The sequence below is a fragment of the Monodelphis domestica genome, chromosome 1, assembly GCF_027887165.1.
Source record: "Monodelphis domestica isolate mMonDom1 chromosome 1, mMonDom1.pri, whole genome shotgun sequence".
Classification (NCBI taxonomy): Eukaryota; Metazoa; Chordata; class Mammalia; order Didelphimorphia; family Didelphidae; genus Monodelphis; species Monodelphis domestica.
This window is the reverse complement of record NC_077227.1, coordinates 701,473,370-701,617,548: the sequence shown is the minus strand read 5'-3', so window position 1 is coordinate 701,617,548 and position 144,179 is coordinate 701,473,370. Positions and strand designations below refer to the sequence as shown.

General features: G+C 38.7%; 3 protein-coding genes across 7 annotated transcripts; 1 reads left to right on the top strand and 2 right to left on the bottom strand.

Annotated features, from left to right (window-relative positions):
* Window positions 1-32,502: 32,502 nt before the first annotated feature.
* Window positions 32,503-34,959, bottom strand: FOXL1 (forkhead box L1). The gene has a single exon (XM_056818536.1). The coding sequence runs from the start codon at window positions 33,547-33,549 to the stop codon at window positions 32,503-32,505; it is 1,047 nt and encodes a 348-aa protein (XP_056674514.1). The 5' UTR covers window positions 33,550-34,959.
* A 10,165-nt stretch (window positions 34,960-45,124) lies between these two features.
* FOXC2 (forkhead box C2) lies at window positions 45,125-48,103 on the bottom strand. The gene has a single exon (XM_001365854.4). The coding sequence runs from the start codon at window positions 47,501-47,503 to the stop codon at window positions 45,983-45,985; it is 1,521 nt and encodes a 506-aa protein (XP_001365891.1). The 5' UTR covers window positions 47,504-48,103; the 3' UTR covers window positions 45,125-45,982.
* Window positions 48,104-57,991: 9,888 nt separating this feature from the next.
* MTHFSD (methenyltetrahydrofolate synthetase domain containing) lies at window positions 57,992-128,791 on the top strand. Of its 5 annotated transcripts, XM_016427846.2 has the most exons (9): window positions 57,992-58,105; window positions 61,846-61,949; window positions 75,256-75,321; window positions 75,408-75,521; window positions 77,526-77,639; window positions 100,547-100,637; window positions 104,786-104,898; window positions 105,618-105,743; window positions 126,910-128,791. In XM_016427846.2, exons 1-9 carry the CDS (start codon window positions 58,078-58,080, stop codon window positions 127,384-127,386), a joined length of 1,233 nt encoding a protein of 410 aa, XP_016283332.1. In that variant the 5' UTR covers window positions 57,992-58,077; the 3' UTR covers window positions 127,387-128,791. The 5 variants fall into 5 exon arrangements, with proteins under 5 accessions (XP_016283332.1, XP_016283333.1, XP_007477324.1 ...); XM_016427847.2 differs by lacking the exon at window positions 75,256-75,321; XM_007477262.2 differs by lacking the exon at window positions 75,408-75,521 and having other exon boundaries at window positions 75,256-75,369.
* Window positions 128,792-144,179: the final 15,388 nt, after the last annotated feature.

Genomic DNA, 144,179 nt, shown 5'->3' with positions numbered 1-144,179 from the left:
CAAATTGTGGTATATGTTGGTGATGGAATACTATTGTGCTCAAAGGAATAATGAACTGGAGGGATTCCATGTGAACTGGAAGGACCTCCAGAGGGACTTATGAGAAAGAATGGTATCCACATTCAGAGGAAGAACTGTGGGAGTAGAAACGCAAAAGAAAAACAACTGCTTGATCACATCATTCGAGGGGAATATGATTGGGGATGTAGACTCTAAACAATCGCCCTAGTGTTGATATCAATAATATGGAAATAGGTCTTGATCAATGACACATGTAAAACCTAGTGGAATTGCATACTGGCTATGGGAGGGGGTGGGAGAGGGGAAGGAAAGAACATGAATCTTGTAACCATGGAAAAATATTTTTAATTAATTAATTAAATAAAATTTTCCAAATTAAAAAAAAGGAATGGAGAGAAGAGAGAGAGAGAGAGAGAGAGAGAGAGAGAGAGAGAGAGAGAGAGAGAGAGAGAGAGAGAGAGTGATAATGAGCTTGGAGTAGCTAAGTGGCATAGTGGATAGATTAGCAGGTATGGAATTGGAAGTACCTGGGTTTGAATCTGACCTCAGACACTTCATATCTGTGTGATCCTGAGCTAATCACTTAATCCCATTTGACTAGTCTTTGTCCTTCTGTCTTACAGTTGTTACTAAGATAGAAAGTAAGCTTTTAAAAGAGAAAGATAATGAACTCCTCCTAACTTGAGATGTGTAAGCAGAAATTCTGCAACCCTTTCATTTATCTATTCTGGATGAGATTCCTTCTCAGTCACAATTTGACCTGACTTCCCTTAGGTCCTTCACAACTGTGAGAGTCTTTAAGAAAATGAAATATCAACTTAATGGGAGAATATAGGAGAAACTCCTTATGACACCCACTGCCAAAGGCAAGTGACAAGATCCTTATGACCCTCAACAAGAGGGATTCCCACTTTGGTTTCAAATCAGAAGTGAATAAAATGTCATCCAAGACACACCCAAGACAGTTACTGACTCCAGATGTTTTTATTGACTGTTCCTTCCTGAAATTTCCTGAAATTCCTTCCCTCTTGGTCTCACCTCCTGGTTTCTCTGGTTTCCTCCAAACCTCAACTAGAACCCCACCATGTGCAAGAAGCCCTTACCAATTTCTCTTAATGCCGGTGACTGTAATACTGCTAATTTACCTTGTACGTAGATTGCTTGTACATAATCATTTGTATGGTTTTTCCACCATTAGAATGTAAGCTCCTTGAGGACAGTGTTTTAGGCACTTTTTGTATCCCCTGGGCTTAGCACAATACCTGGCATATAGGAGGGATTTAATAAATGTTTTTTGACTTGATTTATGTACTTTTCTGAGGACTTTTCAAACTGTGATATTCCATTATGCATATGGATGCTCTCTCTCCCCTTACTTGAATATAGACTCTTTGAGGAATAGGATTGTGTATTTTCATCACTGGATTCCTTCCACCCCAACATTCATCTCAAGGACTGTCACATGGGGAACATCTAATAAATGCTAACTGAATGAAGTTGTTTTTATTGAATCTCTCAGATGCAATGGTGGCATTTGGAGACCAGAATATTTTAATTGTACCATTATAAGAAAGTGTTTTGTGGCCTCTAAAATGAAAGTTACAAAAGGCTGAATATAACTTTGGAAGAAAGAAATGTGCTTTCCTTCAACAGAGGATTTCCTCCACAGAGACATCATCAGAGACTGTCAGGAGCTGGGCACCATTCCAAAGGTTAGAGACAGGGGCAAAGCATATAATTTTAGCTTTACTGATAGCCATTTCTGTCTCTTAAATGTTAAATACTGTTTCACCACAGCTGCAAAATCTAGCATTCGCACTCAGCACAGCAGGTTCCTATTTCTGTGCCCCCAACTCATGCTTTTTAAGTATCTAATTATTAAAAATGACAAGGCAGGAGTATGAGGTGACAAAGAGACACAGAGAGATACAGAGAGATAGAATGAAGAGATAAAATAAGAGTCAGAGACAAAAAGATAAAGAAAGGATAGACAGAGAGAATGGGAGAGGGAGAGATAAGAGCAAAAGGACAGAGGAAAAGGAGAGAGAAAAAAAGAGACAGAGAGGAACAAGGTAGATGCTTTAATAAATTCTTGCTGAATAGAATTGAATTCTAAGGAGTTTTAGAATTTACAAAGCAACATGGTATCATGGAAAGACTGTTGGATTTGAGATCAGAGAATCTTAGTCTGAATCCCAACTCTTCCAATTGGCAGTTAGTTGGGCAGTTGGAAGGACCTTTAAGGGCAAGTGAAAGGTATCCCAGAAGAAGGGCTGCATTTTTATTAGAATTTTATTCCTTTAGATTATGACTTTTTCCCCCTGATAACGTGAAAAACTGACTAAGAGTGATAGTACATGCAGCCTTAATGTTTATTAATGCCCCATTATGAATAAATTCATGGGAGTCCTTCCAACTGCACAACTAACTGAGGAGGAAAGGAATAAGAAGAGAGAGCAGAGGGCCATGAATAGTTCATTAGGGAAAGGAGAGCACCTTCAAGGGATAAATTTGTTATCCTGAAGTCCTTGACTTGAATCCTAGACCTACTTCATGCTATCTTTGGTGTTTTAGTCTAGTAATTCCCTTCTTTGGTATTCAAGTTTCCTCATCTAAAAAAATGAGAGATCTGGGACAAAATGAAATTCTCTCTACCTCTAAATTCTCTAATATTTTACATGACAAGAAACCAAGGCAGGCAGAAAGATCAAAGTTTTCTAGAACAGTAAGACCTGACCATGTCTCTGACCCTAACCACTGCCTGTACTGTTTATTGCCAAGTTCAAGACTTGCAGGAACCATCAGAAAAAAAATCACACAAAAGAGTTGCCTGAGAGAAACAAAATACACTGAGTCGGTGCCTTCTCCAGCTGAAAATATTGGCCCCAGAGTGAGTGGGTGGGGCATTTTGAATCTTTTCCATTGTCTCAGATTAAGGATAACTGGTGGGTTCCATAAGCTACCTATCACTTGATATACAGTCTCTAAATAAATTGTCTCTTAAAGCCAACTAATTCTTCTTCCTGTGACTTCCTTCTCTCTGTGTGAACTCAGAATATACAGTAGTGACTAAAACAGAGATGGAAATATTTATCTCTATTTATATTTATATTTAAGTCAGCTGCCCCATACAGAGGCTGGGGCAGTACAATCTGAGTAGACACAACAAACTTTTAATAACTACACACAACTTTTAACCAGAAGCATATTTTAATCTAGTGAGTCAGTCATTTATTTGTCAATAGAGGCCAGAGGGGGAAAAGACCCAGAAGCCATTTATAAACATCCAGACTGTTGCCTTAGGAGACATCCTTGGGGAAGCTAAGCTGTCTAAAAATTCTCAAATTGCCTAAAAAGAATCTCACTCCTGCAGCAGCCTCCCAGACAAACTGATAAAAGATGTAGAATGAGTGGGTTGATCCTCCCACCTAAAGTTAAGCGACATCGTGATTTGAATAGCTACTTAATATTTTTCAAAGATTTGCCTCATTTAATTCTTAAAGAATTCCTGTGGTGTAGGAATGAAATAATACACCATTTCTCCAGGTTCCATAAAAATTGAGGCTCCAGAGCTGGGGCAGGGATTTCTGAAAACTCAAACTAGTACCACACAATGCTCCTTAGAGCAAACAACATCAAGAACACACTGAGATAAACTTTTAAAGACAAATTCATTGAGTGTGGCAGGGAAATAGATTGGGAAGCTGATAGATAGATAGATAGATAGATAGATAGATAGATAGATAGATAGATAGATAGATAGATGGTTGGGTGGGTGGATGGATAGATGGGTGGGTGGATGGATAGATAGATAGATAGATAGATAGATAGATAGATAGATAGATAGATAGATGGATGGATGGATAGATAGATAGATAGATAGATAGATAGACAGACAGACAGACAGACAGACAGACAGACAGACAGACAGATAGATAGATAGATAGATAGATAGATAGATAGATAGATAGATAGATAAATAGATAGATAAATAGATAGACAGACAGACAGACAGGCAGGCAGGCAGGCAGGCAGACAGACAGACAGACAGATAGAGAGAGAGAGAGAGAGAGAGAGAGAGAGAGAGAGATAGAATTGTAGTGAGATAAAATAGATACATTATAGATAGATGATGGATAAAATATAGCTAGATAACATAAAATAGACCATGTATAGATGATAGATGGATAGATAGATAATAGATATATTATACAGTTAGATGAGGTTCTGGGAATGAACTCAAGAAGGCTGGAGAGACAGAAGAGTTGTCAATAAACAACAAACAAAGACCACTAGAGGAGAAATTGAGAAGTAGACTAGGGAGTCATGACATGAGAGTTTTCATGGGATAAACCTTAAAACCTTGAGATGCAATACTATGTGAGAAATCTGAGTCACCATGCTGTAAGGGGGAGACAGGAATCTCAGGTCACAGAAGCAACTTCTGGAAAGGAAGAGAGTAGGGAGAGGCTGGTGCAGGGAGGATTTTGCTGACTTGTTGCTGAGTTCATTTCTGAAGTAATACAAGTACTGTCAGCAACCCTCTGATTTTGGCACCCAGGACAAAGCCCCATTTGATACTCTAATTAGAGTTCTGTGACTGTCTTAGAATCTGAACTTTTTGAACTGGAAAGAACTTTTGAGATCATCTAGTCTACCCCATTCCTTGAAATTTATAGAGGAGGAAACTGAGATCCCAAGGAAACATGACCTACTCAAAGCCATTCAGCTAAGCTAGTAACTGAAAGGAAATTGGGAATAGTATCCAAGTGTCTTCCAAATACCCATCCAAATAGCCCTTGTGTTGTCAAAGAAAACCTGGCTTATAGGTGACTGTGAGTTTAGTTCCAGTTCTGCTACCAATTCAGAATGTTACTTTAGGTGAACCACTTAACCTCTTTCTAGAACTCAGTTTCTTTATTGTCAAATAAGAAAAATACTACTTGCTCCAGTAAGAGTTTAGTATGGTAGAAAAAAACACTAAACTGGGATTCTGGGAACCTATTCTAGTCTCTATCATTCTCTAGCTGTGTGATCTTAGGTAAGGCATTTCAGTTCTCTGGGACTCATTTTCTCCATCTTTAAAATGAAAGTATTGGACTAGAAGATATTTAATAAAATCTCTTTCCCTCTCTAACATTCTGTGGTTCTATAATTAGATCTCTCTTTTATTTTCTTTTTAATACTTTTTCCAATTACATGTAAAAATAGTTTTTAACATTTATTTTTTAAATGTTTGTATTCCAAATTCTCTCTCTCCTTCTCCTCCCCCCTCATTGAGAAGATAAATAATTTGATATAGGTTATATATGTGCAGTCACACAAAGCATATTTTCATATTAGTCATGTTATAAAGAAACAAAGACAAAAAAACATGAAAAAAAGTAAAGTAAAAAATAGTATGATTTGATTGTAGTCAGGCTCCATCAGTGCTTTCCCTAGAGGTGTATATTCCACAACTTCTTCGATCATTCTCCAATTGATGGATATTCCCTTAAATTTCATCTTCTCCTCTCTTAAATATTGCTTAGTTTATATGTACTTCATGAAAATTATGTGAAAATCTCAGGACCACAGAATTATAGGATTGGAATTGGAAGGGAGATTAGAGATCATCCTGTTCAATCCTACCATTTTACAGATTTGAATCTGAGATCAAAAGAGTTTACTCCTTAATATATCCACTTAATTACTTTCCATACCTTTCCAGACTCCTTTACTTTTCAGCTCCCATTCTTACTTGGTTACCATATTTCTTTCAATTTCTCATTTAAGTTGCCCTCAAATTAATGTAAATAATGACTCATCTGAAATGGTCATATTTCTCAAACGTTCATTACATTTTTCCTTTAGTCTGGAATCATTTAATATATTTTACATAATCATGACTTCAAACAGCACAAATTTAAATATATGCAACAATTTCAGGGGATTCTTTATTTGCATTAATAGAGCCCTGGCTGTGAATGACTTGCTCAAGGTTGCATAGATCAAAAGGTATGGAAAGTCAAACCCAGATTCCCTAACTAAAACCAGTTGAAGGGCAGCTAAGTGCCTCAGTGGCTTGAGTGCCAGGCCCAGAAATGGGAGGGCTTGGATTCAGATCTGACCTCAGACACTTCCTAGCCATGTGACTCTGAACAAGTCACTTAAGCGTCATTGCCTAGCCCTTACTTCTCTTCTGCCTTAGAACCAATACAGAGTATTGATTCTAAGATGGAAGATGAGGGTTGACAAATAAGTAAATAAAACCAATTGAAATAACATTTTGAAAAGTCTGAAAATATATATTCCAATTCAAGATGTTATTATTTAGTATTTTCATACCATAGTTCCTGATGATAGCAATTAGAGAGATAGCTGAATTAGATGGCCGAACTAGAAATTTGGTAGCTCCATTGATATCATTGATCAGTATCACTAGACAGCAATTCAAATAAGAATTTGAAAGGAATGGGATAACCCAATGGAATAGGGGCTGAAAAGTAGGGGAATAAGGAAAGCTCCTGGAAGGTAAGCAAGTGGGTAGATTAAAGAACAAAGACATGGCGAAGTAAGAAGAGAGGGCAGGAAGGAAATGTAAAGGAAACAATAGGCAAAGGAAGACTAGTCATAAAGAAAATATAGATCTTAAGTTCCCAGGCAGTACTTTTCAAAGAAATTCTTTCCAGACTAGTGCTCTGTGTCCCATGGAGGGATTATTCCTTTCATAGACCATATATCCCTATGATGATAATTATGCATAGTAATAGCTCCCATTTAAATATCATTTTATCACCCTTTTTCCTTAGTACAGTTTGGTAAGGCAGGTAATGTGACTTATTTTTCCCATTTTACATAAGGAAATTGTGGTTCAAAAATGGTAGAGTTTTGATTCAAATTCAGGTCTTTCCCTACATTACACTTACTTTTATCAAAATGGATATAAAAGTGGATCACAGAAAGGGAAATCTTATGAATTCCAAAGATAAGTTCTTTGAATTGATCACCCACCCCAAGAATTTATTCATGGAAATATTTCCCAGGTTTCCTTTCTCCAAGGTAATAAATTAATGAAACAAATCGATTGAAATATTCCTCATGCCTCTTCCAGCATGGATTTGTAACTGGCCTTTGTTGAGTCCACAAGTGGTTATTGGCAGGTCTGGGTTACTGGCAGCAAGGGGAGCTGTGGTCATGATACCATCCTCTTTGAGTAGAAATCAACCTGAAATGGAAAGGTAGGGGATGGAGTGGGGTCTTCCAATTTCACAGCCCACTTTGAATTAACAGATTTCGAATTTTGAACCACACGTGAACCTTTTTGGATTGGGGAATGTTTGATGCTTGGCAAATTATAACATTTTTAAAATTTCAGAGCTGGTCAAAGGGAACTTTAAAAGACTTGTAGCTTGACTCTAAAGGCTCCTTTAACATCAAATAGCCCTTTCCAAACAACAATTTGATGAGTTGAGAGCAAATGAATCAAAAACATATGGACTGAATTTCCCTTAAAATACACATGGGTTTAAAAATTAAGGGGAAAGGGGCTTGGCAAATATCTTTGGGGTTTTATCAAACCCCAAACATTTGGGAAAAAAAGCATAAGATATTCAGAGAATCCAAAATGCAGCTGAATTCATTCATCCCCTGTGTCATGACTATGGACATAACTTGAATAAATAATAGCTACATAGAGCTGTTATTGTAGACAAATCCAAAGTGTTTCACAATAAGAATGTAACAATGATGATGAATACAATTTACATTTATAGAGCACTTTACATAGTATTTTCTTCATAACTCTATAATAGATATGATTATCTCCAAAGAGGAAAGTAAAAGCCACTAAGGATAAATGATTTACCCATAGCAAATAAGTAGCAGAGCCTAAACTTGAGCCTAAGTTTGTTTTTTCCATCAAATCTTGTTGTGAAGTTTGTAAATGATTGGCTGTGGCCTCTATCTACAGTCATACCCAAGGGAGAACTTGCCCTCCTATCTAGAAACAGCCATGGTGCCTCTGGTATAAAGTCCCTGAGATCTTATTTGAAAAGCAGTGGCTCTGAGCATTTGTTAGTAGAAGTGATAGTTCTGTTCAACCAAGAAACTCTACCCCTATGGTAGCCAGGAGATTGCACTATCATTCTCTTGGGTCATGAATTTTTTGGGGTTTTTTTTTCTTCTAAGACAATATCCTCAGTGCACCCAAGGAAGATTCTTTCATCCTTTCATCCCCCAAAAACATGGATCTCTAGTAGTGAGAGGCAGCTAATAAATGTGTCAGTAAGGATAATTGGAATCCAGGTTCCATGGGAAGTGAACACCATGATGAGAACTGGCTTCAGGATTGTCTGATTAGATGCATGTCTGCACGTATAAATCTGAATTCCTTCGGCCTCCATGATATGTTGATAAGTCCAACATCTGTGATATCATAGATATCATATTTCATAATACGTAGTCTTGAGAACTCCTTCCATCAATGCAGAGCACAATCTCATAATGCATCTTACAGAATTACCTGTCCTCAGAGAGTTTAACTGACTAGACTGAGGTCACATTGCTATTAAGTACCAGCCAAGCACTTGAACCCAGATCTTCCTCATTCCAAATCAAGAACTCAATTCACAAAACACAAAACAGAGATTATCATGACTATCATTTAATCATTTATTATAACAAATTCAATTATGTAATGGTGTTATATTAGGGAAAGTCTGGAATAAGGTAAATGAGGTCACTGGGTAGGATGGTATACAAATATTATGGCTTTTTATGGCTTCTCAGTCCTTCCAAAGAAGTCAATTATAATTAGACAAGATTAGCAAAGAAAGTGAACATTCCTCTGATGAAATCCTCCAAGCAAAATAAACTGGAAATAAAACTGAAAATGTGTTGAAGGTGGCAGCGAGATGACTTAGTGGATGGAGAACCAGACCCAGAGATAGGAGGTCTTGGATTCAATTCTGATCCCTTCCTAACTGTGTAACCCTGGGCAAGTCACTTACCATTACCTAGCCCTTACCTCTTTCTTCTGCCTTAGAACCAATACATAGTCTTGATTCTAAGATGAAAGGTCAGGACTTTAAAAACAAAGAAATGAGTTGAAAACTTATTTCAGTAGATCCTTGATCTCAAAAAATCTAGCACTGAAGGATACTTTTGCTATCATCTAGTTCAACTCATTAAAATGAGAGGAAAATAAAGACTAGAAAGGGTAATGAGTCACAAGGTCACACACATATATTTTAGAAATTAGATTTCATGATTACAAATACAAGTTTTCCAGAATACAAGTCTATTATATCCTCATGCTCCTTTATAGTGTGAAAACATCCATAGATACATATAGAAACTTATCCATACTCTTATCTTGTGAGATTACTGTGCAAATTCTCCACTGAGATAGCAAAGTACTCCTAAAAATAGACTACTTCTGTGTTATGTATATATTCAAATAACTAAATGATTCTGAATTCTCATCAATGTAGATGTCCTCTCCACAGATATGGATTATAATATCCTTGTTTGCTCATCCTGTACTACTTTGTCTAGGTTCTCCTGTCCATTTGCATAAGGGAATCCATAAAACATGCTAGAGATCTTCCTTGCTTTCTCCTTATCATCATAAGGGTACCAATGGAGTACCAGGGATGCCTGTGGTTATGCCTCAGTCTCAGTGCCTAGTGATCATCCCAGCCCAGCCTTTATCTTCCATCTTAGAATCAATACTCTATATTGATATTGGTTCTAAAGCAGAAGAGTGCTAAGGGCTAGCCATTGGGGGTTAAGTGACTTGTCCAGGGTCATACAGCTAGGAAATGTCTGAGGTCAGATTTGAACTTAGGACCTCCCATCTCTAGACCTGGCTTTCAATCCACTGAGTCACCCGGCTGCCCCCAGCCCATCTTTTTGACCAAACTTTGATGAAATCCTTTGCTCTATTTCTTCCTTATATATTTTTTTTTCATTTTAAAGATGTTTTTTCAATATTTTCCCAATGGCATATAATAACATTTTCAACATATGTTTTCCAAAATCATAAGATCCAAATTGTCTCCCTCCTGTCCTTTCCTCCCTCTACCTAGAGAGAGTAAACAAGTTGATCTGGGTTATATATGTATTATCATGCAAAGCCTACTTCCACATTGGTCATATAAAACCAAAACCGGAAATTAAAAGTCTAAATAAACTGAAGTGGAAAACTGCTTGCTTTTATCTTTGTTCCAATTCCCAACAGTTCTTCCTCTGGCAAGAGGATAGCATTCTTTGTCACAAGACCTTCAGAACTATCCTGGATCATTGCATTGCTGAAAGTAGCTTTATTTCACAATTGACCATCAGACAATAGCTGTTACTGTGTACAATGAACTACCAGTTCTGCTTTTTTTTCACTTTGCATCAGTTCATATAGTTCTTTTTAACTTTTTCTGAAATCATCCTGCTCATCATTAATATTTTTAAACCTTTACCTTCCATCTTAGAATCAATACAAAGTATTGGTTCAAAGGCAGAAGAGCAAAGTAAGGGCTAGGCAATAGGGGTTAAGTGACTTGACCAGGGTCACACAGTTAGGAAATGTTTGAGGCCAGATTTGAACACTGAACTTATCACCTCTTGGTCTTACTCTCAATCCACTGAGCCATTAACTGCCCCCCCCATACTCATCATTCCTTATGGAACAACAATATTTCATCCCCATCATATACCATAATTTGTTCTGCCATTCCTCAATTAATGGACATTCCATCAATTTCCAAACCTTGCCACCAAAAAAAGAGCAGCTATTAATGTTTTGGTACAAGTAGGTCCTTTCCCTTTTTTGATCACTTTGGGATACAGACCCAGTAGTGCATGACATTACAGATTCAAAGAGTACATACATTTTTATATTCTTTTGGGCATAGTTTCAAATTGTCCTCCACAATGGTTGGATCAATTCACAACTCGACCAACAATGCATTAGTGTCCCAATTTTGATATATCCCCTCTAACATGTATCATTTTCCTTTACTGTCATATTGGCAAATCTGATATATGTGAGGTGGTAACTCAGAGTTATTTTATTTGCATTTTTCTAATCAGGAGTGATTTGGAAATTTCTTCATTATGGCTATTGATAGCTTTGATTTCTTCATCTGCAAACTGCATGTTCATATCATCCAACCATTTCTCAATTGGAGAATGATTTATAATATAAATGTAACTTAGTTCTCTATATATTTGAGAAATGAGAATTTTATCAGAGATATTTGCTCCCCTAAAATTTTTTTCTCAGTTTGTTGTTTCCATTCTAATCTTGGTTACATTGGTTTTGTTTATACAGAACCTTTTAAATTTAATGCAATCAAAATTATTCACTTTATAAATCATAGTGTTTTCTACCTTTTGTTTGGTTATGAATTCTTTCTTTCTCCATAGATCTGACAGGTAAACTATTCTATGTTCCCCTAATTTGCTTATGGCACTATCCTTTATGTGCAAATCATATATCCATATTGGCCTGATCATGCTATAGGGTTTCCCAATAGTTTTTTTGTCAAACATTGAATTCTTTTCCCAAAATCTTGGATCTTTGGGTTTATCAAACACTAAATTGCTATGGTCATTTACTATCCCTTTAAATTGTTTTTCTAATCTATTCCATTGATCCACAATTTTACTTCTTAGCCAATGCTAGATTTATTACTCTTTATTTCTTATGTGTTGTATTCTGGTCATACCCACTTTCTGAATAATCTATGAATACATTCATATATACATGAGAAAAAGGAGGGAGGGAGGGGGAGAAAAATGGGAGGATGAATAAGGAAAGGGAAAGAAAGGAAGAGGAAAAGGGGCAGGACAGATGGATGGAGAAACAAAGATTAAATGAATCAGAGGAATATAGTGACAGACAGATGATAGTTGGATGGATCAATTGATCCATCAGGGCAAGAGATGAGAAGACAAAGAGAGAAAGGGAGAAGATAGAGGGAGGGGGGAGAAGGAGAGGGACAGGGACAGGGACAGGGACAGGGAGAGGGATGGAGAGAGAGAGAGAGAGAGAGAGAGAGAGAGAGAGAGAGAGAGAGAGAGAGAGAGAGAGAGAGAGATTACATTATATTACATTTCACTATATATATTCAAGCTGATACTTCAGAATTCATAGCACCTAGTCTCCTATCCTTCCAAAAATATTAAGCTACTCCCAAATGGACTCTAATGGATTTTCGCCTGCTATCTTTTCTTTTTTAAACCTTACCTTCCATCTTAGAATCAATATTGTGTATTGGTTCCAAGACAAAAGAGCACTAAGGATTAGGCAATGAGGATTAAGTAATTTGCCCAGGGTCGCACAGCCAGGAAATGTTGAGACCAAACTTGAACCCAGGACCTCCTATCTCTGGGCCTTGCTCTCAAACCACTGAGCCACCTATTGCCCTCTTCATGTGTCTTCTACAACATTACAAGTAACAGAATAGTTTGTTGGTACATATCACTAACATGAAACCTCTTTGTAGAGTCATTATCAAGTAATTTCACCTTTGCAACCCTGATTATAGCAGGAATAGTAGCAGTAATAACAACAGTAGCTGACATTTATATAATGCTTCAATATTTGCCAAGTATTTACAAATATTAATTCAATTGATTTGGCTAACATACAGAAAGTGCTCAACAAATGAATATTGAGTGATAGAAGAAGTGGTAATGGCTGGTAGGTGCTGAAATTGTTACCCACCTATTTTTCAGATGTTTGCTTTAAGAGGCATCTAAAGAGAGACCCAGAAAAATTAGGCTTCAACCAATGGAGAGGAATGATTTTACAGGCAATAAATGAACCATCGCCACCACAATCATACCTCATCAGCTGCCTACTCTGTCTGGAAAGAGCTGCCTTCGGATGAAGTCTATTCCTAACATTACTATCAGCTAGTCATGTGGACATCCTTCTCCATGCTTCTATTTGCCTTTCTCTGAAATAATAATGCTTTGGGTGGAACCATGTGGTCAAGTACCTTCATCATGATCTACTAAAATAATGGCTCTCATTTATGTATCATCTTCTGGTTCCAAAGCATTTTACATATATTATCTCATCTAATCTTTACATACAACCCTGTGAGGTAGACAGTGTGAATGTTATGATCTCCATTTTCCAGATGAGCAAACAGACTGAGAAAAACAATATAAATTACTAGTGAGTGGCAGAGATGAGTCTCAAACCCAGGTCTTCTGACACCCAGTCTAGTGCTTTCCATCACTCTCCTACCAACAACCTAGAGACCTGTGTGTCCAGCAAATAGTAAGCAAGTAATAAGATGCAATTGTACTAGCTTTTGCTCAAGATGAAAAGGTTTGTTTAAATATGGAGAGATCACAAATCTATTACATGTATAAAACCCAAAGGGGGGGGGGTGTAGCTTTGAAGCCAACATAAATACAACTGTTTAACAGTTTATTTTAATCTACCAATGGGAGCCAAGCTCCTTAAATGGATTCACATTGCCAACAATCTTCCTGCTCCATGGTATTTGTTAGAAGTCATGATTGTACTTAACTCAGTGTCTTGTGGTCTCCTTAGCTTTGTTTCTTAACAGGGTTGTCTTTATGTTAGTTTTCTTTGGCTTCCCCATAGAAGAGTTACAGATTTCTTTTTGAAGTTTTTATTGATGAATGAGCTGCTATAAATAACTCTCTGTGGCAGGAGCCTGATCTCAGAAGTTTACTCTGGAATAATAGTAGCAGTGGGAAGGAAGGAAATTTATGGCAGCACGTCATGAAATAGTTTAATGGGCTTCATACTGTTTAACTTAATCGTTACAGATGTAAAAACAGAAATACAATTATTTTAACAACTATTATTACATATTGCTTCTCTAGTGAAAACAAAGCCTGGGTGAAACTATTTCAGACACCAAATCAAGAATGCAGAGATCCATCTCATTGTGACTCCAGGTATGAGGATGTTGGGATGCCTTCAAGAGTCTTACTGAAGTTCTGAATGGATTAAGATGAAGTTGTGGTTTCTAAAATAGAAGAGAAAGTGAGAGATGAAATGCTTCTTTTGGCTACCCTTTTTGTGGAAATGAATGCCCAGGCAAAGAAAAGCCCTACTAAATTCAGGCTGGTGCTAGGATTTCCTTCCTTTTCAACTTTCTGCCTTACTTCATCTATATTGGCCAACAGTACTCTACTCACCCATCTCCCCCGAAAAAACTTCCAGGACACCAGCTCCTTCCACATCTCTCAGTAGGGTACCTTGGAGTCATTAAATCTGAATTCAAATCCTGATACTTCCACTTACTTTTGTGTGACTTTGGACAAGTCACTTCTTTTAAGAGCTTTAGTCTATAAAATGAGGGAATTGGGCTTGATTCCCTCCAAGGCAGGGGATCTTAACATATGTTAAGACCCCTTTGGTAGTCTAGTGAAGCCTCTTGCCTACATTCATAATTTAAAGGAAATGCTAAATTTCAGTGACCAGAGATTAAGAAACATAAAGATGCTATCTTATCATCCAAGTTCATAATATAGCCATGAGTCCTTTGGAGGTCTACGGACTCAGTTTAAGAAACCCTGCTCTAAGATATCTTTCAACTCAAAATCTCTGCTCCTTTAAGATGCTCACCTGAGATTCTGTTTCTTCCCACATCCCTGCCGGTCACACACTATGTACCAAAAAAATAGCTAGATTCCCAGAGGACCATGGAGTCTCATACTGGATTACTGCAATCACCCCATGTATTCTCCTAACTATTGTGGAGGCATCACAGCAGGAGTTCTGTGGCCTGGGGAGAATTTTCTGTCACTGGGAATGGGACTCTTGATCTCCTTAATGGAGCACAAAGGATTTCCTGAGGTTCTCACAGATCCTATATGTCCTATTTCCTTTTTATCCTCCCCATAAGCAAGACTTCAATTCTCAGATAGCATCCCTCCCACCAGAAAGGAGGAAACATAGCTCATAAAGCCTATAAATTATGGGTTCGCACTGGAGGTCTGACAAGGACTCCCTATCCCTTGGGGAAGCAGCCCTACAGAAAACAGGACTGGAAACTGAACCCTAGGTCTCCCTTTGGCTGGCTTAAGCTCACTTTCCTCTTCCATTCCACAGGGAGGACCTTGCCTTCAGAAGTTCTTCCAAGGTAGAGACATTTTATTCCAATCAATCTCTTTCTCACAGACTATAGCCTGAAATGCTAGAAAATTGAACTAGGTATTAGGAACCTGGCAGGTTCAAATCCTGCCTCTTCCAGTCTACTTGACCTGACAAAAGTCAAATGACCTCTCTCAGCCTCAGCCCTCTAATCAGTAAAAATAAGGTGATTGGACTAAACATATGATCTTATAAGTTCCTTCCAGATATAACTCTCTAGAAGTCTATGTTCCAGTAACAGCAGGATATGGGAAAGAAGGTTTCTCTATATTAATAGTTTTATGCTTTGGGATTTGAGGCACATATTTCATTAACTCTTATAAGCTATTATTAGGGTTGTCCTATCAGCATGAAATCATCTAGAATCTCAGAATTATAGAACCAAAGGCTTTTAGTACTGGAAGGATGTTTTAAGAGGCATCTGAGTATAGTAGGAAAAGTATTGAGCTTTGACCTGAGTTCAAATCTCAGCTTTACCACTTCCTACCTTTGTGACCCTGGACAAATTGCTATACCTACTTGAATCTCAATCTCCCCATATATAAAATGTGAATGATAATACTCATGGTGCCTACTTCATATAGTTTCTAGGAGGAAAACATTTTGTCAATCTTTTTAATACTGTGCTATTATCTGACAATTTTATAGATGAAGAACCTAAGAACCAGGACAGAAGAAAAGTCTCTATGATTTGGTAGCTGATCTTTAAAAGTTACTACAGTAATAAAGGTCTTATATAAAGAACTGATTCAAGTTTCTAAGACTAAAAACCATTCCCCAATAGATAATGGCAATTACAATTATAATGACAAATAATATGAATGAGCATTTCAAAGGAAGAAATCTATCAGCAATCAAATTTTTAAATGCTCAAATTAATAAATACACATTAAAGTAACTTTGGGACTCCAATTCACATCCATCCTAGTTACAAGATGACAAAAAAGAAAAATGACAAGAGTTGATGGGACAAAGGGAAAATAGGCACCATTGGTTGAGCTTTGAATTGGTAAAATCATTCTGAAAGACATTTTGGAATTATGTTGCCAAAGTGGCTAAGCTGTATATACCCTTTGACATAGGGGTATTGTTGTTAGAACTATAGTACAAATTAGTGGAGACAGTATGAGTAAAAATATTTATACCTGTTCTTTGTATAATAGAAAAAAAATGGAAATTAAGGAGTGCCCATCAATTGGGGAATGGATAAAGAAATTATGACATGTGAATATAATAAAATATCATTTGGGAGGGAAGTACCTGAAATTGTTTTTTCAAAGATATTCTGTTTATCCAATTGCATGTGATAATAATTTTCAACATTCGTTTCCCAAAATTATAAGATCCTTATCATCTCCCTTCCTCATTTCCCTCCCTCCAATTGGAGATGGTAAGCAATTTGATCTGGGCCATACACATATTATCATGCAAAAATGCACCTCCATATTGGTCATTGTTGTAAGAGCATAGTCATATAAGATCAAAACCCAAAATAAAACCATAACTAATCTGATGCTAAAGATAGTATGCTTTGATTGGCATCCAACTCCAACAGTTCTTTCACTGAAAGTGGATAGCATTTCCTGTCATAAGTCCTTCAGAACTGTCCTAGATCATTGCATTGCTGAGAGTAGCTAATTCTTTCACAGTTGATCATTAGACAATAGTCCTGTTACTTTGTATAATGTTCTCTCAGTTCTGCTTATTTCATTCTGCATCAGTTCATGTAGATCTTTCCAGTTTTTCTGAAATCATCCTGCTTAGCATTTATCATTTCTTATCTCACAATAGCATTCCATCACCAACATATACTCCAATTTGTTCAGCCATTCCTAAATTGATAGGCATCCCCTCAGTTTCTAAGTCTTTTCCACCACAAAAAGAGCTGCTATAATATTTTTATACAAGTAGGTCTTTTCCCCTTTTTTTATTATCTTTTTTGGGATACAGACCCAGTAGTGGTATTACAAGATCAAAGGTATGCACAATTTTATGACCCTTTGGACATGGTTCCAAATTACCCTGCATAATGGTTGGGCCAATTTACCACTCTACCAACATTGCATTAGTGTCTCAATTTTGCCACATCCCCTTCAACATTTATCACTTTCCTTTAGCACTGTATTGGCCAATCTGTTGTGTAGTGGTACCTCAGCCTTGTTTTAATTGCATTTCTATAATAAAGAGTGATTTAGAACTTATTTTCATATAATATAATGGAATATTCTTGTGGCATAAGAACTGATGAAATGGCCACTTCCAGAGGGAAGTGTAAAGATGTCTCTGAGGTGTTGCATAGTGACATAGGCAGAGATGGGAGAACAATTTTTGCAGTGATAACAATATTAAAAAGAAATTTAGAACTGACCAAGGCATGTTTCCAGACCCATATTTCCAGAGGATCAATGAGTGATAAAGTATTCTACTCAACTCCTGCCAGAAAGACAAGTTACAGAATGGGACATATATTTTTGGATACAGCCAATGTGGAAATTTGTGTCATTTGATTCTGAATATTTGTTATGAGGGGTTTGTTTTTCATTATTTCTATTATTCAACTGAAGAATAGGAGGAAGAAAAATAAATGTGTACTAACTGGAAAAATAATAAAAATTAACATGGTGAAAGTAAATTAATTCAATATAATTTTTTCCTTTAAAAATTTGCTATGACTTTTAAAAAATCATTATTCTATAGCCAAACTGGTGGGTAGACTCTCTAAACTTAACTAGGCTGGTCCTCAGATGAGATATGGATCATGCTCAGAACCTTCCCAGTTTATTAGTACCTGTCATAGTTGGCAAAGCCTTTGAGAATCCAAGTTAACCTTCTTGCCACAGTGAGGCATCATGAGACTTCCATAGAAGCCTATTTCCCCATAAAGCACTTTATAAGCTGAATTTATAGCCAAAGTAATAGTATATTCTTTTTGCATACAAAAAGAAAATAAATGTTGTTTCATGTACCAGCATATTAGCCTTCTATAGACCCTGTAATAATGAAAATAAATGTGATATGTAATAATTGAAATGCTACATGTAATATTTAGACATTGGTTTTGTTAAATAATATTAGTAAAAAAAAGTTGTCATGGTCACTGTTTATAAAATTAACCCTTAAGTCACAAGAATGATGGTAGTTTTTAAGAATTTAATTTAACATAAATATAGTAAAGGAAGGAAGGAAGGAAGGAAGGAAGGAAGGAAGGAAGGAAGGAAGGAAGGAAGGAAGGAAGGAAGGAAGGAAGGAAGGAAGGAAGGAAGGAAGGAAGGAAGGAAGGAAGGAAGGAGAAAACTATGTTTTAGCCTACCACTCTAAAGTCTGCTCCATAGAATTTCAGCTTGCTCCCCAACAAGGTTCTAGTCTCCATGTGGGTGTCTGGTAGTCTCTTCAGAGCAAGTATCTTACCAGCCCATGAGGTTGTCTTCCACCTGAGCCACCAATGCTGAATGGGGTAAAAGAATCAATCCCAGCAAACTCATGCCAAAAGCCTTCCATCTCCTCTACAATTTCACCCTTTATAGCTCTTTTCTCCACCTCTCTTCCTGTCTTCCCAAGCTGGTCTATCTATTTTTTTTCTCCTTGACCAAAGTGTATTTATTAACTCTCATTCACTCATTTACACAATGACTGTTTAGAACACTGTTAGATGGGGGAGAAGACAGAGTCCTTGCTCTCCAGTATCTTATAATTTAGTGGGAATACGAACACAGATAATGATTATTCTATCATGAGATAAGTGCATTAGATAGGCATAAAATCAAGTGCCATATATGGAATGAATAGGAAGATCATTACTTGATAAAGGAAGGCTTTATGAATGAATGGCATCTGAATTGCTTTAAAGGATAGAAATTCAGCAGGAAAAGAGAAGGGAAGGCAATCTAGCATAAGGAACAGTATGAACAAAGACCCAGAGGTGGGAAAGGACAGGACAAGTGGGGGAAGGGTGGATATTGGGGGTAGAGAGTAATCCAATTTGGTTGAAATTTGGTACATGGAAGAGACTAGAAAGATAGAGGAGTAGCATATTGTGTAGGACCTTGGATGCTGAGCAAAGTAATATGAACTTTATTCAGGAGATAATAAGGTACCCATCAAATCCTGATACTAACAGGGGCAGTGGTTTAATCATAAGAATCAAAGTCTCTGTGCCCCAGACCCATAACCCTTAATTCTGGGCCATGTTCCTAGGGCTCTTAACCTGTGACCTCTGTTTAGAGTATTCCAGCCACATTAATGGGATGAATTGGACAAAAAAATGTTCATGACTCTGGGAGAAAAGGGTTCCCTTTAAACAACCCTTTAACTCTAAAACTATCCTCTATTCTTCCCCATGTATTTTTTGTTGTTGTTTTCATCACATATGGATACTACCTCATAAGCAATTCATCTAGGAAATACTGAAAATAAGAAATGAAGCAGCTGTGTGTACGATTATCCTGTCACTTATTTTGACCTTTTCATTGTATTGCACTTGACCTAAACCTGATCCTACCTTTCTAAGTTTGCACATTTGAAAGCTGCTTAATTCACAGACAAGTTAAAGGATGCAATTCTTTGAGGAGTAACCTGTAAGACAAAGATCATTGGACTTGAAGTCAGGATAATAATAATAATAATAATAATAATAACAATAGCATTTATAAAGATATTTAAGGTTTCAAAGGGCGTTGTATATGTTATCACATCTGAGCTTCTCAATGACCCTTTAAGACAGAGGTGATTATTATCCCCATTTTGCAGTTGAGGAAACTAAGGCAGACAGAGGTTAAACAATTTGTCTAGAATAACACAGTAAGTGTCTGATGTGGGATTTGCACTCAGGTCTTCACAACTCCATCACTACATCCACTGAATCACCAGCTGTTTCATAAACCAGAGAACTGTATTTGTCTGGCATCCACCAGGTAAGGTTGTTATAAGAAAAGGGCTTAGTAAACTATAAAATACTATGCAAATATAAGCAGCTATTATCATTGGCACTGCCCAATCAGGCAAAGCCACTTGTTTTAGGCTACATGCATTATTAATGATTCTTTTCAACTCACCCCCAAAACATGTTTGCAACAAATATGTCCCAAAGTCAACTGGATGTTCAAAAATGTGGGAAAGTTTATTTATTTCTCTGAACATTCCTGATTCATAATGTGCTTTCTAAAAATGTAACCAAGCTCTAGCTGACCAAGCTTCTGCTATATTTAGCAATATAATTTTAAATAAATGTGCTTTAAGCTGTATAAAGCTGTTTTTTTAGTCTAGCTTCAAGAAATGGTCTTTATAGCATGAGATGGTGCTGCAGTCATGTGACTTGACCAGTGAGAGAGTACTAGGAAAGAATAAACTCGGATTTTCTTCATGTCCTTATCTCTTTCCTTGTCTTCTTCTTTAGATGCCACAATTGCTTAAAAGCAAACAAATGAACAAAAATCAATGTCTCTGAGTTTAGAGTAGCCAAAGGCTTAACCCTACATTCCTGAGTAAAAATGTCAGCTGAGCACAATGTGAATTGGGCTCCCCAGAATGCCAAGCCAATCATCTCTAGCCATTTTCCAGAGATCAACTGCCATGTCAGGAGAGTCTCGATTTGTTTTCTCTTTGTATGTTGAGACTTAGTATATTATCCTGAGACCCATAAAGCAGGGGACTTTGAGTTGAATATGCTACTTTTTATATAAATAATCCATAGCAATAAACTTCAACTCAGCAAGAACTGATTGAAGCAACATTGTTGAATTATTCATTCAATTCCATAAACATTTAAGTCCCTACTCTGTTCCAGGCACAAGTATTAGGCAATGAGGATTCCAATAAAAAAGAGACAGTCCCTGCCTCCTTGAGGATCTTGCAACCTGGGGTGAGGGATCACTAGTCTAGAGGGTACCAGTTGTGTTCTGTGGAGGCAATGAAAAATGGAGTTACCAGGAAGGTTGTTAGACCTCTCTAAAGGAAGGCTTTGGGATGATTTTAGTGCTTCCCATTCTAGCCCTCCAATCAGAGGGATTAAATTGGATTAAAAATGGAATATTAATGTTAACTCTTATTTTTTCTCAGACCTAAAAGTCATCAGGGTCATTGTTTTAGAAGAAGAAAATAAGGATCCTTGGAGTAAAAAAACCAGTTTACTCAGATTCTAAGCAACAGGGTTGGGGTTCAAACCCAGGAATGTGATCCTTTCCCCTGTACCAAACTTCTTCTCAATCATGAGTTTCACCAGGACTTCCCACAAAGAATACTGTTTCTGTACACCAGGATCATCTGTAGGAAATGTATGGTAATTATGAGTCTCATTGTGTTAGGCAGCACATACAAATGTAACTTTACAGAATGTAAAGATCATTTAATTCTACTCTCTCATTTTATAGATGTGGAAACAGAGACCCAGAAAGCGTAAATGACTTTGATAGTTAAAATATTAGTTTAGTGGCAAACTCAAGAAGTTAATCTGGGCTTTCCAACTCCAAGTTAAGGATTTTTCCACTTCCCAACTTTTAGACAGCTAAGTGGTACCATGGATAGAGCACTGGCTTTCAAGTTGGGAGTTCAGATTCAGCCTCAAACACACAACCTGTATGAACCTGGAAAAATAAGTCATTTAATCAGTCTGCCTCAGTTACCTGGACAGCAAACTAAGAATAATAATGGCACCTACTTCCCAGGGCTATAGGACCAAATGAAATATTTGTAAAATACTTAGCACAGTGTCTTATACAAAAGAGGCACTTAACTGAAAATGTTCTTTTCTCCTTCCCCTACTTTGAAGATAATTTTTTATAAACTCAAGTAATTAATTATAGAATTATAACTCTAAGCATAAAAAATGCTCCAGAGACATCTAGTTCAAAGCCATTAGATGAAGGAAGGATGGAGTGAGGTTAAAATATTTGTTCAAAGTCAGATACTACCTATCAGAAACAAGATTTGAACCCAGATCCTTTGATTTAGGAGAGAGTATTCTTTCAACTGCACCATGCTGCCTCTTTTATTACTAGGTATCCAAAATATCACAAAATAATAATATATTAGAGTTGGAAACAAACCTATTGGCTCTCTAGTCGAGGCTGTGCCTATAAAAGAATTTTCTCTCCAACATCTCAAACTAAATCATTCAGCCTTTACTTGACCTCTAATGAAAAGATTGTCACTAATTCCCTTTCTACTTTTGGATAGCTATATGTGTTAAGGAAAGTTTTTCCTTACATAAAGCAGTCTACAAGTCTGTGACTTCCAGTCATTGTTCTTAATTCTGCCCCTTAGGGACAAACAAAACAAGTCTATCTGACTCCTAAATGAAAAGCAATTGACTCACTGTTTGACTGAATCCAACTGGTTATTTCTTTTAGTATGTGTGGGGGCAGAGAAGGGGGATAGAGGGGGGAGCAGTTGGGGGAAGAGTCAAACTACTTGTTAAAAGAATAGAATCCAAGAATAAGTGTGAATGCAGTCTGTTAGAAGGAATATAAAGCAGGAATAATACCTTAAATTTATAACTACTTTTGCCAATTGGGAACAATGTCCCTTTACTCCTCCCCTACCCCTACTGTGAGATGGAAAGAGAATAGCTTATTAATCATATTTTAAAGAGCAGAAAAATATTATTCCTTAAGGAAGTTGGGAATTACCTAAAACCTTGAGTTGCATGTTATAGAGAAATCAATAGCATCTTAAAATTAGGATTGATCTTAGATTTTGTAAAATTTAGGTAATCTTGTGTAGTGATGATATTGATCATGTTAACATTACTCATGATGCATGGAACAGTCCTCCTTTGAATTCCAGAAGAACTCACTTATAGATTGTCTTCTTGCAGAGGAAAGTATTTTTTTTTCTTTCTGGACTCAGTTATTCTCTAATTCTTATAGGCTTCTGTCTGAAAACAGTCCTACAACTAGCTGATTAATTTCAGTTCAAACAAATCAATTATAACAAAAATTATAGCTTATAGTAGTTTCTAGAAACTATTTCTTGTGCAGATAATTGTGGCTTGAGGGCTGAGCAAACTGATCAGTTCTCTTTCTGGGATTCAGTTGGCTGATTCTTTCTCTGGGATCCCTTCAACAGTTTAGCTCTAATTGGTCACTTAAAAGTCATAAAGGCAGAGATTTGATTTCTTCAGGGTTGAATTACAGGAACTAAACCCATGCCTGGTACTGGCCATGCCTTCAGGATTTTCCTTTCTCCTTTCAAGGTATGTACAAGTATACAAGGATACTGAACTATCTCCTACTGTACCAGGGCTAGAAAAGGAGAAGGGAAGAAAGAAGATGAGGGAAGTGACTGTGAACACCTGAAGAAAAAAACATATGCAAGGCATGTGTTATATAATGCAACAGAATTTCAAAAATGCAAATTCAAAGATTGCAGTTTGTCTTTTTGATGGTTCATAGTCATGATAGATTCCACCCAAATGACTATGTAATTGACCACCTCTTCTGTTGGGGAGGAAACAGGGATTGAAAGAGATTTCTCCATCTTCTTTACTTACTTGAAGGTCTTGGACCATATTCTAAGATCCTCCTCAATGTGCATTGGAAATAAGCAAAGAAAGTCATAAATGTATATATCACGAGCACCAGCACTTCTGTCTATGTCCAGTCAACAATGAAGATAAACTACCCAAGCAGATGTTAACATTATTCAACTAATATCTAGCTTGGAAATTTCTCTTGTTTAAGTCATTTTGCCTAATGTCAGGATTTAACCTGTTACTATGAACTAGTTCTGAATTTTAGATGAAAAAAAATAGATCCATGCTTGAAATCAGTTGGGCAAAATATGAAGGAAGTAGACAATAATATTCAGAGAGCAAATTTTGCCATCCACAGAATTCGACCATTCCTTCTGATTTCCTATTCTACACCTAGAGATTCCTGGAGATGAAGGCCTATAGACCCACCCACTTACTGACAATATTAGTGTCTCTATTTGGTGAGTTGCAGCAGAGGGAAGTATAACATTAAAAAAAAAGAGAGGCAGCAATGAAAAGAACACCAGATTTGGAATCATCTAAGTCAGAGGGATCAAAATCAAATAGAAATGGAAGCATTAAATCATATATAAAGATCCCTGAAGAATGTATATTAACTTAGAAAACCACAAATTAACATTATTTATATTTTGTTGTATTTTTTTACTTATTTTATTAAATCTTACCTGGTTATACATAAAAAAAAATTTTAAAGCATATCTTCTGTCTTAGAATTGATAGTAGGTATTGATTCCAGGACAGAAGAATGTTAAAGGCTAGGAAATTGGGATTAAGTGATTTGCCCAGGGACACATGGCTAGGAAGTATCTGAGGCCAGCAGATATGAATACAGGACTCCTCTGTCCAGGCCTGGCTTTCTATCCAATGAGACATCTGGCTGCCCCAAATACATTTTAATTTGATAAAGGCTTCCCTCAGTGATGTAGTGGACAACATGTTTGACCCTTCTGATTTAAGTGATTTAAAATATTCAGACAGCATAAAGCCTGGCCATAATATTAAGTAATAAAATCACATGTATAATCCATAGTCATACTTATGCATAGACATATACTGATATGTATTATACATATATGAACATGAATCCATTTCTTTTCATTTTTCACATGCATGCAGTTAGCCCCCATTTTTAGAGACTGCCAAAATACCCCCTAGTTCTAACAGTCCTATGATTCTGTGATATGTGTGAATCTGTACTTTGAAGAGTCTTAATTGTCTTAGGATGGCTAGAAAAGCCCTTGGGATACTCTCTCTCTCTCTCTCTCTCTCTCTCTCTCTCTCTCTCTCTCTCTCTCTCTCTCTCTCTCTCTCTCTCTCCCCTCTCCCTCCCTCCCTCCCTCCCTTCCTTCCTTCCTTCCTCCCTCCCTTCCTTCCTTCCTCCTTCTTTCTTTCTTTCTTTCTTTCTTTCTTTCTTTCTTTCTTTCTTTCTTTCTTTCTTTCTTTCTTTCTTTCTTTCTTTCTTTCTTTCTTTCTTTCTTTCTTTCTTTCTTTCTTTCTTTCTTTCTTTCTTTCTTTCTTTCTTTCTTTCTTTCTTTCTTTCTTTCTTTCTTTCTTTCTTTCTTTCTTTCTTTCTTTCTTTCTTCTTCCTTCCTTCCTTCCTTCCTTCCTTCCTTCCTTCCTTCCTTCCTTCCTTCCTTTCTTTCTTTCTTTCTTTCTTTCTTTCTTTCTTTCTTTCTTTCTTTCTTTCTTTCTTTCTTTCTTTCTTTCTTTCTTTCTTTCTTTCTTTCTTTCTTTCTTTCTTTCTAACAACTTTAAGGGCTAGGCAAACAGGGTTGTGACTTGCCTCAGGTCACACAGGGAGGAAGTGTCTGAGGCAAGATTTATACCCAGTTTCTCCCATCTCCAGGTCTAGCGCTCTATCCACTGTGACACCTAGCCGTCCTTTCAAAGTCTGGGAGAGGTAAAATTCCCAAAGGCTGTCTGTCTAAAATGCAATGTAACCAGTTTGCTGTTTTGCTTTTTTTCATACACACCAATATCAGATTACTCCTGACTTAAGCTGTGTAGAATAGCGAAACAAACTTTTTCAAAAGTAATATTGTTGCTTGGCTTAGAATGACTCAGCCTTGGGCAGGGCCCTTCAGGTTTGCGTATCTGCAAATGGACAGATTTCCATGCATCTAATATGACATTGATAATTGTATAAATGCATTTATATGTATGAGATAGCGATCATAACCCACACCTGTTATTTTCATGCATATTCAAATAAACACATGTGTAATATCAGAGTTCAAGTCAGGTAGTTTTTCACAGGCTCCTGGATCTGTTACCCTTATTTTGAAAAAAGAAGAGGCTTTAATAGCACACTATTAACTGATCAAAAAGAAGGAAGGTGAAAATTCTTTTCATTTGCCTGCATTTGACTGAATAATGAATTGTTTTAAAAAAATTAAATACATTCCAAGATCCATAGGGAATGAAAACAAATATATAAAAGCCAGAACTATTCCCCCAGTAGATCAAAAGATATTTTTAAAAAGCACTCCTTAAAAGAAGAATTATAAACTGTTAACAACTAAACCATATGAAAGAATGGTTCAAATCACAAATAATAAGAGAAATGCAAATCAAAATAACTTGGAGACTTCTTCAAACAACCGGAAAATTAGCAAAGAGCTCAAAATATGGGACTAATCAAAGCTGGGGGAGGGGAGAGACTGTGGAAAGATGCACCCTAATTTACTATTGGAGAAGTTATGAAGTGTCATGTACTGAGAAAATATTTGGAATAAGAATTTAAATGTCCATATCTTTTTTTCCCAGAAATCTTCCTACGAGACATACACTCCCAAAGAGATCAAAGATTGGCAGTGTGATACAATGGAAAGCACACTGGATTTAGAATCAGATGACTGGTTCAAATTCCACTTCTGCTACTTACCTACTATGAGTCTTACAGCAAGACACTGGGAACACTCTGAACCTCAGTCTCTATGAACCTGGAAAAAAAAGTTTCCATGTCTACTAAAATATTCAGAACCAATGCTTTGTGTGGTAGCAAAGAACTAAAAACACTGATTAAACAATGGCTCAACAAACTTGGACAAATGAATGTAATGGAATATTACTGTGTCATAAAGAAAGATAAATATGAAGAATTCAGAGTAACATGAGAAGACAGTTATTAATTAATGCAGAAAGATAGTTTAGTATGGAGAGGAATATATTCAAAAATAAGTTAACAGAAAAATAAAATGTATGAATAAAAAAGCTGAGGGATGAAAGACATGCTTGTACTATATAGATATATTTAAAACATATATAATTGTATATTTTACAAATATTTATAATATAGTCTTATTTATATACACAGAGAGAGTCAAGAACCATTGAATGAATGTTGTACTGAAGCTGACTAACATCAGAGATAATCAGTGAATTAAACAAAAAATCCCAGTTTTTTCTTTGATAGCTTAAAAAGGCACTCCTAAATTATCTGAAAAATAACCTCAGCTGTCCATAAACTTGTGTCCAAAATAGACATAGCTTCAAAATTGAATGGCATGAGAATAAGATCATAAAATTTCATTTCACATATATAGACATCAAGGGTCCATAAGAGTTTAGATTTAGAAAGGGGCTTTAGAAATAATCTAGTCCCCATCCTACCTCCTGCCTTATTTGAGAAAAGAAAAAAAACTTCAGCAAATTTCTGCAGCTTACCAAAAGGAGAGAACTGGGGTCTCAACTTAGATTTCCAAAACTCCAAAATTAATTTTCATTTCACTACCTCACACTACATCCCTGATATTTACCTGTGAATGTCCATATCTGTGATTGAATCAGTGTAAAAATTTCTGATGTGGAAACTTCTTTCACCAATAAAGACCAGAAACTTAGAAAGCTTCCTAGGGCAATGAAAGGTTAAGTTATTTGCCTATGGTTACCCCATAGTATGGAGTCAAAAAAGGTTTCAGAGATAATCTAGTTCAGTCCCCTAATTTTTAAGATGAGGAAATTGAGGTCCAGAAAGGTTGTGACCCAAGGTTGCAGAACTAAAAAGTATAAGTCATGATTTGAACCTGGATTCTTTGACCCTCAAACTAGGATCCTTCTATAACACCATGACATATTTCAGATACCAAGATCTCCTTTAGTGGAAATGCTGTATTTAGAGTAAGGGAACCTATGCTCAAATCCTAGTTCTGCTCCTTTCAGCCTCCAATAAGTCATTTAAAGTATCTGGGCCCCCAGTTTCCTTATCTTTAAAATGAATGGGAATTTATTAGATGACATCTCTAAGGTCATTCCAGAGCTAAATCAATTAGTCTATATTCTTCTTTCTAACTCCTAAACCAGTGGTGGCAATCCTATGACACGGGTGCCAAAGATGGCACAAGGAACTCTCTCTGTGGGCCCACTACTGCCCCCCCCAAGTTTATTACTAGAAAGGCAAGAGGACTCAAGCTGAGCTGCTCTCTTCCCCCTCTCTACCAGATCTGATGACATTTTTTCACATCACCCACCCCTCTGCCTAGCAGCCAAATGGGAGTGTTTTCTTCTTCCCCTGTGTGGGGTAAGGGGGTGGGGTGCACCCAGAACTCAGTGGGGGGGATGGGGAACAGCATGAAGTCTGGGGGGCAGGCACAGCACTTGGTGGGGGTGGGGGGGGGGAACCCAACATTCCACCTCTAAAAGGTTCACCATCACTGTTCTAAACCATTCCTCCAAATTTAACATTATGCTACTTTGTATTCAGGAAATAAACACAAATATCTGTCTTCTATTTTCAACATTATGCTATATCACATACAGATAAGTACATATATAATATATATATATATATATATATATATATCTTTTTCTGGCATAAATATAACAATGTAGGAAACTTTTTATTATAAGTGAAACTGTTCTAATTCTAAATATCATGTCAGTTTTTAAAAGAGCTCTGTCACAAAATGTCAGAAAGTTTATTGTTTCAAAATGTATCTATATGTAATTGGGGGGAAACAATTTTTTTTCAAATAAATAAAGAAAAAAGTACTCTATGACTCCCCCAAATGACTTCTCTCATAAATTACTTAAACATGGGATTTATATATATTTAGAGCTTGAAGGAGCCCTAGAAGTCAAACATTTTCCCTGTTGCAGATGAAGTAACTGAGGCACAGAAAGGTCACACAAGTAATAAGTATGGGAGGTAAGATTTAACCCAGGTCTTCAAGTCCCCTCCCCATGTAATGTCCTATCAACACCGCCCCCTCTCTCTCTCATACCTTATGGTGAGAAATCAAACTTGAAAATGTAAGAATTCACTGCCCAATTAATAAAATGCCAGATGTGGAGTTAGGAGATTCAAATCTGACCTCAGACACTTGCTAACTGTGTTACCCTGGACAAGTCATTAATCAAGAAAGAAAGAAAGAAAGAAAAGAAAGAAAAGAAAGAAAGAAAGAAAGAAAGAAAGAAAGAAAGAAAGAAAGAAAGAAAGAAAGAAAGAAAGAGAAAGAAAGAAAGAAAGAAAGAAAGAAAGAAGAAAGAAAGAAAGAAAGAAAGAAAGAAAGAAAGAAAGAAAGAAAGAAAGAAAGAAAAAAGAAAGAAAGAAAGAAAGAAGGAGGGAGGGAAGGAGGGAGGAGGGAGGGAGGGAGGAAGGGAAAGGAAGGAAGGAAGGAAGGAAGGAAGGAAGGAAGGAAGGAAGGAAGGAAGGAAGAGGAAGGAAGGAAGGAAGGAAGGAAAGAAGGAAGGAAGGAAGGAAGGAAACATTAGAATTAACACTACTTCCAACATACTTCAAATAAAACATGTACTGTACCTGTTGAGTAGAATAAGTGGATGCATTTTTCAAGACTTGGGTATTCTGGAGTTCTGAATTGGGCTCCTCCCTTTTTCTGTACTTAACTGAAAATGAAAAGTCTTTCTGATGGCTGGAAACCTCCTGAGATGGACGGCATCAGGAATCATGGCTGTAACGGAAAACCTCATTCCTATTACACTGTTTGTTTATTTCACACAATAATCCCATTGAACCAAACAGATAAAGGTTACTAGAAAAACAATTTTATTCACCAGATGCTGTTAATTTGGAAGTAAAAAAAAAATGGATGACAGAGGTATATTCAACAATGTTGTAAATTACCAGTGAGAATCAAACTGAATCCAGCACAATTCAGTGCTGCAACATGGTAGGTGCTTTATAAAGTTTGATTGATTTATAGATAAAAGATTTATATAGGACTTCAAAAGCAAGGATGCACCTGGAAATCATCAAGCTCATCTTTTTTTTAAACTGTTATCAAAATCTGAGAGAGTCTTCATGAACTGTTCAAGCCCAGTCTTCATTCAGGTCCTATTGATTTATAGATGAGAGATCATCTTCTCTGAAACTTTTAATTGTCCAAAAAATATATTTGCTCTGAAATGCCTTTTTAATATAGCCCAATATTAGACATATCCTTCATTTAATTATTGTATTTATTTTAATAATATTCTAGTAACCATTTTTAAAGTTTTTTTTTTTTAGAAATCCCTTTTAAACTTCTTGAAGGTCATTCCTACCTCCAAAGATTCAATGACTTTCTGTACTTTCCCACATCAGATAAAATAAAAGTTATTTGAAGGCTGAGGAAGTCAAGCTTCTGAACTCCAGTGAAACCCAAATATATCCAATATAAGAGGTTGAGACATTTCAAAGGCAGCCTGGGCTGTGCTGAGCCCTGGGAAACTCGAATTTCTGAATCAGATCTTTGTTACAGACAGGGGTCTTTCCTCAGTAAGACCTCCAATCACTTGGTCAAAGTATTCATTTAGCTATCAGTGGTATAAAGAAAAAGAACTTCTGGCCTTTGAGACAGAAGCCTTGGATTTCTCTCCCTGCCTTGCCACACTGCGTCACCTGGGACAAGTCATTTATCTTTCTGAGCTTTAGTTCCTTCGTCTGTAAAGTGGGATTAATAATACTGGTACTATCTGCCTCTCTAGATATAAAAATAAAATAATGATTGTTAAAGCAACTTGCAAACCATAAAGCACCTTATAAATGTTCAGCTTTTATTATTATAAAGGTAAATTTAACTGGAGGTTGGGGACAGGGCACAGAATAGGAGACTGTCGGATAAGAAATAGGAAATCATCTTTTCAGAAAACTCAAAGTCTTTCTCTTTGTAATGAAAAACTTGAAGTTTCCAAAGTGTTTGCAACCTAACAAAGTACTCCCTCTGTCTCTCTCTCCTCCCTTTCTCTCTTTCTCCTTCTTTCCCTTCTCTGTCCTGGTCTCTTTGTCTCTCTCTATCTCTGTCTATCTCTGTCTCTCTCATCTCTCTTTGTCTTTCTGTCTCTGGCTGTCTCTTCTCTGTCTGTCTCTGTCTCTCTCTACCTCTCTTCCTCTCTGTCTTTATCTCTCTGTCTCTTTGTCTATGTCTCTGTCTGTCTGTCTGTCTGTCTGTCTGTCTGTCTGTCTCTCCCTCTCTCTCCTGTTTTTCTTCTGTATCTTCTTCACTACCAGATTCAGAAACAATGTAAGAAGTGGGAAAATTGCCTAGAGTTTTAAAAGAAAATAATGTGTCTGGCAATATATGAGGCACCTTCTTTTCCCCTCCCCTTCTTAGGGAGTCCCTTGAAATATTTTATTTCTTTAAAACCTAACAAAAATAGTGCATGAAACCACTACTTTCAGTTGCAGAAATAACAGAATGGGCATTCAACAATGAACTGTATAAATGGACAAAACATTTTATTGGCTAGAATGCACATTCATACTAAAGGCTGCTAGCATAAAAGTTTTCAAAGGTCAGTAACGATTATTTTTTAAGTCCATTATTTATAGCAGAAATAAAATACATTCCTTGAACCATATATCTGGAAAGAAAGGAAACAGCCCTTTCAAAGATCTGGCTGATCTTATTTGTTGTCCAAATGAGAAGACAACTTCCACTTTCTTAACATCTCTGGTAAATCCACTCAAGGCAAGAGGAATTTTCTCTGTGACTTGTTATAGTGAGAGGCATCTAGAGCCTGATACACTAGCCACCCAAGAGGCTCACAAAGTCATCCCAGCTGACCTACTCCACAAACAGCCTTGAAACCCCTAGGCCAGAGAAAACCTACAGTTGAACTTGAAGTTGCTTTGGCTCCATAATCTATATTGTGTTACAACTGTAGTCTATCATACCTAAGTGGTCAGGAAGTGAGGGCATGGGAGTGCGAGCGGGGTGGAGGCCAGGGAGTGGGATTAGTCAGTATCTAAACTTTAGTTTTGAGATAGACTTATATGGTCCTGGGTGTGCATGCTGTCTCTTGGTAGCCTATAATAAAACTTTCAGGGGGGTGGGGGTGGGGTGGGGGTGGGGGTGGGATGGGGAGGGAAAGAGCAAACAGCTGCCTCTTGGAACCGAGTTTAAGAACATTCAAAATCTGAACAGAAAGGGAAGGAAGAGTGCAGAGAACAGAGATTTTGGTTTACAAAGGATTAACCAGCCAGCCCATAATGGGAGAATTTTTTGAGCTGTTCATTTCTCCACGTGGGAGTCGCTGAAACTTCCCTAAACGCACAGGTTGGCAAATGCCTTTCAAACAAATAAACAAGCAGAGTTAAAATAATTTGCTTTTCACCAGCTTCAGTCGTGGTCAGTCGCTGGCGCCCCTTGCAAGGGACAGGTTCCAGGCTTTGGTGAGACAGGAGAGAAACAAAATCTGTCTCGGTTCCTATTACTGGAAATTAAAGACCGTGTCAGAGAGCTGGAGCGGGAAATATGAAAGAAGAGGGATCCCCAGCTGGTAAAGTCGCCCTTGAACTTGAGAATCGACCATCAGGGAACCACTGAAAGTCGGGCAGAGGCCGGGTGAGCTAGCAAAAAGGGCAGAGCTGAAGCATCCTCCGGACAGCGACTCCCCAGCATGTTTGGCTGCCCCGGCCAGCTCATCTCCTCTAGCCTGCTTCTGGCTCTGTGTCCGGGCCAGGATACTGTCTATGCTGAAGCTTTTGGTCTTGTCGGCGTTTTTTGGAGGGGCAGGGTCGTCCGGGTCCAAGTCTTGCCGGGGCTGAGATAACAGCATCTCTCTGGAGACGGTCCTGCGCAGCGTCCTCCGGGACCACAGAAAGGAGGCCAGGGCTGGGCCAGCAAAAGGGGACGGAGCATCTGGTGGAGGGGTGAGTGGGAGTTGAGGCAGCATGCCCCTGGGAAGCTCCCTTTGGGCTGGTCACATAGCCCTCACTACTTCCTTCTCCTCTTTCTTCACATCCTTCTCTCCCTCCTACATTCCCTCCTCCTTTTCTTCCTCCCCCTCCTCCTGCTTCACTTCTTCCACCTAGTTCTCTCTCTTCACTCCTTCCTCCCCCTCCTCCATCTCCTCCTTCACGCCATCCTCCTCCTTTATTCTTTCCTCCCCCTCCTTGTCTTCCTCCTCTCTCCCCTCCTCCCCCAGCTGCTACAGGACTTTCTTCCCTTTCCTCCAGCCTGATTCTGCGGCCCACCTGGGCTCCAGTCTCCTCCACCTCCCCTTTTCCCTTCTTGGCCTCCTGGACCCCGGGCCCGGGCTTGGGCTTCCTCTTCCGCCGTCTATAGTTGCCGTGTTCAAACATGTCCAGGCAGCGGGGGTCCAGGGTCCAATAGCTGCCTTTGCCTGGGCGGCCCTTCTCCCGGGGCACCTTGACGAAGCAGTCATTGAGGGATAAATTGTGGCGGATGCTGTTTTGCCAGCCCTGCTTGTTGTCGTGGTAGAAGGGAAAGCGGTCCATGATGAACTGGTAGATGCCGTTGAGCGTGACCCTCTGGTCTGGGGCATCTTTGATGGCCATGGCGATGAGGGCGATGTAGCTGTAGGGAGGCTTCTGGGGGGGCTCGGCCCGACCAGCTCCAACCAGAGTAGCGGGAGGAGAAAAGCCCAGGGACAGCCCCGGGCGCTCGGGGCTGTACACGTACAACACCGAAGGGCTGACCAGCGGAGGTAGGTGGTGGTTGTAGAGATGGGTCATGGCGAGGCTAAGCGAGCTCCAGGCTGTCCCGAAGGGAGAAGGCAAGAGAGAGCCAGGAAGAGGTTCCCCAAGCCCGGGAGAGCCAGCCACGAGCCTGCAACCCCAGCTCCCTCCAGCTCTGCCTCCTTTCCCAATGAACTCCCGAGCTCTCGCTGTGTCCCTTCTTCATGCCTTTAAAAATGTTAAATAATTGTTGTAAGTTTGCTATTATATGTTGACTTAGCACTGGAAAATAAATTGTCTATGATAAACAATCGTTGTGTTCTCAGCCCACCCACATTAATTAAAATTTCATTGCTGAAAAACTCCAAGCTTTTCTCCACGTGTCTTTTTGATACCAGCCAATCGTTTTCTGGGTTATTTCTTCATTTGTTTATAGAATTAGTCTGTTGATAAGTCTGCCCACCCAAGTTGAATCAAGCTGTGTTTATTTGGAAAAATTTCCGGGCACCCAATATATAAACGCACTGATCTGATGTTTGAAATATCACGTCCACCCCTTGACGCTGCAAGCACACACAACTCAGCAAAGCAGGATGTTAACTGCTGCGGCTCGGCCCGGGGTCCGAGCAGGCCAGAGAGACAGGAGGTGGGGGTGAAAAGATTAATCAAGGGGAAAAATGGCCCAAGAAGAGTGCAGGCCAGGAGGGAGCCCTCGTGCCACCCACCCATCTCTTCTCTAAGGACAGAGAATAGTCTTCTTCTTCCCTGTTTTATGGGAAGACAGAGGATCCTTATTAAAAACTTTCAAGGGCTTCAGAAGATATTTTAAGGGGACCAGTGGAGTGAGAAGAGGAGAGAAGGAAAATCTCCACGAGTTTTAGGAGATGGAGAAGGGAATGGAGCTTGGCATTAAAGATGCCGGGAGACTGACACGGGGAATGTTTTTGGAGTGTGGGTGCAACAAAACTCCCAGGATTCTCAGATTTTTCAGACGTCTGTCAAGTCTCGTCTAAATAACTTCAATCCCAGATAACTAATTTGAGGTTCCTAGGGGGTGAAGCCAGGAAGGAGGAAATAGAGAAGCCCTAGTAACCAATCTAGGAGGAGAAGAGTTCGATAATATTGGGCTCTGGGGATCTAAAAAGGTGGAGGTATTCCGGGGTGATCTGGGCACTGCAAGTTTGGGAGAGGTTTAATAACAGCTTTATCGGGATGGGGGAGCAAAACTGAGGTCTCTGGCCAGGCTGAGGTTGCAAGCGAAGAGCACCATAAAAGGGGGATTTTGGCAGGCTTCAGGGGGAAAGCTGGTATTTGTGAATGCAGGCCTGTTGCTTTATATTCTGTCCTTTCCTGTTTATAACAAGGAGGGGGATTATAACAACTTTACAAGTGCACACAGCTGGCCGGTGATTACATTAAACATTTGGGATGCTTGCGTGCATTTTTCCCCCTTTTGGGGGGTATAAATGTTCCCTCTCTATTTTTTAATTTGCCGCTGTCACGGTTTGAATCAAAGGTCCCGAATGACGGCAATTCAAGAGGTGTCAGGGTTCCCCTCCCTTGCCAGCACTCCTCCACTCCCTGGGGGCAAAATGAGTAGTAGAGGCAAAATGCAACACTTAGCTATTTATGATCCCCTATTCCAGCGACTCGGGTCAATTTAAGCATCCTAAGAAAATTTAATTAGTGCTTTACTCAGTAAAATGAGAGAGGACCCCAGAGTGGAGAAAAGGCAGGGAGTCAAGGCAGGGAAAAGGTTCATCTAGGAGTGTAGCTTGGTAGGAGGTAATTGTGGACTCTGTTCCTCATATCAGGGCATTTAAAAACGGAAAGGAAATTATGGATTATCTATTACCAGATTCTAGTATAATGTTTCATAGAAGGAAACTGAGGTCCAGAGAAGGGCCTTACTGAAATCACCAAATCATGGTATCTTGGTGCTTTTGTTCCAGAGGTGAGCTAGGAGTGGGGGCTTCACTCTGAATCTAGGAGCTCAGGTAGGACCAGTCCAGGAAGGACCTCTAGGGAGGCAAGCTAAGCTATACCTTGGTGTCAGCTCTACTGGGCATCTTAAAGTTCAAGACCCCTCTGCAGAACTAGCTTGGACTATGGTTCAAATAGATCAGTTCAAATTAGGAAATCTGTAGCTTTGAAAATCTCCTTGATTTTTTTCTGCATGTCCTAGACCCAGCTTCATCATCCAGCAAATCCCTCCTTAGTCCTACTGACTTTATTATTATTGCTTGTAAAAGTGCTTTTGGAGTGCCAGGTCCTAGATGGAACACAACCTCAGACAATCTCAGGTCACATTAATAGGGGCTCAAGGTTAAGTCATTTCAGCTATATAATTCTCAGTTTTTGCATCTGAAAAACAGGGAAAGACATACTTACACTGGCTACCTCACTGGGTGCTTGTATTGGAGAGACATGAGCTGCTATTATAATCATCACATCATCATCATTATATAAGCAAAAGAAAAAACAGTGAGATTTAGTAGCTAGAGAGTTGACTTGGGAATCATGGATTCGAATTTGGCCTTTGATATGTGATGGCTGTGCTACCTTGGACAAGTCACTTTGAGTGACCCCCTCCCACCCCTGACAACTTTCCTAAGTTGTAGAGGAGTTGCCAGGTCTCCATTAGCAAGATTCCAACCACTGGAAGCTCCCACTGAAATCACAGGTCTTGACAAATAATAGTATGATATAAAATATTAGCCCACAAAATGCTGTAATATACAATTATATAATAGCATAGCTACTTAAAGTATATACTTGGATATTAGCTATTATAGTACAGTATCAGAAGGAGGAAGGCCAGATGGTCGAATGAATATCACCCACCACACCACAACACTTCACTTAATCCTCTCCCAGCTAAACTGCATTTTAATTGGGAAATGGAAGCCGAGGGAAGAAAAACAAAAAGAACAGTAATAACTCACATTTGTATAGATTTCCTCACAACAACCCTGTGAGGTAAGTAGTGCAAGTATTATTATTCCCGTGTTATAGCTGGGAAAACTGAGCCTCAGAAAGATGATATCACTTGCCCAAGAAGCCACGAGGCCCCGTTTCATTGCTGGGATCCCCCAGTTGCAGTGGCCGCTGGTATTACACCTCAGCAACCAGTTCCACTTCCATTCCCGAAAGTGATTGTCCGGATCTACTAAATGGCTCCACCTCCCTTCAAGTTCAAATTGCACCGTAGTTCCCAAGATACTTGAACATTAACTCCAACTCCTCTGCTCCGTCCTCTGTACAGGCTTCTCAGCCACGCTGAAGACATTCCCACCGCTCGGCCCTCTTGTCTTGCCTTTGGTGCTAAGCTAACTCTGGGCGTCTCCTGAAGAGAAGCTGAGCAGGGATTATTGCAATAATAAATACTGCCCTATATGGTCAGGGCCCGGATACAGGCGGAGACACAGTAGGAGTTACGGGAGAAAGAGGAAAAGAAAGAAAAGTAGATAAACCTAACAGTTAACCTTTGAGGAAGACGTACTCTGGTTTGAGAGTTTCCCAGAGGTTTTCGAGTTAGCAGCGCTGATGTAGCTCACTCTCAAAGTTTGCTCCATGTTACATCTCAGCCCAAAGAAAGTCTCTTCCCCAAACCCAGTCTACCCTCCAGTTTTGCATTCATTGGAATGGGAGCGCTCCAGGCAAAGAGAGGAGGAGCTGCAACCGTCTCTAACCCAGGCTGCCCTTAGTGGCTGTAAAGACCACCACTCTCACTCTGGGAGAGGAGGGAGTGATAGCCACTTCTTTTTTCCAGATCTGTAGCTTAAAAAGCACTGGACACGGAATCAGAGTGCTTGAGTTTGAATTCTGACTCACTACTGGGCAAAAGTCAGTTCCCCATTTCCGATTGTCATTTCCTTTGTCTGGTACCTTCTACCTACCTGCAAATCTGTACTCGAGTTCGGGGAGGGAGATGTAAAGAGAAGGAGAATATTGTAAGATAACAAGAAATGAGATTAGAAGGTGTTGTGAGAATCCTCTGACCCTAAAGGTTCCAGAAAACTACGTCATTGGGGAGAGGGGAGGTGAAGTGCTGCTCCTGCTGCTGTCTGATGTCTCTAAGAAACAGAAGCCTGCCTCCTGGGCTCCGTAGTCACTGAGGCTGAACTTTAAAAGTTTTAGAGTGACTGCTGTTGGCCAGGGTCAAATCACAACAGAAAACTGTACTGCAAAATGGCTACAAGTCCCTTCTTTGGGCGCCCTGGGATCTCAGCCTTTCAGTGTCTGAGAGGAGGCAAGATGCTCATCCCTTCCTCACCTCTAGTATTCCAGTGAAACCAAGCAGGATTTTAAAGAAAACCGTCATCGAGGCAGTTTCCAAGTCTGCTTTAGTCTCCTAAGTGGGAGGGAGGAGGAAAAGAGTTAGAGCAGTGTGTTCAATTCTGTACAAGGCAAGAGACTGCACAAGAATGGTCATTGAAATGCTACTCTGCTGACATTTTATAAAGCCCACAGAGTAGAAGTAACTTGCCTAGGCTCTCATAGCTTGTGAGTGTCCGAGCTAAAACTAGTACTAGAGTCATCTAACTCTCAACCCAGGGCTCTTTCCATCACAGTTACTTCTAGGAGGAGGGTGGGGGATAGGAGGCAATGATTGTATATTTTTAATAGAATGTTATAGGCTCTCAGAGTTGGAAGGAACCTCAGAGATCCTCTAGTCTAACATGTCTGAATAAAATAGCCTCTGCACAACACTGAAAAGCACACTATTAAAAATACTCTATGAAGGCTAAATGATAAAAGTTCAAATTACCAAAACCCCATCAATCTCTTTTTCTAATTTCAGTGATTCTAGTAATAAAAATGCACTTTGTTTTTAAAGTGAAAAATAACTTATCATCTCCAACAGCATGAGACTATTGAGAACCAGGCTGTATGCATTCTATATCATTTTTAGAAATAATGATGAAAGACATATGAGAAAATAATGGACACCAGCGAGGCTGTATCTTCAATTTGCCAATCACTTGGGAGAAAATTTAAAAATAATCCTGGCGTTTCCTATACAATTGTGTCAGTATACAGATGCTTGAAACATTTAAATCCTAAAATGTTCAAATGGAATTTGGAGTTGGGGCCTAGACCTGGCCTGGGGGGGGGGGGGGGAAGGGGGGACTTGGAGAGGACAGAACAGATACTGTTAGTGACTATTTGGTTTCTTATCTACCTACTATACTATAAGCAAGTAGGGCGACAAGGACCATATCTTAGCTATGTTTTATATTTCCCATAACAGCTAGCATGGGCTTTGAACACATTAAAGAGTATCAATGAGAATTTACAATAAGATAAATTGTGAAGGGCTAGAGAAAAAGGCAGAATTTGAAGAGTCAATAGAAAGAACAGGAACTTAATTCAGAAGTATCCTTACACTGTAGTCCTTTTCTTAGAAAGAATAAGGAAGCTAACTGAAGACTGGATGGGAAAAGCACTGAACTGGCAATCAGAACAGCTAGGTTAAAATCTTGGTTCTTCCACGGAATAAATCCTGCCTTGGACTTAGTTTCGTCCATCTAAAATAAGGGTTTGGGGAGATGATCTATTTTGCTGGATTAATTGTCAGTTCAGTGATCTCATTGGTATAGGAAATTCCTGTATTAAAAAAAAAAATCCTTTTCTCAATTCAGCCTGGTACCAGCTCTACTACATATAACCTAAGAGAGGTGCTTGGAGCTAAATGACTTGTTCAGGATCACAAAGCTAGTACACCTCAAAGGAAGAACTTGATTATGGATTTTCCTGGCTTCACAGCCAGCTCTGACACTCAATAATGATATGACCCTTTAGGAAAGAAAGTAATCCCTTGGGTTTTCTTCCTTGAGTTCTGTGAGTCTGAATTTAAGCCTTTGTTTGGGTGTTAAATCTTTAAAAACCAAAGATTCTGCCTATAACCTCCATTTTGGCTCAGTCAGTGGAGAAAGATATTATTTTCTCTTTTTGATGACTTTCCTTCTCCCACACAAATACTCAAAGTATTTTTGCCTGAAATATCCAGATAATTGAAACATTTCTCTTGTTATCTCAATAAACACCTCCGTTTTCCACTTGACTTTCAGTAGAAACTAGCCGAAAGGGGTAAAAAAATAGGGATGGCCACCTGATTGAAAATAACACTGTAATAGTGTTATGTAAGAGTGATTGGGCCAGCTTAGTCATCAGAAAAGACTCTAGGAAAGGGGTGATTTTCACACCCCCAGAAAAGAAGAGAAAAGAGTTCATTCTACAATAAGGGAGGGAAGTGGTGCTAAAATTAAGTTTTCATTTTCACCTCTAGAACTTTATTTGACACAGGAAAGGATTTAGGCCTCCCTCACTTAAGATCTTGTTGGAAGCAGTTGCACCCCACCCAAAGATACTATTGCACCAAATCCCCTGACTGAAGTAACCTCATACACATGCTCATACACTAAGTACTCACTCCCTCACTGACAGTGCTGAGGATACATTTGTGTGCATAAACATACAAACACACATACATATCCCTCACTGACAGTGCTGAGGATACATTTGTGTGCATAAACATACAAACACACATACATATACAAATATTTATAAACATTAATTTTACAGGTTACTATATTTCAATACCATTAATTTTCTATGTTTTCTTTTCTTCATAAAATCCTACATATTTTGTTTTATGAATTTAAAAATATCATACTGAGAAAGTGTTCTTAGGCTTCCCAGAGTGCTAAAAAATTAAGTATCCCTACACTAGAAACAATATCTGAACACAAGAAATTCCCCTTCTTTTTTTCTTGTAATTTTCTTCTCTCTTTAATATATGATCACACACTTAACATTAAGAAATAAGATTGGAGCAGTTGGGTGGGTCAACGAAATGAAAGCCAGGTTTGAGACCAGAGGTCTTGTGTTCAAATTTCGTCTCAGAACTTCCTAGCAGTGTGACCCTAGGCAAGTCACTTAATTCCAATTGCCTGACTCTTTTGCCTTGGAACCAATATTTAGTATTGATTCTAAAACAGAAGGTAAGGTTTTGAAAAAAGAGGAAAGAAAGAAAGAAAGAAAGAAAGAAAGAAAGAAAGAAAGAAAGAAAGAAAGAAAGAAAGAAAGAAAGAAAGAAAGAAAGAAAGAAAGAAAGAAAGAAAGAAAGAAAGAAAGAAAGAAAGAAAGAAAGAAAGAAAGAAAGAAAGAAAGAAAGAAAGAAAGAAAGAAAGAAAGAAAGAAAGAAAGAAAGAAAGAAAGAAAGAAAGAAAGAAAGAAAATACGGAGGTTAGCCAACTAAGAAGCCCAGTCTACTATATAGGACTGGGAATACAGGTAGCCTTCACCCCAAATCTCGGGGTGGATTTCTCAGCGCTGATCTAGCCTTAGAGCTTTACACACAGTAGGCATTTAATAAATGCTTTCCGAATGAATTTGGGAGCCTAGCTCTTGGGAACGACTGTCGCCCTGTTCTCGTTGCACAGCAAGAATTCGGGAAATGTGAAGGGAAAGGTTTAAAGGTTTAAGATGTGTTATTTTTATCACCCTCCAGTAGCTTTCCAGGACGGCGGAATCACCTGTCTTTGCACACAGTGAGAAACGTTCCCTCGGAGGCGAGCTCCTTTCTAAAAACAAAACATTTAAAACGCCTCAGAGAGGTCATTATAGGCGTGCGGCACAATAAAAAGAAGAACAGTTAATAGAGTCACGCCGTTGAAAGCATGTCAAATATGTGTGGGGCCGAGGTGAAGAATGCGCTGACTGACTACGGACAAATCGGCGGCGAAAGAGGAATAAGCCAAAGGAGTCCTTCCTAGGGAGCTGAAACATCCATCACCTTCATTGGGAGGCCAGCGGACCTTTGGCCAGCTTACTTGTGTGATGGCCGTCTGAAGTCCGCCTTCCTCAGTACCAAACCCTGTTCCAGGCACTCAAATGATCTGAGCTGAGACAGTGGGAAACCTCCTCTCACCCGGGTACATTGCTCACAGTGGCACACGTCTGCAAGATTCTGTCAGCCTGTCCGTCAATCAGTCGGTCTCTTCGTCCATCCCTGGATCGCACAGTCACAAAAAAGAAATGAATGATAGGAGACTGCATTGCACCAGATCCAAGGCCACAAACCTCCAAGGGGGGAGGGAGAGGAGGAAAAAACAACAAAGGCTTCTCCATATCCTGCTTCATTGCTATTCCTCTGATTTGGATTAAGGTTATTGATCCAATTCCTGCAGTCAGATTTACCCCTCCCCCCCACACACACACACACCTTTGAATCTTTGGAGGGAACAGAGGAAAAAAGCAGAGAGCCTAGGGAGGAGCTGGGTTTAAAGGGGAAATGTTGGGGGCTACCTTTTTTGCATCCCTACCCCATCGTTTAATAAAATTCTCTTGATCTGCAACTTGCCTTTCAATATGGGCCTGTTAAAAACTGTAGGCCTGTTCTATAGGAGACTGTATGAAATGCTGAGGGAAGGGACTCAAACTTTTCCTTTTTCTTCCTATTTTAACTTCGGCTTCTTCTTTTGTGGACGAAAGGAGCCAGACTCTCAAATGCCTTTCCCTGAAACCAGGAGAATGAACTGAGAAAAGAATCAAACTAGCGACTGAGCTACCGAGCTAATGGTAGATGGCTCTCAGCTATATCACTCCCCTTAGTCTCTCTCCACCCCATATACATACCATCCCAACAGTTATAGGACTACCCCATTCCTTCCACACCCTGAATCTGGGCTGGGTACAAGGAACCTACAAGCAGACGAACTACCCTGCAGGCTAAAGCCTGAGAAAACTGAAGGTTCACATTCATGCACTACCTTTCCAGGGACTGTAGAGTTTGGGGGGACCTCCCCCCTCCATTTGATCTTTTAGAGTCTGTTAGAGAAACCCTGGCCTAGTGGAAAATCCCTTAAACTATAATCCTCCAAGACACTGACATGGAAAAGAAATCAGTTGTTACTACATTGATTCCAAGGCTCCCGAATTCATTCTGGTGTTTCGTGCTCATTCCTATTTCTAAACCACCATAGAGCTAGATTTTTTGCTTTTTGTTAGAACTGGTCCAGAGATTAACAACTTGGTAGCCTCAGGGTTAACTCTCACCTGGCTAGAAGGATCACTTCAATTTCTTTGGAGCTGTTCTGGTTTCTTTTGGGGAACATTTAATTACTTCCCAAAGCTGACTGACTTGGGGAGGACTTCAAGAAACTGTGGAGAAGTTCCCCTCCCCAGTCCCTAATTGCAGCCCAGTGGATTCTGCACACACACACACACACACACACACACACACACACACCCCTTCACCTCCAGTAAACACACTTCTTTCTTAGTTTTCCAAGACTTCCTTCAGCTTGTTTCTTCCATCCACTTCAGTGGCTAGAGAGGAAAGAAATGGCAAGAGAGGGGAGTGGGACAGGGGAGGGGGTCCATTGGAACTGTCCAGCAGAAAGCACTTCTCATTCTGAGGGTTTCAGTTGTCAGGAATTTTGAAGTTGAGAAGAACTCCTGGTGGACCCCCAGCCTATGCATCCGGAAGGCCAGAAAGTCACAGGTTCAGCCTGCTAAGGGCCTGATCCTTTCCCAGTGCCCCCCCAACTATTGGGCCTCCAGCCTGACTTGGAGTCACTTTAATATGTTTCCAAGTTCTGGGGGGTTAGCCAAAGAGGAGGCTAGTGGACTTGAGGCTCCTGAGAAGTAAAAATTCTTCTGGCCTCCTAATTTGTCACCAGTCCCATCTGGGTCTTCTTGGAAGAAATGTTGAAAAGCAGTTGAGAGAACAGAGCAGTTTATGCACCCCATATAATTCACCACAAACTGTCATTTCCCCAAAGTTCTAGTCTTGGTCTTTTTGGGATCCAAAAGAGTGCACACTACACTATTTTAATGTTTCTGCTGGGCCTTCTACTGGGAACTATGAGTTTGGGAGGGTTGGCCTTGAGTAGCTACCCTCGTATCCTCTCCCCTTGTATGAACTACCCATTCACCCAGAACAATATATATTAATCCCAGACAGTAGGAGTTACTGGGACAGGGGAGAGAAAATGACGTCCTGGAGTGAATTCTTAGCAGAATTTAATGACCTTTAGAGTTTTTGTTGTACCTGTGAGTGTATCTTTTTTCTTCCCAACCCCAATCTTTCTTCATTTTCTTCATTCTTCACTCCTACCACCTCACTTAAACTTATCCTTGAATCTCCAGATAATTAAAATCGGAAAGCATTTCCAGCATCTAATACAAAAATTTCAGTCTGGAGCATTCCTAGAACCATAAAATTTCTATTACTTAGAATCTCGTAGTTATATTATTTTCTTTCTCTGAATGTTCCAATAATTTGAAGAAATCGGGCATCAAACTGAAACTGGACCATCAATTGCCAATGACATCTTCCCATCTCTGCCACTTAGAAGCACCTGAGACCTATTGACGCTCCCTCTTCCATACTCTCTTAAATAATGTTTAGGATAAGAAGCACAGAACTCTGCTCCAGTGGTGATATTTTCCAAAGCTATTTTAGATCACAGCATCTGTTCTCATATTCATTTAAAGACCAATCCCAGGGTCAGATAATTTTCCTAAGTCACTTTTAGAAAAATACCACCTCAATCTTGGGGAAAATCCTTTAAAATGTAAATCACCTTGCCATCAAAATAGTATTTTCACAAACTAATATTAAAATTCTGGATTTCACCTGTTTCAGAGGAAATAGATCAAGATTCTGTCTTCGAAAGAAGAGGCAGAAGCATTCATTGGAATAAAAGGAAATAGGGAAAATTTTCCCAGAGATTGAAGCAGATGATAAAATGCACTATTTTCAGATAGTGCTTTACCCAGAATATTTAGAGGGATCAATAAAATAGAAGAGAGGAAAGGAAGGATGAAGAGAAGTGAAAGAAATGAAAGTCTCTGAGTTTTAAACTAAGCGGGAGTGGCGTGGGGTAGGGATAGACTTCTTGGTTTTAAAAAATTTAGAACATTATTTTTCTGACAAAAATAGAAGTGTTTCTGTGGGATAGGGAAGAGGATTGGGGGGATTAGGCATTTGCAAATTAAATTTGAAACTACTGAATACTTTCCACCAGATTTCTAGCTTCAGAAATGGGATCAGCATTGATTTTACCAGTAAAATGAAAGAAATGTAAAACCTAATGAACCAGCATCTAGGCCTGCTCCTTTTCTAGAGTCCTAGAATTGTAAGTTCAAATCCATTTAGAAAAACAGTAAAAAACTAAAACATCCAGACTAGATCCACAGTATTTATCCTTTCTCTGCCTCATTTCCTTAAATTGGAAGACTTAAAATTATTCAAATCTATTGGCATTTCTCTATTCAGTTTTGACTTTTGCAAAACTAGCAACTGATTAAGACTGATTTCTAATTTTAAAAATATCTTTTCTCTGTGACACTTTATTTTCCTGAGATTTATGATGAATATCAAACTTGTTCCTTTAAAAAAATAAATCAAGAAACCAATCAATAAAATTGAGGCTGTTCCCCTTCATTTATGTGTGACTGATAAAGATAGATATAGCTAGACAGGCACACATATAAAATTTATATAGAAAATGTGCATTATACACATGTATACACCTGTATTTTGAAAAAATAAGAAAGACAGGTGTGTTAATAAAGCAACTTTTGGGAGATGCAAAGACACAAACACACTGGTCAAGCCTTGAGCAAGGAAACAACATGGATTTATTTTAAAGTAAGTACAACAGTCAAGACCACATCAGACAAACAGAGGTGAAGCAATTTTTTAAAAATTAATTTTTTAAGGAATGCTCAGGGTCGAGTCTACTATACAAAACATCACACTTTGTAAATAAAAATTATCAGATACTTGACTTCTTTCTCCACCAACAAAAATAAATTATTTACTCGTTCTATGAGAAGAACCCGAAGTGGAAAGAAAGTCTATTGCATAATTGAACAACAACAACAACAAAGTACAAATCACTTGTATTCGACTGGTCAGTTAGAGATTGTTGGGGGACATTTAAAAAATCCAGTGAACTCAACTTTAAATATTATATTAATGGCTCTGAGTTAGCCTGATTAGAATTCCACACACTTTACAGCACAGTAAGAGAACGTAAAAGGACACAGCACATACATACGCGTATACTCCATATACTCGCACACAGCACAATGTGCGGGTATAGAGAAAGTCGTATAACGATCGCTATAATATTGGTCCGTAACTTACTTTCTGAGACCCCAGAATTGAGCATAATGTAGCCATTCTGCTTAAAAGGCGGGGACTGATTTTTTTTTTAATAAAGATTGGTTCATTTAGGTTAGTTGTTTCTCTTTGGCAAGTCGGATTGGCTGGTCTGGAATCCCAGAAACTGGGACAGCGATTTTAAGTTACCTGCACAAGTCTCAGAGGATTCTCTGCTCTCGGGTCTGCTCATAAGTTTGTCCAACTGTTGTTCGTCTCTGCAGCCTTAAGTGTTTGTAAAAGCCCCCGGCTGGGCATGAGGGGACAGCCATCGAGGCGGGCTGGAGCAAAGGGAGAGGGTCTGGGGAGTCAGTATTTAGTGCAGTCATAGGAATAGGGGGTGGTGTGGCGGTATATGGAGGGCGTGGATCGGTATGGGAGCTGACAGCTCGTGTTGCTGCTCACCTGGTGCTCGCCGAGGGCCGAGCTCTCGATTCCCAGCCGATGGGAGTTGAACATCTCCCGGACGTTGGGGAAAGTCTGCTGCTGGGCTGCAAACGTGTGACCGGGAAGGTGGTTCAGTTCCGCGCTGTGGTTCAGATACCAAGAGGTCGCCTGCCCGGGGGCCGCGCCGGTCTGAGGCGGAGGCTGCTGAGGAGGTGGAGGTGGCGGTGGCGGCTGTGGGTGCCCGTGGTGAGGGTGGTGCTGGGGATGGTGATGACCCGAGCCAGCCAGAGCACCTTCCTGACTAGCCGCGAGGCCAAGCGTACTCAGGGGCGACGTGGTGCCGTTGGGGTGGTCCGACATGGCCTCCTCTAGGACTGCGGGGCCACACATGGGAGATGGCCTCTCCCCACCCGTGTACAGGCTCATGGCCCGCATGCTACATTGGTAGCTTCCTCCTGTGTCCACGCCCTGGGGACAGGGCTGGCTGTAGGCAGTCGGGGGTCCCTGACCATAAGGCAGCGCTAGCGAGGACACCACCAGCCCGGTCCTGCCAGACACTGGGCTCAGGTCCCCGCCCGGGGGCGAAGTTCTCAGGGTCATGATGTTCTCTACGCTGAAACCAGACAGCCCGTTGCCGGACGGGTGGTGGTCAGGCAGCGACCCCTCGGTGGAGCCAGACGGCGTGGAGGCCACGCTGCGGGGGCTGTCCCGAAGCGCGCTGCCGCTTTCTGGGCTTAGAGTCTCCACCTTTGTAATGACTGGTAGGTCGGGCGACGAGGCCTCGCTTTTGATCACCACCTTCTTCTCTACCTCCTTCGGGGTGTCGGTGCTAGGAAGGGGGGCTCCTGCGTGGGCAGAGGCGCCTTTGGGCGCTTGGGGAGGCGGTTCCTTGAGGTGCCCCCGCTCCTCCTTCTCCTTGGGTACGTCCTTCTTTTTGAAGCGCCGCCGCCGCCTTAAGAAGCTGCCGTTTTCAAACATATTGTAGGAGTCCGGGTCCAGGGTCCAGTAGCTGCCCTTGCCCGGCTTCTTGTCGTCCCGGGGCACCTTGACAAAACATTCGTTCAGCGAGAGGTTGTGGCGGATGCTGTTCTGCCAACCCTGTTTGTTCTCCCGATAGAAAGGGAAGCGGTCCATAATGAACTGATATATGCCATTCAGGGTGATCTTCTTCTCTGGTGCGTTCTGGATGGCCATGGTAATGAGAGCTATGTAGCTATAGGGCGGTTTTACTAGGTCCTTGGGCGCCGTGGGCTGGTGATGGTGGTAAGGCCCATAGGAGCGGCCCATGCCAGCCCCGTACTGGTCTGGGTGGCCCGAGTAGACACTCATGGGGCTAGCCATGCTGCCGTAGGTACCCGCCGCCCGGTAGTAGTTCTGTTCGCTCAAGTACGGCACCACTCCCAGGGCATTGGGGTCCGCCGACACCGAGTAGCGAGCCTGCATCCTGGAAGACGGCTCCCCCGCGGGCTGCACTGGGACTACGGGCAGGGGCAAAGGGGAGGGGGCAGGGGAGGGAGGAGAGAGCCCCAGAGGAGGCGGGGGAGCCCAAAGCGTTGGTGTGAGAGCCGCGGAGATGGTCTCGAGTGCACTGGAGGGAGTGGGAGAGACGGAGCTTCGGGCACACGTAGCCCAAATCCAAGCGGAGTTCTCTCAGCGACCCCAGCAGCGAAGAATCAGCATCCTTTGAAGTGACCCAAAGAGGAACGCCGGCTAAACCGAAATAGATTTTGGGTCAGGTTTGGTTCACAGAAATCTAGAGGTCTGGGACGACTTGCCGGGAAGGTCGCAGCCTGGAGCCCGCTTGCCTGGAGAAAGGAGAAGGAAAGGAGAGACGAGGGGGAAAAGCCAAAAGGCAGGACGAAGGGGGATGGGGTGGAAAGGGGGAGAAGAATTGTAAAGCCCTCGCCGAAGAGAACTCCCACTTCTCCAGAAATCAAGGCAGCTCGCGAGTAGAGGCCGTCTGTCCTTCTGTGTCCAATGCGTCTGTCTGCGAGGAGCCAGCAAGTCCAAAAAAGTCAAACTCCCTTTTTAGGGTTTGGGAAAGTTTTCAAAACTTCTTGCTGAAAGCGAGTTTTTACTTTCCCTTGGCCACACCCCCTCCTCTCAACTTTGGACCAATCATCAATGAACTTTGGGGACTTGTAACCAATCAAAATCAGGAGCGCTAAGAACACGGCGGCGCTAAGACCCGACCCTTCCACACAGAACTGGGATTTGGAGTTTTGCGTCTTAATGCGAAAAGGCTTTTATATTATTGTTGATGATGTTGTTGTTATACTTTAAATTTAGATTTTTATTCTCCTGTTTTATTGGATGTGACTAGATATCTAAAGAATCAAGACTAAAATGTTTTAGACTGACCTTTTGCTAAACCATTGTTCGCCTTGAAACATGGTCAATCGAAAAAAAACCCTGATTGTACTTGAAGTTAATTGACTACTAATTTAAGACCTGACCAGGACCACAGATCCAGGGAATCGTTTGCTGATTAATGAATAATTCTGAGAAGAATTCGCTCCCCTTACTCCCGTTTCAACTAAGATCCATATTTCTCTCATTCTGAGCAAATATTCAAAGGGCCTTCCAGTTTTGCTCTCACGGTGTTAATTAAATGATAATTAATCAGCGACAGTCATTGGTCTGCTTCCGAAAAGACTGACAAGAATCAACTGAGATTTTTTAAAATTAAGCTTAAAATGAATTTCACCTTTCCTCATACTCGGTGAATAATGCCGTGTCTGCGCAGAAGTGAAATGGAAAATATAGGAATTATCCGAGTATCCGATTGGTATTGAGAAATCATTTTACTATTTCAAGCTATTTCGCCTTCACCAAAGGCAGGGATCCCCTCCCCCTTCCAGGATTTGGGAAAATAGGAATACCCAATATGTATGTATATCATCGTGTCTACTTTTCACTGATCGCGGGTGCAAAAACTGTGAACGCCGATTTACCTTGTTCTACCTTTTGCCAAAGAACAAGACAGTCTTTGACAAATAACTTGCGTTTCCAGTAGATGTTCATTTAAAAACCAAATCATCCACAACTTCTGTCTGGTGCTAACCTAAGAGAACGAGGCTGGGGACTAAGGAGGTCTGGATAACTTTTTCGCAGTAGAAAGAAATTCGACTTCCTAGTTTCTATAATGGTTGCATTAGAGACAATTAAGATCGGGTTAATTAACGAAGCAACCCGGCAGAGTGTAAATTGAAAGTTTTGCAGGACTGCTAAGAACTACGCCAGGCTGATTATGCAAACAACTGATCTCTAAAGCAAACAAATGTTTTCCTGGAGAAAGTCCCTAACCACCTTTCCTCCCGAAATCCCTTTGGGATCCAAATATTGAGAGTTACTGGAGGGTGGGATTCCAAGTTGAATTGATGGAAATAGCAGGGTTATAAATTCTTTACACTCCCTTACCTTTAAACATAGGTTCTTGGATTCTATTCTGTTCTTTGTCCTAACCTACAAATATTCAGCTCTGTTCCCCCCTCCCTTTACCCCCAGCCCCACATGCACACACAAATCACCCTTTGGCAATTTGTTTACACGTGTGTTTATTTTATTAGCATTAGTCCCATCACACCTTTGCTAATGTGAGCTTCTTCCCTCCTTTCCCCCAGAAGTCTCTGGCGGGAAGGGTGAAATGTCAGGCTCTTTCTGAGCGAGGTTATCTGTTCTTTGGGATGTGTGTAGATAAATCGCTCCTACTTATTGCTGTAGTGCATACTGACACAGCTCTTTCTACAATTGAATTTTCCATTCCACAAGAAATTTATAGCACCCACCTTTCACTCCTGAGATGCACAGAGGTGGGTAACAGATAATAGGGAAAGTCCATTTCTTTCTTCCTTTTTAAATAAAAGGATATATAGAAATAGATGAGGGAAACGATTTTTTCCCCTTTTCTAATGAAATGCTCCCACTGATAAAGGCAAAATAATGAGGAAAGAATTTACAGCAAGTTCTTGATATGTTGAACACTGTCCTTCAGATATTTTTTATGGGAGGTATGAGTACTTTCTCTAACGTGACACTTTTTTTTGCAAAGAAGGAAATTAAAATTTCTTTAGTTACTGAGCTCCCAGTTCATAAGCAAAAAGCTCAGGAGAAAAAAAAATTCTCTCCCCCCTGAACCTTCTCCCTCCCCATGGTCAACATCACCACATTTAGTGATGGAATTTTAAAGTCGATTCTCAAAATAAATTCAACTCTAGCGAATAATAGTTCCTTTCTCATGTAGTCCGTGACAGGCACCCTGAATTCTTCGGGAATTTTCACTGGAAATGCAAAAATATTGATTGATAAACACTCTTGGTTTGGAGACTTCCTGAAATATTATTTTCTCTCGTTTTACGAGGTGTTTTCTAACAAATAGCTTTATCACATCATACCTCCTATCCCCAGCAAATGCCGCCCCCCCCCCCCCCCATGTAACAGCTGTGGAAAGTACATGGCAAGTTTGCCTTTGGCTAGTTTTAAACTAATATAATGTTAAAAGTAGAAAGCTCAGTTGCCATAGGAGAGGTGAGGGAGGGGGATCCCTACCACCAAGAAACTAAGAGACCAAAAAGGTGAGAGAGACATAGTCCTTTTCCCCTGGAATTAGTTCTCTCCAAGTCTCAGTAGGACTCCAAGAAAGATGTTTGTTCAGGTTATTAAAACAACACATTCCCCACACCTGGAGCTCACAAAAGCCATGCTTTCGATCTTTTTTATTTAAACTACATGGCAACTTAGAGAATTTCAGAACAAGCAACTGGTATTGGAGTCATTTAGTCCATCTTACTTTTAAAAAAATGGGTTGGGGAGGAGAGACAACAAACTTCTGCCTCTCTGTAGATGTGAATGACTTGCCTAAGGTCACACAGCTAGATGTAGAGTTGGTTATGAAAACTAGGTATCCTGGCTCCACGGTCAAGTGTCTCCTCTTTTCACATCACCCTGAAATTGTCCACGAAATTATTTCACCGGCTAATTTTCTTCCCCCTCCCTTGGAAGTTCCCTCCCTGTGCTCAAAGGGGAATCCTACTCTGGAAGAATCACATGTGTCTGAAACAACAAATAACTTTCAAACATTAGCACCATTTCATTCCGGTCCCTGGACGCTTTCTCTTCTTGTCTCTCTCTAAGCTGATTCACCTGAGGTTGTTTCAGTGGCTGACTTTCTGGGCGTTGGCGCCCCCCGGAGGGTAAGCGGAGGTATACTACAGTTGTGGGGAGAGGAGAGGAGAACACCGTCGTCAAAATGAAGGTGCTGACACCTTATGGATTTAGCTGGTAATGCACAATACCCGTCGGGGCTGCAAGAAAGACCATTCATTCATTGCCTGTCAATTTCTTCTTGGTTCAACGATTGTGTAAATTGCACTGAATGGATTAAAATCTTTTTTCTCTAAAGGAAAATCACATGGTGTCCTTGCAAGTGTCTCTGAAACCAAGACAACCTTAGGAATCACATGGAAGGGGGAGGCGGGGGGGGGGGGGGGAGGGAAGGTCGGGGCTTCCGTCCCCAAACACTACTAAGTGACTAGCTCCGAGGTTGGTCTTAGAGCCAAGGGGACCTCGGCGAAACTTTTGCACTTAAGCTGATCCAATTCCTTCATCAATTTCCTCTCGTTGGAGCTGACATGGGGGACCCAAGCCTCGGAGAGTGCGTATTGGCGAGCCGCATTGAGTGTTGGGCTCGGAGATCAGAGGGTTTCTCGAATCCTAATCAGTGTTCTCCAAGTTCTGTTCTTTTTGCCGGGAACCCATTTGCGGAAGAATTGGGGAAGATCTCTTTTTGCTCATTATCTTGCATTACTTATACAAGCAAAAGAGGTTCTGACATGGATTTGAATTGCGAAACGCGGATTTTCAGCTTCTGAGACATGTCCACCTGAAGAGGAATTATGAGGAGGAAAGAATTCAAATCCTTTAACTTCAAACAACCAGATATTTTATCAAGACAGTGAAAAAAGTGCTGGTCTTGGAGTCGGAAGAACTGGATTCAAGTCCCGGCTCCGACACATTCCCAAAATGACTGTAAACTACCGAACCTGCCACTTCTCTGCTCCAAAGGGATATTGTGAGGAAGTAGGACTGTAAACATTAAATAGCTAATCATTTGAGAATTCTTATTTTACGTTTAGGAACCACTCGACACTTGTTCTTCCCACTCTCTTACAAAACTCCCTTTTGCGTTTGCTGCTGCTGCTGAAACTTCAAACCTCTTACTGTGGACTCCGAGAAGTGGCTCAGCGCATGTAGACATCAGGGGGAGTCTACTTTCTCCACAATCTATAAATACTTTTGCCTCTGTCTGTGAACAAGGTCTTTAAGAAGATGGCAATATTACTCTAGCTCCTACCGAGGTGATCTGAACAGTGGTCGTAAATTTAAGGTTTCTCCGCCACTGCCGCTTGGTTTCGGGGGCCTTCTTTACACTTACAGCAGCCCTTTTCTTTCCCCAAAGTGATGAAACACAACTACTCCAAGCTAGGGGAGTGAATGCATTGTGTACGCAGACACAGTAGAGTTTGTTCTAAAAGTAACCGATTTCTCTGGGTCCAGGTTGTGTGGCTAAACTAAAGTTAGTAGGATTCAGGAGAGAGAAAAAAAGTATTATTTAAATTCCTCCTGTACATTCTACAATCATGCTTAACTTCCAGAAAATTAGAGATTCTTTAAAGAATTAAAACTGAAGATGCTATCTAAAGCGTTACATCTATGCTCAGAGGAACAAATATTCAAGTCATACCACATAGGAGTGCATTCTAAATGCTTGCATATAATTAGAATAGAGAAGTGTCTTTTGGAATATATAAAGATGCAATGCTCCTATACGACCATCTTTTAAATAGCACTGCTTTGAAATTCTGTAATGTAAACTCCCGGGCTTAAAGAGACTCATGGCCTCCAGGTACTAAGTTCTTGAGTGACAATGGTCAGAAAGATGCATTAGACCTACCCCCACCCTTTTCCTCCCCCTCTTCCCTCACTGTTTCCTGCCCCCTCATTGCCACACTACAATTCCCAGGGTTTGAGGAGGAGGATGGAGGACTGAGCTGAAAAGAGTATTTGTTTTCCTGTTTCAGAAGGGCCCATCCTTGGCGTCTGGAAGAAGGAAAACCTCCCAACCAGTGTTCTGCAACGAGGAATAAGATCCGAATTAAATTAAGGAATCTTGAAGAGCATTTGAATTATGAACCTGATTCTCCAAGCAACCACAAGGAATGTCAGACAGAAAATTAGGTCCTTAGCAAGAAAGATGCATGAACTTCAGGCCATTTAGTAAAAAAGAAAGAGGCATCTATAGTGATATCCAGCAAGTCCTTCCCTCCCTCTCCCATAGGGGAGGAACTCCCCCTACCCCAAGGAAATCAGGCTGTGACTACTATTTAGTGATTATAGGACAAGCATAAAAACAAGGCATTATACAGTTACAAAATTATAGAATAAGAGAAAATCTTAGCAATCATTTAGTCCAGCTCTCTCATGTTAGAAGAAAAAAAAATCAAGATCTGTTTAAAGAAATTAGTTAATGTCACATAATCAGTGACATTTTTCTGACTTTTGTTTTTGGTAAAATAATATTTTCATATGCATAAAAGCCAAGTGATAAAGAAACCTTTACCTAATTCATCATTGATAGTGATTATTAATAAGTAATAATGATAATCTTCCTCCATGTTCATGGCACTTTAGCTTACAAAGTGCTATAACAAATATGATCTCATTTGCTCATAACAATCCTCTGATTTTCACATGATGAAATCAAAATTATCAATAAGCAGGTGAAAAAGTTTTCTAAATACTTCCTGATTAAAGAAATGCAAACGAAAACAACTCTGAGGTACCACCTTACTCCTAGCAGACTGGCCAATATGGCAACAAAGGAAAGTGGTAAATGTTGGAGGGGATATGGCAAAATTGAGACATATACTACTGGTGGAGTTATGAATTTGTCCAACCATTCTGGAGGACAATTTTGAATTGTGTGAAAAGGGCTTTAAGAGAATGCCTACCCTTTGATCCAGTCATACCACTGTTGGGTTTGTACCCCCAAAGTGATAATAAGGAAAAAGACTTGTACAAAAATATTTATAGCCATGCTCTTTGTGGTAGCAAAAAATTGGAAAATGAGGGGGTGTCCATCAATTGGGGAATGGCTGAAGAAATTGTGGTATCTGATGGTGATGGGATATTATTGTGCTAAAAGGAATAATGAACTGGAGGATTTCTATATGAACTGGAAAGAACTCCAGAAATTGATGCAGAGCAAAAGGAGCAGAACCAAGAGAACAATGTACACAGAGACTGATGCATTATGGTGCAATAGAATGTAACAGACTTTTCTTCTAGCAGCAATGCAATGACTCAGGACAATCCAGAGGAATTTATGAGAAAGAACAGTATCCACATCCAGTGAAAGAACTGTGGGAGCAGAAACACCTAACAAAAACATATGATGGATAATGTGATTAAATATGAATATGATAAGGATTTTGGTGTTAAAACATCACTACTGCAAATATGAATAATATGGAAATAGGTTTTGAACAATGATAGATGTATAGCCAAGTAGAACTGCTTGTCAGCTCTGGAAGGGGGGGACAGAAGTGGGGATGGGGGGAATCATGAATCATATAACCATGGAAAAATATTCTAAAGAAAAAAAAGACTAAAACCAACCCTCTGAGGCAAGCAGTATCATGCCCACTTTACAAATGAAGGAACTGAAACTGAGAGGGATGAGAGACTTCACCAAGGTCAGGAAAGTTGGGTCTCTAGCCTAAGACTTTTAATTCTCAACCCATTGTTCTTTCTACTAATATATGTGTGTGTGTGTGTGTGTGTGTGTGTGTGTGTATACATATATATGAAGATGTTAACATAATGGAACCCAGAAACTTAGCATAAAACTTAGGGTCTCTGATAATCCTTAAAAAAAAATCAAGCAAAACAAGAACTGAAAGCAAGAGAATCCTCTATTTCTCCTCAAAAGTCTGCTTCCTAGGTTTATAGGGCTTAGTCTTTTCTTTGTATCTCCAATGCTTAGTCCAGTGCCAGGCACACAGTTGGGTCTTAATAAATACTTGTGGTTTGACTGACTGTTCTTTCTCCCTGCACTCATGAAAATTAATATTGCCTATGAAGGTCCCATGGTCTTGGTGAGATGAGCATTAGATCTCACCCTCCTCTGTCTCATATTTCTTCAATAATGTCTGGATTGCTATTCAAGAAGAATTTTCAGAGATAATTAGAATCTGCAATTCATGATGGGATTATGATGTCAGCTTGGATGAAGATTTTATAATTTTAGGACCTAGGATTTCAAATTGGAAGAGATTTTCAAGATCATTTAATCTGGCCCAATGTTTTAATCTTTAGGAAATAAAAGTAAATTTGTTTGTCTACATCTGTCTATATCATTATTTTTTGTGAATTCATCAATCAAATAAAAATCGAAAGAGTTGCTATCAAATGCCCTTTTAAAAATTCCCTTTTAAATAGAAAGGAGTTCTGAGAAATTTCCACTTGAGAACTCATTTTGAAAGAGTTAAAAGCAATCTCTTTCTTTCTAACACCACCTGCCTTTTGATATTGACACTGGCAACTTTTCCTTGGTGTCTCCTTACTAGTTTGAGGAGCTATGACAGATTGGATATATGGTATTTGAGCTATTGTTTAGAACTGTGTTACCTGCTAAGACAAACAGTTGCCTCAGCAAGAGTTTGGCTCTGAGTGATACTGTACCCTACATTAATACATTATTGATATTAGGAAACTGAGCTTTCTTGTATGAAAAAAAAAACAAAAAACCTTTCCATAGTTTCTTTATTTTGCCTTCTTAAGAACTGACAATGTTGGCTTTCAGGAAAAGCTGAGCTTCTTTATAACTGACACGCTTGCGTGCGCATGCGCACACGCACACACATGTTGCTCAAAGTGAAGTCTGGCATAGTGGGAGAGATAGCCCTGGAATGATTTAAACCATTCAAGTCAGTGATTCAGTGGCAGCAATTCAGAGGGAAAAAAAGACCCAAATCAAGATCAGTTAGGATATGTTTGCAAAGGTTCAGGTGAACAGCCCTAAGCTGTTCATGGCAGTGAGGGGGTGGTATGGTATGTTGGAAAGAAACTGACATCCTCCCCCTGAAAGTGAGGGTATTAGAGTGATGATTTCTAAAGAAGTCCCTTCTATCTTCAAGATTCCTGGTTCTATAGTGCTGATAAAATACTTCCCAGACATACCTCAAGAGACTAAAGTACCCAGGCTGGATCAAGCAATGAAAAAGACAAAAAAAAAGGCAAACTCTACCTTTATACACCTGATATTAATGGTCCAATCTGGGCAGTGTAATGAATGGAAATCATTGAGTTTGCAATCACTTAGATTTGAATCTCTGTTCTATTGCATATTAAATAGTGGCTGAGCAAGGGATGGTCTCCCTGAGCTTCTGGCTTCTTGGTAAAATGAAGTCCATGCATCAGATAAATTCTGAAATCTCTTCCAGTCCAAACACTTCCTTAATTCCTAAGTTTCAGTGTCATGCAAATACATGAGAAGTTTTATGCCAGCTGAAATCATTAGTAAATGTGGATACCATCAACACAAATGGCAGGTGAGTTCTAAAGAGATTTCCATGGACAAGTGACAACCCCAATTGCCTAGTACTTTTCTGTCTTCTACCTTGGAACAGATACTTAATATCCATTCTAAGACAAAAGGTAAGGGTTGGAGAGAGAAAGAGAGAGAAAGGGGGTGGTACTTAATGGAAAGATAACTTTTTAAAGTCAGACTTCCTTTGTTTAACTCCTCAATTCAATGTTACTGTGTGACCCTGGACAAGTCCTTTCCTCTCTTAAAGCCTCAGTTTCTTCATTTGTGAAATCAGACATTTTGAATGATTAATTTCTAAAATCCCCTGTGGCTCTGTAGTTTTGGTGGGGTTATTTAATTCATTCATTGGTCTTGCTATATTCACCTATCCTATTATTTATTTAATGATCTAGCTCCATATCTAGCTAATTCACCTACTGATCTTTAAATATCGAATGCCTATAGCAACTTCTATATCTTTCATCTAACTTCTCTTATCTACTTATCCATCTCATCTATTTATCAATTTATTGATCTGGCTATATATTTACCTATTTACCTAGGTAATCCATCTATCTATCTAGTTTAACCATCTAACTTCTATTTAATTCTCTAACTTCTTTTTAATCTCTGTCATCTATCCAATCTCATTTACAATCTGTCTACCTGTCTATCTAGCTGTCTATATCTCTTTGTGTGTATTTATATATTATACATCCATCATATATGAATCTATCTATAAATGCATCTATCTACATATCCCTCTGTTTTTAGATTTGTAATATCTATTTATATATCTCTATATATTAATCGTTATCTTATCTATATATGTATGTATCTGTTTATATACCTATGTATGTATATATCTATGTATGTACACATCTATTTATACATCTATGTATTTATCACCTATGACTCTATGTATTTATCTGCCTGTTTGCCTTTGCCAGGGTGTCTGTTATCTATCTATCTATCTATCTATCTATCTATCTATCTATCTATCTATCTGTCTGTCTGTCTGTCTGTCTGTCTGTCTGTCTGTCTGTCTGTCTGTCTGTCCGTCCGTCCGTCCGTCCGTCCGTCCGTCTGTTCGTCTGTTCGTCTGTTTGTCTATCAATCTTAAAGCTTAACCTAATATTCTATGTAGATATTCTTTTATCGCCCTCTACCCGGGATCGCCTTTCCTTTCTTCCCTTTCAGTAAGACCCGACCAAAAGGGGGCACGCACGAGCAGGATGCTATTCAGCAGACGTGCCCTTCGATTCTTTCTGTCCTTTATGGGCTTCTGTACAGAGCTGCCTATCCTTTTCACTCCGCCCTTCTCTGAAACTGTGCATTAAAGGATCGCCGAGGCTTGTGGCGTCATCAAGCGCGCGCCGGGCCGAGAGCCCCGCCCTTCCTTAGCCGTCGCGCCGCTGACGGGACAGCTATGGAGCCGGCCTTGCGGCTGGGAGCGGGTATGGCGCCTGCGGGCTGTGGATGGGCGAGAGGTGGGGGACGAGTGTGTAGTGAGGGCGCCCGGGAATGCGACGTGAGCTGTCGTGTCTTCCCGGAACGGCGGATGGCCTGGAGTGGGGCACATCCTCTGTCTAATAATTATTATTATTAACAAGAACCCGTAAATAGCGCCTTAATGTTTGCAAAGCGCTTTACGAACACTTTTTCTGACCCTGACAAGGACGGTAGGAGGGAGGTGCTCTTATTATCCATATTTTACGGATGGGGAAACTGAGGCAGAGGTTGAGTGATTTGCCCAAGGTCACAGCGCAGGGAATGGCAGCGGGCTATATGGACACACCTTTTCTCCTCAAACCCCTTCATCCCCGCCGCCTTGCTCTGGCCCCGTTTCACTATTAAATGTGTCAATTACATTTTCATCTAATTTAGACTGTGCTGTTGTGGGCTTCTGTATGTGAATTTTACAGATAAGGAAGCTGAAGCTCAGGGTTGTTGAGTAACTTACCCAAAGTCACACAAACAGTAAAGTAGCGCTTAGGAATTGAATTCAGATCCTATGACTTTATACATTGCCAGTAACCTACTTTTTAAGTAAAATTAAATGAAATAATCTTTGTTGGTTTTTTAAAATTATTTTTAAAAATTAAATATCTGCTATGTGCCAAGTTCTTTACAAAAGTTACATCATTCCATCCTCAAAACTGTGGGTAAAACAGGTATGCAGCAGTTAAGTGACTTGTCCATAGTCACACAGCTAAACTAATAAGCATTCAAGGTCATATTTGAACACAGGTCTTTCTGCCTCCAGGCCCAGCCCTCTATTCAATCTGGAAATATAAAAGTTGTTCATTTATATTCAAGGCAATAATTTATGTCCAAAAAAAACTGAATCTATCAGTTCTCTTCCTTTTTGTGCCTGATAGCTCTGACCTGCTTCCACTTCTGACCCTTTTACCCTGCTGATAAGACACCCCTTCAGGCCTAACATGCCTCTTTTCTTCACACCTTTTGATTTCACTTTTCAAAATATTTATCTTCATTTGTGTTTTTATCCCCATACTCTTCTATAAACTACAAGAGGGTAGATATCAAGCCTTATGTAAACTTAGAATTTTCCTCAATGACTTGCATTGTAATGCCTAGGACCATTAAAAAAATTAATGATTAATACTAATATACAATTAACCACTAGAATTGTTGATAAATTAATGAAATGGATAATTTTAATTTTTCATCTAAAAGATTTTTATTTGAAAATTATTTTATAGGTATGACTTTAAACTCCTGTTTTGCAAAAATAATATAAGCTAGCAGAAAAAATGTAGGATTGAAGACAGGAAATATCTGGGTATAAATTTCCCCTCCAATCCTCAGGCAGGCCATTTAAACTTCTCTAAAACTCAGTTTCCTCCTCTGTAAAATAATGATACTATTACTTGTATTACCTGCCTCACAAAGTTGTTTTGAGTATCATATGAGATAACATATATATTGCTTTGTAAACTTTGAAATCTTATATAATCATTGTTATCATTAATATTAAGATAACAGCACCAACATAACAAAATGAGCTATTATTGACTGAAAAAATATTGATGCAGATTTTAAATTTTTGCTAGGGAAAGTTTAACTGATAAGAGAAATTTCCACAACAAAGAGATCAAGAGAGCCTAGAAATCATCTCAGCCATCACACATTTGCCTTTCTTAAGAGTAGAAAGGTGTTGCAAGCAATTAATAGTTTGGAATTTAAATCCCTTTCCTAAATCTTGCAGAAAAGGAATATGGAAAATGAAAATCAGTATTGCCTCATAAAATAATGGAAATTAGTATGGGAGGAAATGAGTTTATAGAAAACTTTGACTAAGTCAGAAATTCCTAAGGATTTTTAAGATTAATCTGGAAAAAGCAAAAACCAGATAAAAAATAGAATATATTTTTCAGGATTTCAGTAAAAAAATTTTCCTCATCACTGACAATAGAACCACTGCTTTTGGATTCTTACTATCTCTGGGCCCAGTAGAAATGGTCCTAAAAGGAGGAAGATGGAGTAAGTAGTTTGACTAGACCAAGAATACACAGAGGAAAGAAACCTCTGTGCTGTAACATATTTTCAAGGGTATTATGAGATTAATTTTTCATAGTATCTAAGAAGGAAAAATATGGCACAATGCTGGAAAAAAAATCATGTGTTATTACTGCCCCCAAATGGCAAATCAAAGGAACATCAATAATTACTTTCTTATCTCTATGAAAAATGACCTACTCTATTGAAGGTTTCCTTGATAGGAATAGGAGAAAGAAATAGGAACAAACAGGCTTTTGCAAAAGATATTCTACAACAAGCCACATCTGCACAGCTAAACACAAAACTAAAAGGTACAGATCATACCTATCTCACTGTGCGTATTTGGTGCAAAAATGTTAAATGAAGCCGTAAAAGTTCTAGAATATCTCTTTTGCATTTTCTGTGATCATCCACAGTCCCTTCATATATACAAGAGAGATGAAACTGGTAGTTCTTTCTCTGCCAAGAAAGAGTTTTGTGGTATTGAAGAAAAAAGTACTGAACCAAGATTGATGGGACCAGAGTTTCCCTGGCTGTGCTACTTATTACCTGTGTGACTTCTTTTCTCTGTACTTCCAACCTTTAATGTTCTGTGACACACAAAACAGGAGTAAATATGCACCAAAAATGTTGCCTTTAATACATGAGTAATATTCATAAGAATAATTATAATGATTCTGTATCATTTCCATACAATCATCCTCTTGTTCAACAGTTTGTTGTTGTTTTTTAAACCCTTACCTTCTGTCAATATGGTGTATTGACTCCAAGGCAGAAGAGCAATAAGGGCTAGGCAATGGGTGTTAAGTGACTTGACCAAGGTCACACAGCTGGGAAGTGTCTGAGACCAGATTTGAACTTAGGACCTTCCGTCTCTAGGCCTGGCTCTCAATCCACTGAGCCACCCAGCTGCCCCCAATTTTTGGTAGTTAGCACTACCCATACTGTTTCTTCATTTTTCAGTATTTTCTCCTTTTTCAGATATCTAAAGAATTAATCACATAATACTATAAATTGTACCACTTCCAACATGGATTTCCTCTGTGTAAAAAAACAGATGTTCTAGCCAATCTTCTTCCTCTCTTTTACTGTCATTTACACTTCTTCACATATGTTCGTTGGGGCCCAAAATCTTAGAGGCCAGATATAGTAATTTGATAGAAAATCTAGTGCATAATCCAAATGAAAGGAGTATTTCCTGTATAAGATCTTCCATAGTCTTTCTTATATTGTTTATTATTTTTTTTCTCCCAAATACTGTAAAACTTCCTATATGAATTTCACAACCCTTCAAAAGAGTTCACCTTAATAATCCATATGGGGAAAAAAAGAATGGGTGATGCCTTTTGTGTAGGCCAGATCATGATCCCCTTTGGTAGTCTGGTAAATCCAATAGACTCCTCAGAATAATGGAATTTTTAAAAAATCATAGTTGAATGAAATTCTGAATTTTAGTTAGAGATTAGTAAAAATAAAAATATGATATATTTTTCCATTCAGTTGTATGGATCCCCTGAAATATGTTTGGAATGCTTCAAATGTAGGCTGATATGCAATTGAATGTAGACAGCTCATTGATTTTAGTTTATGTGATGGTCTGACCACTAGATACCATGAACCTTCTAATTATTTATTTGACTGTTAATTCAAACCTCTTTCTTTAATATTTTAGGTATCTCCAAACAGGAAATTCGTGAAAAGATTTGGGATTATATGGAAGCACAAAATATAGCTGATTTTCCAAGACCTGTCCATCATAGGATTCCTAATTTCAAGGTAGTTAAGCCTTCCTAGAATATTGAAAACAAAAACAATTTATTTCTAAATGAATAACATTAGTAATCCTGTTACTGTATCTCTTCATGGTAGATTAGAATTCAGTGAATAGTTGGTAGCAATGTAAAATTAAAACCATATGGCTTTAGAGCATTTATGTTTGTTGACATCTCTCATCATGTTTCCTAACTTTCATTTGCAGTGACTAATCATTTTACATCTAGGAGCATAAATGGGTGAGCCCTGAATATAAGGTGCTACTAAAACTACTGCTTACTGTTTGATACCAAATAAAATGTTTATCCTGGCTAGAAGCATGTTATTGTTAACAATGCCATTTTCACAAAGTTGGCCTTACTTAGGAAATTCACAGGAAAATGTCCTGTTAGGATAAAACCCAGCCAGTAACTCCTTTGAAAAGCCAAGTGTGATTTGCCTGACCTTAATTACTAAATTGTAAGCCCCTCAAGGGCAGAGAAAGTCACATTACTCACCAGTGTTCCTGAACAAAGTGACTTGCACATGGTATGAGCCCAATAAATATTTGTTGAATTGACATTATTGCTGAATTTATTATTCTGGGCCTTATAAATATCTTTTAAAATAAAAGTATCAGGGAAGACCAAAACAACAACAACAACAGTGTGTTGGGTCTTTCTTACAAAGTTCTTACTTCAGATAGTACTGTGGGGAAGGAACTGTGTAATCATTTGCATTTTACAGATGAGTTCACTAAGGCCCCTAAAGGCTAAATGATTTGCTCATAATTACACAGAGCTGGTGAATGTCTGAGGGAGGATTTGAACCCAGCTCTTCTAATTCTAAGCCCAGACCTCTTTTCACTTTGCCATACTGGCCTCATGGGGGAGAATATAGTATTTGAATAATAAATGTTTATTGTTTATTATTGTTGTAATGCTGTGAGAAAAGAAGGTTTTTAACCTGATCCAGTTTGGTAATTTATTAGTACTAAACAGAAGAGTAGGAAAAGTTTGTTTTAAGGAAAAAAGGAAGAATCTTAACTCAAACCCTTCAGTTTACTTGTTTTCAGAGGAAGAGTAATCATTCTCTGTGACCAGGCTGATGCCTTTTTGTGTCATGAGCCAAGAGGAGGGAGAATGTGGTTTTTGCCTGTTAGAATGAGGTTTTTGTTTTGTTGTTTTTGCTAGAAGCTCAAATATTAAGTTTGTTTTGCACAAGTTATGCTAAAACAAGCAGTCTAGGATAAAACCACCCACTCTCTGGACTAAGTAACTTTCTGGGCCAGTTGCAAAAGATTACTGATTTGTTTTACTACTACTATAATCCCCATGAAAAGAGAGTTGACTGCCCAAAATTGGTAGTGATCTAAAAACTGAACCCACTTTGAAAGCTGAGTTAAGTCTTTAAAATAAAATACAGAAAAATATTGCCAAATTATTAAGGTCATTTTTTTCCTTCAGATTAAAGGTTAGGTTCCCCCATCTCACTACTACTCATGAGCCCAATCCCATTGCTTATTGCACAGGATTTTTAACTTTCTCCATTTCTAGCCTGGGTTGGTTCATCCCTACATAGGTAGCCTGGTGCCCCCACTGCCAGGGCCTCATTCCATACATGCCAGATTTGGTGCTGACATTTGATCAGCAGAGCCTACTACAGCTAAGAACCCCCAAGAGACCTGACAGCTTCAGCCTTCCTTGTAGCTAAGATTACAGGCTTATACCACTATGCCCGACTATGCTATTTTCCTTTTTAAAAGCTCTTTTTTTCTGCCTCTTCTCTATTAGATCTTTGCCACTCTCCTAAGAGCCTCTTTTAAGAAACATCTAAAACACAAGGTGTCCCATTAATGTAGCATTACCAAAAGGGTTTTATATTTTAGGGTTAAGATAGTAAAATTAACTTACTTATCTGATGCCCTACTTATCTGAAACTAGATTTCTGCTATGATCATCCGTAACACAGCTACAAATCCAGAAAAAAAGTAGAATCCTCTAAAAAGGAAATAGCTGTCATATGCAGTCTATATATACTCTGGGATGACAATAGAGTTATCCATATTTGCTCATGACAGACCCATACTTAAATGATTCAAAGATCTGAAACTATTTGACTGACATGGCTTCAACCCTTTGAGAGCAATAACCTGCCAAGGGCCACACCTTTGGGAACTGTACTGCCAGTACTGAGCCAGAGAACTGAGGAATAGAAGGAGCGGGAGAGATCACCATGGCAGGACTCTGTGTGCATGGGGTAGGGTGGTGTGTGTGTGTGTGTGTACACGTGTGCCTCATGGAGCACTTGACTAAGCCTGAGGAAAAGAGTACAGCACCAGCTGGACCATCTAAAAGTTACTTGTGGCAGAGATCTAGGCTGGTGAACTGTCCACCATGGGAAGAGATCGAGACACTTTGAGAAATCATCATGAGAGAGGAGGGAATCAGAAAACCAGTTGGGGTGAAGGTGGGTGACTGAAATCATCAAAGATCTCTGAAAGACAAAAACTCAAAGACTTTGAACATAAGCAGTTAAATCGATAGGGAAAACATTATCAAAAGAAGGCACCAGAGCTAGTAGACAAGTTCAGCCAAGTCTGCAAAATAAAAGAAAATGATCCAGTACCCCATGAGACAGAAAACCTTTTGGAATGTGAGGAGAACCTGGAACCACAGGATGCTGTCACTCAGTAGTTTAAAAGAGAAGCGAAATTAGGAGGGCAGAATGATTGGTGTGCACAGCAAGAAAAAATGAACAGAATAGAAAAACAAATCTGATGGTAAGTCTCACCAAATAAATAAAAGAGAGAAATACCTTGGAATGCAGAAGGGAAGGACAATTTAGAAGAAGAGAAGCAAAAAATCAATTACATTTTTTTACTCTGTAAACAAAACATACTGATCTCAAAGGCAGGCTATATAGAGACAACTGTGGGTCTCCCAGAAGAGTGTAGCGGAATAAAAAATCCTTAAACCATAAGACAACTGCCCAGAACTTCTCTACATAGAAAATGAAATAACCAAATGGAAGAGTTCACACTTACAGAAGGAAAAAAAAAAGCCAACGATACAAAGCCCAGGACACATAATGGTTAGTTCAATTAAAAAATAAGTTCTTCAAGCTATCAGGAGAAAAGCCTTAAAATACAAAGGAAAGAGAATTCAAATAACTAGACTGTTCTTCACCCACCATAAAATGTAGGAGGGAATGGAATAATGTGTTTCAAAGAGCAGTGAGGCTCAGGATGCAGTTTGGGGTGATTTACCCTGCAAATGAGCTTACCTATCAGTGAACAAAGGATATTCAGTAAGAAAGAGGTATTTGAAGTATTTTTAGAAAGAAAACCAAAACTGAAGAGAAAATATGCTTTTGAAACACCCAACACAATGGAAATGCAGGAGGATTGAATAAATGGAGTGACAAGAGACCAAAAAGAAACTTTTTTCTTAATTAGACCAGGAGACAGGTGAAAGCAGAAGCCTGATGGAGGTAACAGTGAAGAGATGAACATTATGGATAAAACCTGGATACCTCTGCCTACAAGTGAATCATTGTATGTTTTTGTTGTTTGTTTTTGTTTTGTGAGACTACATTGGAAGGTACGGAAAGTGGTGGTGTAGGACAGTTATGTGACTCAGTGAGAGAGTGAGAGGTGGGCCTAGAGTCAGGAGGTCTTAGGTTCAAATCTGGCCTCAGATACTTCCTAGCTATATGACCCTGAGCATGTCAGTTATCCCCCATTGCCTAGCCCCTATTGCTCTTCTGCCTTGGAACCAATACATAGTATTGATTCTAATACTGAAGATAAGGGTTAAAAAAATTGGGGGGGGATTGAGAAAGGAATGTGTGATGCACTAGGATTAAATCAAGGGCTGTCAATGAGGAGAGAATGTAATTCAAGTAGTCTCATAAATAGAACAACATACAGAAAAATGGGTGAAGAGAAGAGGGGAAGGATTAAAAAGTAGGGGAAAGGTAAGAGATCTTGCTTTAGTGGTGAGAGTGATGAATTTACCTAGGGTCTGTCAAGGGAGATTCAGGACCTACTTCATTGACCTGGGCAATTTTGTTTTGAATCCTCCACTCATCCTTCCCTGAGAAGGGGAGATTGGGACTTAAAGGAAACTGGTGCCTAGGAGAATGGGAGAGTATAGACCCATGAAGATTTTTTTTTCTGCATGAAACCTTTATTTTTTTCCTTCTCTAGTTCATTTTTAAAAAATTATTTAGTCAATTTAGAACATTATTTCTTGGTTACAAGAATCATATTCTTTCCCTCCCTCCCCTACCCCAACCCTTCCTGTAGCCAACAGCACAATTCCACTGGGTATTACATGTGTCCTTGATCAGAACCTATTTCCATGTTGTTGATGTTTGCACTAGGATGTTCATTTAAAGCAGTGGTTCTCAACCTTTCTAATGCCGTGACCCCGCAGTACAGTTCCTCATGTTGCAGTGACCCCAAACCAAAATATTATTTTGGTGGCTACTTCAAAACTGTAATTTTGCTACAGTTCTGATTCGGAATGTAAATACCTGATATGCATTATATATTCTCATTGCTACAAATTGGGAGGTTGAGAACCGCTGATTTAGAGTCTATATCCTCAATCATATCCCCTTCGACTCATGTGATCAAGCAGTTGGTTTTCTTCGGTGTTTCTATTCCCACAGTTTTTCCTCTGAATGTGGATAGTGTTCCTTCTCACAGATCCCTCTAGGTTGTTCAGGATCACTGTATTGCCACCAATGGAGAAGTCCATTACATTCAGTGGTAGCACAGTATATCAGTCTCTGTGCACAATGTTCTCCTGGTTCTGCTTCTTTCACTCTGCATCAATTCCTGGAGGTTGTTCCAGTTCACATGGAATAACTCCAGTTCATTATTTCTTTGAGCACAATAGTATTCCATCACCAACATGTACCACAATTTGTTCAGTCATTCCCCAATTGAAGGGCATTCCCTCATTTTCCAATTTTTTGCCACCACAAAGAGTGCAGCTATGAATACTCTTGTACATGTATTTTTCCTTATTATCTCTTTGAGGTACAAACCCAGCAGTGCTATGGCTGGATCAAAGGGCAGACAGTCTTTTAGCACCCTTTGGGCATAGTTTCAAATTGCCCTCCAGAAGACAGTCTTTTAGCACCCTTTGGGCATAGTTTCAAATTGCCCTCCAGAATGGTTGGATCAATTCACAACTCCACCAGCAATGCATTAATGTCCCAATTTTGCCACATCCCCTCCAACATTCATTACTTTCCTTTGCTGTCATGTTAGCCAATCTGCTAGGTGTGAGATGATACCTCAGAGTTGTTTTGATTTTTATCTCTCTGATTATAAGAGATTTAAAACACTTTTTCATGTGCTTATTAATAATTTTGATTTCTTTAACTGAAAATTGCCTATTCATGTCCCTTGCCCATATATCAATTGGAGAATGGCTTGATTTTTTGTACAATTGATTTAGCTCTTTACAAATTTGAGTAATTAGACCTTTGTCAGAGGTTTTTGTTATGAGGATTGTTTCCCAATTAGTTGCTTCCCTTCTGATTTTGGTTGCATTGATTTTATTTGCACAAAATCTTTTTAATTTGATTTAATCAAAATTATTTATTTTGCATTTTGTGATTTTTTCTAAGTCTCGCTTGGTTTTAAAATCTTTCCTTTCCCAAAGATCTGACTAGTATACTATTCTGTGTTCGCCTAATTTGCTTATAGTTTCCTTTTTTATATTCAAGTCATTCACCCATTCTGAGTTTATCTTGGTGTAGGGTATAAGGTGTTGATCGAAACCTAATCTCTCCCATACTGTCTTCCAATTTTCCCAGCAGTTTTTATCAAATAGTGGATTTTGGTCCCAAAAGCTAGGATCTTTGGCCTTATCATAGACTGTCTTGCTCAGGTCACTGAGGTTTATTCCATTAATCCTCCTTTCCGTCTCTTAGCCAGTACTAAATTGTTTTGATGACCACCGCTTTATAGTATAGTTTGAGATCTGGGACTGCAAGACCACTTCCTTTGCATTTGTTTTCATGATTTCCCTGGATATCCTTGATCTTTTGTTCTTCCAAATGAACTTTGTTATGGTTTTTTTCTAATTCAGTAAAAAAAGTTTTATGGTAGTTCAATGGGTATGGCACTAAATAAGTAAATTAATTTGGGTAGGATTGTCATTTTTATTATGTTAGCTCATTCCATCCATGAGCAATCGATGTTTTTCCAATTGTTTAGATCTAGTTTTAATTGTGTGGAGAGCATTTTGTAGTTGTGTTCATATAGTTCCTGTGTTTGTCTCGGCAGATAGATTTCTACTAGGGTGATTTTAAATGGAATTTCTCTTTCTAATTCTTGTTGCTGAGATGTGTTGGAAATATATAGAAATGCTGATGACTTATGTAGGTTTATTTTGTATCCTGCAACTTTGCTAAAGTTGTTGATGATTTCTACTAGCTTTTTAGTTGATTCTCTAGGATTCTTTTAAGTAGACCATCATATCATCTGCAGAGTGATAGCTTGGTCTCCTCATTGCCTATTTTAATAACTTCAATTTCTTTTTCTTCTCTAATTGCTACTGCTAGTATTTCTAATACAATGTTAAATAATAGAGGTGATAATGGGCATCCTTATTTCACTCCTGATCTTATTGGGAAGGCTTCTAGTTTATCCCCATTGCAGATGATGTTTGCTGATGGTTTTAGATATATACAGTTTATTATGTTTTAGGAAAGGCCCTTCTATTCCTATGCTTTCTAGTGTTTTCGGTAGGAATGAGTGTTGTATTTTATCAAAGGCTTTTTCTGCGTCTATTGAGATAATCATGTGATTTTTGTTGGTTTGCTTGTTAATATGATCAATTATGTGGATGGTTTTCCTAATATTGAACCATCCTTACATTCCTGGTATGAATCCTATCTGGTCATAGTGGATAACCTTCACGATCACTTGCTGGAGTCTTTTTGCTAGTATCCTATTTAAGATTTTTGCATCTATATATTCATTAAGGAGATTGGTCTATAGTTTTCTTTCTCTGTTTTTGACCTGCCTGGCTTTGGGATCAGTACCATATTTGTGTCATAAAAGGAATTTGGTAGAACTCCTTCTTTGCTTATTCTGTCAAATAGTTTGCATAATGTTAGGATTATTTGTTCTTTGAATGTTTGATAGAATTCATTTGTGAATCCATCTGGTCCTGGGGATTTTTTCTTAGGGAGTTCTTTGATGGCTTATTCAATTTCTTTTTCTGATATGGGGCTGTTTAGGTATTCTATTTCTTCTTCTGTTAATCTAGGCAATTTATATTTTTTTAAAATATTCATCCATATCACCTGGATTGCCATATTTATTGCCATGTAATTGGGCATAATAATTTTTACTGTTTGCCTTAATTTCCTCCTCATTAGAGGTGAGGTCTCCCTTTTCATTTTGGATACTGTCAATTTGATTTTCTTCTTTCCTTTTTTAAATTAAATTGACCAGTACTTTGGCCATTTTATTTGTTTTTTCAAAGTACCAGCTTCTGGTCTTATTTATTAAATCAATAGTTCTTTGACTTTCAATTTTATTAATTTCTCCTTTGTTTTTTAGGATTTCTAATTTAGTCTTCATCTGAGGATTTGTAATTTGTTCAATTTCTAGCTTTTTAATTTGTCTGCCCAGTTAATTGACCTCTGCCCTCTCTAATTTGTTAATATATGAACTCAAGGATATAAATTTCTTCCTGAGTACTTCTTTGGCTGCATTCCATAGATTTTGAAAGGATGTCTTATTGTCATTTTCTTCAATGAAATTATTGTTTCTATGATTTGTTCTTTAACCCATTTTGGAGAATCATATTGTTTAATTTCCAATTAATTTTTGATTTGCCTCTTCATGTACCCTTACCAATTATTAATTTCATTGCATTGTGGTCTGAGAAGGTTGTATTTAGTATTTCTGCTCTTTTGCACTTGTTTGCAATGTTTTTATGCCCTAGTACATGGACAATGCTTGTGAATGTACAATGTGTTGCCGAAAAGAAGGTGTTTTCCTTTTTGTCCCTATTTATTTTTCTCCACATGTCTACTAACTCTAGTTTTTCTAAGATTTCATTCACTTCTCTTACCTCTTTCTTATTTATCTTTTGGTTTGATTTATCTAGTTCAGATAGAGGAAGGTTCAGGTCTCCCGCTAGTATAGTTTTTCTATCTATTTCATCCTTGAATTCCACTAGCTTCTCCTTTAGAAATTTGGCTGGTATGCCATTTAGTGCATACATGTTGAGTACTGATATTTCTTTATTGTCTATACTGCCTTTTATCAGTATGTAATTAACTTCCCTTTCTGTTTTGACTAGATCTGTTTTTACTTTGGCTTTGTCAGATATCATGATTGCGACTTCTGCCTTCTTTTTATCAGTTGATACCCAATAGATTTGGCTCCATACACTTACTTTTACCCTATGTGTGTCTACCTTCCTCATGTGTGTTTCTTGTAGACAGCATATGGTAGGGTTTTGGTTTCTAATCCACTCTGCTATTCACTTGCATTTTATGGGTGAGTTCATTCCATACACATTCAGAGTTATGATTACCAGCTGTGTATTTCCCAGCATTTTGATTTTCACTCCTAGTCCTGCCCTTTCTTCTTTCACTATTTCCTTCTACATCAGTGTTTTGTTTTTAATTGGCCCCCCTAATTCCCACCTTTATTTTAGTTCCCTTTCTACCCTCCTTCTTATTCCCCTCTTATTTTCTTTAGTCTTTTTAAACTACCCCCCCCACACTTTCCCTCCTTTGTATTGCTTCCCTCCCCACCAGTCCTTTTGTTACCCTTCTACTTCCCTATAGGGCTCAAATCAATTCTCGGCTCCAATATATTTGATTGTTCTTCTCTTTGAGTCAATATCAATGCACATAAGAATTTAGTTTTCCTATCTCCAACCTCTTTACCCTTCCAGTGTATTGTATATATATATATATACACACACATATATATTTATTCATACATATATCTCTATACATATTTATGTCTTCTCATTTCATCCTATGCAGTTTGTCACTGTTCCCTCTAATTATAATTCTTCTAGCTACCCAGGTGATAATAATTTTTAGGAGGCACTAATATCCTCTTTTCTTATAGGGATACATATCATTTTAACTTACTGGGCCCCTTAAAAAAGGTGGTTTTGTTTTGTTTTGTTTTTCTTTTTCATTTTTCCTCCTTTTGTAATTACCTTTTGATGATTCTCTTGGGTTCTGTGTTTGGGCATCAAATTTTTCGGTTCAGTTCTGGCCTTTTTTTTTTTTTACAAATGCTTGGAATTCTCCTATTTTATTAAATGACCATACTTTCCCCTGTAAGAATATAGTCAGTTTTGCTGAGTAGTTGATTCTTGGTTGTAGACCTAGTTCCCTTGCTTTCCGGAATATTATATTCCATGCCTTTTGGTCCTTCAGTGTAGATGCAGCCAGATCCTGTGTTACCCTCAATGTACTTCCATGGTATCTGAATGATGACTTTTTAGCAGCTTGTAATATTTTTTCCTAGTTCTTGAATTTGGCTATAACATTCCTGGGTGTTGTCAGTTGGGAATTAAGTACAGGAGGTGATCTGTGGATTCTTTCAATCTCCACTTTTCCCTCTTGTTCTAGAATGTTGAGGCAGTTTTCTTGGATAATTTCCTGTAGGATGATGTCCAGGCTTTTTCTTTTGTCATGGTCTTCCGGTAGACCAATGATTCTTAAATTGTCTCTCCTGGAACAATTTTCTAAAACTTCTGTTTTGTGAATGAGGTATTTCATATTTTTCTCAAATTTTTCATGCTTTTTATTTTGTTTTATAATTTCCTGCTGCCTTGTGAAGTTGCTTGCTTCTAATTGTTATATTCAGGTTTTTAAAGACTGAATTTCATCCCTGGCTGTTTGGTCATCTTTCTCCTTATGGTCTGATTTTTTTTGGAGGTCATCTTTCATCTTCTTTGCCTCATCTTTCATTTTCTGTGCTTCATCTTTTATCTCCTTTGCCTCATTTTCAAGCTGATTAATTTTGGCTTTCAAGACACTATTTTCTGTTTCCAGATGACTTATCTTACTTTTTTAAGTTCTTTTCCCAGTTGTCTTCAGCCTCTCTTAATTGTGTTTTGAATTGTATTTTGAGTTCTTCCAAAGCCTGTGTCCAATTTGCTGGAGTTTCTGTGTTTTTGCTTGGTATTCCTTGATCCTCCTCTGTTACATTTTCTGTTTGTTCATTGCATGGATAGAAGCTGTTGATGTTATTTCTTTTTTCTTTTTCTGTTGTTTGCTCATATTTGCCCCTTCTTTCCCCCCTGTAGTTGTCTGCACTCTTGCTCTTCTCATTATGTTCTGGATCTGTGGGTTTGGGCATTTCTGTCAACCTTCACCCTTGGAGCTTAGCAAGGCACTCAGAGCAGTCTTTAGAGGAGGGGTGTTGGAGCTTGAGCTTCCCTGACCTCTGAAGGCTTGATAAGATTAAGCTCAACAGAGTTGAACTTGCAGAGCTGGATGTACCCTGAGGCCAAAATCCTGGGAAGGGGGTGGGGCAATATGGAGCCTCCCCATGAAGATTTTGAAGCAAATGGGAGTAGCAAGGTAACCAGAGGAAGGCAGATACAGTGGTGAACTGCAAAATCAGGGTTGTGATGAGAAAACAGGCTCCCAAGAGTTCAGTGACCTCTCTGACACCTTCAGTAATTGGCATTTTTCTGAGAGGGAAATCAATGGAAAAGGGGAGTCCACAGGTTCAAGTCCATAGGATTGTGGCAGAAACTTCCTAAATGGGAGAGTCTAGAATAGGTACCTCTAAAAGTTTGATTGCATGAAGACTATAGAGAAAAGAGAAAGACCAGGTAATTCCAGAGGTCATGAATCAGTAGGTGGGATAGATAATGAAGATAGGGAGAGAAAACCAGAGCATCCAAAATTACATGCCTCTTTTTATGCTAAAAACTATAAAGTTTTTATAGGCATAGAAAGAGTCCCCCCCCCCAAATATCATAAAAAGCATCTATCTAAAACCAAAAGTAAGCATCTTTTGCAATGGGGATATATAAGACCCGTTTCCATTAAATAGTGTGAAGCAAGATTGCCTCCTATCCCTATTGTTATTTTATTTGGGTCTGGAATCTTTAGCAATAGCGGTAAGATAAGAAAAAGAAATTAAAGGCATAAAGTTAGGTAAAGAAGAAATAAAACTGTCCCTATTCACTGATGATAGGATGATTTACTTGGAAAATCCAGGGCAACTGCAGAGGCACTAAATGAGACAATAGTTTCAACAAAGTTGCAGGATACATCATAAATCCTTAAAAATCAACTGTATTTCTTGATAATGACAAAACACATAAAGTATTAATAGAAAGGAAAATTTCCTTCCAAATCACTGTAAAATGCATAAAATATTAGGAAAAAAGAACAATTTAAATCACTAGAGGAATAGTCACTGCTTATGGCTATGTCATGCCAATTTAATAGTAATTTATTTGGAGAAACAAAAGTTCTAGAACCAATAAAATATGGTTTTGTAGTACAGGTTGAGATCTGGAAGTACTATTTCCCTTTTATCTCTACTTCTTTTCATAATTTCCCTTAATACTTTAATCTTTGGTTCCTCCAAATAAATTGTTGCTACATTTAGAAAGTTCTATAAAGAATCCCTTTGGTGATTTGATTAGTATTGCTTTAAAAGCATAGATTAATTTTGATAGTATTTTTATCATATTGATATGGCCTAGCTATGAGCACTGAGATTCCTCTAGCAATTTACACTGTTCTTTTTTCTTTAAGGGGGCACTTTGTAATTGAATCTAAAGAAGTCTTTTGTGTGCTTTGGTATGTTGATCCCTAAATATTTTATGCATTTTGTGGTTATTTGGATGATCAGTTCTGTTGATTTTTTTTTCTCTCTAAAAAACAGTGTTTTATAGACTATCTCTTGTAGAGGGAAAGAGGAGAAATTCTTGGGAAAACGGATGATATGAGAAAAAGAAAATGTCAATGAAAATATTTAAAAGAAATAAAAACAATGATTAGAAAGATTCTACCAAAAATACATTTAAAAAGCCCTCGATATTTAAAGGAGTGAGATTCTGTGACTCTGCAGATTAATTTAAAGCCATTCAGTTTAGAACCAGAAAGGACATTAACAATCATTTCATCCATCTCTGTCTTATTAGTGAGGTGAACACAGAGATACATATAGGCTGAGGAACTTTCATAGCCTGAGCTCACAGAGGCACTAAGTAAAGTCTATATGAGGTTTTTGAACTGGGGTCCTTTGTCTCTAACACCTGTTCCTTCTCTACTGCTCCTCTCTGAAGAATACCTTATTTTCTAACAGTTCTATAAAAATGAGTATTTATTGTTTTTATTGTTGGGTTTTGTGTGAATGATTTCAGCATCATGATGAACTCTAACTATGAACATCCCTTCCACTGATAAAGAATAGGAACTCAGTGGGGTAACTTAGAGTCTTATAAGCAGTCCTCAGTGTCTAGAGTGTTTGACCTGGGATCAGGTAGACCTTATTCAGACTCAGACACTTCTTAGTTCTGTCATCTTGGGCAAGTCACTACAGTTCCATCAACCTCAGTGTTCTCAAGTGTAGAATAAGAGAAATAATAGAGCCTACCCCCTAGGGTTGTTGTGAGCATGAAATGAGTTAACATTTGTAAAGGGCTTAACATAGTGCCTGGCACATAATAGGCCCATAATAAATCCTTCCATCTCTCTGCCCTGAAGATTTTAAGTGGATAGTAGTGGAGGCTGGACTTTTGAAACCAAATCCTCCTGGCACCAAAACTTGCCTTCTAGCAACTGTACCAAAGTGCTTCCGGAAACCAAATCTTCTGAATCTAAATTCAATAATAATAATAATAATAATAATAACAAGCATTTATACAGAGATTTACATATGCACAAAATACTTTACACCTATTATTTCATTTGAGCCTCAGAACCACCCTATGAGATGATACCATTCCAAGTAACTATGCTTAGTGAATATATAATTCTTCATAAAGAAAGAATGTTTCTTAGTTTCTTAGTCAAGCACTCCAAATTTTAAGCCCCCAATTTTTAAACCAATTTTAAGCCAAAACTACATGAGAATGATAGAAAAGGGGCTACTACACAGACAAGGAGTCTACTAGCTACCTATGGAAAACTCAAGATTGAGCCCAAGATGGCCCTACGATTTGTACTTATGAGTTTGGGGAAATAGAAGTCTCAATTTCTACATGTCACAATAGAGGGTTGTTATACATTTTTCCTTATTTAGCCTTAAGTCTCCAAGGCCCTTGAGTAATATGCTATTATCTTTTAAAACCAGGGTTCTTCTCATGCTGCTGAAAAGCTGCTGCATTTACAGGAATTTAAAATGTCCAGGACTGTTAAAGTAAATCCTGATGCTCCCCAGAAAAATGCTCGCTTCCTTGCACTCGATGTAAGTAAGATTATAGTATATCTCTTTTACTTGTATAGGGGTCTTACGAGGCCTGCCAAAATATCAGAGAGCTAGATGCCTACTCCAGAATGCAAGAAGTTAAAGTGGATCCTGATAAACCACTGGAAGGAGTTCGACTAATGGTCCTACAGGTAATTGTGCTTTCCCTAAACTGGGGACTTTGCCAAGTTATCTTGGTCAGTAAATTTTCTAAGCAGTTAATAAACTTATGACTTCTTGAATATGAAGATGGTTCTCCTTCCCATGCAGCATATCTTATAAGTTTTCAGACTACTGGAATTATAAGTTTTTGCAGCCAGAAGGATTCTGAAAAGTCATTTAATCTAGCCTGTGTCTATGGATTACATTCTATGACAGCCCCAGCAGGTTGAGGTCCCTATTGATGGAGAATCAGCCACTTCCTCAGTCAGCCGGACATGATGCTCTTGGGCAGTTCTTGTGGTTAGGAAGTTTTCCTTTTCCTTGGGGAAAATGTTCCTCTTCAAATCTTTCACTCACTGCTTCTCCTACCACCTTTGGAAGCCAAACAGAGCGAGTCTGATGAAAGACTTCTGCAGTCTCTCTTTATGTACTTTAAGGCAGCTCTCATGTTCTGTGAAATCTTCTCCAATCTCTGCATGCCCAGGTTCTTGGTCTGCTCTGTAAGTCCAGAAGACCCAAGAGTAAATCCTGCCCCAGACATGTACTTGTCATGTGACCTGAGCAAGTCTCTTCACCTCTTTGTGTTTCAATTTCATCTCCTATGAAATGGAGAAATTGGAATCGAACTATAACAGAGAAAAAGGATTTAGGCAGAATTTTCAAATTGATGAGCTGTCTTTGGGTACTTCCACCTCTCTTTTCTTGACCCCTTGCTCACCTCATGAGCACCTTTCCTAATCCTTCTTATCCTAAGCAGTGCTGCACCTCTGAACTATCTCTTAGGTTAGAAAAGAACTGAAGAATTGATTTATCCCAAGCTTTAAACAATTGATAATGGCTTAGTTAATGGCATAGGAGAAATTATTTTTCCTGTGATAAAACATTTAGGGATGAATGCTGCAGCTTTGCAGAAGGCAGTCCAAAAAATTACAACAGGAATGGGTTCCCACCACAAAAGTACAGGTTGGAAGAAGACTAAAGTGATTTAGGACTGTGGTTTCTACTCTCTATGACAACACCCTAGAAAAATCACTCTACCCTAGTTATCAATGACAGCCATTTATTTTTATGGCTCAACCTTTATTTCCTTTATTTTTTCAATTAATAAAAAAACTATTTTCCTTCCCCTTCTACTTCCTCCCACCTCCACTTCACTGTAAAAAAAGAAAAAGAAAACCCTTATAACAAATATACATAGTGAAGTAAAATAAATCCCCACACTAGCCATTTTCAAAGATTATATCTCTCATTCTGCACTCTGAGTCAAATGAATAGATTTTTCAAAGATATTTGTATTTAATAAGAAGTGAACCTTAATCCCAGCAAATCAAATTTCTAATGGTACAATTTTAGATATCCATGAGAGGCCAACAGAGAGCTTTTGGACAGAGGACCTTTCTGGGCATTCAGATAACTGAAGCAGAATGGTAAACTGGCCAGATTTGGAGATTGTGAGCTATTAATAAACACAACAAGTAATGACTCACAAACATTGATAAGTATTCATTATTAGCGCAGATATTAGCAGTTAGTTAGGATGGTGAGCCATTATTCTTATTGTACAAAGCTTTCTAATTAAAGTAATACCATAGCTACACAGTACCAAAGACTACTCATAAACATAAATGAGCATAGGAAGCACAGAAATATTGTGACTGCAGTTAAGCTTATCCAAAATCTTTATGGGTAATTGTATGTGATTGAATAGTAAGTACTGTGTTTTCTTTTAAGAAATTAATACTCAGCATGTAAGACATTAAATCTATGCAAGTGATATGATATGGCATATTATATCATGGATTATCCTGTAAATGTTTCAACTAAATAAAACCCAAAGTAATTACTGTACTTATTTTGTTTATTGGTTACTTAAAGAAGGGGGTATCTTGGTCATGCACAGAATAATGTATAGAAAATGGCTGGTTTTCTATCTAATGTGGTTTGAAGAAATAAGGAGCTCATTTCTATTTGTAATCTGCTTTTTCCTATAAAAGGGCAGAAAAACTTTGTTAGTACCTACACCACGACTGAGAACAGGACTATTTAACAAAATTGTCCCACCACCAGGGGCAACAAAAGAAATCTTGAGAAGATGTGCCACTTCTCAGGTAAGTGTGAAAAATGATATCCCAGATAAAACAAACTCAGCTGTATGGATCTGAGACTTGAGTAGTGGAACAATATGAAAGGGATTTTCATAGATTAAAAGTTTGCATTCATAAGGGATTTTTAAAAAGTTTTTTGATTCATTTTTAATAATGTAATCATTTCTCAATCTTCACAGTAAACTCTCCACTGTAACAAAGAAATACTATTAAACAAAAACAATCATCTTGGAGACACCACCTGAGAGCACATGCAACATTTCAAACCCATAGATATGCCTCTTCTCTTTCCCCTGCACCCACCTCCCCCTCTTCTTTCACTGAGAGAAAGCCAGTATATATTCTCACCTCTTGTCCAGGACGAAGATGGACCATTATATATTAGTGTTTCTGCCTTCCTAAAACCACTCCAACATTGGCTAAAAGTTTCCATCTTTTATCTACTTTCCTCTTTTTGTTGCAAGGTAAAACCAGTTACTTTTGATTCATATTTCTCATTAGTTATTTGGAGCATTTTTTAATACTTGTTGATAGTTTGAAGATTTCTTGGTGAAAATATCGATCAGCCTCAATCAGTTATCTGTCTTAGAGTATAATAGATCTATTTGACAGTATATATTTTCATCAGTTTCTTATATTTTGGAATCAGACTTTTATATGAGATATTTGATAGATTTCCATATCCAACAGTTTCTCTTATTTTATATGCATTGATTTTGTTAAGGCAAAATCTTTTTAGTCCAATGGATCTGTTTAGTGATTTTTTTTGAGATCAGAGACTCTCTCAGCTTTTCTCTTTGTGTTCTCAATGCTTAGTACATAATAAGCAATAAATGCATATTGACTGAGTCACTGACTTCTTCAAAGGTTTACTATGAGGAAAATGCTTCATATTAAAGGGCAATATAAAAGTGAACTATTATTATTCTAGCACTTTTCAAATTTTCTAATTATCTTTTATCATTCATCTTATAATTAAAATTATTTTATCTTTTGTGATTCCCTCATCCTTTTTTGGATTGAGTTTTCCTCTATAACACAAGTTGTTAAAGGTACCTATTCCATTTTCCTCTATTTTATGATATACCTCTTAAATTTGGGACAAATATTCATTTTAAGAATTTTTTGTGAGTGTAAAAACCCAGTGGAATTGCTTGTTGGCTACAAGAAGGGGTGGGAGGACGGGAGGGAAAGAACATGAATCATGTAATCATGGAAAAATATTCTAAATTAATTAATTAAATAAAAATTTTCAAATCAAACACCAAAAAATTAAAAAATTAAAAAATAAATAAAAAAGAATTTGTTGTGGGGGCAGCTAGGTGGCTCAGTGGATTGAGAGCCAGGCCTAGAGACAAGAGATCCTGGGTTTAAATCCAGTCTCAGACACTTCCTAGCTTTGTGACCCTAGGCACTTGCCTTACACTTAACATACATTGTCTAGCCCTTGCTACTCTTCTGTCTTGGAACCAATATGTAGTATAGATTCTAAGATGGAAGATAAGGCTTAAATTTTTTTTAAAAAAGAACTTATTGTTTCACATGGCATTGGTCCAAACCTAATTTCTGATGAAGTGCTTCACAGTTTTCCTTGCAGTTCTTATTATTAAGAGGTCCTTCTCCAGCAGTTTGTTTTCAGAAATATCCAAAGCCATATGATTATCTCAATAGATGTAGAAAAAATATTTAACAAAATACAATTATACTAAAAACCCTAAAAAAAAATTACATAGATTAACTGTTTTGATAGTATGAAAGGCATATGTCTAAAACCAGAAGATAATATATGCAATGGGAATACACTAGAAACTTTTCCAGTAAATATAAGAATAAAGCAAGGATGCTTTATCTATACAGTATTAGTTTGTTTTTGTTTTAGAAATATTAGCAATAGCCATAAGACTAAAAGAAGAAAATAAAGACATAAATGCAGAAGTCTTAGTGCAATTTAAAGCTGAATACTCTGTAGGGGGGAAAAGATACAAACTATCTGTTTGCTAATAATGCAGTGGTTTACTTAGAAAATTCTAGGGAATCTGCAATGCTAATTGAGACAGTAGATTCAGGAAAGTTTAGACTTAAAAAATCAGCATTTCTATTTAACAACAACAGCCCGAGGTGGTAATATAAAGGGAAATAACATTCAAAATAACCACAAAATTCATAAAATATTTGCAGATTGCTGTATCAGAGCACACAGAATACCTACATGCATTCAATTAAAAAAATACTCCTTAAAGAAATAAAGAGCAACTTAGCTAGAGGGATATTCATTGATTATGGCTGGGCCTTGTCAATATAATAAAAATTATAATACTATCAAAGTTAATTTACAGTTTTAACATGCCAATCAAACTCTCAAAGGGCTACTTTACATAACTGAATAAAATAATAATAAAATTCTTTTGAGAAATATTCTTTAGAGAAACATAAAATATAGAATATCAAAAGAAATTATGACAAAAGGTAGGAATAAAGCAGGAAAGGCATTTCCAGACATCCAAAAATCATCAAAACCATATTATATTAGTTTAAAAATAGAGATCAATAGAATACACATGGAAGGATCAGAAACAATAAAGCTCAATAACTCATTATTTGATAAAGAAAATTTAAGGAGAGAACTGCCTATTTGATAAAAAATACTGGGAAAACTGGAAAGCAGTCTGGCAGAAATTATGCCTATACCAACATCTTATGCCAATAAATTCAAAATGGATACATGGCCTAATATTAAAACTCATACCATTTAAAAAAAACATTACCTACCTCTTTCACAGCTATGGCAAGGAGATATATTCTTAATCAAAACAGAGAAATAGACAATTACAAAAAATAAAATATACAACTTTGATAACGTGAAACTGAAAGGCTTCTCTACAAACAAAAGTAATAATATATCTAGAATACAATGGGAAACTATAAAATGGGGGCGAGGGGGTTGTATTGAATTAAAAGATTTGGTATCCAAGATATAAAGTCAAAGGATATGAATAAGCAGTTTTCAAAAGAAGAATTGCAAACTTTTAACTACATGAAAGAATGCTCCAATGAATAAGATGACAAATTCAAATAAAAACAACCCTGAATTTTTACCTTGCTTCTCGAAAGTAGGCGAAGATTTCAAAAAAAAAAATAGTAATCATTGTTAGAAAGGTCGTGGGAAGATATGTACTCTAATGCATTGTTGGTGGAACTGTGAATCAGTATAATAATTTTGAAGAGCAGTATGCATATTAAGTGACCAGAATGTCCATATCTTCTGATTCAAAGATTCCACTACAAGATTTATATCCTAAGTCAGTCATTGAGAAGAAAGTTTCCATATTTGTGAAAACATTTTTATCAGCACTTTTTGTGGTAACAAAGAATTGGAAATAAAATGGATGCTCATTGGTGTCTAAACAAATTATACATAAATATAATGGGATATTACTGTGTGGAATGGAATTGGGGGGGGGGTAGCTCATTCCCCCATGAATCACTCTAATGAGCAGACAGGAGACTTGCTGGCAGAGCTCACGTGGCTTTATCCAGAGGTGTGTGTGTGTGTGGGGGGGGGTGGCATAAAGTGAGGGAACACTGCCTGGGGAGAGGCAGCATCTTCATGAGAAGGGCAGGGGAGCCAAGGGTGAGAATGAGAGAGTGGTTCCACAGTCTGAGAGGCCTCAGAAGTAGTGGGCATAGATGCCCAGATTTTATAGGGTTACAACACACTGCTATCTCCTCTTTTCCATCATCTGAGTGTTTGTATGTTATCTTTCTTTATCTTGTCCTATCCTTCCTCCTTAATCTTGCCCACTCTTCATCCTCTCAGCACTTTGGTGTATTTCTCTGTCCTGTCCTATCTTCCTTAATCTTTCCCAACACTTCTGAGTGTAACATGAAATACTATATTGTCTTGCTCTATCCTCTGTCCTCCAACGTTTTCAAGCATTTGAGAATATTCCTTAGGTTTGCAATTTCTCAGTTCAGTCAAATTTTGTTATAATATTCCTCGAGTAGCAACGTTCAAGCTGTATGTAACACTTCTTAGAATATGTAGTCAAGGTTATATCTTGTAAGTTTGGAGATTTCTCTCATAGAAATTAGGACACCCAAACTTCTTCCTAAAAGAAAAGGGCAGGGGGTGTATCTCTTAGCCACTTTTGAAAAAATATATCAAAGGCCTATACTAATATATATATAAAGTTGCTTGGGGAGGGGGATTCTTCTACTCTTCAAAAGGAGAGATTGATATTTCCTAGTGGAGGGCACCTACTTCACTATTGTTCTATAGGAAGTTGCCAATCTGATTACTAATACTAAATCTATGTACACTGGGGAATAATATACAATTTCATCCCAAACATTACTATGCTGTAAAAAGTGATAAATATAGAAAACATGGGAAAATTTATATAATCTGTTATTCAGTGAGGTAACCAGAGCCAAGAAAATAATATACACAATGACTACAATAATGTAAAGGAAAGAACAATTTAAAATAATGAGAAGTAAATGTTACAGAATTAAAAAGAATATACATGGTCCTAATGAAAATAAATGAGAAAGTATTTCCATCCCCACTACTTTGCAATGGTAGGAAATCCGTGGATGTGGCATGTTGCATATATTTTCTGATTTCTTTTTACGGATCAATTTTGATAGTTTTTTAAACCTTTTCTTCTTAAAAAAAATTATTAAATGGAATAGTTCTGAGGGGGAGGGAGAATACTGAGACAGGTTCTGGTATAAAAAATAATACATATTAATAATTTTTTATTTTTAAAAACAAACCAAAAAAATGAATGTGATACATATCTTGGGGACATAACTAATATAGGAATTTGTTTTGCTTAACTGCAATTTGTCACCAGTATTTTGTCTTTTGTTTTTTTCACTGGAAGGTAGAAGTAGTTAGGAAAGTAATTTTTTTAATGGAAAAAAATTAATTTAACATAAAAGGAAAAAAAAAGAGTCCTTGAATCATTTTTAAGTACACAGAAATGAATAGAAGGAAGTTCAGAAAAAATGCATGCAAGCAGGACAGCTTAGAAAAGTAATTGTTAATATACTTAAAAGAGATTTGTGATTTCATGTTTAAAACTAACCCCAAAATAGAAATACCAAGTGCTTTCTGGTATTTAGGCATCTATACAGAAAAATTATGAATAAACCTTATTTATTCAGTTCATGTGAAAATTTTTCAATTTTCTAGCAGTCTTGAGGCTATAGAGATTCAGATTCTGCCCACTGGTGCCTCAAAGTGGTTTTATATCATTGGGAAAATCCAGGATTCAGTTTTTAATAATGGAATTTGCCCAGATTGGGCTAGATCATCTCTAGAGGCCCCTCTTTAGGGCCCCATAAGAACGGATATGCCTAGGATTCTATGAATTCACCTTAAGCTACACAGTCCTCTGATGTCCTCTAGTGGTAAAATGTGATATTACAAATGTAACAAATTTCTGTTTTGGCATTTTGTTGGAAATTTGACTGATGGATAGGTAGCCCCCTACTTTATTAGGGATAAAATGGTAATTTTCTAAGATGTGTTCTAATTCAAAGTGTTGTGCTCTTCCTAATTTAAGTAACACAAGTAAAGATAATGGATAGATCAGGTATCCTTATAGCAAATGTTGCTACCTAGCTAAAAATCTAGTTATAGTATATCTATATGTAGTATTCATATGGTTTCCTAATCTAGCTACCCTATCAGAAAAGGAAATGACATTAGGATAGCATGACTTGTTCTTGGTGAAGCATTTTGGGTTTTAGTGTTCCCCACTCCCTTTCCAAATGCTCAGGACCATCCTTTTAAGCTTGTTTCTTTCATTTTATCAATCAAAGTCAAGCTCACCACCCTTCTGCTTGTCTGAAAATAGGGATATTTGTCATTCTCCAGTCCTGTGGTGCCTCTAATATTCTCTAAGTTCTTTCTTATGGGAGGTAGTGGGGGGTGGTACATATGTGTTAATTTATCTTTGCATAGATTATTTCCTTTTTCCTCTACCTTGTAAATCTTGAAATTTCTCAGACTTGTGAATGTTAAAAATTTCCCCATCAGGGAATTCTCAATTGGAACAATTCCCTACTGGGAATATTCCACATTTGGATGTGAGAACTCTACTTGGATCAGATATGGGAGGACCTCTGCTCCACCCACTTGGGACTGCTTTAGGGGAAAAAACTCCTTGCTAAACCATGAGGGTACTTGGGCCCATACTTATAGTGAGGCAAAAAGTTCTTTAAGCCATGCCTATTTTTAGAAGTAATACAAAGGGGTGCTAAGTACCTATTAAAGGTCAGGAAACTTGTAAACTTGCCAGGAGCAAAGAGGTGAAAACTTTTTCAGAAGTTTTTCTGGTTCAAAGGTACTAAAGGGTAGTCAACCCAGCAGTAATGGGCTGTCCTTTAGAAAACCTCTACTGTGATTGGTAGATGGAAGAACTGAAGGGAGGTGACATAGGAGAAAACCCCCTATATAAGAAAAAGCAGAATCTCTTATGAGGATCGCTTGAGAGGAATCCTTTTGGAGAATCTCTTGAGAGAGGCTGAAGAAGGGAAGCTCTTGGAGGACAATCTCTAAGGAGGTCTCGCTGGAGCTCCTCTGAGGGGACTCTGTCCCTCTGGAGGCTCTTGAGAGAGGCCCTTTGAAACAGTCTCTGGAAGGCTCCTTGAGGAGGACTCTGGCTGGAACTCTCTCTGAGGAGACTCTGTGACTAAAATTCTTGCTTAGACAGACCTTGTGGTGAGTGATAAAAGACTGACTGACTGATCTCTCTCTCTTAAGACTCAGGTCTAGGCCATGTTGGCTTAAGGCCCTTCATACTTATTTCCTTTTTCTCTCTTTCTCTCTTTTCTTTAATTCCTCATTTTATTATTAATTAAATTCTCTATAAAACCCAGTTGACTTGGGTATATTCATAATTGGGAATATTTCCCTGGCGACCACCTTATATTTGATAAAAAACCAAGACACTGTAGTGAAACATATTTTCTGCGGTCACAAATTTACTCACCCACTCTTATATCTATCACAATTTATATCTTCTACTATTTTAACTCTTACAGTTTATGACAATCAACTCTTTTAATCACCACATTTTATGACCATAACTATTTTAATTATAACAGTTTATGGCAAGAACCTATTTTAAATATAACAACCTCCAACTTAATTGAGAGCTCTCTGTCAATAGAAACTATCTTGTTTTTTTCCTTGTATCTCCAATGTTTGGTATATAGTAGCTACTTAAAGACAGATTGAATGACTAAATGGAGTCTTATCCTGGGTATTGGGGTATGGCAAAGTCTTGGCCTGATGATTAGGACTGTGATATAGAAGTAGGGAGCCTAGATAATGCCTTCTGATTGTGTAGTTTGCCCAGATTTGGCAGGGATATAGCACAAAGGTTATTTAGGTGTGATGGAGACCCACATGTGTAAGTATGTTTGAGTGGAAGTAGCCTTAGGATAGGAATCTGAGCTGTAATACTGTTACCTGACGATGCAGGACTCATGGAAGCTTATCTTAGAGATCTGGAACTAGTGGCTTTGTTTATCTGTTAAGCAGGTGTGATGAAGGTGTGGTTGAGAATTTGAGTAGTGGTCAGGGCTAAATGAAAGGATAGTACACTTGACTGAGTCAGGCAAAGCTATGGTTTCCAGAATCTCTGGGGATGGTGATATTTACTCCCTCAGTCCCATAAATGACATGTCCAAGATTTTTAGGCCTATTGGAGGTGCTACCTTTGGTTGTGGGACCTAGTAAAGCTCCAGTCCAGCAATCAGAATTCCCTAAAGGTCCATTCTGCTGGTTCATGCCTAATTGAAGTAGAAAGTTTGGCTGAGGAGACAGAGACAGCTTCCTAATGGTTAGATCTTTATGGAGAATTCTATCCTTCCTGGTAGTCCAGGAAGAATAGAAGTGAGGCCTAAAATTCAGAGTGCTAGCCTCATTGGCTCAGGCCTAAAGCAGCTGTGGCCTAGTGTTTTAGAACCAAGCTTGGTCTTTAAGACCTCATGGATGTTAGGTCTAGAAAGAAGAACTTAGTTTTCTCATTAGCCTTACAATCAGATGTATTTGATTTTTGAAGTCCATTGTAATCTCTTCCAAGTCAAAGTGTATTGGCAGTGTAGTAAGAGGTTTGCAAAAATGCTAGAAGTTGCAGGGGCAACATTCCACTTGGAACTCCCAGGACCTGGGACTGGACAGAGAGAGACAGTTACTGAAAAATCAGTTAGCATCTGGGTGCTGGGCTCCATAGGAGAAAGAAGCTGTGTCCTGCTTGCTCTGAAGATATTCAGAGGGTAGCTATTTGGTATTCCTTGGGTGGACCTAGGAAAAGCCATTTAGTTCCCTCTCTGTGTCTGTCTTAAGATTCCTGCCTGTTTCCTGCTGATAATACAGAGAAAGTGGATTTCTACAAGAGGTGCTGACATCTCTCTCTGGAGCAGAGGAGGACTCTTGCTGTGATATTCCCTTTGGGCCTTGGTTGTCTTTCCCTTACAAAATGCTTTCTCCAATTTAATTACCCCTTTTATTAATTAGGTTAAGTTTAGATTAGAAACTATTGTGTGTTAATATCTGGGTGGGGTAATATTAAGTTGTTTCCTGATTTCCTCTATTCCCTTGTCCCTTTAGCTAATAAATAAATCTATTATATATATATTTTTTCACCCAAGTATTATGACATGCTGTGATGGATCTAGACCTGGGCGTCTACATCAAATACTGACTGGATGGCTCATTATTCAACCTTCGCCGCCTGACTGCAAAAACAAAGACAACAGAGAGACTCATCCTGAAAGTTCTCTTTGCAGATGACTGTGCTCTCATGGCCCACCAAGAAAATCATCTTCAAACCATTGTGGACAGGTTCTCCACCGCAACAAAACTGTTTGGCCTGACTATCAGCCTCAGCAAAACAGAGGTGCTGTTGCAACCCGCACCAGGGAGGCCAACTAACCAGCCGTGCATTACAATCAACGGCACGCAGCTTTCTAGCATCAGCACTTTCAAGTACCTGGGCAGCACCATTGCCAATGACGGGTCCCTAGACCATGAGATCAATGCTAGGATCCAAAAGGCCAGCCAGGCCCTCGGGCGGCTGTGCTGCAAAGTCCTCCAACACAGAGGTGTAAGCACTGCGACGAAGCTCGAAGTGTATAACTCAGTGGTCCTCAGCTTGCTCCTGTACGGTTGTGAGACATGGACACTGTACTGGAAGCACATGAAACAGCTGGAGCAATTCCACCAACACTCCCTCCGGTCAATCATGATGATCCGATGGCAGGACCAAATCACCAACCAGGAAGTCCTCGACAGAGCCAACTCCACCAGCATCGAAGTCCTGGTCCTCAAAACCCAGCTACGATGGTCTGGACACGTCATCCGCATGGACCCACAGCGAATACCAAGACAGATATTCTATAGTGAACTGTCAGCTGGACTCAGGAAACAAGGCCGACCAAAGAAAAGATTCAAGGATCAGCTAAAGTCAAACTTGAAGTGGGCTGGCATGACACCAAAGCAACTAGAACTCGCTGCCTCTGACAGAAGCAGCTGGCGAACCCACATTCACCATGCCGCCACCACCTTTGAAGATGAGCGACTCAAACGTCTTGCCACTGCGCGTGAACGCTGACACCAGGCCACAACTGCACCTCCCGTAACAACTGGCGTCCCATGCCCCATGTGCCACAAACTCTGCGCCTCAGTCTTTGGACTTCAAAGCCATATGAGGGTACACCAATAGATGATAATGCACAAAGACAATAGTCATTCTCGGTCATCGAGAGACTACAACTACTATATCTATATCTATATCTATCTATCTATCTATCTATCTATCTATCTATATATATATATATATATATATATATATATATAGAGAGAGAGAGAGAGAGAGAGAGAGAGAGATCCCTTCTGTTTAACTTCCCTATAACAGCAGTAGTCCCTAGTACAACTTCTGGCTAGTGATAGGGAAACATTTAAAGTAAGGCTTTTTTGTTCAGTTTGGTTTCTTGTTTGAGTTTTGGTTTTTTGGTTATTGTTTAGAGGATCTTTATCCCAGAAGTTGAGGCTGGGTACAGATTTGGTGGCCTTATCGACAGTTTCTTTAGGAATATCTGCCATGTGGTCAGGGCATGCGAAGGGTTCAGAAATGGTTTTGACCTAGTGTCCCAAGATTAGTGAAGGATAAATGTATACTTTTGGCCAAGAGTTTGAAGTCTAGTGATGGTGGAGCTTTTGCCCGAGCCTGACATTTCAAATGTAAACCTTAAAATTTCTTAGACTTATGAATGTTGGAAATTTCACCATTGGGAAATTTCATACTTGGAAAAAATTTCCTACTGATAGTAAGAACTCTATTGGAATGTGAAACCCCTTGGCATGGGAGGATCCTTCTCCTCCCTACTTAAGACTACTTTAGGTCAGAAACCTTTTGCTAAACAATGGAAAGGGCTTTGACCTATGCTTAAGCATAGAACAGGAAGTTCTTTGAGTCATGATTGATTTTAGAATTGATACAGTAGAGATACTTGGAATGACTTGGAACTTACAATCTCCACCCTACTCAGTCTAACAGGATTTAGGAAGGGCTGCAGCATAGATCAAGATTTAATTATTTGAGAATATGACCTACAACAGACATGTGCAAAGGAAACAGACCTCTGGGCGGTCCTGGGTTAAACTAGAGCCACCATTGGCACAGGGGAGACATCGACAGTGATTGGTAGATGTGAGAACTGAGGGGAGGGGACTTAGATGGTTTCCTTAAAGATAGCGGGGTCTGAGGAGAGGAGGAGGAGGTTTTGCTCTGAGCGAGGTGGCTCTGAAGGAGGACTGAGGAGGTTGCTGTGTGGGAGGACCAGGAGAGAAGGCTGGCTCTGAAGGAGGAGAATTCTCTGGAAACATTTCTTGAAAGGAGGCTCTCTTGAAGGTGGAGCCTGAGATTAGCATGAGAAGCCTTACCTAGAGAGATCTTGGGTGAGTGATAAAACCAACTGACTGATTTATTCATTCTTATTCCTTTCTTACTTTCTCTCTTTTTCTATTGATTAATCAGTGTATTATAAAATAAATTTCTCTATAAAACCCAGTTGGCTTGGGCATATTCATAAATTGGGAATATGTTCCCTGGCGACCATCTTATATTTATATATAACCAAGACACAGTAGAAAACATATTTCAGCGGTCATAATTGATATATATATTTCCCTTGCTCCCAAACATTTTAATTATCACACAAACTCAGTAATAGAAAAGCTATGATTGTCAACCAGCATTTGCCATATAGGGAGCATTCATTTGTGACTTCAATGCTGTGATTGAGATGTGATGAAGGTACAGCCTGGGAATTGTGCTGGTAATCAGGGCATGCTAACAGGGAACCTGTTGCCTTAGGATGGAGGTTAAAACTTGTTTTGGGTTATAAAAATTAAAATTAAATCTCAATAATAAAAATGTAATATTTTGGGAGATGTATTAATGATCATTAGAAATAAAGGAATAAAAGGGATACAAAATAAAAAACAACAACAACAAAAAAAGCCCATGGCTATTTAGCCTATTCAAAATCCCCGTGCTTCCCATCCTTGCCAGCAAGCCAAAGAGAGAGAGTGAGCAGCACTGCTCACTCACTTTATTCCCTGTCTACAGGAAGTACATAATGACAAGAAGTCAGTGGGCTCCCGGGAAATGAAGTTCTTTTTTAGGGTAACAGATTTTAAATTATACATTCCCCCATGATGATCAATTTGGGGGGCTAGTCTCCCCAATTTGATCATTTAACATAATCAACTTTTAAATTATAGTAGTTTTGAGAAAGGGAAAAGAACAAACCCATGATTGCTAGTTGCATTGACAAAAAGCCAATTGGAGAAAGTCCCCTTTGGCATAAGAGTATACATACAAAACAAATGCATTCAACCCCACACAGTTCAAATCACCCCATCCCAAAGTTCACTCTGGATCTTCTGGTGCAGTGTTTTATCTGTATAGGCATCTTCATGGTGCCTTCTCCAAACAGTTCAATTTCTGGATTTGGAGAGGTAGCATGTTTCTTATACTAAAATTACTCTGAAAAAGAATTTAAACTTTGCATTTTAGAATAATGATGCAAGGTCTGAGGCCTGACTCCATGGTCTATGTCAGAGATTTTCAGAGTTATAGCTCTGAACCAGTAGTCAAGACCACATTGCAGCTATGGTCCTGTTCTGGGAAAGTATAGACCTGGCCTTGTGCATGTGCCTTTGCAAGGCTTCAGTCAGATGACTGAGTTTGAAGTGAGGGTAGGAGATTTGAGGGAGTTTATTGACAGGTGCATCCTTGATCAGGGAGTCAGGACATATTGAGATTATATGTACAGTTGGAACCTTGAGTTCTATGAGTGATGCACTCTTAGCCCAGTGCTTGCTGATGTTGGTGCACTCAACAGAGTGACAGATCTGGGTACAACTTCTCAGGGCCTCTAGGAACCTCTGTCCAATGGTTGAGACCCCATGTTGGTATGACACATTGTTCAGAAATTAACAGTACAGCAGTAAGGGAAGGACTATGCTTGTGGTATAGTTTTTCCAGAGTATTAATAGCTTAGCTGTGCCCTGCCCCCATATTTTAGGATTAAGATAACTGTTTGAAACATGGTAGATAAAAAAGGGATGATGTTTTTGGTATAATGGTTGAAGCACAACATTTGCCTTAAGGTGGTTTTGATATCACATTGATCCAATCTTGTCTACAGCACATGATTGGGCCAGTTTACTTGACTGGCTTTTTGGCAAGAAATAGACCAACACTCCTAGAAATATACTTTTATCTTCTCATTCCTCTATTAAAAGGGTTTTTCTTGCCTGTCACAGCAAAGAAGCAACAGAAAACAAGAACAGAACAGTGTTTATACTACCAAATAGGGTCACTGTAGCTTGTGGTCACTTTCCAATTAGGTCACAATGGTGAGGTCCTCTAAGGTGAAGAGTGGATAAAACTACTTGGAACAAAAAACAAGGTTCAAAAGTCCACCTCCATCTCGGTCCTGAAGCTTCCTGCCTCTCTTTAAGGCACTTCAAAGATCATAGCTATATCTGCAATGAAAGCATGGATCTGGTCCCAGATTCTCCAATTATTACTATACCCACATTAATTTCTCTAATTTGCTTATATAACTCAAAATTGAAAATCTCTTCAACATCATGTGTAATACCCTATTCTTTGATGCTTTTTATTCTATATATTTTAATTAGGTGCCAGAAAAAAAATTTTTATTATGGAATCTGAAATTCAAAGCTAATTCCTAACATTAATTTTAAACTTATAATGAATTCTATGATCATCTTAACACTTTCAAAACAGATATTCTTTTGCCTTTTTAAAATTTATTTTTAAATTCTTTTTAAATTGAGTTCCAAATTATGTTCTTTGCTGCAGCCCCTCCCCCCATTGAAAAGGCAAGCAATAAACTCATTATACATGTGAGGTCATGGCAAACATTTCCATATTAGCTAATTTCCAAAAAAAAAAATAGAAAAAAGAAAAGGAAGAAAGAAAAATAAAGAAAAATTTTAAAATGCTTCAATATGCACCCAGTTCATCAATTCCCTCTCTGGAGCTTTTTCTTCTATCTTTCACAGCTGATCATCTTTACAATATTGCTTTTACTCTGCAATTCCCTGCTCATTTTGCATATTTCCCTTTGCATAAGATTCATTTAAGTCTTCCCAGGTTTTTCTGAAGTTATCCTCTTCTTCATTTCGTATCACACAGTAGTATCTTTTAAATCATGTGCTACAACCTGGTCTGCTCTTCCTCAGTTGATGAAGCCTTTTAGCTCACCCTTTGCTGTGTAACCCAATCTATTTTACATGACCATGTTACTCCTGTGTTCTTCCTTATTTACCTTCCTCCTAATTCCATCATCTATACTTGCCTTTAAAATCTGAATTGGTCAATTAGTTATTCTCTGAGAGGATATATTGACTTCCTATATGTCTGCTTCTTTTCCTTCTCATTAGACTCTCTCCTACTTGTGTCTTTAGAATTTCAATGACTTTCTATCATATTTTAAAACCCAAAGTATTTTTAACCATCAGCTCTGTAAAAATCAGAATCAGAATCTTCCAAAGCTCAGTCATTAGCCATGGCCTGATAGTCTTGGCAAGGCAGTATGATGTAGTAGAAAGAATAACAAATTCTAAGTCAGCGGGCCTGGGTTTGAATCTCAACACAGCCTTATTGGATTGTTGCCATGAAAAACTGGAAATTACTATTTGACATTATATATTATTGTTTTAAGTGCATTTTTCCCTTTATCATAGTTAAGAGCCAGGAAGTAGACTCATTTGTAGAATTTCAAAGCTATTTACTTCCTAATATAATATAAATTCTTGTTAGTTTGATTGTTTCGGCAGAATACCTATCTAAATTTTTCCCTCAGTGTCCTGCATATTTATCCAACTTCCCCCCTCTCCTGCACCATCTTTCCGTCCATGGTTGGCCCACAGAGCCAGCTCATATCTCTTGCCATCAGCCTCCTGAATCACCCTCTGTATTCAGGTCTGTAAGTAATCCCCCCCAGACTACCAGCTGGTCAGAACCCTTCTTGCCCCTCAAACTAACTGGAAAGGAAAGTTGAGTCAATGACAGAATAATATCAAAAGGGCATCTATATCTAAAGACAGGAAGTCAAAGAGGAAGGAGTTTGAGATTAAGGAAAAACATGGTTCAATCCATCAGCTGAGTCAGTCACTGAACATAGCAGCTAACAGCCAAGGAAACTCAGAAGATTTTTTAACTTAATGAGTGCGTTTCACCTAACCTGTTGGAAATACCTATTTAGAGATAACTAATAGTGATGATTCAAGCAATGTTGCAAGATGAATACATTGTCGTTCTGCCGTGAACTTTAAAATGAACTATATGTACTAATTTAATAAGTAGTTTTCTACATATATATGTATATATATGACCTAATGTGATTCCTTTTTTTTTAACTCTTGTCTTCCATCTTAGAATCAATACTATATATCAGTTTCAAGGCAGAAGAGCAGTAAGGGCTTGGCAATGGAGGTTAAGTGACATGCCCAAGGTCACACAGCTAGGAAGTGTCTGAATCCAAATTTGCACCCAGGACCTCCTGTCTCTAGGGCCCTAATATAGTTCTTAATAACTGTTAGCAGTTATACTAAATAAAAATTGAAGTTTATATTTTTCTAGGAGACTCTTAATTTTATCCTTTTTATATGATACTACATTTTTAGCCTCATTCTTTTTATATAGACTCTTATTAGTTAATTATATATATATGGGCACATAGACCTTATGATCCTTTTTTTCCCTTGATCAAGAAAAATTTAATCAATTAGATAAGAATTCATTTTGTAAGTTAAATATATGGCTATGGCTCATCATTGCCAAAAGGGATGATCAATTAAATAATGGGGGAAAAGGGGAGCCAAGATGGCAGCTTAGTAGCAGCAGTAGCTGAAACCTTTCAGAGAATCCTTCCAAACAAATCTTTAAAATGCCTCATTATAGGAATCAAAAACCAACAGCAAAACAGAGTGAAGGGCCTCTCATGCTGAACACAACTTGAAAGGTAGGCAGAGCAAGTAAGTTTTCACAGGCTAAGAGGGAGCCAGAAGAAAGTGCACATAGAGGGCAACCACTCATCACCAGTAGTACTACACCAGGTTCTGAGCCTGGGCATAGGCCAACTTTGGGATCCCAGGACCCTTCCTACACCAATAACAGAGTATCCCACACTCATCCTTTGAAATCCCAGGCCCCAACACCAGGCTATAGTGAGGCCTAGAAGTCTGTAGCACTTCACTCTTTCAAGCCTGTGCTGTTATGAAGCCCTTAGCCTCAGGGTAAAACAGCCCAGAATGCTGAGTCCTGCAAGCCATCAACAGAGGAGACAGAAAAATCAGCTTTCAAAACTCCTACTCCACAGGCAAAAAAAAAAGGCTGGGAAAATTAGCAGATAGTAAAAGAAATGCCATACACATTTTCTATGGAGTCAAAGAACGAGACACAGAATGAATAGGGATGATGGGATCCAAACAATGACATGCAAAACTTCAAAAGAAAAATGGGGATTGGTCTCAGGTGCTAGAAGAGTTCAAAAAGGAATTTGAAAATCAAATAAGAGAGATAGAAGAAAATGGGAAAAAGAAATGAAAGTAATACAAGAAGAAAATAACAGCTTAATAAGTGAAATTGATCAACTGGAAAAAGAAGAAAAAAAATTCAATCAATAAACCAAAATCAAAAGAATGAAAAAATAGAAGAAAATATGAAATATCTTATTGAAAAAACAACTAACTTGGAAAATAGGTTGAGGAGAGACAATTTAAGAATTATTAGACTACCTGAAAGTCATGATCGAAAAAAAATTAAAGCCACTTCAAAGAAAACTGCCCTGGTATTCTTGAACAAAAGGGTAAAATAGAAATTGAAAGAATCCACAGCTCACCTCCTGCAATAAATCCCCATATGACAACTCCCAGGAACGTTATAACCAAATTCAAGAGCTCCCAGATCAAGGAGAAAATACTTCAAGCAGCCAGAAAGAAACAATTCAAATATCATAATGCCCCAATCAGGATTACACAAGATCTGGCAGCTTCCAAATTAAAGGATCAGAAAACTTGGGACTGGGTTTACAACCAATAATCACCTGTCCATCAAAATTGATTATATTCCTTCAGGAGAAAATATGGTTATTTAATAAAATAGAAGATTCCCAAGCATTCTTGAAGAAAAGACCAGACATAAACAGAAAATTTGATGTCCAAATACAAAATTCAAGAGAAGAGGAAAAAGGTAAAGAAAAAAGAAAAAAAAAATTAAGAGCCTCAGTACAGTCAAATTGTTTATATACCTATGTGGAAAGATGGTATTTGTAACTGTTTAAAAAATTTGTCATTATTGTAGTAGTTAGAAAAACTGCTTAGGGGGGGAGCTGGGTAGCTCAGTGGATTGAGAGCCAGGCCTAGAGGTGGGAGGTCCTAGGTTCAAATTTGATCTCAGACATTTCCCAGCTGTATGACCCTGGGCAAGTCACTTAACCCCCATTGCCTAGCCCTTACTGCTCTTCTGCCTTGGAGCTAATACACAGTATTGACTCCAAGAAGGAAGGTAAGGGTTTTAAATAAAAAGAAAAGAAAAACTGTTTAGGATAATATGGGGGAAATCTAATGGTGAAAAAGAAGATTGCACTAAGAAAAATGGGGAGAAGTAAAATGAGGTAAATTATATCACATAAAAAGGTCAGGGGCATGGGGGAACTATTACAGTGAAGAGGAGAATGAGGGTGGTGACGGGTAATACTTAAACTTTATTCTCATTGGAATTGGCCCAGAGGGGGAAGAATAGCCATTTCATTGGGGTTTAGTAGCTATCTTACTCTATAGAGAAGCAGAAGGGGGAAATAAGAAAGGAGGTGGTGGGGAGGGGAAAAATATAAGGAAGGGGAAAGTTGGGGAGGAGGTGATTAAAAGACCCTATAAAGAAGTAGGAGAGGAATAAGAAAGGTGGTGGTGGGAAGGAGAGTAATATAAGAGAGGGGAATGGGGGAAGTGACTAAAAGCAAAACACTGGTATGGAGAGACCAAATGAAAGGAGAAAGGAAATACACAGATGGTAATCATAACTGTGAAGGTAAATGGGATGAACTCACCCATAAAACAGAAGTAGCAGAGTGGATTAAAACCCAGAATCCCAGAATCCTACCATATGTTATTTACAAGAAACACATTTGAGGCAGGTAGACACAGAGAAAAGGTAAGGGGAGAGAGCAGAATCTATTGGGCTTCAACTGTGATAAAAAATAAAAGGAGTAGCAATCATGATTTCAGACAAAGCTAAAGCAAAAATATATCTGATTAAAAGAGATAAGGAAGGTAATTAAATCTTGATAAAAGGTAATACAGACAATGAAGTAATATCAGTACTTAACATATGTACTAAATGGTATAGCATCCAGATTTTTTAAAGGAGAAGCTAAAGGAGCTTAAGGAGGAAATAGACAGTAAAACTTCCCCTACCAGAACTAGATAAATTTAACAAACAAAAAGAAAAGAAAAGAAAAGAAAGAAGTAAAGGAAGTGAATAAAATTTTAGAAAAGTTAGATTTAATAGATAATTAGAGAAAATTGAATAGGAATAAAAAAGTAATCAATAAGTTTCATGGAAAGGCAAATTAAAAATTAATTGGAAACTAAATATTAATCTAATTCTTCAACATGGGTGGGTCAAAGAATAAATCATAGAGACAATCACTGATTGCATTGAGAATGACCATCAGGAAACAACATATCAAAATTTATGGGACACAACCAAAGCAGTACTTGGGGAAATTTATGTCCCAAAATGCTTATATCAATAAAATAGAGAAAAAGGCAGATCAATGAAATGGGCATGCAACTAAAAAAAAAAACTAGAAAAAGGGCAAATGGAAAATCCCCAATTAAGACTTAATTGAAATCCTAAAAATCAAAGGGAAATTAATAAAGACTTGGATTTGATTCTGTGGGGGGAAAACAAACAAACAAAATAGGCAGAGCATTGGTTAATTTGGTTTAAAAAAGGAAAGAAGAGAATCAAATTACCAGCATCAGAAAAAGGGAGTGATTTCACCTTCAATGAAGAGGAAATTAAAGAAATCATTAGGAACTATTTTACCCACTTATATGACAATAAATCAGATAATGTTGGTGAACTAGATGAATATTTACAAAAATATAAATTGCCTAGATTAACAAAAGTGGATGTTGGATACTTAAATAATTCCATCTCAGAAAAGGAAATTGAACAAGCTATCAATGAACTCCATAAGAAAAAATCTCCAGGGCCAGATGGATTCACAAATGAATTCTATCTGACATTTAAAGAATGTCTAATTAATTAATCTTAATACTATACAAAGTATTTGGGAAAATAGGCAATAAAGGGGTCCTACCAAATTTTTTTTATGACACAAATATGGTGCTGATACCTAAGTCAGGAAGACAAAAAACAGAAAGAAAATTACAGACCAATTTCCTTAATGAACATTGATGCAAAAATCTTAAATAAAATACTAACAAAGAGACTATAGCAATATATCACAAGGATTATTCACTATTACTAGGTGGAATTTATACCAGAAATGCAAAGCTGGTTTAGTTTTAGGAAAACTATCAGCATAATCGACCATTTCAGTAATCAAACTCACAGAAATCACATGATTTTCCCAATAGATACAGAAAAGACCATTGACAAAATAGAATACCCATTCCTGTTGAAAACACTAGAAGGCATAGTAATAAAAGGGCCTTTCCTTAAAATAATTAATATTATTTGTTTAAAAATCTTCAGTATCAAAAAAAAAATAAAAAAATAAAAAAAAATCTTCAGTATCATGTGCAGTGGGGATAGGTTAGAAGCCTTCCCAGTAAGATCAGGAGTGAAGTTAGATACCCATTATCACCACTATTATTTAAGATTGTCCTAGAAATATTAGCTTTAGCAATTAGAAAAGAAAAAGAAATTTAAGGAATTAAAGTAGGCAATAAGGAAACTAAACTATCACTCTTTGTGGACGATATGATAGTATACTTAGAGAATCCTAGAAAATCAACTTAAAGAGCTAGTTGAAATAATTATCAACTTTAGAAAAGTTGCAAGATACAAAATAAACCCACATAAATCACCAGCATTTCTATATATTTCCATCAAAGCTCAGCAGCAATAATTAGAAAAAGAAACTCCATTTAAAATCACCACAGACAATATAAAATACTTGGGAATCTATTTGCCAAGACAAATGTAAGAATTATATGACTACAACTACAAAACACTTTTCACGCAAAGTTAGATATATGTGAATCTTAAAACTGCTCAGACTCTACTTCAGAAGATTTGATTAAGCTATTCCCCATTTTCTACAATGGAGGTACTTGGTCAGGAATGTATTGAGAACTTTAAAATTACTCCACCCTGCTCAGACAGTGCCTTATGGGAAGATAAAGTTGCAAACTCCTGATTGAACAATGAAAAGTCCCCAACTTACACTTATAGTGAAGCAAAAACCCTAAGCTAAGTGGTCTGTTTTTAGATCTAATACAAAAGGGTGCTAAGTAACTATAAAGGTTAAATTAATCAATAAAAGGTCAAGCAACTTACAGAAGGCAAGCTTAACAAAAGAGGTGTGACTTACTCAGAAGATATAATCTACCCAGAGAAGGTGAGAACTAAAGAGTAGTGAGAACTAAGAATGGGCAGTCCTGGGAAAAAGCATCTACTATGATTGGTAGATGTGAAAATTTAGGGGAGGTGACATAAGAGAAAATTTCTTTAAAAGGAGAATTCAGTTCAGTTTGGTTTTTAGTTCAGTTTGGAAGCTGAATTGGAGGAGGTCAGAAGTTCAGAGGAGAGTTTCTGAACTCAGTTCAGGAGTTGAGGATTTCAGTGAAGGGCTAGAGCTTGCTTGGAACAATCTTGTGGTGACTGAAAAAGACAGATTAGTCTCCCTTAAGGCTCAGGCCTAGGCCATTTGGCCTAGGCCCTTTCTACTATTTTCTTTCTCTCTCTCTTCCTTTAATTCCTTTATTTATACTAATTAAAATCTCCATAAAACCCAGCTGACTTGGGTATTTTCATATTTGGGAATTTTCCCATGGCAACCACTTATTTTTTATTTAAATCAAGACACTAAAAATTATCTTTACAGTTTGGTCAAAACCTTTACAGTTTTGGCAATTCACAGTCTTGGAAACCCACATTTTCATGGTTGCATATAACAATTGAAAAAGCATTAATTGCTCATGGATAGGCCAAGTTAATATAATAAAAATGACAATCCTACCTAAATTTACTTATTCAGTGCTATACCAATCAAACTACCAGATAATTTTTATACAACTAGAAAAAATAATAACAAAATTCATCTGGAAAAACAAAAGGTCAAGATTATTAAGGGAACTAATGAAAAAAAAAATGTGAAGCCTATAGCCTATCAGTACAGGATATTAAACTATACTATAAAACAGTGATCATTAAAACAATCTGGTACTGGCTAAGAGACAGAAGGATGAATCAATGTAATGGATATGGGGTAAATTACCTCAGGATTCTAGTGTTTGATAAACCAAAAGATCCCAGCTTTTGGAATAAGAATTCACTATTTGACAATAACTTCTGGGAAAATTGGAAAACAGTTTGTGAAAAATTAAGTTTAGGCCAATCTCTCATACTCTATACCAGTGATGGTGAACCCATGGTACACATGCCAAAGACGACACATAATGCACTCTCTGTGGGTACACATTCTGCCCACATCCTCCCCCAAGTTCATAACTAGAAAGACAGAGGGACTCAGTGGAGCTGCTCCCCTCCCCCTCTCCACTGTGCCTGATGACATTTTTTCACATCACCCACCCCTCCACCCAGCAGCCCAATGGGAGTGCTTTCCCCCTCCCCTGTGTGCGGTGGGAGGGGGGTGCACGTGGCACTTGGTGGGAGATGGCATGTGGTCTGTAAAAGGTTCACCATCACTGCTCTTCCCAATATAAGGTCAAAATGGGTATATGATTTAAACATTGAGGATATTATAAGTAAATTATGGGAACATAGAATAGTTTGCCTGTCAAATCTATGGAGAAGGGAAGAATTTATGACCAAATGAGATAGATAACTTTACAAGATATAAAAGGAATAATTTTGACTATATTAAACTCAATAGTTTTTGTACAAACAAAACCAATGTAACCAAGTTTAGAAGGGGAACAACAAACTGGGAAAACATTTTTACAACAGATTTCTCTGATAAAGGTCTCATTTCTCAAATATAGAGAACTAAGTCAAATTTATAAGAATACAAGTCATTTCTCAATCGATAGATGGTCAAAGGATATGAATAAGCAGTTTTCAGATAAAGAAATCAAAGCTATCAATAATCATATGAAAAAATGTTCTAAGTCACTTTTAGAACAACTCTGAGGTACCACTTCACACCTATCAGACTGATCAATAAGACAGTAAAGGAAAATGATAAATGTTGGAGGGAAGATGGCAAAATTGGGACACTAATGCATTGCTAGTAGAGTTGTGAACTGATCCAACCATTCTGGAGGGCAATTTGGAATTATACCCAAAGGGCTATAAAAGAAAGCATAGCCTTTGATCCACTAATGCCACTACTAGGTCTGTATCCCAAAGAAATAAAAAAATGGGAAAGGACCAGTTTGTACAAAAATATTTATAGTTGCTCTTTTTGTGGTGGCAAAGAAAATTCCTTTAATTGTTAAATGGCTAATGAAATTGTGGTATATAATGGTGATGGAATACTATTTTTCTATGAGGAATGATGAACAGAATGATTTAAGAAAGAACTGGAAAGACCTACATGAAACGATGCAGAGTGAGATAAGCAGAACCAGGAAAACATTGTACAGTAACAACAATATTGTGGAATGATCAACGGTGAAAGACTTGGCTATTATCAGCAGTCCAGGACAATTATGAGGGACTTAGGAAAAAAGAATATGATCCACCTCCAGAGAAAGAACTATTGGAGTAGGAATACAGATGAAAAGATATGATTTATCATTTGTTTATTTGGGTATATATTTTGAGATTTGGGTTTTTTAAGATCATTCATTTACAAAAATGAATAAAATGGAAATATGTTTTATGTGAAAATACATTTATAGCCCAGATTAAATTGCTTATCAGCTCTGGAAGAGAGAAGACAATTTGAATCATATAACTTCAGAAAACTTAAATGGAAATTTATTAAAATTTATTTTAAAAGTAAAGATGAATAAATAATATGTGGTGAATTTCTTCTATTTTAGAATGATAAGCAGCAATGTTTCATTAGTTCACTCTGTTTTGGTTATTGTATTTGAAGTTATTAAAACATGTTTTTGCTTTTAGGGTGTAAAAAACTACAGTGTACCCATCGGTTTGGATTCCAGAATCATAGTTGATTTGATTGTGGTGGGATCAGTGGCTGTTTCTGAAAAAGGTGGGAAATAACATTAATTAATATCATCAAACTTTTCTATTAGCACTCTCTACTAAAATGTTTTTGCATTCACAATTTTTCAATATAGCTATGATTTCAGTTGTTATTCTTCAGGCAATTGTTGATTTTTCTCTTAATCAGTATAATCAGTGACCCTGAGAATTCAGTCTGTTGCTGGATACATACCTGAATCACCATGATCATTACCGTGGACACAGTAACTCTTGAGTCCAGCCAACTCATTTTATAGATGGGGAAATGCTGGTGCAGAATGGGGAAATGACTTTGCCCCCCAGACCTGACAATTTAGTGAGAGAACCAAAGTTAGAATTCAAGTTTCTCGCCTGGTAGCATAGTGTTCTTCTGCTCTATTATGTGATTTTCCTAATTTAAAGTTATTTATGGGGTCACTCAGAATTAAATTGACCCTTCAAATGCCACTTTTAAATTTACCTAACTTATAGAAAATATTTTAAAATGAGCCTCCTCTCAAAAAGGCAAAACTTTCCCTCTTTTCTTTTTCAAGTTACCTGGGCCTGAAGCTGAATATATTCGCAGCAAATCATTGTTTTCTAAGGAACTTAAGCATTGAAAAAACCTTGACTTCTGGACTTTGTTTTTGTTATCTGCATGTCCTTAACAGTGCAATGCATCCCTTAAACTCCTTGCCAAATTTTCAGTAGTCTCTGGTCCTTTGCCAGGTAGACAGGTGAACTAAATCATGTCATCCTCAAAACGACCTCTGGTAAGGCTGTGCTCACTGTGCCAGGCAGTTCACTCCCTAATTGTTCTGAGCAGTTAAGCCCCTGCGGTTAATGGTGGAGTTTTTCCACCATGCTGATATTTCTACTCTACAAGGCCATCTTGTGTACTTCAAAACCAGGAACTTTGAAAGTAATCTGTTTAAGTTGGTGAATCAGTAGGTTCCACCTGGACTCAGTATATCAGCAGAGATATACTTATAAAGTAAAATTTTTGCCTGGCTGGCAAGGCCTTTTCTTTTATTTCTTCCAGGTCAAAAAAGGAGAGAAATGGAGAGATAGAGACAGAGAGAAATGGGGGAAGAGAGTGGGGAAGAGAGAAAGGGAGCATACAAGAACATTGTAAATTAAAGCCTTATGTTAACATCTCCCAGAATTAGAATTAGGTCCCTTCTGAACTATGCCAGGCTATACCCAAGATTTCCAAAACAGTTGGTATCCCAGAATGGTAGTGATATAAAAGAATGTAACTTTTGAGACTGAATAAAGCCTATCTCTTCATATTTGCTCTCTTTGTAGAAGTTTGGCGTGATATATTCCTTAAGAAACTAGGAATTCTGGGTTTGAGTCCAAGTTCTATTACTGAGCTATAGATAAATCCTTTTACTCTACCTCTACTTACCTCTTTGTAAAAGAATACAGTACTACTTAGACAGCCAGATAGTGCAGTGGAGAGAGCACTGGGCCTGGAGTGAGGAAGACATATTCCTGAGTTCATCTCACCTCAGACACTTACTAGCTATGTGACCCTAGGCAAGTCACTTTACCCTGTTTACCTCAGTTTCCTCTCTGTAAAATGAACTGGAGATAGAAATGGCAAACCCTTCCACTATCTTTGCCAAGAAAACCACAAATGGGGTCACATAGAGTCAGAAATGTGACAAGTGAACAACAAAAACTACTTCTTCCATATCTCATAGGAAAATTACTTGCTTAGTTACGATAGAGAAACATGTATCTAAGAGGCAACATAATTGCAAGACCTCTAGATTTAGAAGCTATGGGTTCAAGTATATACTCTGCTTTGCGTGACATCAGAGAGGCTGCCTCTCCTGTAGAATTTCATTTCTTCATCTGTCAAACAAAGATAATAATACTAATGTGGCTTTCCTTGCAGGGTTGTTATAAAGGATCACATAAGATAATGTATGGAATGTGCTTTGCTACCTAAAACATTCTAGAAATATAAATACTTTCAGTTACCATCATTATAAGCCACAAATCCCCAGTTTTAAAAGGTTTGACCTTTTCTCCCCAAATGATTATTTAAAAATAGCATTTAATGAAGTTAGATCTAAACAAGTGAAAAACATTAATTGTTCATGGATAGGCTGAGTTAATATAATAAAAATGACAATTCTACCTAAATTAATTTACTTATTCAGTGCTACACTACCAAAAAACTATAGAACTAGAAAAAAAAATAACAAAATTCATATAGAAGAATAAAAGATAAAGTATATCAAGGGAATTAATGAGTAGAAAATGTGAAGAATGTTAGCCTAGCAGTAGCAGATCTCAAAATGTACTATAAAGCAGTAATCATCAAAACAGTCTGGTATTGGCTAAGAAATGGAAGGATGGATCAATGAAATAGATTAGGAATAAATGACTTCAGCAATCTAGTGTTTGATTAACCCAAAGATCCCAGCTTTGGGAATAAGACTCACTCTTTGACAAAAACTACTGGGATAACTGAAAAACAGCATGGCAAAAATTAGATATAGACCAAAATTTCACACCTTATACCAAGGTAAAGTCAAAATGGGTATATGTATTAGACATAAAGGATGATTTCATAAGCAAATTAGCAGAACATAGAATAATTTACCTGTCAAATCTATGGATAAGGTAAGATTTTATGACCAAGCAAGAAATAAAGAGCATTACAAAATGTAATATGAGTAATTTTGACTATATTAAATTAAAAAGGTTTTGTACAAACCAAACCAATGTAACTGAGATTAGAAAGGAAACCCCAAACTGAGAAAACATTTATACAACAGATTTCTCTGATAAAAGATCTTATTTCTCAAATATGCAGAGAAATAAGTCAAATTTATAAGAATACAAATCATTCCCAATTGATAAATGGTCAAAGTATATGAATAAGCAGTTTTCAGATAAAAAAAAAAATCAAAGCTACCGATAAGCATATGAAAAAAAAGTTCTCAATTTCTCTTGAAAATGCAAATTAAAACAGGACAATTTGGATTTATGCCCAAAGGGTTATAAAAGAATGCATGCCTTTTGATCCAGTAATTCCACTACTAGGTCTGTTTCCTAGAGAGATCAAAAAAAGGGGAAAGGACCTACTTGTACAAAAACATTTATAACTGTTCTTTGTATGCTGGCAGAATTGGAAATCAAGGGGGTGTCCCTCAGTTGGGGATTGACTGAGGAAATTGTGGTATATGATGGTGATGGAATACTATTATGCTGTAAGAAATGATGAACAGGATGATTTCAGAAAGAACTGGAAAGACTTACATGAACTGGTGCAGAGTGAAATAAGTAGAACTAGGAGAACATTGTACACAGCAACAGCAATACTGTATGATAATCAACTGTGAAAGACTCGGCTACTCTCATCATTATGATGATCCAGGACAATTCTGAGGGACAAGACTTATGACAAAGAATGCTTTCCACTTCCAGAGAAAGAATTGTTGGAGTTGGAATGCAGATGAAATGAAAGCATACAATTTTTCACTTTAATTTGTTTGGGTTTTGGGTTTTATAATTTATATAATTATATATTTATATAATATAATTTATAATTCTTTTACAAAGATGAATAATATGGAAATGTGTTTTGCATGACAATACATATATAACCCAGATCAAATTGTATACCATCTCCAGGAGTGAGGAAGTAAGGAGGGAGGGAGACAATTTGGATCACATAACTTTGGAAAATGTGTGTGGAAATTTGTTATTTCATGTAATTGGTAAAAATAAAATAGTTTTAGAATAAACATTAAATAAAAATAACATTCAACATTTTGTTAGAAATCTGTCCAAGTATATTTCTTAATTGCCATTCAATTATCTCAAAAGAGGATCCTTATTGATACAGATTAGTGGTGAGATGTTTCTGTAAGATTGATTTTTCCTTTCTAATATAAGTTTAGCATATTCCTCCTTAGGAACCATGTAACTGATATTATGAGGCAGAATCATTGTTAGCTATAAAGGCAGAAATACAAAATATGGATTTTTTACCACTGAAAGGCCACTTAGATTAGCTTCTTATGAGAATGGACTCATTGGGAAGTAGCAAGTTTCATTTTGAGTTTTAACTCAGATACAACATTAAAACCATTCCTTCCCTATTTCCAACACCCTATAAGCTATCATTTGTATTATGGCTTTGTTTACTGACAGGATGGAGAATTGGGAAGGGGGAAGGATATGCTGACATGGAATATGCAATGATGGTGTCCATGGGAGCAGTCAGAGAGAAGACACCAGTAGTAACCATTGTGCATGACTGCCAGGTAATTTCTGTTGAGTAAACTAAATAATGTCATTGCCCTCTTTCTCTAATCTGTGTGTGTGTGTGTGTGTGTGTGTGTGTGTGTGTGTGTGTATGTATGTGTGGTTTTTACATCTATTTTTCTGCCTTCACATTGTGATTGTGCCAATATATCATTTTTAATCTGACCAAGTGGATTCATTTAGTGATACGATAGTGATACAATTGGAGTATGCTTTCCTATATTGTGTATTATGTTCCTACCATTGACTCCTTTGATGAATTTGACTTGACTTGCAGGCCTTTTCAGTTCTTCTACACCAGAGGTTTCCAACTCACTGACTATCAACAAAACATCCCAGAGTGACTGGAGCCAGATTAAATTGTAATTGGAGGGGTCAGGGAGAGATCAGGGAGAGGATAAAGAGCCAGGCCTAAAGACAGGAGGCCCTGGGTTCAGATTTGATCTCAGACATTTCTTAGCTGTTTGACACTGGGCAAGTCACTTAACTGCCATTGCCTATCCCTTACTACTCTTCTACCTTGAAACCAATACACTATATTGATTCCAAGACAAAAAATAGAGTATTAAATTTGTTTTAAGTAATTGGAAAATGTTTACAAAATAAATAAAAATACAATACAACATAGTTTGAGGCTTTTTAAAGTTAATCGTTGGATCACAGGGATCCATATCTAATGGACTTTGACACCATAATGTACACATTTCTTTTCCATCAGGTGGTTGATGTCCCTGAAGAGTTGCTTGGTGATCATGATCTAACTGTGGATTACATCCTTACTCCCACTAGAGTAATTGTGACCGGCTGCACTCGGCCAAAGCCACAGGGTATCATATGGTCCATGGTAAGTAATCACCATGAAAGCCAAGGGGGCTAAGAAGGCTTTCAGTGTTCTGACTCTTGCTTTTGGAGCTGATCAGGGACCTTTTCTTTTGTGTTGTTCTTTGCTCTATATAGTTCCCAACACACTTATTCCTCATCTACTCTAAATAGTTTTCACCTTTATAAATCCTTGTGTTGCTTCTGAAATCTTTGATCTCTCAAAAAAAAAAAACTCACCAAGAGACAGGGGATAAAGCAACTGTTTATACATGTGTTTAGTCCTGTTATGGAAATATTCTAATATTCCTTTCCAGAATATAATAGTAAGAATATTTGTTAATTAATTTGCAATATGTGTTTACCCTTCAGAAACTAGTCTGATGCAATCAGACTTGATGGCTTGATTGAAATTAGGGATCCCATATTTGCAAAAATACAAATGACTGAGAAAACATTTAAAAGTTTTGCTTAATTTGGAATGAAACTATTAGGAAAATAAGCATTTTTTGTCCATATTTTCCATCCTTAAGCTTGAGTCTTCCAGAGCTTTTTAAAAGCCTTAGGACATGGAAAAATAAACAGTATCCACCCCAAAATATGAACTTTGAAATGGGGCACGCCAGCATTTTTACATTTACTTATTTCTTTTTTATTGCCGACACACATATAATCCATGTTTGGGCCACAAATACCTTTTTACCACATGTACCCTAGAAAGAGAATTCTGTAGAATCAAAATGTCAATTTTCTCTGTCTTAGTCTTTAATAATTTTTAAAAGACACTAGAAATAAACATCAATAACTCCCTCAGGCCCCTCCAGCTATACCATTTTAAAGCTCAGGTTTGTGAGTATGGGCATGGACAGGGTTACAAAGAAAATCAGGAATGTCTCCATCCTTAGTGGACATGAATAATCTCCTTTCTTCTTTCTTAACAAGATAGGTTTACCTCAGAATCCTGGGCCACAAACTCACTTTTAAGTGGAGACAGATGAATAAGTTAAAGAAGTGATCCAGATTACAAAAGTCTCTATGTAGGCTAGAGACCAATCTTTAGTCAATTTACAAAAGCAGATCTACCGCACTGAAGCTGGGGTTAGTGTTCTATTCCAAGATTACCATTTTTAAAGGAATATTTATAATATTCCATATTTGAAAGATTTTATAGTCAGAGTAGTTGTCTCCAGAAGGGCAGAGAGACTTGCATTGCCTTAGGGAAGAACTATAGTTGATGCTGTGGATTTGGGGGGAAAAACAACAGTCCAAATTGTGGTCACTCAGACATGGTAGAAAAATGTGAAATCCTTGTTACATAAAAGAAAATCAACTTCAGGCCTGGGCTTCAGAGGCAGCTTGTTCTGCTTGTTTGCTGAAACCCAAGCTTTCTCATTCCCTTTCCAGGGAGATTTCAATTTTTAGTATTTTTTAAAAAGGTAGTTCTGTCATAGATATCTTCCATTCTTCTAATCAATTATGGTTACCTTATACTGATCATTATGACTAGACCTATAGTCCATCGATCACTTTATTCAGGGCCCCTGAACTTACTTATTTGGCTGGGTTAACTACCTAGTCTAAATGAGTTTGCTATTTATTATCCTTGAGGAAAATCCTTGCAACCCCATCAAGAATTGTGTGAATTTGATTTACTTGACTTCCTTTCAAATCCTGATTTATTTATCCCTGGCATATTTCTGTTCTCTTTCCCCTTTAATTAAAGCCCTTTTTCTTTGTCTTATAATGTACATAGGAAACTATGGATTTCAAAAGTTTAGAGCAATAGAGAACACATACTCTGGTAGGGGCTAGGGGACTCAAGGAGCTTTCTAGGATAGATCCCAGTGATGACCTTTGGGGAGAAGCTTATCACTAAACTGACCACAGGGTACTACTAGATGTTCTAGAGTTCTCATAATTTGTGTCAGTGTAAGAAGTTTATGCTGTTAGAATCACACATTCTTGATGTGCTGAAATGTGTTTCACCATAATCTTTAGTCATTTATATTAAAGATCAAATAAATCATCCCCATCTATGGTACCTGGAAAGTCTGCAGCTCTCTTGGCTTTCATATCCAGTATCTGAAAAAGAAAGATGCTATAAAAGTATAAAAAGACTAGTGTGATTTCCTTATTTTGTTTCAATTAGAAAGTTTTTTGTTGTTCAGTTGTTTATATCATTTCTGACTCTTCAAATTTTTTTTTTAATTTCTGACTCTGTGACCACATTTGGAGTTTGCTTACAAAGAAAATGGAATAATTTGACATTTCCTTCTCCAGATCATGTAAGGAAACTGAGGCAAACAGGGTTTCGTGCCTTGCCCAGGATTACATACCTAGTAATTATCTGAGGCCTGATTTGAACTGAGGTCTTCCTGACTTCAGGCACTATGCTCTATCTACTGTGTTACCTATCTTCCCAATCAGAAAACAACATAGATGATTTTGTAAGATAAAATCATGTAGACTTCATTCCAGTTTTGGAAGAAATCAATACAGTTGTCAGAGCCTCTAAGAACATTGATGTAAATGTGCTCTAAGATCTGATGGCTTAGTTGCAGAGATAGTTAAGAATGAAGCTACTACTTAAAAGACAGAGCTGCCCTGTCCTTCACATATAGGTCATGAGAAATTAAATATGTCAGAGAAGTCATTTGTGTTGTTATATTCAAAAAGAAAAGTGAACCAACTGATTTGGCCACTCAACTGCAGTGGGAAGATACTAGAACCAAAAGGTCAGGCTTTAATCTTAACCTGGCTTTACATGAGCTTCTTTATGTGGCCCTAAATAACTTTCTTTATCTGACCCTTATTCATTTTCAGGCTAATTGTATAAGGCAGCCCTAGGGAATGGTGACAAACAACTTGATTTTTTAGTGGCCTGAATGTATCATTGAACTCTGCTCCCAAGACAGTAGATAGGGTGTGGTGCCTGGAGCTGAAAGCCACCTAAAACACTCTCTTCCAGTGATATGTATTGAGACACCAAGATCTTTTAGGACTTCCTTAAAAGCTAAAAGTGAAAAGAGAACCTTATTTAATAACCTTCTGATCAGTAACATCAAGTTAGGCATAACAAGGAAATTTATACTCAAGAGGCATTGAATACTATGAGGGAGGGAATCTAGCACAGTTCAAATTGAAGAGTCAAATCAAGTATACTGGCATTTATTAATTATTCATCTGTGCCATGAGCATTGCTAAGTTTTGGGGATATATTAAAGCAAAAAAACATAGTCCCTGCCCTCTAAGAACTCATAATCCACTGACAGAAAACATGCAAACCACCATATATGGACAAGATAGAGACAGGTTAATTAGAGGCAACCTTAGAGAGAAGGCACTAGTATTAAAGAGAACTGGGAAAGACTTGTGTGAGATAGGATTTTAGCTCAGACTTAAAGGAAGGCAGGAATGGAGGAGGAGAGAGCATCCCAGACATGGGGAATAGGCAACCAGGGAAAAATGCATGGACTCGGGAGGTCAGGGAAAGAACACCAGGATGCCAGTCACTAGATCACAGACTATGGAAGGAAATAGAATGTAAAAAGGTAGAAAGGTAAGAGAGGGCCAGTTTATGAAGGACTTAAAAAGCCAAACAGTACTTTCTTGATATTTTATTTTGTAGGTAATAGAGTGCCATGGTGACAAAGTCAAACCTGCCCTTCTGGTAAAATCATTTTGACCCTGAGGAGAGGATAGACTGAAGTGGGAAGGGACTTGAGGCAGGCAGACCTACCACCAGGCTATTGTAGCCATCCAGACATGCAGTGTAAAGACTTGTACTAGGTCTGCCAGTGTCAGAGGAGAGAAGGGGGTATATAGAAGAGGTGCCATGAAGATAGAATTGTCAGGACTTGGCAGCCATGTGTTGATACTATACCATCCAGTTGAAAGTTCCATCGACATTTGGAGATGCTGGACTGGAAGGTGAATGAAGACTAGAGTTGGACAAATAGATCTGAGAATCATCATCCTAGAGATAAGTGAATCCATGGGAACTGATGAGATTGGGAAGAGATCCAGGACAGAGCCTTGGGAGACCCCAGTGTTTCATGGGAACAACCTGGAAATGATACAGCAAAGGAGACTGAGAAGGAGCAACCAAACAAGCAGAAGAACCAGGAGAGGACGGTGTCCCAAGAAGTTAGGGACAATTGGGGAATGGCTAAACAAATTGTGGTATCTGTTGGTGATAGAATAGTATTGTGCTAAAAGGAATAATGAAATGGAGGAATTCCATGGGAACTGGAATGACCTCCAGGAATTGATGCAGAGTGAAAGGAACAGAATGAGGAGATATATTATTTTTAGGAAAGGTCCTTCTATTCCTATCTTTCTAGTGTTTTCAATAGGAATGAAAGTTGTATTTTGTCAAAGACTTTTTCTGCATCTATTGAAATAATCCTGTAATTTTTGTTGGTTTGCTTGTTGATATGGTCAGTCATGTGGATGGTTTTCCTAATATTGAACCATCCTTGCATTCCTGGTATGAATCCTACCTGGTCATAGTGGATAACCTTCATGATCACTTGCTGGAGTCTTTTTGCTAGTATCCTATTTAAGATTTTTGCATCTATATATTCATTAAGGAGATTGGTCTATAGTTTTCTTTCTCTGTTTTTGACCTGCCTGGCTTTGGAATCAATACCATATTTGTGTCATAAAAGGAATTTGGTAGAACTCCTTCTTTGCTTATTCTGTCAGTTTGTATAATATTGGGATTGGTTGTTCTTTAAATGTTTGATAGAATTCACTTGTGAATCTATCAGGCCCTGGGGATGTTTTTCTGAGGGAGTTCTTTGATGACTTGTTCAATTTCTTTTTCTGATATGGGATTATTTAAATATTCTATGTCTTCTGTTAATCTAGGCAATTTATATTTTTGTAAATATTTGTCCATATCACCTAGTTTGCCATATAATTGGGCAAAATAATTTTTACTGTTTGCCTTAATTTCCTCTTCATTAGAGGTGAGGTCTCCCTTTTGTAAAAATAGACTCAAACTCTGGACTTTAATCCCCACAAGCCCTTGCTCCACTTCCCAAAAATGCTTTGTAATCTCACAGAATTCTCAGGTGGGCCAAGATCGAGAAGGGATTTAACCTGATTGCAAAGGCTTTTGTGGGCTCTTTTGGACTTCCATTTTGGAGCAGACGTGGCTCTTTCCATAATGTAGGTAAGGTCTTGTCTAGGCCTCTCTGGCCTAGGCACATGTTTCTTATTCTGTATTTTCTTTAATCCTTAATCTTCAATAAACCTCTAAAAATATAATACTCCTTGCAGAGGGAAACTAATTTCTACCTGCCTGTCTCCCCTAAATTTTAATCTTTACACTTTTCATCTTTGATACTGTTAATTTGGTTTTCTTCTTTCCTTTTTTTTATTAGATTGACCAGTACTTTGTTTATTTTATTTGTTTTTTCAAAATTATAAGCTTCTAGTCTTATTTATTAATTCAACAATTCTTTAACTTTCGATGATATTAATTTCTCCTTTAATTTTTAGGATCACTAATTTAGTTTTCATCTGGGGATTTTTAATTTGTTCACTTTCAAGTTCTTTGATTTGCATGTCCAATTTGTTGACCTCTCCCTCCCTAATTTGTTAATATATGAACTCAGGGATATAAATTTCCCCCTGAGTACTGCTTTGGCTTTGTATCCCATAGATTCCGAAAGGATGTCTCATCATTGTCATTTTCTTCAATGAAATTATTGTTTCTATGATTTGTTCTTTAACCGATTTTAGAGAATCATATTTAATTTCTAATTAATTTTTTATTTGACTCTTCATGTACCCTTAGTAATTATTATGTTATTGCATTATGATCTAAAAAGGTTGCATTTATTATTTCTGCTTTTTTGCACTTGTTTGCCATGTTTTTATGCCCTAGTACATGGTCAATCTTTGTGAATATACCATATGCTGCTGAAAAGAAGATTCTTTTTTGTCCCTAATTGTATTTCTCCCTATATCTATTAACTCTAATTTTTCTAAGATTTCATTCACATCTCTTACCTCTTTCTTATTTATTTTTTGGTTTGATTTATCTAGATTTGATAGAGGAAAGTTCAGATCTCCCACTAGTATAGTTTTACTATCTATTTTTCTCCTTCAACTCCACTAGTTTCTCCTTTAGAAATTTGGATGCTGTACAATTTGGTGCATACATGCTGATTAATGATATTTCCTCATTGTCTATACTGCCTTTTATCCGGATGTAATTAATTACCTTTCCTATCTCTTTTAATCAGATCTATTTTTATGTTGGTTTTGTCAGATATCATGATTGCAACTCCTGCCTTCTTTTTCTCAGTTGAGGCCCAATAGATTTTTCTCAATTCTAACCCTGTGAGTGTCTACCTACCTCATATGTGTTTCTTGTAGACAACATATGGTAGGATTTTGGTTTCTAATCCACTCTGCTATTTGTTTTCGTTTTATGGGTGAGTTCATCCCATTCACATTCAAAGTTATGATTGCCACTTGTGTATTCCCCAACATTTTGATATCCTCCCCTAGTTCTGCCCTTTCTTCTTTCACTATAGCCTTTTAAACCAGTGGTTTGCTTTAAATCAGTCTCCCTAATCCCCACCCTTATTATGCTTCCCTTTCTGCCCCCTCCCTTTTTTACCTTCTTATTTTTTTAGGGTCTGTTAAGTTCTCCTACCTCCTTTCCCTCCCTTTTTGTATTCCCCACCCCCACTTAGTTTTCCCTTCTCATTTTCCCTGTAGGGTAAGATAGAATTCAATACCCCAATGGATCTAGATGCTCTTCCCTCTCAGAATTGATTTCACTGAGAGTAAGGCTTAAGTGTTACCTGCTAGCACTCTCTTCTTCTCCTTATAACAGTATTCTTCCCCTCCCCTTCCCATGTGCCTCTTTGGGTGATACAGATTATTCTATTTATCATATTCCTTCAAGTTTCTCTTGGTGCCATCTTCTATTCCCCCCTCCCTTTTTCTTTATTTGCTATCATTTTATAACACTTATCACCCCAATCTTTAACTGTGAATAAGTCTTCTAATTACTATAATAGTGATTATAATTTTCAAGAGTTACAAATAACATTTTTCCATATAGGAACATAAACAATTTGATCTTATTGAAGCCCTTAAAGAAGAAAGTTGAAATTAAAAAAAAACATTTTTTCCCTTTCCCCTCTCTCTTATTTGCCTTTTCATGTTTCTCTTGATTTTTGTGTTTGGATATCAAACTTTCCACTTAGTTCTGGTCTTTTCTTTACAAATACTTGGAAATCTTCTATTTTATTGAATGCCCATACTTTCCCCTGGAGGTATATAGTCAGTTTTGATGGATAGGTGATCCTTGGTTGAAGACCCAATTCTCTTGCCTTTCTGAATATCATATTCCAAGTCTTGAGGTCCTTTAGTGTGGAAGCTGCTAGATCTTACATAATTCTGATTGGTGCTCCTTGATAGCTGAATTGTCTCTTTTTGGCTTCTTGAAGTTTTTTCTCCTAAGCTTGGAAGCTTTTGAATTTGACAGTTACGTTCCTGGGGGTTGTCTTTTGAGGATTTAGTGTAAAGAGTGTTCTATGAATTCTTTCAATGTCTATTTTGCCCCCTTGTTCAAGAACATCAGGACAATTTTCTTGGATAATTTCTTGTAGTATGATGTCAAGATTTCTGTTTATTTCTGGGTTTTCAGGTAGACTAATGATTCTCAAATTGTCTCTTTGAGACTGGTTTTCCTGATCTGTCATCTTGTCAGTGAGATATTTTATGTTTTCTTCTATTTTGTCAATCTTTTGACTTTGCTTTATTAATTCTTACTGTTTTGCAAGATCATTGGCTTCCAATTGCCTAATTCTGGTCTTTAAGGACTGGTTTTCCACCATAATCTTTTGATTTTCCTTTTTGGAATGGCCTATCCTGCTTTTTGTGGCTTCCAGCTGTTTCTCCAATTGGGAGTTTCTGTCCTTTAAACTGTTATTTTTTTTAACTATTTCCCACTTTTCTTGCCAGAATCCTTCCATCTTTTTGATAATCTCTGATTTAAATTCTTCAAGAGCTTGTGGCCAATTTCCATTTTTTATAGAAGGTTTGGATGCATTTATTTGTATGTCCTCTTCTGCTATTTCCTCTGTAGTCTGGATTTTTCCTCCATAAAAATTATCCAGGGTCAAAGCTTTCTTCTTGTTTTTCTTGGTGTTGGGAAGTTGTTTTTCCTGGGCATTGTTTGCCATCACTATGGTGGTTTTTCCTTCCTTTTCCAGTCAGAAGTCTGAGTGAGGAAGGCAGGCTCTCTGTGTGTCGAGCTAAGGATTGTGTTTTTTGCCTGAGGCCACCTCTCAAGTCTCTGCAGCTTCTACTCTTTACTGCCCTTCTCTGGGCCATCTCCACGTGGGCCCCCTGGTCTGTACTCTTCAGCCTGCTGGGGTCTCAGGTCTAGCTGCTCTGAAGGGTAGGTCTTTGGTGGTCTTAGTCAGTTGCCAGGGTCTTAGAGGTACCCCTCACTTGCTCTAGAGGTTCCCCTCACTCACTCACTGATTCTAGTGCACTGGCTCTGACTCTGGCTCTATAGGTGAAGTGGGGAAGGGTTGATCAGCTCGCATTTTGGTGGAAGCTATTTCACCCCCTTATAGTGTGGAAATGCCCAAATCCCACATACCTTCAATGCTACACCGTACTGTAGAATCCTTTCATTCATATGAATTTGGTTTTTTTGGCCTTTTGAGGTGGTCTATATTGGTAGGTGATGAGGAGAGTCCTGCATCTAGCCTACCTCCATGTTTACCCTAAAGTCCTGATTCACTCTTTAAGGAGCCAAATGTTGTAGCAGATGGAGTACTAAGCCCAAACTCTGGAAGACTGGAATTAAAATCTGACTTCAAACCCTTCGTAGCTGTGTGACCCTGGACAAGTCACTTAGCTGGTTTAATGCCTTAGTTTCTTCATCTCACTTAACACTGAATTTCTGAGCAGCATTCCTGGCAGCACTTTCTTATGTTCTAATCAACCTGTCACTGACACTAACCTTGGCACAATGCTAGACACATGAAGAGAATAGACAATAGCAGAAATAATGATAGATCTCATATATGCCAGGTATTAATGTCTGCAAAGCATTTTTCTTCATGCTGGCATCATGAGTTGGGTAGTAGTATGATTTCCATGTTGCAAATGGAGGTACTCAGATACCAAGAGTATACATGAGAGCACAAACAAGACCATCAATTCTTTCTTCATAGAATCTCAGTGCTGGAGGAATCACAGAAGTCATTTCATCCAACCTGTCCCTAAAACCCAAGTTTTCCAGGTTTTCACCTTCCAAGTCCATCTCTTTCTACCGTGTTATGTTATCTGTGAATACAATGAATGCAGTCTGCCCCAACATCTTTTGAATGATAAGCTAAAATGAGGAGAGGGAAGAGAGCTCTTTGGAATGTTGTCATGAGTACTTTGGCATATAGTTCAGCCCCATGGTACCACTTTCTGCTGGTCTGGTGTGCAGCATTCCAGAAGAATTGTCTGGTTTTTAAAAATGTTCTTTGGGGTGGTCATAAAATGTTTATAGGTAAAGCTGCCACCCTCCATGAGCACTGCTAATAGCCACCAAAACTACATTATCAAAAACCAGCCATCACATGTGTCTTCAGTGGAAAGAACTGTTACTGTTAGTCCCGGATGGATCTTTTCAGCCACTCCCATGCACACACTCTCAGTAGCTCCCTACTTCGTTATGGCAGCCATTGAAGAACAAAATCTGGAAGTTTTTACTTTTCCAAGTTGATTCATTTGTCTCTGTAATTATGAAAATTATAGCTCCTTCCCCCTTCCCTCCAGGATCATCTTCATATTCTAAGCTTAAGGAAATAAGTCGTTTCATATCTTTTGAAAGCTTAGCATGTTTAATGCCATATGCCCCTCTTTGGGACTGATGCTTCTCACCCATATGTTCCCAATATGGTGAGCTTATTTACTTCATCTGAATGACTGAATCATCAAGGGGAAAAGGGATTTTTAATGTCCTAGAAGTACTTGCTTTCAAGATGAGGTTCATTTAAAGTGTAATTTGGGGTTTCTTATAGGCGCACTCTTTGTAAGCCTCCATGAACCTCAGCCAGAAACAGCATTGAGCTGAGGGTAACCTGTTCCCTGTATTCTGCACCATGTACTTGAAATGGATTATGTAGATAACCCATGTTAGTAAAATATATCAAATTCAATTAGTGCTTTGGGATGGCTGCATTAATCACTCTGAAACATTTGGGAGTCTCCAGAGTTTACACAACATTAGAATGATATATAGGTTTCCTGTTCTCAGAGGCACTACCATACAGTTAAAGAGGGCTCAAATACTGATTTGGAGTTAGAAGAACAAGGAAGAGAAAGATCTGGATTTAAATTTCACCTCTGTTGCTTACTAGTTGTATGGCCATAGGTAAATCACTGAACCTTTAGGAGCCTCAGTTTCCTCGCCTGTAAATGGAAATGATCATTTTAGTTCCCATTTTACAGGATTGTTGTGAGGATCAAATGAGTTTATTTGTGTCAAGTATTTTGTAAACCTTATGTTATGTAAGGATAAACTGGTACTCTTAAGTTAGCTAAATATATACAGGGAAAGGAGGTACAGAAAACTGAGGAATAACAAAGTTTCTTAGTGAAATGAGCAAGTCTCATCTCCATATTTCTGACTATATTTTGTATGACAGGAAAAGATGAGAGAGACACTAAGTAGTTGTTTACTTAAAATAATGGCTCTGTGCTGTGAGTGTAAGTCAGAAGGCAGACCCCTGGCAACCTCCCTTCACATAGGCCCACCAGCAACTGCTTCCCATCCTGTAGTTACTACAGATGTAAGACAGATCAGGACAAGGAAGTGACCATTTGCCATTGTTCCTAAGAACAAGTTATTTGCTGAATAGTAGCTCACTTTATATGTAGCACTTGACATTTTACAAAATACTTTCTCCTAATCATTCTATGGAGAAGATAATGTATTATCACCCCCATTTTATAGTTGAGGAAAGATGTCATGAAAGTTGCCCAGTTATAGAGTTATAGGATTTAGAGTTGGAAAATCTTGAGAAATCACCTAACCCAACCCCCTCCTTTTATAGTTTATGTTTATATATATATATATATATATATATATATATATATATATATATATATATATATATATATATATAAATAATATCATATCATATCATAAAAGATAAAAAAGGCATCAGCAACAGGTGGAAAGAACACTTCAGTCAGCTTCTCAACCGACCCTCTTCAGTCGACCAAAGCGCCCTTGACCAGATCCCCCAAAACCTCTCCATTGAACAACTTGACATCCCTCCTTCAATAGAGGAAGTCCAAAAAGCCATTAAACAAATGAGTGCAGGCAAGGCACCCAGTAAAGACGGGATCCCAACAGAGGTGTACAAGGCCTTAAATGGAAAGGCGCTCCAGGCATTCCACATAGTGCTGACCAGCATATGGGAAGAGGAAGACATGCCCCCAGAACTCAGAGATGCCTCCATCATAGCCCTATACAAGAACAAAGGCTCACGAGCAGCCTGTGACAACTACAGAGGCATCTCACTACTCTCCACTGCTGGAAAGATCCTCGCCTGTGTTATACTCAACAGACTCCTGTCATCTGTTTCAGAGCAGAACCTGCCTGAATCACAGTGTGGCTTCTGACCAGATCGCAGCACCATCGACATGGTCTTCACAGTGAGGCAAATGCAGGAAAAATGCCTTGAGCAGAACCTGAGTCTCTATATTGTCTTCATAGACCTGACAAAGGCGTTCGACACAGTAAACAGGGACGCATTGTGGGTAATCCTCAGCAAGCTCGGTTGCCCAGCAAAATTCGTCAGACTGATCCAGCTCTTTCATGTCGACATGACAGGGGAAGTCCTATCTGGTGGAGAGACTTCTGATCGCTTCAACATCTCCAATGGTGTGAAACAAGGCTGTGTCCTCGCTCCGGTACTATTCAACCTATTTTTCACCCAAGTATTACGACATGCTGTGATGGATCTAGACCTGGGTGTCTACATCAAATACCGACTGGATGGCTCACTATTTGACCTTCGCCGCCTGACTGCAAAAACAAAGACAACAGAGAGACTCATCCTGGAAGCTCTCTTTGCAGATGACTGTGCTCTCATGGCCCACCAAGAAAATCATCTCCAAACCATTGTGGACAGGTTCTCCACCGCAACAAAACTGTCTGGCCTGACTATCAGCCTCAGCAAAACAGAGGTGCTGTTCCAACCTGCACCAGGGAGGCCAACAAACCAGCCGTGCATTACAAGCGACGGCACGCAGCTTTCTAACGTCAACACTTTCAAGTATCTGGGCAGCACCATCGCCAATGACGGGTCCCTAGACCACGAGATTAATGCCAGGATCCAAAAGGCCAGCCAGGCACTCGGGTGGCTGCACTCCAAAGTCCTCCAACACAGAGGTGTAAGCACTGCGACGAAGCTCAAAGTGTACAATGCAGTGGTCCTCAGCTCGCTCCTGTACGGTTGTGAGACATGGACACTGTACCGGAAGCACATGAAACAGCTGGAGCAATTCCACCAACACTCCCTCCGGTCAATCATGAGGATCCGATGGCAGGACCGAATCACCAACCAGGAAGTCCTCGACAGAGCCAACTCCACCAGCATAGAAGTCCTCAAAACCCAGCTACGATGGTCTGGACACGTCATCCGTATGGACCCACAGCGAATACCAAGACAGGTATTCTATGGTGAACTGTCAGCTGGACTCAGGAAACAAGGCCGACCAAAGAAAAGATTCAAGGATCAGCTAAAGTCAAACTTGAAGTGGGCTGGCATTACACCAAAGCAACTAGAACTTGCTGCCTCTGACAGAAGCAGCTGGTGAACCCACATTCACCATGCCACCACCACCTTTGAAGATGAGCGACGTCAACATCTTGCCACTGCGCGTGAACGCCGACACCAGGCCACAACCGCACCTCCCGTAACAACGGGCGTCCCATGCCCCATGTGCCACAGACTCTGCGCCTCAGCCTTTTGACTCCAAAGCCACATGAGGGTACATCAATAGATGATAATGCACAAAGACAATTGTCATTCTCGATCACCGAGAGACTACCACTATATATATATATATATAAAAATATATAAAGTTCAAGCCCTAAAGGATGTGACTCCCCCAAGGCCACACAGTGTTAATAACAGGCCAGATTCAAATCCAGATCCTCTGACTCTTGGCACAGTACCTTTGCCCTCCTACCAGGGCTGCCTCTACTACGTGTCTAGCTGAGACTTGGACTGAGTCCTCTGGTGTAAGTCTTGTGTTACTTAATGGATTAATACTGCTCTCAAAAATGGTTAGTGTACTCCTGCCTCATTGTAACTGACCTAGTGAGAATACTGTACATCCTCTTTATGATTTTCATGTTTTGAGACAGGAAAAACCACCACCACCATTAAAATCTTGATGTTTACCCACATTATATTGTTTTTTGTTGTTTTTTTAAACCCTTACCATCTATCTTAGAATCAGTACTAAACATTGGTTCCAAGGTAGAAGAGAGGTAAGGGCTAAGAAACTGGGGTTAAGTGACTTGGCCAGGGTCACACAACTAGGAAGTGGCTGAGGTCAGATTTGAACCCAGGACCTCCTGTCTCCAGGCCTGGAGTTATTGCTGCCCCATCCCTACATTATATTTTCATTGATTCTTTATTGTGTGTAATTAGACCTTTTGGGTACCACATTAAAACTTTAAAATATATGGAGTAGAGTGGTAGTATACAATTGCAAATTTTTCAAAGGCAAGAGCTGTTCCTCTCTTGTGGTTAAATTCCCAGTGCCTGCTCCAGTGTTAGATACACAGCAGATACCTAGTAAATGCTTGCAGATTGCTGTGTGTGGTAATGAGCCATGTTCTAACAAAATTCTGCTGTTTTGTGAAGTTATAGATGTTTCAAGTTATAGGCTGTCATTTTCTTTTCTTTTTCTATTGCCCACTGATGGTATAAATGTTAATCTGCCTCTGAGTGTGCTTATGAGAGGACTACAAACATCTTTTTCACCTTTAGAACAAACTTTTCCTATGCTCAACTCACACAGAATTGCTTCCTGCTGTTAGGAATTGCAGCCCCATACTAGGGGCCTGCCACACTATACCCAAAGGCAATGGCCCCAAAGACAGCAGACTGTACTGGAAGGCCAGGGATGGATGCGAGCCATCGCATGTCTAATTCCCTCCATCCTAAAGGGACAATAGATCTCTGACTCTCCTAGTTCAAGGACTGACAGAGCTCTTACACTAAGTTTTTTCACTTCTCCAATCACTGTAGCTCCTATTTGGTTTTTTCATAATTGAACACAAGCACTCTCAAGAAATCTGAGCCCCACTAGAAGGACTGGTCATCAGTCTTTGCCACAGAAATGCATTTTCAGAGCATGTCGTGAAAAACCAAAATACAGTCTTCTTGCTCACATCACACAAATCTATTTTTATCCTCTGCTGGCACATGCACAAAATATAATCAACTGGAAGAATATTAGAAATTTTTTAAAACCCCACATAATTATGTATGAAAAACTAAAAAAAAAAATAGAAACCATACTCCCACATCCTTATACATGCAATAGTATCCTCAGAGATAGAAAGATATTGTCTTTTATCTTAGACTTTTAACTTCAGGTACATCTGGTCACTTGTAGGTGCAAAAATCCCAGCTTTTCTCCTCTATAATTTTAAAAGGTCATCAGGTGATTAATGCTTTTCCCACCCTTACCAACAAAATCAAGGTGGAAAAATCTACCTGACTAACCTCATCTGGCATTTTACAGTTGTACAGCTGATTGCCATTTTTATATTTGAAAAGTGACGACTCTCTGTTAGAATTCTTAGAGTTAGTCACTCTGGATCAGCTGACAGCAACTCCCTTTGTAAAAATGGACCTCAAGTCTACTGACTAGTCTTTAGCCATCTTACTCTCTTTTTCCTGGCCAGCAATTAGGAACATTTGTTGGGCTGTGTCAATTTTCCATGTGAAATAAAAGCTTGTTTGGTTTATTAAACTAAATATGAAAAACTCTTTGCTCTTCTCCAGCTAAACACTCTGTCTTAAAAAAGCGATATAGTAAATGTAATTTTCTTACATTGTATAATGCCTTGCTCTGTTCCCAACTTTATGGCAAATTAGCTAGGCATTCTTGATCGTATTCTCTTCTCTAGGTCTCTTTTCTCATTTGAAAAACGAGGAGATTGGATTAAATTATTTCTAAAACCAGGAAGACTTGAGTTCAAATTCTGTTTTAGACCCTTACTAGTTGGGTGGCCCTCGGCAAGTCACTTCATCTCACTGTGGCTCAGTTTCCTCATTTGTAAAGTGTTTTAATATCAGCCCTCAAATCTCTAATTCTATGATTAGTTTAGCAAAGATGACAAAAGGTGGTAACAGTCCCACAAAATAAATCCAATGTCAGTTTTAAGGAACAACAACAAAATAAAATTAAGCAATTCTGTGTAAGTTGAGCTTAGGGAAATTTTGCTCCAGAGATGAGAAAGATGTACACTCAGAGAAAAAAAAATCTCTCACTTTTTATTGATCCTTCCTCCATATAGCTTTGCAGAGTATCAGATCTTGAATAGTTCATGAGGAATGACTAACAACAGAGGCTAACCATAGGCTTGCTCAACCTGAATTAGTCCTGGATCTCTGGCTCCTTTGGTGCCTTTTGACTTAGAGTGTAATCAGGTAGTTCTGCCCTTTCTGGGCATGGCTTTTTGTAAAGCCCTGCCAAGCATAATGCCGAGGAAAGATTTGTCTGTGATCACTATTTATGTAGGTAACATTCCTTCCTGTGCTAGAGTTGTTTGCCCAGGGAGAGAAATGTATAGAACTGAAGGTCATCAATCTCATTCACAATTTACTAAGGAAAGGGGGCAGGATTATTTACATATAACGGAGGCTCTTCCTCTTAACATCCCTTGATTCTTTCCTTTGGCTTTGCATTTTGGTTACTTTCTCCTCTGTCTACAGGAGTCATCTAAAACCCATAAGACTAAGAGCTAGGAGGTGCATTAGGAACCAAAAGAACTAATTAGAAGTTCTATGTAAGCCCCAGCTTTTCAGTGGGAGAGAAGGTGGTATGCCCTAAGATGTTCCCAATGGCTTGTACTGCTCGGCCCGTGTACCCAGGAAAAATAGCCTCTGATTCTCACATGAGGTTGCTGGCTAGCCAATAGACAGTGTTCCAAATGAGCTTTGACTGGAAACTTGGCATTACTTCCTAGCCTTTTCCAAGAACTTCTAGGATAACCCAAGGTCCTAATTGTGGTTCATACCTTATCTTCCTTTTTGTCATGTACAGGCTTGTCGGGAATTCATGATGGCAGCAGATATATATGTGATGTGGCTTTGAGGAATATAGGAATTCTTTGCATTTTTTTTCTCCTTCTAGATTCAAATTTTTCAACTAGCGCCATAAGGTCAAAAACTCAATATCCACAAACTATAAAATGAGCTTATTTGTGCCAATAAGGTTCTCACTTCAAAAGGGCTAAGTCAGGCAGATATAGACTTAGAATCAAAGCTGTTAATACATAAGGGACTTGAGGGCATAATAATACTCTCAAAGATTCATCATGCTCTCTCACTCTCCTTATTTATCCAAACTGTTACCAAGTCCTGTCAGTTCTACCTTTGCATGATGTTTTGTATAATTCCCCTCTCCCTGTGATACTGCCACCACTGGTTCAGTCCATCATCATCTCACATTTGGACGATTACAGTAACATTCTGCTCGACCTTCCTGCCTCAGATCTCTCCCCCTGCTGTTCATTCTCTCTCAGCCTCAAATTGATTTAACTAAAGGTGAAAACTTATCACCCTCATTCAATCAAATCCAGTGGCTCCCTATTACTCCTAGTATCAAATATAAAGTGCTCTGACTCATAAAACTCTTTATATCCTAGTTCCTTCCTGCCTTTACTGTCTTCAAACACCTTCTCCCCTCCACTCTCTCCTCCCCTCTAGGATCCAGGAGTAATGGCCTCCTGGCTATGCCTTCCTTCTTGGGTTATTTCCAGTTTATTCTATAAATAGCTTATTTGAATGTAGTTGTTCATCTGTAGTCTCCTTGTTAGATTGTGAGCCCCTGGAACCAAAGGTTTTCCCTTTCATTTTATCTCTGGGGTATAGCACAGGGCCTGGTACATAGTAGGTGCTTAACAAATGTCTCTCAATATGCTATAGAATGTTCAGGTCTGAAGAACCTTTCAGCAGCATCCACTTTTCAAACACCTTTGTAGTGTCAAACTCAGGCCAAGAGAGGGGCTGTTACTTGCCCAGAATCACACAGCTTTCAATAATTGGTTCTATAGAGCTGACTTAGCTTCTCTCTTTAGAGTGGAGGCTAAAATTTTTGAAGAACAATGTTGAGTTCTTTTTTTTTTTTAGAGAAGCATTTCATTTATATGTCTCCTTTCTATTGTTTAGAATCCACTTTTAGAAGCTCTGCTTTCCTATTCATGCTTTTTTTCTATTTACATTTGTCAATTAGCTATTCCCAATCTCTTTCTAAAAGACTGAAAATTTACTTGGCTTTGATTCCACACTTTTGACATTCTACTTCCAACAAGAAAGGAAGAATAATATTGAGGAAACAGTTCTAGATCTTGACCTCCATAGACTGAGTTGCTACTTCCTAGGTAAACCTTCAGAAGTCACTTACCATCTCAGGGCCTCAGTTTTCCCTTTTTGCAAAATGATGAGGAAAGAAGTAACCTTGGATCCACGAACTCAGGGTTTAAAAAATATTTTGGTAACTATATTCCAATATAATTGGTTTCTTTTGTAATTGTATGTATCTTATTTTATGCATTAAAAGCATTCTGAGAAGGGGCCCATAGACTTTGATGGACTTCCCAAGGGGCCCATGACACAAAAAAGGTCAGAGACTCCTGGACTAGATGATTTTCCAAGTACCCCTCTTAATTTTCAATCTTATAATTCTACGAAGGTGGTTATGTGACTTTCTTGTTTAATTGCATATCCTTTGTTAGCTGTACTTTTCAACTACTGTGCAAAAAATCATTTCTATTTATTGATATTTCATATCAGCAGACTTAGAAGCTGAGACCAAATTAGACCTTAAAGCCCAAACTCAGTACCTCTACAGGCCAGGTCTTCAGTAAGTCACTCTGTTTCTCAGAAAGCATCAGTGCTTCCCTTTGCTTTCAAAATAAAGTGGCAGCACCTCTGACCTTTAAAGTCCTTCACACTCTGACTCCAATCACATTTCCACTCTTAGTACATATCATAGACACTCTCCATTCAAACAAAACTAGCCAACTTGTACCCTTCATACTCAACATTCCACCTCCCTGGCTTCCAAAGTTCAAGCCAAGTGCTGGCTGCTCCATAATCAATCCTTTCCTAATCCATCCCCCAGATTCTTTGGACCTCTTCTCCCCTCTGCAAGTCATCTTGCCTCTTCTTTCTATGGACCCTATTTGCCTCAGTTTCCTCATCTGCACAATGAGCCGGAAAAGGAAATGATAAACCACTTCATTATCTTTGTGAAGAAAACCCTCAGTGGGGTCACGAAGAGTTAGACTTGACTGAAATGGTTGAACAACATATATTTCCTTATATTCATGCATATTTCTCTGAATGGAATGTAAGCTACTTGAGGGCAAAGACAAGTTTCATTTTGGTCTTTGTTTCCCCAGTACACAGCACCTAGTAGACTCTTAGTTGTTTGCCTCTTGGTTCTAGCTGCTTTCTTAATTGTTTTTCTGCTTAATAAAAGTCCTTAAGTCCATAGCTGTTCACTCCATTGCCTTCTCAGATCTCTTTTAGTATACATCTGAATTCTTTGATCTGGTATACCACGATAACCATGAATGTTGTGAGTTACAGTGGGAGAAGTGCTGGACTTAGAATCTGAAGATCTGAGTTTCCAATTCAACTCAGCTACTCAATGGGACATTGAGAAATCAAATCTCTTAATCTCTTAGATCCTCTGTTTTTGCATCTATAAAATGGGCACAATGCTGCTCAATCTGCCTAATTCACAAGATTATTATAAGAACTAAGTGAAACACTATACAGAAATCTCTTTTTAGCCAACAAGTGCCATGGAAATGTTCTCCTTGTTTAATAAACACATGTTAAGCCAAAACAAACTAGTAACTTGAGTGGAATTAGTACTTAACACATGTGTCATGATGAGTTATTAGATCTCCCTCTGCCAAAGGTTATTATACCACACTTATAGATGAAGGGATTTTGCTAGTTGCAAGAAATAATCTCCTCCAAATAACTGCAAGTGATTTTTGGACATTCTAAAAATCACATATATTGTCACTAAAGATTATGTTTTTGAAATTCACATTTGAATGGATCAGCTTTACTAGAAATCCATAGTCCTACATCCTAAGTATGAGAATCTACACTGGGAGGGACTAACTCCAGAAAGTTGTCTCACCAACATTCACAACTTTTGCAAAACTCCCGTATCACTTTATTTTCTTTTTAAGAAATTGATATAGTCTTGGAATAACCCCTGTATGTCTTTGTCCTTCTATTGAACATCAGATGCTCCCCAGATGATCTGTTGATTGACTGATTGTTATGTCCTAATGAACTCAGAACTAACTGAATTGTAAACCCAAAGGATCTCGGCTCTAACTGCAGATCCCCTAAGATAGAGCTAACGTCACCCTCTGATCACAGTAAACCTGGCAGCTCTCAGAATTTGTGCTCTCATGCCAAGCTTTGCCTTCATCACCTTCCATTGTCCAATAAAAGAACTTGGCATCTGGACCTCAGACTCATTTTCCAACTGGTGAGAGAACAGTTTCTAATAAAAACCCTTCCCCACCTGGAGTCACAGCAATGGAGGAGTCATTCGTCTTACCTTAGAACCTCTTCTAGGGGGCTCAAAAGGGGAATTCCATCTCTAACCCTTATAGGCAAGATCAGGTATGGATGGAGCAGCAGGAGATCCTTGGCTCTTCCCTCCCTGTGCTTCCTGGGCCTTCTAGATATAGGGGAATCTCCATTCTACTTCTGTACATCTTTTGAACCATGGAGGACAAAACCACAGAGAATCTCTATGGGAAATCCAATGTCATTAAGTACAGCTAGTTAACATAGAGGTTCTTTTTAAAAAATTTTTATTAATTTAGAATATTTTTCCATGGTTACATGAGTCATGTTCTTTCTCTGCCCTCCCCCAACCCTGTTCCCATAGCGAACAAGCAATTCCTCTGGGTTTTACATGTGTCCTTTATCAAGACCCATTTCTATACCATTAATATCTGCACTAGAGTGATCATTTAGAGTCTACATCCCCAGACATATCCCCATTGACCCATGTGATCAAGCAGTTGTTTTTCCTCTGTGTTTCTACTCCCACAGTCTCTTTGTATGTGGATAGCATCTTTCCCATAAGTCCTTCCAAATTGTCCTTGATCACTGCATTGCTGCTAGTAGAGAAGTCCATTACATTGGATTGTACCACAGTGTATCCGTCTCTGTGTATAAGATTCTCCTGTTTCTGCTCCTTTCACTCTGCATCAATTCCTGGAGGCCATTCCAGTTCACATGGAATTCCTCCATTTCATTATTACTTTCAGCACAATAGTATTCCATCACCAACATATGCCATAATTTGTTCAACCATTCCTCAATTGAAGGAACATAGAGGTTCTTAAAGGCTTATACTTTAACCATTGGCAGTGCCACATAATAGGAGGCCGAATTAGGTTTTGTGTCAATAAATCCATTTATGAATATGGTCAGATCCATAGAAGCATTTTAGAATAGTAATAACTCCAAGTCTGGTTTATAATTTGCAAAACTTTTTGCAACAATCCATTCGAGTCAATTGTGCAAACAGCCTCCCTTTCTGTAGTATAAAGAAAACATACCCCTGTGACGTGAAAAGTTGCTTGTAGTTACATAGCCAGTGGGGCCGGGGCTCAAACCCAGATCTTGGACTCAAAATCCAATGTTTCTCTTTCTACCCACTATCTTTAAGTTGCCACAGATTTTTGCTGTAGGTCCTTTTCCTTAGTAACTACCTTAAGAACTCAATTTCCTTTCCTGTAAAGTTTGAAGGGATTGGACTAAGTGAACTTTAAGAGTCATTTCTAAATCTTTTATACCTTTTGACATTATCCACAAAAAAAGCTAAAACTATTTTAACTTTTTCAGATTAGTGAAGAGATGATGGGAAGAATTCCAATCTTAAAGAATCTTCATTTTCGAGAGAAGCAAGCAGGGAAAGATGTCACTTTACAAAAGGAGTATTTGGAACATTCAAAAACCAGTAACAAGCAAGCAGTCCTCTGGAAAAGTGACCAGATAGCCTCTACCACACTGTCAGAGTTGGCTGGTTCTGCCCATCTGGACCATGACCCTGTAGCTTTGAAAAATGAATCCTCCTCTAGTGTCACCACTGTTTATGTGGGTAACATTCCTCAAGATGCTCGGGTGAGTGATATGAAGAGAACTCTCAGGGAATACAATGCGGTACCTTTGAGACTAAATTGGCAAGGACCACAGGGCAGAGCTTTCCTTGATTACAAGGACCAGGCCACTGCAGAATGTGTCATCTCCTCTTTGAAAGGCTTAAGCTTTGGCGGTAATAGTTTATGGGTTAAATTAGCCAAGAAGCAAAAGAACAAATGATCAGATAGTCAGTGGTAAAGGAGGCTTTTTAGATTAGGGGACAGCATGCCCCATCTCATTGCTTCATAAAGGTTTTTACTGGCATTTAAATAGTTTTCCACATCTGATGATCAGTGACATTAGACGACTGGAGGTCAGAATCTGTGACTCACTTCCTGTTCTTGGAGAGATCACATTACTACTAGGGACCTCATACCACAGTTTCTGGCCCTAACCATCACAAGCTTTGGATTTTCCAGAAGGTTAGAGGACTTTAATTAATGCCTATCTTTTTTTCCTAATGAGTGGAGAATAAAGCATAAAAAGCACTGTCTGGTTGGGGTTTGTCCATTCAAGGAGACTGAAAATTACTTCATTCAAGAGAAGAAAATTCACCTTAAATCTGATATAAAAAGCATATTAGAGGTTGAGAAGAGCAAGGGGCAGAGAAATGAGGAAACAAATGGTGTTAAATAGCAGATTTTTCAAGTTGTCTTATAAGGGGAAGAGAGAGAAGCAACAACCTTAGAGCAATCCTGGAAAGACCATAAGTGAATTGGGTGGATGAATAGACTCAGCACATACAAGTTAACTTGGTTCCTTGCTCTGGCATTGCTGGTATTACATTGAAACTGGACAATTTTTTACCAATTCTTTTTTTTTTTAACCCTTATCTTCCCTCTTAGAAGCAATACTATGGTTAGGTTTCAAGCAGAAAGGCAGTAAAGACTAGGCAATGGGGGTTAAATGACTTGCCCAGGGTCACACACCTAGGAAGGGTCTGAGGCCAAATTTGAACCCAGGACCTCCCATCTCTAGGCTTGGTTCTCAATTCACCGAGCCACCTAACTGCCCCCTCAACTTACCCATTCTTTATCTTTATCATCTGTATAACCCCACCATCTTCTTCTTCAGTCAGGATACCAGCCAGAGAGCTAAGCATATATATGCAATTAAATAGGAAATTTGAGTCTCTATGGAGACCAGTTGGCTTTGAATAATAGATTTTGAAAAAATAATAACAACAAAATCCTCTCATATACACATGCTTGCTTAATACCTCATGATATTTTCTCTCCAGTTCCCTGTTCCTAAAAAACAAGCTGGATTTTGGCTGAACTGTACTTTCTAAACAGAAGCACTTTTGCAATTGATCCTGGGCAGAAAGTCAAAATAAGCATCTAAAGGGACATTTTATTATTATTTTTTAAATGTATATGAGTTGGAAATGTTTTTTCAGCCAGAGGGTATTGCTAAGTGTATTTTAAGTAGATTATTATGCCTCAAGAGGATCAAGCCTTTCATATAGCATTGAAAAAACATTCTCAAACCTACCAAGTTTTCCCTAAGAGGGGGGGGGGGGACTTCTTAAGAAGTATTTTGTCTCCATTTTTGTAATAAAAATAAAGAAGATTTGGAAAGAAAATTTGTCCTCAAATGATTTTCCTCATCAGATACTGAGTTCTTTTCCAAGTTTTCCAGGATAAAATGAAGGGGGGGGTGGGGGTGGATATCTGTATTGAAGGATCAGGTTGTGGAGTTCTTTTAAAGAAAAGTTCTATACAAGGTAGATATAGCATTGCCTCATGATCATAAAATGTATTCCCATTCCATTTTAATCCTTACAACATCCCCTTGAAAGCAGTCACAGAAGCTGTTATTCCCTTTTGAGACCCAGAAAATTTATGTGACTTGTCTACATGGGAATGCCAGGTGATGACCAAGCTATGGATCACTCTTAGGTCTTCTACAAGAGCAATGGATCACTTATGTCTTCTTCAAGAACTATGGATCACGCATAGGTCTTCTCTCAGATGTCCAAGCCCTATACTCTTTCCATTACACAAACTCCATCCAAAGAAATTTAGTGTTAGAAATAAGATATTCTAGACCAGTGATTCTCAACCTTTCTAATGCCATGACCCCTCAATACAGTTCCTCATGTTGCAGTGACCCCAAACCAAAAAATTATTTTGGTGGGTACTTCAAAACTAATTTTGCTACAGTTATGATTTGAAATGTAAATACCTGATATGCATTATGTATTCTCATTGCTACAAATCAAACATAATTTAAACATAGTGATTAATCACAAAAACAATATTTAATTATATGTTGAGAAATATTAATCCAGCAGGAGGCAGCCTGAGCACTGAGGCAGGAGGTAAGTCCTGCCTGGGGAGGGGGTCCGCAGACGCTGCCTTCTTCCTCTCGTCTCCCTCCAGCTCAAGCTGAGGCTTCACTTTGCTGGGGTTACACAACTCCGTTATCTGCTCCAGGAATTATCTGCTCCAGGACTTGTTCTTAACCCTTCCGGAGCCAGCACCCGGGTGCTCTCTCTGGGTCTCTGTTTGAGTCCAGTGTCCAGGCAACAGGGTAAATCCATCACCCCTCATAGGGGGAGGGCTGCTGATAGGTAACTAATATTAGTACAATGTGCGGGCAGCAGGGTCCCCGTTCTTTCCAAGATCTTGCTGTAAAGTAGCGTGATTTCTCATTGGCTAAAGCCATCAGAAATATGTATTTTCCAATGGCTTTAGGTGATCCCTGTGTTTTGGTCGTTCGACCCCCACTGGGGTTGCAACCCACAGGTTGAGAACCGCTGCTCTAGACCTCTTTCCAAGAAGATGATGCTGGATGTCCAAGGGTTCTTCTAATTGTGCATCCTTGGGCAACTGATATCTGTGCAGATGGAAATGCTACAGCTCTGGGCTTGGCAGTAGACCATGCTCACTCTCTAAGGGTCAACTTACTAAAGTACAGACAGACTAGTAGCCAACAGGTTGACCATTAAGAAAGGAAGTGTTTACCCATACCCTTTCCCACTAAATAAATATCTTCATGCTAGGAACTTGGAGGTGCAATGGAGAAAGCACGGGACCTAGATTCAGATGAGTTCAAATCTAACTTCAGACACTCACTAGCTGTGGGACTGGGCAATTCAATTAACTGCCTAAATTTCCCAATCTGTAAAGTGAGGTAAGAAAAGCACCTTCCTCCCAGGGTTGTTGTGAGGACCACCTGAGATAATGTATGCACAACATAAAGGGCTAGTTATTATCTTTAGAAATAGCATCCACACTATGGGTGCCTGTTCAGCTCAATACCCCAATTTAATCTAATCATCTTTAACATTATGCTTTAGACTTAAATAAAAATCACGTTTTCTCCCTGAAGTTTGATGGCTGTCAACAAACCTATAAGCTAGCAAAATACAACTTTGTCTTTCTTGGAAATAAATGCATTTGAGTCTTTCCTGATAGGAGAGACCGATCGCATCCTTTGCCCACCAACGCCAGCCCTCCTGTGTACCTTCCTCTCAAGCTGCCTCTCTGCCTCTAAGCAGAAGACTAGTCATGTAGACTTCATGTAAACAAACACTAGACACTTTTCAGGGGAGCACAGTTACTCTCTAGCATAAGTCTCAGGGTAATTTGAACAGATCTTGTTTTCGGAAAATAGTGGTAACCACAGTTTTTGCATTACAACCAGCTGGCATTCACATAACAGTGACTCAGAAACTGATGGGGATTTTTTTCCCCCTCTTAGCATGTTGCCTTGCATGAGACAAGAGGCTTTAGTAAAGTTAGGCTTTTAAGCTCAACACATGGGATCCCTGTGAGGAAAAAAAAAATTTAAGTAACAAAAGGGTTTTATAGAATACAAAGTGTTTTTATTTATATTGTCTCGTCTAACCTTCACATCAACCCTGTGCATAGGGCAAGGTAGTAACAGCCTTATTTTCCACATGAGGAACTTTGGACCCAAAAGGATAGAAGTGACTTGCTCAAGGTCACACAGCTTCTTGGTAGCAGAGCTGAGACCCAAACACAGACCTTTCTTTTTGGTCCTCCACTTGTATCTGCCACATCCCCTCAGAAAGGGTTCCACCAGAATGGTGTCATGTTAAAAAGAGAAGGGGCTCAAGGGCAGCTATGTGGCTCAATGGATTGAAAACCAGGTCTAGACATGGGATGTCCTGGGTTCAAACTTGGCCTCAGACACTTCCTAGACTTTCTCTGAGCCTGCAAAACAGGCATAATAGTTCACATCATTTCTCTAAGAAACTTAAACCTCAGAATATGTAGTGCTCTAAGATAATGTTTTCAAATATCTCATTTTATCCTAACAACCCCGGGAGGTGCTATTATTATCCACCCCATTTTACAATGGAAGAAATTAAGATAAATAGATTTTTTAAAAAAGAGGACTTATCTAGGGTCGTACAGCTAGTATAAGTGTTCAAGGTAGGATTTGAATTCAAGTCTTTCCTAACTCCAGGCCCAACTCCCTATCTACTGTACCACTTAGCTGCCTCTAAACCTTAAGGTGACTTGTAAATGTAGGCTATTATTTAGCCCACACTTCCAGCATTAAATTGATTTCTGCATATAAGCACTTATTACACTAATTGATGCAAAACACAGAATGAATGAAAAGGCACTTTTTACCTATCTAACACTGTGCTAAACATTGAGATTAAAAATAGAAAAGTCTCTGCTTCCAAATGATAATAATATCTACATAGTACTTTAGGTTTGCAAAGTACATTACAAATAGTATTTCATGTTATGCTCAAAACAGCTATGGGAGGTAAGCATTATTATTATTATTATTATCATCATCATCATCATCATCATCATCATCATCATCATCCCAGTTTACAGTTGGGAAAACCAAAGCAAACAAGTTGAGTCACATGTTCAGGATTACACAGCTAGTAAGTATCCAAGGCTGGATCTGAACTCAGACCTTCCTGACTCCAGGTTTAGCGCCTTACAGACTTCTAACAGCTTGTACCTAATTGGAGGGATAGCACATAAAGGAAGGTCAACAGCAGTATCAATGGAAAGGTCTAGTGATCCCTCGAGTCCTTTGCAGATCAGCTGGCAATCCTGGAGGGTGCAAGTGCAGGGCATCCAATAAGAGCCCCAGTGTCCTTAGGACACAATAAACAGTGAGGTCTGCTGGCCCTCCATTTCTCAGCAAGATTGCATTTATTTATATATTAAAATATATCTATTATATATATATATATATACATATAGATATATATGGGGCAGCTGGGTGACTCAGTGATTAGAGCGCCAGGCCTAGAGACGGGAGGTCCTAGGTTCAAATCTGGCCTCAGGCACTTCCCAGCTGTGTGACCCTGGGCAAGTTACTTGATCCCCATTGCCTAGCCCTTACCACTCTTCTGCCTTGGAGCCAATACACAGTATTGATTCCAAGATGGAAGTTAAAGGTTTAAAATAAATAAGTAAATTAAAAAAAAATATATATATATATATGACATATACACACACCAAATATATACATGCATTATATGTATTCATCATATATTAGTCATCATTTAACAATAAATATTGCTTCATTGTTTCTCCATCAAATACGAAACAGACTTTACAGACAGAAGAATAGTAAAACTTGACCAGCCCAAGACCTTTTCCTGGCATGCCCTTCCCCAGGGGGAGAATTCATCCATGAAGAGATCACCGTGAATTCCAAAGTGCATCTTTCTTCTTAAGAAATTTGATTATTTATTGAATATAATTTTATGATAGAATAATGTAAATGTTTGTCATTAATCTTTAATGGAAGGGACAGCTTGTCCTCCTGCTTCCTCTTTTCTTTTCACGATGCTCTCATTTCTATACTGTTCTAACATCTTCCTCACACTAGTTCTGGCAGGAAGTCACTTCAAGGGGACAAAGAATCCTCAAAAGTCTTAGTGTCCAAGCTTTATTTAATAGTTTTCAAATGCATTGTAACTCTTGCTAATGCCCTGAATTTCCCCCATTTTACAGATGAGGAAACCAAGGCTGAGGTTAAGTGACTTACCCACAATTGCCTAGCACTCTTTTCACTCTGTCAAGATTTATTTCCAGATTGCTTCTGTGTCCTCACATTGAACTGTCAAGGTAAGGATGCTCTCCTGAAGAGTGTGCCAGCCTCCTGACTGTATGACTTATTTATGTTACACTGCTCCTAGAGAGGATGGAGGAGGAGAAAAGAGGATTCTTGGGGGGAAAAAAAACATTTTTACTAGGATGCTTTTGGAGGAGGGGAAACAAATGATTCAAGTGTCTCTGGGAAACAAATGATTCAAGTGTCTCTATCCATGACTGACTTTCTCCAGCTCCTTTATTCCTACAATCTCCTCTTCATTGGTTGGCTAAAATACCACCTATTCCATGAAGCCTTCCCTGATGTGGCTTCTCCTCCTCTGATGCCTTTTGTCTCTTTTTAAGGCACTTAACAAACCTGACATCTTACGTAGTCATTTGGGTACTCACTCAGTCCTGGATCTCATCTCTATCGCAGAATGCAGCCATTTCCTTTGTCAGTAAATCATAAAATGCACTTCAGATTATTTCAAATACTGGGTCTGTCCCTAACTCCTTTCCCAGGCTGCCTCTCCAAAGGAAAGTTTATTAAGGAATCAGCCTGCCATCTGCTGCATCCTGGGGTGAATCGGAGGGTCCCTAGTGAGGTGTTCAAATCTGGCCTCAGACCCTTCCTAGCTGTGTGACCCTGGACAAGTCACTTAACCCTGATTGCCTAGCCCTTACTGCTCTCCTGCCTTAGAATGACTACTTAGTCAGAAGGTAAGGTTTAAAAAAAAAAAGAGAGGAGAAAACTTTAGGAAGAAGTAGAGGCACACATGGGTAGCTAGGTGGCCCAGTAGATCGAGCACTAGGCCTGAGTCAGAATAATTCATCTTCCTGGGTTCAAATTTGGCCCCTGACATTTCCTAGCTATGTGATCCTGGGCAAGTCACCTAACCCCCATTGCCCAACCCTTACCACTCTTCTGCCTTGATAGTCTTGATCCTAAGAGAGAAGGTAAGTTAGTGAGGTAGCTACTGCGATCCATGTGTCAACTGGGATTAGAAAAATGCCCAAATACAAAAACTTACCTATTCAGGTTTTTTTTTTCCATTTTAGTTGTTTTCCAAAAAATTATAAAATCCCAGAGCAAGTTAGAAGGGACCCAAGAGGTCACAGATGAGTCCATCTTCCTGCCAGATTCATGAATCACCTCCATAAAATCTTTTTTTCCCCTGAAAACCCTGACCTGACATCTTAGAATCAACACTGTGTATTGGCTCCAAGGCAGAAGAGTGCTAAGGCTAGGCAATGGAGGTTAAGTGACTTGCCTAGGGTCACCCAGCTAGGAAGTGTCTGAGGCCAGATTTGAACTCAGAACCTCCCTTCTCCAGGCCTGACTATCCACTGAGCCACCCAGCTACCCCCTCTCCATAACATCCTTACCATTGTAATCTAAACAAGAATCAACCAAGGATTTCCCTAAGAGTGTCTATTAGGTTCCTGATGCTGCTAGGCTAGACTGGCAAAAATGTGAAGTCATCAAAGGTTGTCTTTACTCCTTCCCCAGCTTTTCAATCCCTTTTTCATCCTCTAAGGTCTCACCTAACTATATCTCGGCGGATCCTGGCGTTTTTCCTTCCCTTCCCTAAATCTGTAACCCCAAATCCCAGAAATCCCCTCTCAAGCCCTTCTCTCTAAAAAGACCGTTTCTGTGTCATTCACACATTAAAGGTTCCAGAAGGTGAAGGGCTGTAGAGAATATTTATACCTTAAATGTCTCATTATGGTTTTAAGGAGTCCTACACTGGGGGCCAATAGAGTCTTGAGTTCAAATCCTGATGTCCATTAATTCGACCTTCACTATAATTAAATTTAAATTTAATTCAGTTTAATTTAAAAAAATTTTTAGAAGAAATATTATGAAGACACGGGACATGTCCCAGTTATTGTTCTGTCATTCAGTTGTGTCTGACTCTTCACCACCCTGGTTGGGGTTTTCTTGGCAAAGATCCTGGAGTGGTTGGCCATTTCCTTCTCCAGCTTTTTTTTTCCTTCCTCTTTTCCTCCTTCCTCCACCAGACAGGTGAGGAAACCGAGGTCAATGGGGTGAAGTGACTTGGCCAGGGTCATACCGCTATTTAATATCGGAGGGCAGATTGGAGCCTGGATGGGTTCACAGTGGAGGTTAGTTGGCTGCTCCTCCCTCCATGACTTCTTCTAGGAGTCGAAATCCCTGGACTAAATCATCTCTCTGGTCCCTTCCAGGGACTTTTGCAGCAGAAACTTCCCGTGTCTTTCATTTCCCACTTTGAGAGCAGGGACTGGTTTCCTTCTCGGTAGGGACGCCAGAGCTCAGCCCAGTGATTTTCACAGAGGAAGCCCTTTACAAATGTTTCTCTCCTTCACAGGCATCCGCCCTCACTCTCCTAGGCACACGACATCCCCTCTCGGGGTGGGCATGTCCTCAAGAGGAGCAGTGACGATGCGGCTCTCTATCTCATAGCAGTGTTTGATTGTGTTTTTTATTAGGTAAGTAAAGCTACTTGTTAAGGAACTTCTGCCATTCCATGGCACAGGCTTCCTAGAGCCCCTGAAGCAACACTCACACGCACTGATACACTCATTGACACACTCACTGACACTGACATACACTCTCACATACTCACTGACACTCTCGCACACTCACTGACACTGACATACACTCGCATGCTCACTGATGCTCTCTCACACTCACTGACACTCATACTCTCACACACATACTCTTGCACACACAGACACACTCTCGCACGCCCACTGGCACACTCACACACACGGACACACTCACCACTCTCTTGCACACTCACTGACACACTGACACACTCCGGTCTGGCTCTGAAGGCTGATTCTCTGGGTAAGCGTGTTGGAGATGGCCAACCTAAGTCACAGGATCTGTCCTCCCAGCCATCCTTTCTTTCCTGAAAGGATTTTCTATGAGAGAGAAAAGAACACGGAGGGCAGAGGAGGGTGCAAAGGGACAAAGAAAGAGTCTGTGGGGACGGCATGGGAAAGGCTATTGACGGAAGGAGAGTGGCTGTGGGAGTGAGCCGGCTTCTGTCTGTGCTCCCCACTCACTCTGTGCACTGTGTCAGCCCTACCCAGAAAACTGAGACTGGATGAAAAGAGCCAGAGAGGAAGAGGGCAGGAATGAGGGGAAGATGATGAGTGCTACAGACCAGTGAGACGTGAGAGGAATTCCCAGAGAGGGGAGAAGGGCAGCCAGAGCAGTCTTTGTTTACACCCAACTCTCTCCACTAAACTGGGAGCAACGACTGCCTTCTGACTCTTTTTATGTCCCCCGTGCATAGTAGGTGCTTAATAAGTGTTACTGAACGGCATTAAATGAAATGAACCCAGTCACTTCATTAAGGATGAATGAGCCTTGAGGAGTAGCCATAATCCCTTACCTCCCACCCAATGAGCAGCCAGACAAGGAAATAGAGTAGCAGACTGAACGTTGCTTCGAGCGACAAAATAATCAGAAAAGCGATGGCACTGGGAGCTGGTCTCAGTGACTGAGTCCCCTAGTTGATTTGACTATAACCTTCTGAGATGTTGGGCGGAAGAAAGTCAGTAGAAGAAACAGACCAGGACTAGAAAAAGCATCAGGTTGGTATCGTCATTGTTCAGTCTTGTCCAACTCTTTGTGACCCCATTTGGGATACTGGAGTGGTTTGCCATTTCCTCCTCCAGCTCATTGGACAGATGAGGAAACTGAGGCAAACAGAGTTAAGATGTTGGGAATAAGAAAGTCAGTAGAGGAAACAGAACAGGATGAAAAAAAGGGTCCCGTTGGTATTGTTGTTGTTCAGTCTTTTCAGTCTTGTCCAATACTTTGTGACCCCATTTGGGGTTTTCTTGGCAAAGATACTGGAGTGGTTTGCCATTTCCTCCTCCAGCTCATTGGACAGATGAGGAAACTGAGGCAAACAGGGTGAAGTGACTTGACCGAGTCACACCGGAGTTGAACTCAGAAGATGAGTCTTCCTGACTTCAGGTCCAGTACTCTAGCTAGTGTGAACACTGGGATTGTTTGCTAAATCCAACATTTGAGATGGCTGCAGCTCCCAGTGGAAACGACTGTGTCCAGAAACGCCTGGCTTTGGGGTGTGCTCGCCGACAGAAATGTGAGCCGCCCGCCTTTGGGAGAGGCTACCGATGTTAGCGCTTGGCTGTTTCCTAGGTTTTCAGCATATTCCTTCTGCTCCTTTAGCCTTGGACAAGACTATCCGTAAACCACGCTTGTGGTCCTTTCCAATACGTTATGCTCCCACGATTAAGCTTCACCGAACAATAGTCACCCAGAGAAAAAGATGGCGTTTTCCAGGGGGCGGGAGCTCCATCCAGGGTTTTAATTGGATCATCCACGCTGACGTCACACGCCGACGTGTACAGTGGCGTCGCCTCCACCCACCGAAGGAGAGAAATGGAAGCAGGGTAGCCGCTCTGGGAATCACAGAGAAGCTGGCATTTCCCCCAGGGCTCAGCGGACTATACAGTCTCCGAGACTAGCATGAGATTGCTGAAGAGGGCCGTTAAGGCAGAATGTTAGTAGTTCCATCATTTGTCTTCTAACAGACCCAAAGGGCCTGGGCTATTGAATCCACTCCCTTCTCTATTGATAGACCTCTCGGATTCGGACCCAGACATACAGTTGTGTTAAATTTAATCCCAGAGAACCTGGCTTCCGGGACGGGGAGATACCTTTTTCTCAGATTTGTTGGCTTCTTAAACCCCTTATCTTGATTCACTTGGAACAAATAGTCAAAGTCTTGGGTTTAGTGTTATCAATAGAGGGGAGATAAGCAGGTAGGAGGCTCAGTGAAAAGAAAGCCAGACCTAGAGATGGGAGGTCCTGGGTTCAAATCCGACCTCAGATACTTCCTAGCTGTGTGACCCTGGGCAAGTCACTTAACCCCCATTGACTAGCCCTTGCCGCTCTTCTGCCTTGGAACTAACACCGAGAAGACAGAAGGGAAAGGCTTTAAAATAAATAGAGTGGAGGTTGAATTGGGTAGAAGAGCCATCCTGGGAGCAAATTTTTGGTGTCTCTGGGAATGTGGTGACTTCAGTCCTTGAAAACATTGGAAATTGCTTACGGGTTTCTTCCCACCACATAGAGGCAGCACCAGAAAGACTTGTAGCTTTGGTATGATGCAAGAAACCCCAAGTGGTTCCTTGGCCTTCCCTCTCTCTCCTCCATGACGGTGCCCGAGGGGCAGAGAAGTGAGAATCTGGCACGTGGTTATAGGGAAGGCATTGTTCGGCTGGCTCCTTCCTCCTCCATGTGGTATCTTGTACCTCCCAGACTTCTAGGGAAAGGGGAGGGATTGGCTGACCCTTCCCCACCGGGGGATTCGAGCTACGGCTTTCATATGGCATCTCCCATCGGGGTACTACATTAGCTCAATCTCCACCATATTTAAAATTTCATTAGAAGAGCAGAGCAGCTGGGTAGCTCAGTGAATTGAGAGTCGGACCTAGAGACAGGAGTTCCCGAGTTCCCGAGTTCAAATCTAGACTCAGCCACTTCCTAGCTGTGTGACCCTGGGCAAGTCACTTGACCCCCATTGCCTAGCCCTCACCACTCTTCTGCCTTGGAGCCAATACACAGTATTGACTCCAAGATGGAAGGTAAGAGTTAAAATAAATAAATAAATAAATAAATGAATGAATGAATGAATGAATGAATGAATGAATGAATGAATGAATAAATAAATGAATGAATGAATGAATAAATAAATGAACGAATAAATAAATAAACAAATAAATAATCGATTAAGTAAATGAATGAATGAATAAGTAGATTAATAAATGAATGAATGAATAAATAAATAGAAATTTTCATTAGAAAAGATGTGGGCAATCCACACGACAAGGAGTCAAAGGCTAATAGCTGAGGTTAGTAGCCCGGCTGTCCCTTAGTGCCCTCTGTGAAATGAAGTCCTTGGATTAAATCGTGACTCATATCCCTTCCAATGATTCCATGAGCCTAGATCAGAGCTCCACCTTCCCTAGCGGTGTGACTTAAAGCAAGTCACTTCTCTTGGCCTTAATTTTCTAATCTCGTGTGAACAGTTTGCATAAAAAGGCTCCATAGAATTCCAAATCAATATTTATGTATTAATCGATCCCCCTGGAAGCCGGAGTCACCAACGGCAGCTACCAAAGGTCGTTGCATTTCAAAAAATGACATCCAGCGAGGAATGTGGTTTATTATGCCTGCCCAATAACCAAAGCCTGTGCCAGGTGTCACGCTTACAAAGCAAGTCGCACTCATAGTCTGATTGTACCCCACAATGACTCCCCGAGGAGGTGGTCCAAGATTTATTTTCTGCATTTGACAGATAGGAAAACTGAGATGATTCAGAGTAGTGCAACTGCCTACCGAAAGCCGTGGAACTCAGGAAGTGGCTAAGCCAGAATTTATAAAGGGTGAAGCTGAAAGATTATCGGGCTTCTCTCTCAATGTCCATCTAAGACCTGGAAAGGACCTTACTTTCCTCATGTATACTATGAAAGGGAGAAGGCAGAGGAAAGGGCATGTAGGTGGCCCCACTGGGCACAGAGCTGTGGACTTGGAGGTAGGAAGACCCGTCTGACCTCAGACACTTACTAGCTGCGAGACCTTGGGCGAGTCATTTAACCCTCTTTGCTTCGGTTCCTTCGTCTGTAAAATGGGTTGGAGAAGGAAATGAGACGCCACTCCAGTATCTTTGCCAAGAAGACCCTAGTTCGGGTAATGAAGAATCAGACCAAACTGAAACAAATGAACAATAACAAAAATATGGAGAGGTTGGTTAGATTTCATGATATCTGTGTGGCAGAAAAGCTTCAGATGTTGTCTTTGTGGTATTGTGAGGCAGAGAATATCCACTGCAGGAAGCCCCTGTAGAAGGGGCTTAGTGGGGTAATGCTCCCTGTAGGTATGGTTTTATCATTAAAGAAGGGGCTTTGCTAATGCTGCCCACTAAGGACCGCTAAGGGACTTTCTGTTTGATTTTCAGCTAAAACATTCCCCTCTGTATTATCTTGCTCATTAGAATGTGAATTCCTTAAGAATAGAGGCTGTCTTACTTTACTGTTTGTAATCCTAGTGTTTTGAACAGAACCATCTCTTGACAGCTGTTTTTTTTTTAATTATTCATTTATTTACCTTAGAACTAGATCAGTAAAGATGATTTGATTTGTTCCACATGAATTACTGGTAGAACCAGTACTAAAAACCACATCTCCATGGTTTTCCCCCTTGCACCATCCTGATTCTTTTCATATTCCTAAAGTAACAAATGCTCATCACAACCAAGATTTCCCCCCTCCTTCTCTCAGAGATGCAGCCCCGCTGAGATCATTGAAGGAGATCCGACCTTGAAATGGACTTGTCCAAGTGATCTCTAGGGTCCCTGTGGGGGAAAAGAAATACAGATAGTAGATGGGGCAGACTGAGTGGATAAAGAGCCAAGAGACAAGAAGTCCTGGGTTCAAATTTGACCTCAAATACTTCAGCAAGGCACTGAAAACCAATTCCTTAGCCCTTGCTGCTTTTCTGCCAGGAACCAATATGATTCCAAGACAGAAGGTAGGGGTTTAAAAAAAAAGAAAGAGAGAGAAGAAATAAGAAAGAGAGAAAAAGTAAAAGAGAAAGAGGGAGGGAGAGATGGAGAGAGGGATGAAGAAAGAAAGAAAGAAAGAAAGAAAGAAAGAAAGAAAGAAAGAAAGAAAGAAAGAAAGAAAGAAAGAAAGAAAGAAAGAAAGAAAGAAAGAAAGAAAGGAAGGAAGGAAGGAAGGAAGGAAGGAAGGAAGGAAGGAAGGAAGGAAGGAAGGAAGGAAGGAAGAGAAAGGAAGGAAGAAAGAGAAAGGAAGGAAGGAAGGAAGGAAGGAAGGAAGGAAGGAAGGAAGGAAGGAAGGAAGGAAGGAAGGAAGGAAGGAAGGAAGGAAGGAAGGAAGGAAGGAAAGGAAGGAAGGAAGGAAGGAAGGAAGGAAGGAAGGAAGGAAGGAAGGAAGGAAGGAAGGAAGGAAGGAAGGAAGGAAGGAAGGAAGGAAGGAAGGAAGGAAGGAAGGAAGGAAGGAAGGAAGGAAGGAAGGAAGGAAGGAAGGAAGGAAGGAAGGAAGGAAGGAAGGAAGGAAGGAAGGAAAATGATAATTTTTAGGGGAACCTCAATTAACCTCCAGAGAATAGCTGAAGCCCTGGGACAGTTTGATTCAGGATATAGAGAAGCTGCCTTAAACATTACAAACCTAAGGCCTTTCCCAGGGACTTACAAAAGGGAAGAAGTCTTCCTGAAATAGTTCTTAATATTACATAGAGAAATTCTGGAGCTTTTCTGCAAAGACTGTGGTATCGAGGGTCAACCCAAAGTGTCCAACAGAGGCAGAAACTTGATATAAAGTGACAAGGAAATCATTTCTTCTCTGAAGAACAGTCCCTGCCCTTCCTTCTTCCCCACAAACAACTCTTCTGACCTGACCCAGTAAGCTGCTAAAAATGGGAACAACATTCAGTTTGGTAATAACTAACAGACTCGTTCCCTGGCCTCTGCTGTACAAGTTGAGATGCCCGGAGCTTTGGAGTGTTGTGAGATCTCACTTCCAAGCTTTCAGAAGTACAAACTGCCTAAATTAAATTGTCATATTTAAACACCCATTTTAACCTTTATGATTTATGGGCATCAGATATAAAGGGTTCCATTCACATGAAGAAACCTCTTCTGTCAAAAGGAGGTGGGGAAGGAGAAGGAAAACTCCAATTTAAAATTCTGGTTGGAGGATTTACCAAGTCTTTGCCAGACAAAAGCCTAAGACCCAGTGAAAAATTGGCAAAATGATTAAGACATGGTCTGGCCAGATTGGCTTCATCGTGAAGCCTAGACCCAGAGAGTTACCAAACAGGGATTATTGATGCAATGATCATCTCTATCCTACCCAGGTATAAGAATGCTTCTTGCTCCATTTAGGTTTGCTACATAATCTCCTGCTGTTTTATTTGGTGCAATGACACCAGCTTTGGCAGCAAAGGGAAGCAAACAAAACATGCTTCCTCTTAGGAGAAAAGTGTTCCCCCTACTCAAATCAAATGACTTCTTCTGGACAGTTATTTGGCTCAATCATCCCTTCAATGTAAATTACCCCTCATCCTAGTTTATCTAACTTGGTGAGAGAGACAAATCCTGGCATTGCCACCTTGCAATTACACTGTCGATGAAAATGGCTTTAGAATCTCCAAACTGCCTAGTATAGACCACCACATTCCACCACACATAGAAGTCTGAAACCTCTAAGTACATACCTCTAAGTATAAGCTCTGTCATTAGTATTCTGTGCAAACTTTATTATTAATTTTTTTCCTTTTCTTTGATGACACTTAGTGATGCTCTACTTTTAATTTATTTAATTTTAATTTTTTTTACCAATGACATATAATAACAAATTTCCACATAAATTTTCCAAAGTTATATGATCCAAATGGTCTCCCTCTCTTCATCCTTACACTCTCCCAGAGCTATAAATACTTTGAACAAGTAGACCCTTTCCCATTTTTAAAAAATCTCTTTAAGATACAGACCTGGTAGTGATATTACTGGATCAAAGGGTATGCATTGTTTTATAGCCCTTTGGGCATAATTCCAAATTAAGTGAAAACTTTAAAGTGCTATATTAATGTCATTGATGATGATGATGATGGTGATGATGATGATGATGTGACTTTAGAAAAATCATGTCACATTTCAGTGGTTGCCTTTTTTTCTGAAAGGGGGAGATCATTGCCTCTTTCTTCCTACTCCATGGAGATGATATTCAATACTCGTTAGACATTCAACAAGCTTATTCTGCTTCTACCTTAAGGAGTAAAAGGAGAAAAGAGTTCAGATCTTGACATCTGGGACCACAGCAGCATCAGAATCCCAAAGACAAAGGAGAGACAGACTAGGAAACAATTTCTACTGGAAACTAACATTAAGAAATTAAGATACTCTGACCTTCAAAGAATCCTTTTAAAATTCCAATGATAAATCCTACTTTTAAAGCCCAACAGGACCTCAGATATCATATAGCTGCCATTCAGTCTGTTTTTTACTTTGGTAAAAAATCCATTTGAAAAATCAGTTCTTATAAAACCTGAAAAGTTTTCCAATGGTCAAAATTTACAAGTTTCTTATGTGTGGCCTGGACTCTATTAACATTCAATTTAATTTTTCTCTTCTAAAAAAAGTCTTTCTGATAGTACTTTTGTCTTTGGTTTTATCAGGAATTAGTTTTATTCGAAGTATCCAATTTACAGAGTTGGGAAATGTTTTTCTCAATAAAGAAATAAAACCATTTTTTAAAAATTGCAATTGAGTCCAACCTTCTCATTTTAAAGATGAGGAAACTGAGACCCAAAGAAATTAAAGACTTTAAAAGATCATTTACGTAGTAAATGTCACCAACAGTAGACAAGAAATCCTTTGAATGTAGTGGGCAGACAAGAGTCCCACAAGCCCATCAAGATGAATGAGAGGCTATACCTAGTATACAATAAAAATTCATAATATGGACATTTGTATCTAGGCAATAAAAATGTGTTGTCCTTTGATGGCAAATCGATAATGTCCTAGACCTTAGAAATCACCTGGCCCAAGCCCTTGATCTCAGGAAGAGGAAACAATGCTACACAGGGAAATGCTAGCCAAGGGCAATGACTTGGTAAGTAGCAAAGATTGGATTCAAAAGCAGATTCTTTGATTCTAGAGTGCATACTCTTTATAGTACATCAGAATGCCTATGACTTTTTTTTGTTCTCAGTAAGAGGTGCCATGTTTTTTAAGTGATTTTCTCTAAGTAGAAGTGAATTCACACTCAAGATCTTGTGTCCAAGAAATTCATAAATTCAAATTCAAAAATCCAAGGATTCATAAAATAGAAATATATTCATAATGTCTCTTGAATGGAAAAAGGCTGAATATCTGT

Coding starts and splice junctions, on each gene's coding strand:
- FOXC2 (XM_001365854.4), bottom strand. CDS start 47,503: ATGCAGGCTCGCTACTCGGTGTCGGCGGACCCCAATGCCCTGGGAGTG.
- MTHFSD (XM_016427846.2), top strand. CDS start 58,078: ATGGAGCCGGCCTTGCGGCTGGGAGCGG. Junction 58,106..61,845: donor GGCCTTGCGGCTGGGAGCGG/GTATGGCGCCTG, acceptor TTAATATTTTAG/GTATCTCCAAACAGGAAATT. Junction 77,640..100,546: donor GAAGATGTGCCACTTCTCAG/GTAAGTGTGAAA, acceptor TTTTGCTTTTAG/GGTGTAAAAAACTACAGTGT.
- FOXL1 (XM_056818536.1), bottom strand. CDS start 33,549: ATGACCCATCTCTACAACCACCACCTACCTCCGCTGGTCAGCCCTTCG.